This window comes from Diadema setosum, chromosome 21 (assembly GCF_964275005.1).
Source record: "Diadema setosum chromosome 21, eeDiaSeto1, whole genome shotgun sequence".
In the NCBI taxonomy this organism is placed as follows: Eukaryota; Metazoa; Echinodermata; class Echinoidea; order Diadematoida; family Diadematidae; genus Diadema; species Diadema setosum.
This window is the reverse complement of record NC_092705.1, coordinates 12,610,071-12,754,249: the sequence shown is the minus strand read 5'-3', so window position 1 is coordinate 12,754,249 and position 144,179 is coordinate 12,610,071. Positions and strand designations below refer to the sequence as shown.

At 37.9% G+C, this 144,179-nt stretch overlaps 1 protein-coding gene across 1 annotated transcript; it reads right to left on the bottom strand.

The window, feature by feature from the left end:
- Positions 1–52,267: 52,267 nt before the first annotated feature.
- Positions 52,268–114,217, bottom strand: LOC140244939 (uncharacterized protein C5orf34 homolog). The gene is made up of 8 exons (XM_072324547.1): positions 113,899–114,217; positions 112,655–113,276; positions 111,632–111,833; positions 103,082–103,291; positions 102,416–102,482; positions 96,961–97,052; positions 55,225–55,268; positions 52,268–53,611 (listed from the first exon to the last, which is right to left on the bottom strand). The coding sequence occupies exons 1-8, from the start codon at positions 114,214–114,216 to the stop codon at positions 53,370–53,372; spliced, it is 1,797 nt and encodes a 598-aa protein (XP_072180648.1). The 5' UTR covers position 114,217; the 3' UTR covers positions 52,268–53,369.
- Between the last annotated feature and the right edge of the window lie 29,962 nt (positions 114,218–144,179).

Sequence of the window (144,179 nt, the reverse complement as noted above, 5' to 3'; positions counted from 1 at the left end):
TCGTACAGGCATAATGACATTGGAGTCACTGTTGCGATAATAAGCATGGGCAAATGAAATCACATTTCACTAAATGACACCTTCGACAATCCAAGGATAACAAATGGGATGAATATCTTTATATCTCGCCACTGCTAACGTCACGCGCAGTCTGATCGTAAATCAATATGAAATCCAACTCGCTTTCCATTTTCCATCTCCGGATAGAATATCTCGGAACTATGAGATTATGTCTAATGAGACTACACTTACCTTCACCCTCTTCCCCCCCCCCCCCCCACCCCACCCCCTTCTCCTTCTCCCCGTGACATTGGCTAAGCACTGGAATATATACGACATTTATCAAGCATTTATTCTATACATCATAAGAGACTTTTACACATATACACGACTGAGATTTGGCCGACAAAAAATTATAATGATAAAAACGTTAATGGAAATATCATTAGTATTCATTTTTCACCTGTTTCAAAAAGTTTCGTTTGTTATGATAGCAGTGGAAGATTTGAGCCGTGTATTTTTCTTATCCTTTTTTTTTTTTTTGTGATGAAAATATCCGGAGAAGATTGGACTATATAATTATGCATCAATTGCAACTAATGTTAGATATTTATTTCATCGGACTGTTTGCTTACCATAGTTGTGCGAGAGCTTCGACGAAATCCCGTTGCGAATTTTTGACATTGAAATCGAGAGGAATTGCGGAAAAAGAAAGAAAGAAAAAAACTCTGATATGATTTGAGCTATTCGCATATAGTCGTTCCGAAATCCTCTTTTATTTTTTTTTTCTGGAGTTGAACATACGGGATTGGTGTGATAAGACGAGAATTCAAAAAACAAAAAACAAAACAAAACAAAATAACAAAGACAAATAAATAGAAACACACTTCCGCCTCCGACAAAAACCCAAACAACCTGAATGTCACACCATAGTTATGTCATTCTATACTAACAAGCCTACTGCCTCTTCACCAAGCGTGTTTCCAAGTTCACCCCTTTCTTACATTGTAATTAAACAAGTGGTAAAGTGTTCAGCTCCTTATGTACCTCTTCAGAGCTCGGTTAAGCCATACTAAGCTCCTATTTCCTTCATTAATTGTAGAATTTGAAAATGAAAATATAAATTCAAATAACGGAGAAATTATGTTCCGATTGCAGGTACCAGGCTACAGAAAAAAAAATGAGCAAAAGATAGAAAGATGCTAAATAATTCAAAACTATATACATCAAACTTTTACTGAAATATTTTGAGGTTGGAAAAAGATCCCCTTATATGATCATGTCTCAAATAGCGAATGGAACAAGTTTTCTTTCTGTGAAGCTATACAAGTCATCAAACGCGCTCATGGGACAAGACATAACTATTTCTCGAACAGAATACGTACATGACAATGTATTATAGTTTTCTGGCCAATTTTGTAAAAATGTAATTTATTTTCATGTTATTTGCATTTAAATTCGTATGTCTGAAGCGGTGCAGTGACTTTGGTCAAGCGATTTTCACGTTTAATGCTTTTAAATTCGTTTTTAGGCATCGAAATTAGTGGTTACAAGCTTAAGTTCGGATGTGAGCAATCAATTTTGTGTTTAGGCATTGATCTCCAAGTTTGTGCATTCAAATTAGTGCGATGGGATCGATACGCACTAAAAAGCACTTTCAATTTCGTTTTTCAGTAAGCGATTTTCACAATCATATTGAGCATTCAATTTCGTAATGCACGTGTATCATTGGGCAAGAGTGATTAGGTCCAGCTAGTCATTAAATTTGACTTTTACTTTTCATCTTTTATTTCATTATCATGATCAGCATTTGTTTACTTGAACATCAACATTGTTTTCTTTTGCTGACCCATGTTACGTAAGCTTCATTACAAAATCCTCATTTCATCACGTCACCTCATCGCTGTCTTTGTCTCTGGTTTATATATCTTTATTACACTAAGATAATCATATTGTTTTTACAATCTTTATTTGACATCGTTTTCTTAATTATGATCTTCATACAGCTTTCTGATCTTCATCTTATATATTTATTTGCGTCATCATGTGTCATCAACATGTAGATTAAAACGAAGTGCAAGTGATGTACTTTTTAATGGACACTATAAAGCTTTAATTTGATTCCCTTTTAATGAACTTGTTTGCACATATTTGAACTTGAATACTCGGAAATAGCTGGCTACAGATGAAGACCAACTTGAATAACCATTGCCGAAAATGTATGCGCATTCAATGAATTAGAATGTGCAAATGCGAGGTCGGTTGCCAAATTAATCACTTTGAACATGGAAAAACGATTTTGAATGACCGTATTTTGATGCCTGAGCAAATTCGACGAAAATACATGCTTCAAAATGAAATTGAATGACAAAGGAATTAAATTGGCCGGGTTAAACCTAGATTTTTATACGTTACGGTAAAATGCGACGATGTGGTAGAAACTGATATGTTGACGGCGTTTTATCCAACAACACCATTACTTATTTATGACAACCATGTCGTACACAAAGCCAGCGGTATTCTACAGCATTAACATGGGAGTTCAACGTACGACATTCCTACGCATAAAAGATCTCGTCGAACCTAACACCCCCGCGAACTAAATATCCAGAGGCATGTTGATAAGGTTCATTCATTCGTTCCATTCATCAATTTCATGCCCACTGAACGCATCACTCGACCTTTTCTTATAGATATTTTTTTACCTTTTTTTTGTGGTGGTGGTGGTCGTTATGATGTCTCGAAATCCGTGAGTGCTCTTAAGGCAGTGAAAAGGTGTCACGAATAAGCATTAATATGTTTGTAACCTTTCTTTTCCTCTCACTCTCTCTCTCTTTCCTTTGATATATTTGTGTTATGAGTGCGAGAACTGCGACGAAAAAAAAAATACTGTCGCGGATTATCAGACTGAGGACAGCGACGTGATGGATATTTTTTTTTCTTTCGAAGATGAGGGAGGGAAAGATGATAATAGAGCTTAGAGATGCCATACCCAAGGTATTTTTGTAAATCTAGAAAGAGTAAAACACAACCCACTGGTCTGATTACATATTTAGCTTCAAGCAGGAAGAAAGGGAGTTTACGTTATTTTCATCTTTCCACGCAAAATCCATGCCTATAATCAATTATATCAAATTGTCCTTAATCTCGTACAAAGAAAATAAAATGGATTGAACTATCGACTCCAAAAATTACACATTCCTTAAATATCTGTATATTTTTTTAAAATCTTTTTTTATGGATCCATCATTATGAGATATTTGAAAATGCATGGAACTTCAAAGAAACGAAAAGGCAAGAGGAGAAAAGATGTTTTTTGCCAATGAACATATTCTATTTCTTTTATCGTATCAAATCCTCATTTCAGATTCCAAGGGAGAAGTGAGCACAAAACGAGCATTTCTCAATCCAACCCAAGGGCGGATTCCAGATACACCTGATTATTCATTTTTAAATGTTCGTTTGCGTTGTCATAACTATCTATCAATATTGCTGTGACCACACCATCCATTTTGTTCGCTTTGAAGGATGTGCTGACGCTTTGTACTGTCTTCGCAGAAGTGTCGAGAGAATCACCAAGTAGATTAATAATAATAATAATAATAATAGTGAGACTCTTATAAAGCGCACATTTCTACCTAAAAAAGATACTCAAGGCGCTATAGAACAGAGTACATATTGTGTCACGTTACAGCAGTATCACAGAAACTAATAAAGAATAGAAGATGAATAGAAAGATGCGCTTGAAGAATAGAAGATGCGTTTGATATACTATATATCTTTAACTGTACGATGAATACGATATTAAACCGCGTTACCGCATGACAGACAATACTTTGATTGAAAACATAGAAATATTATGAAAGTAATTGGCCTACCTTCAAGGAATAAGTCTTTGAAGTTTGTTGGGAACAGGAGATCTTCCCCCGTCTCCCTGTTTTCTTCAACTTGTTTCCTCCCGTGTACTTCCCAGTGCTGCTCCCTTTCTTCTCAGCTCTTGAAACTCTTCCGCGGTCCTCTCTAGCTAAAAGATGCCAGTCTAATCAATGGATTTTTTTTTTCTTTTGAACGCCGCTCAGCGAGGAAAGAAAACGTCGAGTTCGATTTGTCACGCGCAACCATCAAGGCGGGGGACTCGGTGTATAGCGAGTGGCAGCACCCATGAATCGTGTCTGCGGCAAAATTAAGAAGTTCGCGGGGAAACGAATGTACCAATCTCGTGACCGCCCCGCGCACCCAGCTCCAGTGGTCTTGTTCAATTTTAACTGTGGAATCACCTCTCTGTCTTGAGCCATATAAACTGCACGTTTCCCGCTGTACATGGACATGTCTTTCCGTGGGCGGGCGCTGTCCAAAGTCGGAGAAAAAAAAACCGATCTGAAGCGCCGGGAGCATCCTTTATTGTCTTTATGTTTTGACTTTTTCTTTCCTCACGACAACAGCCACCGAAAGTACCATCTGTTTTAGTAGCTCCTTTTTATCATGGGACAAGCGATCAAATGATATTATATTCTCCGTGTGGGTGATAAAATGATATGCCTCGAATCTCTATCTACAACGCTTTACACGCGTCATCGTGCCGGGGCGAGTGAGAATAGAAAAATGGAATAATATACGATATGCGGGGCTAAAAATAGGTGTTCGTAGAAGATACCCACATCCGAACAAATCTTTGAAAACATTTATGGTTAGTTAATACAGGGAGACCTGATAGATATAAGAGCCGTATCAGGATTAATATCACATTATCAAGTTACATTACTGTGCGGTATGATGTTAAGGAATAGTAGACGTGCTATTTTCATACGCTCGGGTCTAATCTAAATACATAAAGCGTGTGCTGCATCGGCAATGAATTTCTGTCTCTAATACTCCGTAAATCGTTAAATGTCATTGCAGAATGGAGTCCATATCTTAGTACATTGCCTTCGTTTATACACGAGACAGCGTTCATAAAATTTCAATTGTTATGATGCGTACAGGTGTGCATCTTTTATCATTGATAATTATCATTATTGCCTGAACGTGAGCAATTCACTTCACATGCAGTCATATAGCTAAAGAAGGGAAAACGTCGAAATCGCTAGAATTTATTCTAATGACTGTAAGATTTGACAATCACGAAGCGTGAAATATGGTGCCGATTTGGCGCCATTCAATCTACCGTTTAGGCGCTTGGACGTTGGCATGTGCGAGAAAATGCAAGAAAGAATATTTCCATCTTTCTTTCTATGGCATTTTGGGCATGTTCCCGTACGTAGGATCTCAGGTTCGGAGGATTACAGCCATCTTGAATTCAATCCAACTGCCAGTACTACGGGTGTAGCACATGTAAGGCATGCCTTGTCATGGAAAATATGAAAAATCCCATCAAGCTGCCTAAAATGTGGCGCTAAGCTGGCTAATTGCCTCCATATCGCTGGAAGATATTAGAGAAATATGATTGATGTGGATAAGAAGAAGAAAAAAGTAAAGAAAAGTATTGCGTGGTGGTGGAATGACGGCACCTGCCCCCATATCATAGCGGAGCAGAAAGGGAGAAAAAAAAATAAAGTAAAACGATAATGGTAAATATACCTCTGACAAATTCATTGGCCGCAAAGAAAAAAGAAATCACATTACAGCTAAAAGTTCAGACAAGATCTGCTTATTCGGCCATGTATTCCCTCTTTTCATCGTGAAACAAACTCTACTGTATGATTAGATGAATTTGGCATACCAATAAAAGTTGACAAAACAGAGAAATTGTGTAAATGTCATAGTTTACCTGTCCTCTGAAGAAAGTATAGCAAACTAATCATGTTAGAATGAGGATTTTATGATCTTTCAGTAGTTCTATATATGGCATTATTGCAAATGTTAATGGAAAACGGAATAATCGATATGGACGAAGGAGCTCAAGATTACAATCTAAGATCGAGTAAACTGAACCCAATTATATCAATCTTCTTGAATTCCTTTAGCTCAGTCACAATCAGACATGATACCTTTACGGCTGTGTTGGGTGACAGAGATGTACGAGATGTGATGAATAAATGTAATCCTTTTGTCCTGAAAACAGCATGTATTGGTGTGCGTGGGTTGCATAGATAAACGTTCCACAGGACTTTGTGTTATCTTTCGTAGATATGAACGTAGCGCTGCCCAACGCACAGTGGTTTTCAACGGCCCAGAAACTGTAAAAGGACTTCAAAGTAGCTAATTTAATTCGGACACGTGATTCATAAACTAGTTCATAGGTAGAACGATGGCTTTCATTCTAAAGGGGAGAGAACCATATGAAACTGAAACATGAAACTATGAAATAATCTAATGGGTGTCATGTCAGGTATGGTGTCTCTGCGCGAAATTCATGTTCATGTGTTTTGATTTCTTTATAGCCCCTGTACACATTTGACCTTTCCATACGGTGTCTTACAATGTTTTGAATGTAATGTCTACCAAGATAAATGTGTTGGAGACCTTTGTCTCATGCTATTACATACAGAAACCTACGAATTATAGAAATCTCGATTGTTTTTTTAATCTGTTTGTTCTGTTATAACGAAATTTCGATATAGTGAAATAAAACTGCCCGTTCCGGGGACTTCGTTATAACGGGAATCCACTGTATTCCAAATGCCACAGTCCTCGTGGATATAATGTGTCTAGATAACTATTTTCTACTTACCACTTTTTAATATCATGTCTACCAACCATGTACGTCAGCGGTTGTTTCTTTTTTATTCGAACTTAAGAATAGTTTGGCATATCCAATAAAATATTTGGTTTGAGTCCGTTGTTTTCACCGATTTTCGCCCCCTCTTTTTTTAAGGGAATCCTACACCCAGATGATAGAATACCATATCGCCAGCAGAGGCTTACATGTATGTTGCTGTTGAATACTATGCCATGTACACCAAATCACGAAAGAAGATTGCGAACAATGGTTATGCACAAAAAAAAAAAGGTTTTTTACGAATGCCGTATGAAATTATTCAGTATGGCGGAGCAGCTTCTTATTCATATAAATTACACATTTCCAGTTTGTTAAGGCTATATAATTATAGTCAAAATACACACGACTGCATGCTGGCTCTAGGGACATAGACTTCCGCTACAAATAGTAGATGCCATGCTTTGCGATATCGAGGCGTTTTTAAGGTCACTGAATGAAGTGTATGACGGTAAACAATAATTGTTTATCCTTTGATCAGAGCTATTGATCCGTTACCTTAACAGAATTGAAGACAATGTGCACTTTTGTCTGAAAACAGTCTGTTCATTTTTTATCGTGCCATGGAATGTCAAGTAATTTAGCTCTGCTTCTGTATAATGCGAGCACTTTTCACATTACGAGCAATGCCTTTATATCTCCATTAATTTCTGCGTGAATATTTTACGAACTTACTTATACAACACGGATTCTATATATAGCTGCGTGTTTTTTTTCAGGAAAGAAATCGACTTATGGTGAGCAGTAACGTTTTCTAATTCTAAGATGCTTTTTGCGGACCCTCCGTCTGCTTGAAGCTGTTATATCTCTGCTGTTTTGGACATCGTATGAGACTGCTTCTATTCCAATTTACATTTACCATCATATATACAATTACATGCTCGTGTTTTAAGCTTCCCTTTCATAATGTATAGTCTTACGAAAATATGCACTAGCAGGAACTTCTGAAATTCAAGTTACATTCACAGTATTTTTAGGGAGTTTTTTTTAAATTTCTCCAATGAGAGGAAACCAAAGAAACAAATACAATACAACTGATTTTGCTTATTGAGCATGAATAGAATGAACAATATGGTCAAAGATACAGTGACGTATGTAGTACAAAATGAATAGAGAATTTTTTTTTGAATTGTGCAGGACACAATTGATTGTAGAACGTCTTGGGGATTTTTTTTTTTCTTAATTAAGGTGATGAATTTCTAACTGTCTCGGAGGAGTCTGCGCCTTTGAATGTTTCTATAACAGATATATGGCGCTGTACAAATGCTGTGGATCATCATCATCATCATCATGTGGCAAACAAGCAGTGATCCACCCTATAGAATGAAGTTGAAGAATAAGCATTGAAAGTACTTTAACAGTCGTTTAATGCTCTCGAAGTGGTCACATTTTTGTAACTATACATATTTATACAAGTGCACATTTTTTTTTACTGCTTAACTATACAATAAGTGCACGTGCCAATTGTTTACAAGTGCAGCTAATCAAAGTAGGTCTATATATGAGGAAAATACGTTGCCAATGAACATGGAACGATTAAATGATAATGTATGAAAGGAACTCGACAACGTTAAGGAATGTTGGGTATAGAGACTCCATATTGTAGGGGAGTCTTACGTTTCTACAGGTAGTGACGACGCCTTGCGGATCTTTTTCGCCATCGCCAGATGTACGCCATAAACCTCTTCCGTCTTTACCCGTCACATAAAATGCCTTTCCTAGACACGTTTCCCCCTCACACATAGCCCCGGAACAGACGTTAGATTTCGGAAGCGAAGTACGAGCGTGTTATCAATATTTACACAGCGTACCGAATACTCATAAACAACGTCCAATTCTCCATTTCCTAGAGATCCAGATGTGGGTGCTTCTTGCTGTCAAACATACCACTATCAGAGATTATTCATGACGATATTACTCGAACTGTTTTTCAGTATTAGATGATTGAAATCTCGCAGAAATATGTGACAGGTATTTAGAGAGACAGAGAGAAGAAGAAGAAAAAAAATACAACCAGAACGACGAATACTCATACACCAACTTGTCCCACGATCTAACCGATTCCGTTGTGCATAATACGCGAAAATTATTACGAATGCTATGCTAAGTCGAAATCGAACTTGCTAATGGATGTTTGGGCTTCTCTTGGTTTTCATTGTTTAAAAAAAAATCAAATGCCTTCCTCCGCAAACACGACACACAACAGGCACCCAAACATAATGCATATATATTTATATATATATATATGTATACATATATATATTATATGCGTATATATATATTCTTCGCACGATTGCAGGTGGAACAAACACACGCTGGCTGCTTCCGCAAACTCCCCAGACCCCAAAACAGGGTTTTAGATGTGATCCCGGCGGCACACACCTCGGACACGTTTACATTGTTTTGCACTTTTGCCTTGCCCGCTGCGAAAATGCGAGACCCGTAGAAGGGGGCCATGCAAGACTCGTTGAACACACCTTATTATGCTTCTCGAGCAATTTGTAAGACGATTCAAATGGATTTTTCCAAAGCCTTTTATTTCAATACAATTCACTCTTCCCATTGGCAAGAAATCTATAATAATGGGGTTATGTTAAAGGATGAGACCAGGAGAAATAGTATATAGTGTTTGTTGTTTCAAATGTTTCAGATTTTGTGAAGATTTTGATTTTCTGGTAATCATTTTGATGCACAGTATTATCCTATACCGTTATAGTTCCCTCCTACGCAATTATTCTTTACAGTACCGACACAATCAACAATACGCGTTAGCCTTGATGGTGAAAGTAATATTCAAAGTAAATCTTGTTGAGGAAAATGTTTACGTTTTGCAATACTGTTGATAGAGTTGTTTCTCTTGAGCTTTTTCGTTTCGTTTGGCGGTTTGTCCCTTGTGTCGTAACTCTTTTTTTTTTTCATTTATGTAAAATGATCCTGTTGCAACTGGAAAAGAAGTGTCAAAGTTCAGGGCCAAATCCACGGGGCTTGATCAATGCTATCATGTTATTGTTTTGATTCCCTTCTTTACCTATGTCGGAGGCAAGTTGTTGTGAAATGGATTTGTGAATACTTTTTTAACCTTCCGAGAACAAATTACAATCGCAAAAACGGGATTAGAGGTCATTTTTTTTTTCATTTGAACTCATCTGAACAAATCATTGAAGCATCGACTTTAAACTGTAAATGTCATACGCGATAGCATGATCACTGCATGACAATAAAGTATACACGCCTCCTCATAACAACAATAAACAATGTTATTCCTCACGATAATTCCGTAGGCTCAGAAGATTGTATACTTTGGAATCATTATACACCTACCTGATAGTAATGGAATCCCCCTCCGGTTCTGAGACTATTACCGAAATGTCAATGCGCAAAACCCGAAGTTGTATGATGACTTGGGGTTCGTGACAGCAATGCAAAACGAAAGAAAAACGTCAGATAAACCCCACATGTCTGTTCAGAGAAGAAAAAATGAATTTTGTACTGTAAAGCATAGTTAAAATGAAAATTATAAAAATTTCTTTGATATTTTGTTCAAAATTCTTTCTATGCGTCTTCATCAATCTATACACTACAGGGACCAAGGAAAGAAGTACGTGACTCTTGGCATTCTTGGTCACTAATGGCTATTTGCAATTTTGTTTGTTTGTTCGTTGTGCTATTGTTTGGGCATTTCGTGTTAGGTTTGGATTTTCATTAGATAACGATTCGATTAGTGATGATTGTTTACAGAAATATTGTGAATAATGGAATCCATAATGTTCATGAAATTCAAGCCGGTCTATGTTTCATTGTGTTCTTAGATGAGTATGAGAAACGTGATCTGACACTTGAGATATATATATATATATATATATATATATACACACACACTTGGGTCAAGAAGGAGAGAATGGTCAAATATCTTGTTCAAGGATTAAGGGCACGCAGGATTTGAACCCCAGACGTTTTGTTTGCAATCCACAGCCTTATCCATCATACCACTGTAGTTCCATCTCATGTTTTTGTTCTTGGTTTTTTTTTTTTCATTTGAGTATACATACCGTGTATTCAAAGTAGTATTTGTTATCCGGAAATCGAGCTTTTAGTATATTACAAAAGGACAAATCAGCAAACTTCGAGGATTTCATCAGTGATCATTCTAAATTACATGACCAATAAACGATAACACCTGAGTAAATTGCTAGTCATTCTAAAATATTTTCACTAACCATTATTAAAGGGATTGTACGCTTTCGGTTGAGATGGGGCATCAGGTTTCCAACTTTTTTTTGATAATGATTTTTTTAGATGAGAAACCTCGCATGAAATATGAAAGAGTATATATAAAATTCTAAAAGGCATTCAAAGTTCATTCGATGAAAATTGGTTTTGAAATGACTGTGATATCCAAAACAAAGCAATCCTAGTAAAAGGTGGGACCCACCTTTCATTAGGATCGCTTTGTTTTACTTTGTTTTTGGATGTCACAGTCGTTTGAAACCCGATTTTCATCAAATAAACTTTGAATTCCTCTTAGAATTGTAAGCTCTTTAACATTTCATAAGTGGTTTGTAAGTATCTTGCAAAAAGTCAAAAAGTGAATCCTCACCTCAACCAATACTATCCCTTTATCATCCCTACACCACTATACCATCCCTTTAACAGTGTTAGACTTTAGAATTGCCCAACCAAGTACGATGTAATCTGCAGGAGACAAAAATATGTTTTGAATTTCGAAGAGTTATTTTTCATTTACCAATTAGTTAGTGAGGGAGCAGGGATTCAGTAGTTAGTCGATGAATGTGATGGAGAGGCGTCTTTCTTTATCATGTTGAAGATGGCTGTTCCAATAAGTCAAGCTGCACCAAGACCTTTTGCTGTATAAAGAACGCCCGACAAACGGAGCAGCGAAATTGATCTCGATCGATATGCGTCTCTCAGCGAGCAACGCGAGTGAAGGCAGAGTGAAGTCATATTTTCAAGTCAACAAATATGCCTGTTCACCGTGTTTCTGACTGCACAATGGATTAAAAGTTGTTTTCATCACCACGCCACCCCCTGGCGAATCTCTCATGATGAGACGACTATAAGGTATGACTTCAAAACGCACTTTTGTCATTTTTACTACGTTTTTCTTGCGTCACTAGGAGTGAAAATGAAATCTAGGCTCTATCTATGAAGTTGTTACGAGACATGCTACACAATGCATTTTTCTCGTGCACGACACGAACATCGCCGAGTGGTAAACGCAGTGGACAAAAACTTCTAATGGACATGGCTTATCAATGAAATTGCTGTACGATGCTCCTTGCTTGTAGTGTCAATAAAGAGTGTTTGTCCAAGGAAAATTACGAGATTTCCGTCTTGTGTGCAAACAGGACTTGTCAAAATCTCGGCTATATCGATAACATCTACGGGCTCTTTGTCGGTCGAATTTTTCGATCGATTGTGTTCGTCCTTGCGCAAGTCTGGCATTCAAAGCCTTCGTGTAGTGGTGGGGGTCTTTCCTGAGACTATACCTTTACCCCGGAGTCCGTCGGGTGTTTATCCTAGTTTGGATGACGCAGAATCGTGACCTACAGCATAGATCTCGCACGGCGTCAATTCGATTTTTATCAGATGACCAAAAAGAGAGAGGGTAAAGAGAGAGAGAGAGAAAAAAAAAAGAAAAAAGAAGAAGACATTATGAATAACGCATAGTCAGAAGCAGATTTCATGGCGTTCCTCGAACTTCTTATGTGGAAGGAAGAGATTTCGCGCTCGAGACGTAACGGCGCGGAGGCTTAAACAGGCCCCCTGTCTTTCCAGCGAGCAAATGTGTGCATTTGTTTCTATTTTGAAATTTTGCAGTGACCAGGAAATAACAAGGGTACTTGACGTCAGACTTAGATGCAAATCTCTTTTTCATATTTTTTTCTTCTTCTTCCAGCCAAAATTTCGATCATCATGACTCCATGCTCATAATAAGCACAAAAAGAGAACTTCTATGTCTCATATACACTGTACATACACTATGATTGACGACCACCCTCCAATTCAAAGACAAATATCAGAATACACGACAATCAATTCGAACTTTTCATTTGTTTGCCGATGGATGTGTAGGCTTGTACCAGTGCAAAACATGCCCAATGTACTGATGTACAATTTTATAACTGCCCGTCTGCTTCTGTTTTTCAGTTGTTCCTGGTATTTCTTACGATATTTTTTTATTTTTTTTTTCTGTTGTGTTCCTTTTTTTTAAGGCGACCAGATGTGGCTATATTGCAAATCAACGCAAAATGTATAGAAATATTATTTTGTCACATGGTTCGGAGAAAGATAGTACGATTATCGCGTCGAAGGGGGAGCATCATACTAACTCCATCTGTCAATGATGCGGAAGTTGTTGGAGAACTTGATACCATCACTTCAAGATCAAAATAATGAAAAACTCCTATACGTCCAATTCGAGATGTGATCGTTTCTTCATTTCTTTCTTTTTTTTTTTCTTCCACACGGATAAACAAAAGAGACAAGATTTGATCGACCAGCGATGAAATCGTGTTTGAATCCAATCCGATGTCGGTAATCTCGTCAGAGCGAGAGCTTTTTAGATGTCACCTGATACCCTTTTTGCCGCCAGACAAAAAGTCGTAGGTTGAAGCTGTTTTCCACACGTATGACGTCACAGACTGGGGAGAGGAGTAACATTTGGCGCTAATATGTTCGCTTTCCACGACCACATTCCTCTCCAGGATGTCATTTTCAAATAACAACAAAAAAACAACAACAACACACACACACACACACACACACACACACAAAGAAATAAAAGTCGCCCTTAATCACTTAACCATATGAACACGTCAACATCACTGTGATGGAGTATGTATCCTTCCATTATCTTCATACCATTCCTAATGAACAAATCGTTAACTGATTACTCTGGAAGAAGAACATACTCCCAAGTTTGAGACGCTTTCTAATTTTTACAGCCCTTAACTCTAACCTATTGTGACATGATTTTTGAAAGTTTTTTTTTATTAGTCAAAGTTACGTCGAGCGGAGGACAGCCTTTGAAGTCTTTCGAGTAAAACGCATGACTTACATTCGCAAACAATTAGCACTGATTTCGTCACATAACCATTTTAGATCCAAATGAATTACAGTATATGATTTTCTAAAAATAGACGTTTATAATACATTTCATGGAATGAATGTGTGTAAACAATAATTATGATACACTGTGTATAGAAATGATCGAGACAGACAGATGTTAAAGGTTGAGAAGCAAACGTCAGCGAAAGGCAACTGTAGGACGAAAGAAACTTGCTGTTGCGTGAATGTTGTTCCCATGGCAACAGACAGTTTTACGGCGTCCAACCAAGACCACCACCTTGGAAGCAGCCAGGAACCATTCAATATAACTATTACATTTACATGTATGCTGCTCGTCAAGTCTGTCTATAGCGGCCACTAAAAAGAGAAAAGCCCTATTAAAGACCCTGTATATAGCGGCCACCTGTCTAACGCGGCCAGCGGCCACACAGCGGCCACAAAACCCAATGGGGCCGTAGCCGAGCCGATAATTCAGCGTGTTTTTCTGTTTTGAAGCCATGCGGGCAACGTTCAGTGATCGCCACCGCAGCATTCATCCCTCATTTAGTCATAATAATGCAGAAGAGTTAAGCTTTCTTTACGATAAAACACATTCTACTGTGCAACAATTTCATATACACCAGCATGGTTAAATGCATGAAACACACAGTGTGTGCATACATGTAAGGATACAACGATGGTACATGTACATAATATAAAGCAATGCACACAAAGTTGGATTATACCTGTCTATAGCGGCCACCTGTCTATAACGGCCACTTTTCCCGTCTCCCTTGGGTGGCCGCTATAGACAGGTTTGACTGTATATATATATATATATATATATATATATATATATATATGTGTGTGTGTGTGTGTGTGTGTGTGTGTGTGTGTGTGTGTGTGTGTGTGTGTGTGTATGTATATGTATATGTGAAGAGTTTGATTGCGAAACGGTTATTTGTAAACATTTTAAAGTAAGTTTATCACCAGATAGAGCAAAATAAGACCATTCCAACGATACCTTACCTGTTGCATTACAAGTAATATTCTTAAAGTTATGGATGAAAGTATCCGGTATTTAATGATACTCTTGTATTTCTCAGGCTTAATCGCATACATCTCAAAATGAAAAGAATGTAGTTAATTCGTTTTGCTATCAAATTCTTCATGTGTATATACATATCCATCTCCAATTATATAGATTTATCCCATACTGCCAGACGGCTTGGCGTCGGCCGATAAAAGGAGGTACGATACATTGTTGATCATCCCCAAAACGATCGTTTACACACATTTCTGGCGGATAAAAGCTAGACTTTCATATCACGTTTCTGACAATCAGTTTCCAAAGAGCCGAAGTGCTTTTTTTTTTTTTTGCTTCCATCTTAGAGATTTAAAAATTCTTCTCAATCGATCATGTGTCTGGAGGAATCTTATTCTGTTTCTGAAACGGCCGCGTGCATGATTTCAAAGCGTCCGATCACTAATTCCAAGTGATTTGGGCTTTGTCTGTCATCAACAAAATGCCAGACATGGAAAAACGTTTCGCTTTGATGTGGCACGGAAGTGTGATACAAGTTTTCAATCACTGACGCTGAAACGCTCCAGGAATTGGAAAGAAAAAGGGGAAAAAACCGCGCTCGGTAAATATTGGCGATAATCATATACAAACCTTGCAACGCAAATCAATCCGTCGAAAAGATTGGTTTAGCGCCTCTGGGAATTTGACCTAAAAAGCTAGAAACTTTAAAGTTTTTAGCAATTCGTCTGCCTCACAGGCCAGGAAATAAGATTCCTCTCTTATTCCTTGATAAATACCAGTTTTCCTTCCCAACGGTACACAGCGCCACAGGATAGAGGGTGTTGAATTTACGTGTTGTTCGATTCCATAGATTAAAATCACCAGTACTTTTTTTACAACGATACGAAAACGGTTGAACATTTTTGTTTAAATAAATTCATGAAACATAAATGACCAAACAGTGACTTTTCATGTGTCATGACACTACTCATATTCCTTTTGGGCAATGTTGGGAGTGAAAAGAACTTTTAAACACGAGATAATGAAGAACTTCAACAAACACGACAAATAGACAAATATCCAGCGTCCATGAAAATAGGTCGTCTTCGTACTAGCAGAATCGCATGATGTCTACCCGTGTTCACGCCTGACTAGAAACTGGATTGAACGAGAAGGAACTTTTTGAAGTAGTTGCCTTCGGATTAGCGACGAAGTACTCTAGAGATGGGGTCAATTTTTCCTATAGTGTTGTTTGTACGCACCTTCTACACATTTCCACATGTTTTTTTATGCCCATATAAATTATTTTGTACCTTTTTTATTTTTTGCTTTCTCGAAAGACATGAGAGACTGAAGTACACTTGAAAATGATAGCTTGTTTTAAAGATACTGTTTACCATTGGGAGCAGTGATTAAAAAAAAATGTTCGAGTAATCACATTTGATGCATATGTGTATAGGTCAGTTGTATTAGAAAACATCCTTCTACATAGAAATTTCGCAATAAAACCTACGGAGATATCACTTATTTTTCTCAATAAACCATAACTGTAGACGACTTATTCTAGAAATAATCTTATTATAACTATCATTCGCATTTTGTTTATTTAACAATACTTAACATTGATTATGATGATAGACATTTTTACACTGGCTGTTTTTATCCCTAACTCACATTTTAGAACTATTTTGAAGCGCTAAAGCGGGGTGTTTGTTTTATCTGCAAACATCATGAACACGGCAAATGGCAAATAGTGCCTTAACGTCCCTTCTTAGTAGCTGTTATGATATTACAAAGGGATAACAATGAAATACTCGATGCATTGCGAAAGAACCATTGCACCTGAAGCTAATGAAGTTCGAGAGGCAGAGAATGAACTTCGACATTGAAAAAGTACCACCACCTGAACGCATCGTTGCACCCATAGATAATGATCACAGCGCGACGTGTATTTTTAAAACACCTTGTCTGAAGCATGGTGGATTTAAAAACCAACTTCATGCTCCTTGCACAGTAACACGTATGTGAATCTTATCAGCTTATGCGCTGAGGAAATACACTGCGTTCAACCATAAAAATTGTTACGTGCAATGAAAGGGTCCTACTTACATGACGCTGGTTCTTTATCGTCTTTCTGAATCATTTTCTTGTTGCATTTCACCATGGGAATCATTTTATTGAGCATTTCAGTCTTTCTCAGATGTTTGATGGGAGCATTCGACTTTTTCTTTTCGTAGAGAGGAGACAATGACAAAAGTGTGATGTTAACTTTTAAAAACATTTAACACACAGCTTTATATATGTTCAAGCGCTTTATTAAGACAGCATAAGAGCTTTTTTTCGGAAACCTTGCATTGTCTTCTGGAATTTAACATGTTAAACATTGCCCAATGATTCAATGTCATTTATTACATTTTAGTGGCACTTATGGTTGATTTGGCAGTGGTCACTGTGTGTACCACCTTCGCACTTCGCACTGTGACTTACGTAAGGCGAGAAGTGCACGTGGAATCCGTCGTGTGAATGAACTTCTGTACTCATACCAGCTGGATTTCACACGGGCTTACCTCTCCCTCCATCGCGGCTATGTTTTTCATTACCGGAGAATATCCATTATGGATGAGAGGGATTCTCAGCCGTGGCAGACTGGAGGGAAAGTCTCATCCATTCATGCCCTCATGTTTATGCAGCGAGTTAAACAGCGGCGATTAACGGAGATTGCTGGGCTTCCGGAGATTCGCGGGAGAGCCAGAGATTTCGCGGGAAAGTAATACCCGCGACTCCCGCGAAAATCTGCCGCAGCCTTGCACGGGTGATTACCGGCTGCTCTTGCCGTTTTGGAAGCAATCTCCAAAAGTCATTTCGGGCATTACGACATCTGGGTCAGTCACTCTTAAACTTTTTTTAGAACTTTTTTTATTTACGGTGAAACACTATCAACACTTTCTGTTTCTTTGCGAACGACCACTGATGGACGAGGATAACGGGGCGCCAGCGGGAAGGAATTATATGCCGCAGGATCCAGAGCAGATAACACTCAGCTCTGAGTTAATGAGGGGAAAGAGATTTTAGTTCAGTGCTTTCCTGTTTCTTCCAATTGCACTCCAGAGTGTATATATATATATATATATATATATATATATATATATGTTTACATAATATATAGACATGAATGTAGACAGAGAGAGAGAGAGACTTTAATGTTTACATTGCGATAATCGCCATCACAGGGAAAACCCTCATGTTTCATCATGCAACTGATTTGTACTTTATGATTGTTCTTGTCAGCGTATCACGATGTCTGCATTATTGGGTATGATCACGTGTTACATTGTACAGCTGAGTTGTATTCAATAATATACGTGGCACATGTATTCAAACACTGTTGGTATTATATTTCTATCACCTGTAGATATTGTGGGAAAGCAGGATTAAAAATTCAAATGTGAAATGAGGGAAATTTTGGCATGGCAAGATATTACTTGTACAATAGGCCTATATGACGAAGTTTACGTCAAAAATAGAAAGATGGCACACAGTGCAGACAGGATACGTGATTAGTTCGTATATCTCAAATATAACAATTCTCTATACTCATACAGACTCAGTCGTTAGTATGTACTTATACGACTGGGCGTTCCCTAGAATGTGTACTACATGTATACAAACAATCGGATTGTTTTTCATGGGCTGGGGAACATCAATGCTGTGGAAAAGAAAGTTGTTGGTGAAGATAACGATCTTGAAAAATCGTCAAGAAGTTTACACGTAATCCTCGAACTGTAGTGATTAGGCAAACAAAAACAACCACACTGGGACAAGTTATAATCCCTAAACTGAGCCTTAAAGCCAGAAAATCGAAAAAAAGTAGAAAAGTCATGAAAGTCACCTTTCTGAATAAATGGTAACAATCGAAAACCTCATTATTGTCACTGTAACGCACAGTAATAAAATGACTTCGTTGTTGAGTACAAAAGTAAGGTCTCTTTCACCTTTCACAAAAGTAAGTAGTTTCTGTCGAATCTCTTACGTGACAATACGTATATCTTTCTCCAGGCTATCAGCTGCGATAAATACATTTTCATTGGGGTATAGTAGAGTTGAGATGTTTTCCCAACCTGTTCAGGAAAATCACTTTCTCTTTAACCTCTCAGGAATGAGATTATTGTGACTCTGTATAATCAATTGGTCATTTCCTCGCGTTCCCTTTAATTGGAATCAGTGATGGTTCTGTTTCTTTAACCCGATGCATGCCACATTAGTTTTTGTGTTGTTGTTGTTGTTGTTGTTGTTGTTGTTGTTGTTGTTGTTGTGTTTGTTTGTTTGTTTGTTTGTCCATAGGTATGTGCGTGAAATTTGTGCACATTTGACTCTTTGGAAAAAAAAAAGAAAAAAGAAAAAAAAAAGGTTATGCAATCATACAAACAACTACAGTGATATTTTGTGCGTTGTTGGCTTTCCTCGATTTCTCTATTGGGTTTTTATCTATTCAAAATTTAAGAAATTTATAACATCTGTCAAAATCGATCACGTACACTAAATAATACTGTATCGACCATTCCAGAGTTATAATGCCACACGTTGACAAATGTCTAATTTTCGGGTTTTCCATGAGGAATCCTTCTGATTATGAAGCTAAATGTCCCAAAAGTATATTGCTTTACTCTTGTGTCAATGTCGAGAAGATAATTTCGTCTTGTATGTCGAAAAGAAAAGACTTTAAAAATTAATAACCGTCATAACCAAGTTTTTAGATTTTCAATGCTGAAATCATCTGTATAAAACAATTTTCGGATGCACCATAATACTATGCAAACAAAATAAGAAGCATCAATATAGAACCAAATTCTTTACACACACTGTCTTTATTCTATCAAAGAAAAAAATCAAAAACAAAGATAACAAGGCGTCAGTACTACATTGTATTTGCGCTTCAAATTAGATTGTATGAGAGCATAAGCTTTTTTTTTTCCAACAATTATATTGATATTATTTTACATTTGATATTTTTCTTGAATTAATGGCAATGTATTCAAATGAATGAATTCAAATTTTCTATTTTGTGCATAAATGTATTTCATCTTTAAAAGGGTTAATTTTAAACAGTTGGCTCTCTGTAAGATATTTGAATGATAAAACTATATTGTTATATAATATTATGTAATATATATATATATATATATATATATATATATATATGTTATATAAAACTGTTACAGTATGTATAACAAGAATACGTCTGGTTCTGTTTTCGCGGGTAACATTCGTTATTCTGAAGGTTCGTTATTCGTTAACACACAAATTCTATATAAATAGAGGTTCGATAATCCTTACATTTATACAATATTCCGATGGTTCGTCATTCGGAATGTTCGTAATTCCAAATATGAAATAAGGTTCGTTATTTTGAAGGTCTTGTATACATCAGAAAATGAAATTTCGTCACCCTGAATTATTCCAATGGTTCGTTGATCCGAAAATGTACAGTCGGTGCTGAAAAACAAATCTTAGGAATTACAAACCCCTATTTCCTTTTTGGTTTAACGAACCTTCGGAACAACGAACCTTTATTTCATTTTCGGATGAATGAACATTTGGAGCAACGAACCTTATTTCATTTTCGGTTAATGAACCTTCAGAATGACGAACTGTAACCGCACTAAGAGTGACAACATCGCAAAAAGTGCGGACGGCAAGACCTATTCTTGAGATAATGTTCGTTGCATGGACAAAGGCAAGTTATTTATTCGTTTATTTGTTTATTCATTTATTCGGTCTTCTTTAAAAACAGGGTAGTCTTTTCAGAGCCAAAAGGCTTGCTTTTAAAAAAGGGCCCTGTTAACATAAATGTACAATACATATCGGAACTTATCATTTGCACAGTGTAAAAAAAAAAGTCATTACAACAAAACCAAAATATACCAAGTTAAACATAATAACAACTATTAAAAACAGGAAAAACAAACAAACAAACAAATAGAAACAATTAAACTAAGCTCAAGAATAAGATACCACATAACAAGACAGGGTAACCAACGTGCCACATAACAGCTGTGGCATCAGTCGGTGTGCAAATCTATAGAAGTACAAACCAGAATTTGCGTTAAATCTGTACTGAGAAGTTAATTGATTGTATTTGGGTCTTAAAAGTTATGGTTCCTTTATACAGCGGACAACAATTGTAAAGAATCTTTGAAAATAATGTCCTCTCTACGTAACAAAATCCATAATTGTATGCAGTTTCTCCCGAAAACATCATTTTCAAAAGGCAATTTCCCCAATTTAGACATTTTGAAAATAAACCCGCAAAGGTCAACATTTAATCCTCAAGCACGTGTAAAGTCATAATTATACTTCATTTTACGTCGTAATCACTGAAGGTAATTTTTGATTAAATACTTAACAGAAATAGTGTTGCATGCGATTAATAACTAGAACAGGACCAGCATAATCGTGGACAAAACCAAGACAACAAGCCAACAAACAAATGAACCGACATGAACAATCCAATGCAGTTGATCACTGCTTATTGATCAGTTGATGAAGCTGAATATATAGCTTGGATATCTTCAGACAAAATCAGTTGCTTTTCGACAAGCGACGGAAAGCTCGACTAAAAGGGTTGAGTGTGACAGACCAGTAAAATGTTTTTGCCGGACTATACGCTAGTCGAGAAGAAAATATGCAGATGGTGTACAAACTATATTCATGGAGATTCAAATTGACCTGGACCATGTCTTTAGTGCTTACCGACAATGAGGACAAACAATGTTAGTATACACAAGAAGTCACCATACATCAAATGCAACACGAGGTACACCCACATGCTGTCTAATCGAATGCTGAATCCTCCTGAAAGTTTCCAAGGCGGCTTAGCTACGAACATTTGCTCTTGAAGTGAATCCAAGAAATAAATTGCAACCTATTTCAGCAACACATAACAAATGAAAGAGGCTACACAGCTTCAAAATGTAAATTGTCTGAAGTATGACACATTTTTTTACAAATAGTCATCTGCGTAAAATATGAGCCACCCTGAACAGAAATGCTGAGATGTGAAAAAGTAATTATGGGTAGTTATCTTATCAACAGGAGAAGAGAAAAAAAAATACCTCGAGAGATAAAGTACCTGAAGCTATCATCCGACTACTGACAAGTTTTATTTTAAGTCAATCAGTACCAACTTCGACATGATCGTATAGAATGCCTTTAGCGTTTTACATGAGGAGCTCATGACAAAACTTCCTCGGCTAATAACCTAAAACAACGAGATTGAATAAACCCCCTTTCCATCCCAAACCCAGCCCATAACACCCCTCCCCCCCCCCCCGAAAAGGGGCAAAAAGAGGGCTGCATAATTATTACACCTATTGTGATTTTCTCCAATGTCTCCGAAGTATTATGTCAACAGAATTGAACCCCCCTAAACATATATATATATATATATATATATATATATATATATGAAGAGTTTAAGTCCATATTTGCCAAATGGAGATATTTGCGATTAAAGGTCAAGAAAAATAAAGAGAATAATAAGAAAAAATTTGCTTCTTTTGACCATAACTAAAAAATGTACCTTTATATGTAGTGACCATTATATCATTTAAAAGGTATTATTTTGTACTTTATGACAGAGACCGTACTTCAAAATCTTCAAAAATGGACTTATCGGTTTTTGCGAACAAACTCTTCATATATATATATATATATATGAAGAGTTGGCTCAGTAAGTAGAGCGGCTGCCTCACAATCGGGAGGTCGTGGGTTCGAACCCCGGCCGCGTCATACCAAAATACGTTAAAAGATGGGAGTTGCTGCTACCTTGTTTGCCGTTCAACAGTTGAAAAGGTTAGAGCAACGTCGATCTGGCGCTGCTCAGTGGCTGCCGGGCCCACGATCAATTGGGCAAAAAGAATTTCCATTTTCGGACAATAAAATTTGGAGTTTATATCCAAAACAATTATTATATATATTTATATATATATATATATATATGTGATAAAACCTATTTCATTTAGTAGCTAAAATCCAAAATGAGGAGAGGTAAGATATGACAAACGCAGAAGCAAATTATGTCGGAGTGATACCTGGCGCCTAATCGCGTCTGAACAAAATTAGCTTATAATGAGTTATGACATGGTTGTGTTTGAACTTTCCCATCTTTGAAATTAAATCTGACTTGATCAATATACTATCATCACACAGCAACATCTTCAAAATGTGACCTACAATTTTAGGCGGAAAATAAAGGCATTTTTGTTCGTAATCTCACACGACAAGTTCGATAACATCAAGTAATTTTCCTGCGACAGCTATCATTGACAATCAAATTAGTGTGAATCTGCAAAAATTTACAATCTCATCTCATGACAACGTTAAATGAAACATTTACCTCTTAGTTTGTTTGACATAAATTAAGGTAAAGTGTGACAGAAAGAGAGCCATTTCACTTTAACCCTCGAGTGTTGCTTTCCCTTTTTCTGTAATCTCCTTAAAGGCAACAAACTTTTTGAGGTATGCTTCTTTTATACATGCATACACACATTTTTTTAAGTATATACTTTGATACATACTTCTTACAAATTGTTATATGATATAGTTTTTCAAATGTATACTTTATATTATGCATTACTTTTCGTTGGACAATGAATGGAAATATATAATTGAATTAAATTTTTGAAACTGGATTGCAGTGCTCTTGACCGGTTGGATATCGCCGCAGCCAGGGGATTCAAACCGCGGACCTCGGATTGACAGTCCATTGTCTTAACAATTGAGCCACAGCAGCTCCTATGTATTGTGAATCATGAGAATCTTTAGATACAGATAATCTTATGACAGTGTTTAATGAAACACATACCAATCCGTATATATGTTTGGGATTACTCTATTCTATGATCGTGATGATGAGCGATGCAAATTGGTATCTGAGACTTTATCCTGGTTTATCACACCGGCCATTATCAAGGGATGGTACACTTTTGGTTGAAATGGGGATTCAAGTTTCAACTTCTTTTGATGATAACTTTTTGAGATAATTGGAAACCTCTTATGAAATATAAAAGAACATGTAATTGTAAGAGGAATTCAAACTTTATTTGATGAAAATTGATTTTAAAATGGCTAAAATTTCCAAAACAAAGCAATCCTACTAAATGATGGGACCAACCTTTTACTGGGATCGCTTTATTTTACTTTTGTTTTGGATATCTCAGTCATTTCAAAACAGATTTTCATCAACTAAACTTTTAATTCCTCGTAGAATATAGAATTGTATGTTCTTTAACAATTCATGAAGTGGTTTCTAAGTATCTCGCAAAAAGTTGAAAGCTGAATCCTAACCTCAACCAATACTAATCCATTCCTTATAAAGCAACGGAATTAAGCAGACGTGACCCAATTACTGCCTCGTGGAATTACAGACGATCGAATTACTTTTTACGGTATTCCTTTAATTTAAGAGCGGTTACAGATGTGATGAGGTCCGCACGCAGACATTACCAAAAATGAACACTAAAATAAAGTAAAGTAGAAAGGAAACATGACAGAAATATTGCTGTCCAAAGAGATATTAGTATGTTTTGGTATCATCCTCCTCTGTCTCTGTATCTGCTATAAAGAAGCTTGAAAAATGTATTGAAGATGTTATAGCATGGATGCGCTCACACTCACTCAAAGTCAATAATGCAAAGTCTGAATTTATATTGTTTGGTTCTAAGGCCCATCTGTCAAAGTCTGGAGCATGTGTTGTCAAAGTAGGGGACTCATTAATTCAACTGTCAAACAAATGCAGAAATCTTGGTGTTACTTTCGACTCCACTATGTCTATGTCATATCAAGTCTCTAGTATCTGTCAGTCTGTACGATACCAATTGCGTAACTTGGGATTTATCAGAAAGTACCTCACTCAGTCTAGTACAGAAAAGATAGTGCATGCACTTATTACTTCTCGTTTGGATTTCTGTAATGCTCTACTGTATAACACGTCAAAATTACAACTAGACCGCCTTCAAAAGCTTCAAAATAATGCTGCCCGTTTAGTTTCTTTGTCACCTACAAGAAAACATGTAACGCCCTTACTTATCTCTCTACACTGGCTCCCCATTCATTATCGAATCATGTTCAAGTTACTGCTATTTGTTTTTCATTCATTAAATGGAACTGCTCCTCACTACAACTGTAGTTTGATTACCCCTTACAATCCTTCTAGGCGCCTTAGGTCTTCAAACTCATCTCTACTTGCCGTACCACAAACTCACAATTCTTGGGGTGATCGATCATTTCTGTATGCTGGCCCATTCCTATGGAATAGACTTCCACACAACATTCGCAATCTGTCCTCTCTAAGTGAGTTTAAGAGCTCACTTAAAACTTGGTTATTTAGACAAGCTTTTTCGTAAACATTTCCTTTATTCCTTTTCACTGGTTTTTTCTCTCTGCCTCTCTTTCTTGCGCCATGAGCATCTCTTCATGATGGATACCGGCGCATTACAAGTGTTCATATTATTATTATTGTAAAAGGTATAAATTCATATTACAGTCTTTCCTCTGAGCAGTCAGTCTTTGTTGTATTTTTCACTTAAATGTTTCAGCTTAAGAATGTTGCCTGCCCTTTGCAATCGATAATCTTTATTCGCCTTTTTTTCTAAAACTTCAAAACAGTGGCTTCTGTTTTCCCTACTTTTCTCCTAATGCATTTAAAGCATGACCGTGCGTTGTTTGTTTTTTTTTCTTCATATTCTTGTTTGTAATCATTAATCTCATTCTCATCGGGCCATCGTCCTGTCCCTTTTTCCCCAGCTCTTTTCTCCTTTAAACTTCTGTCAATTAGTAGATATGCGCTGTCCAGTAGAGATGCTATGCCCCCAATTCCAGAGGGTAACATCGAGATGGGATAGTCGGAGATATTTCAAGAAACTGATAAACAAAACAAAACGAACAAAAACATCACGCACAGATGGGTGCTGGAGATTGATGAATTACACAATCAGCATACAAGTAGGGTGTAGAATTTGTTGTTGTTTTTTCGATGGGACTTGACGAGATCCAATTATTGGAGAGTTATCCATTTCTTTTCAGTCAAAGAAGGAGACTAACATAGTATCTCTGACAACTCGAAGAGCATTCTGGTCTTCAAACGGTTCACTTTGTCAAATTATCTTCGTTATTGTGACGTTTTGCTTTGCTTTGTTTTGTTTTTATTGTCAAATCTCTTACCGTTATTTTTATTGAATAACTTATAGACGACAAAGCCTATTTTTTAGGCAGTTTCGAACACCTTGTAACTTAACGAAGAAAACAAGTACGCAAATGTTTTGTTACTATCAGTATATGCAAATGCAAGGTGGTCCTGTAAACACACAAAAAAGAATGAAAGTTGTACATGAAATATATCGATTTGGTTACGTCATTTGAAACGTATCGTGGTGGAGATCACGATTTATTCAGCCAAATGGTAAAAAGATTGTACGCCATATCTTGATTTTTTTTTCTCAGATGTCAGAAAATATTATTATGTAGTGGAAACATACCTTGCCAAAACAAAATTAAGAAAAACCAAGTTCAGGAAAAAGTTCATACCTCATCAATGATATCTGTTGCGTATACGTCTGGAAAATCAATTTTGTATCTTACAGATCAAAAGTAACTTTTATATCTCCAATACATGACAGGAGGCCCTATATCTGTTGTTTTTTATTCTTTTTTTTTTGACGGGGCATAAATGCATATTTTTGTTTTATTGTTCATTTGGCAAATTATTGGCAATACAAACTTCTGGATGTCCTCATATATATATATATATATATATATATATATATATATATGATTCATGTGTGTGTGTGTGTTGACATCTATATTACACAATAAAGGAACCACTAGGATTGGCGGAGAAGAAATTCTCTCATTTTCAAGTTTATTTCAAGCTACATTGAACTTTAATTTCCCCCTTACCTACAGAAAAAAAAATACTCTCCCATGCAGATGTAGTTCGGCCCATCAAAGGTGAAGTTTCTTGTGTTTTTATTTTTGCATTTGTTTTGCTTGTCTTTTTTGTGTGTGTTGCATTTGTTTTGTTTCACATTAGAGCATTAAGGTAAATATCGAAGATTCGCCCACATTCTGATAGGTTTCAGTAATCTCCCCATAAGCCCGGGCGTCTCCGGGAGCCTTTAATATACGCAAAACGGCATTTAATACTTTGATGAGTTACATTTACTCCAAGCAAAGGCTTACGACATTGGTACAGTGGCGCCGTCGCATTCGTGTGCAGCAAGCAAAAATACCTCGTCGCTGATGGCGTATAACTACAATGTAGGGCCTACTTGAATTTTTGTTGTCGTTCTTGTTTCCTTAAGCATTGTCGTGCAGATCATAGCTTGGGCATTACGGACGACCCGATCTTTCGAGTAGACCCTTTTTGTTTCAGCTAAATATTTCAGGACGTGTATAACAGAAGAGCCGAACTCGAAGTGGGAAATGAACATGGATCAAAAGAGGCCGACGGCGTGAGAGTCGCCGAGATATTACCACAAAAGCTAAGGAAACAGATTAGTGACAGAAAATGTTGCTAAATGTAGTCGTTTTATTTTGTTTTTGTTTTGTCTTTATCCATTCATTCGATGTGTGTCGACACATCGACATTTAGAGTCGATGTGTCCCCACTACGGTTTACAAAACAATGAATGTAAAAAATGGCGTCAACTTGAAAGAAAAAAAAATCGTTCCCTAAGTTGAAAACTTCTTAGATAAGGGTCCATAGCAACCAGTATGTTTTGCAACAAGCAGAAGGCACACCTGTTATAGATTAGGCATGCAGTATGGTGTCATCATTGTGTATAATGTGTGTGTGTGGGGGGGGGGTGGCTGGTAGGGGAGTCAGAATGTAAGAATGTGTTGCTGTTGACAGCAATTTCCTGAATCCTGGAGACAAGGCTAACTTTGAGCCAGGCTAGTAAACCTATTCCGACTGGCGAGGACTTCTTGATAGAATCCTTGTACTGCGTCATTGGCTTGAATTATGTCCTACACCGGTTTTCTGAATCAGAGCTTCGCAGAATTCTGTCCACGCCAGGGTAAAAGCAATACACAGTGAGCCATCAATCATGAATATATCATCTTTTCTACATTTTCTCTTGTATTTTCGACCTTTGGGCCGCTTTACTTCGAGTAGTTTTCATAGGTGGTCTCGTATTAGTACATTATACGATTGATCGCTCCACGGATCCGGAAAGAAGGGAGAGCAGCACGTTTATTAGTTGTGATTCATTTTGAAGAGGTGCTGTGCGCTTATTGCACCTTAAATGCGCGTTTAGCGTCACGATGAAAGATAATCTAACCGGATGTTTCGCGAGACGACCAATGACACGTACACTCGCCGCGACTTTTTGCGGCTTTTAATATGCGGCGCGCGTTACGTTGCGCGGACGATTTCGTTACTCGGTCTCCATCAAGCTCGAGTATGTGCGTCGTCACCGGGCCCGGAGTGAATAGGGATTACGGGTAGTATATCGCTTTCTCAAGTGCCCTTTTTCATGCAGCCATCAATCAAGGAAGGAAACTGAGAAAGAGCTGCCGTTTCAAAATGGCAAGATTCTGTTCTTTTACCTTTTCTTTTCTTGTCTTTGTTTTTCTTGCGACGCATACCGTCATCGACTATCATTTTTATTATTTTTTTTTTTTTTTATGGCTTGTGCGTTACGAGCAAAGCTCTCTCAACACGTGCAATATGATCTAGTCTGGCATTTCACACAGTGGGACGCTCCATATGGTCGAGCGCGATTTGGGTTCGTGTCAAATAGCCAAACCATTATAACTTTATGTCTGGAACAGGAGATGGAATTCAGAAGAATGAACAAGAGTTGAAAACCACGGATACTTTGACATAATATAGAGCGTTTGAGTTTGTAACTTTATAAAATGTTTGCTTTGTATTCAAGATAATGCGACAAGCAAGCGAAATATCAGAAGGCAGAAGTTGGGTGTATTTTGTCTTTGTTTAAAAAAAAAAAAAAAAAAAAAAAAAAAAAAAAAAAAAAAAAAACTCTCATACATATATGAATGTGGGTCAGCTACTTATGGCAGCCCCCATAACAGTCATATCGATTTGGAATACTTGGAATTTGGAACACGTGACGTTACTTTGATATCGTGTGTCATGTCAATATCGATCTCCGTGTATATGCTCCCACTCTGTTAAGATATTATGAACCCTATAAGCAGGCTAAAGATATGTAATATATATTGTTATGGATACATGTGCATTGTACTATCATTTCTGGGCACTTGATTGTTCCGCGGAGGAATATGTAAATAAAGAGTTCGACAAGATGACCGAGATCGACCAAACACCTTGTTTGAGAGTCTGGGTATTTTTGGTGGTTATGATGGTTCGTTATATGACATTTGTTGGTGTTTTGACGTTTCAATAGATGCTGACACAACGTCTACAGGTATATGTAAGTCACATATCATGGAATATACGATGTTTGGTTGTAGGTTGTAATATAATTACAACAGTCGGATTATATGCAGTTACTTCTTGAAGAGATGACGTGTCTATGACCTTCGTACACAAGTTAATCATTATGACAGTGTAAAATTGACTTATATGTATGTTCTAATGAGGAAACCATCTGATTTTGGTACAACGTGTATTATTTGTATGTATGATATGATTGCATAAAGGTTGAGGTGTTGAGAAAGTTAATATTGCAGTTTTCAGTGTTGCACAACTACATGCAATGCCAGTATGCTGTAACTCACAAGCAGCAGTAACTCATATGAGAGTGTTAGATTGGTACACGTTGATTGGTACTAAAGTTGTACATGTTTTATCACAGGTTGTGATGATATAGCAATTGCATGCTTTGTTTATGTGTTCTTAATAATAATGCAACCATGGTAAACTCATGGATTTATAAGAGTGAATTTGACAAGGAATGTACAATGCTGTTCCAAAATAGTGTGCCAAGGTAAGAGTCCATTTGTGTTAAAACGTTAAATGCACTCTTTTAGGGGGGAAGTGTTATGGATACATGTGCATTGTACTATCATTTCTGGGCACTTGATTGTTCCGCGGAGGAATATGTAAATAAAGAGTTCGACAAGATGACCGAGATCGACCAAACACCTTGTTTGAGAGTCTGGGTATTTTTGGTGGTTATGATGGTTCGTTAGGCCAAGTTAACCTCCGTAACAATATACGTGGATATATAATATATAATGTATTATATTATATTATGGCATATATATATATATATATATATATATATATATATATATATATATATATATATATATACAGGTTTAAGTTGATGCTTGACACTTTGAGCATCACATTTGCAGGGAGGGGGATTCGAACCTAGAACATTTTGTTTGCAAAAGAACAATGTGAGTCAACCACTTTACCTCGGTACTCGCATGCACTAGCACATGATGTTGAATTATATGAGATCAATAAATGCACACAAATTAGTAAAGAAATCTACTGAAGTTGGACAAAAATCGGGTAATCCGTTTGAAAGTTTAATCTTTAAAGTTTGTTTCGAAATAATGTCACAGGTCGGAAGGCTTTATTATCATATAGAAAGTATGAAGAGAATGGTGCTTTGCATTAATTTCATATTAGTTGGGTATGTACAAAAAAAAAATGAATTGAAAATGAAACGGAATTTAAATGAGATGGTTCGATTTTCCTCAAATGTCACTGATACATGTATGTTCATCTGATTATTTCATCATCCACTGAATCCCCACTAAGGTTTTTTTTTCGGATAAGTTTCCCTTTAAAGCGCGCAAGGACCTCGCGCTGAACCTCAGCAAAAAAAAAATGCATGTATCACTTATTTCTCATCTTCTTAACAACAGAATGTTACCATACTGTCTGGATACTGGGTATGCCCCTCACGGATATGAAAATCGTACCGCTAAGCACCTCCGATTCATGATAATGTGTAGTATTGATATTGCATGAATAAGTGACGCATCGCACGGTTTCTTTTGTATGGGTGCGTGCATACCATTAATGAGCCAAGAAAGGGGCGTTAGTTAATTTGGTAAAGAGATCACGGACGTATTTAGAACTTATGATACTTCTTGAGAATGAGTGCGACCACGATATAAACGCATTAATTGATATTCGGCATGGTGTCTGCCTTCCATTGATCAAAGAATTTTTTAATCTGTCCACAGTGTCTAACAATGCACTTCGCTGAAAAAAAGACACGCATACGCACACACACACATACACAAACAACAAAAACAACTCCATACGTATGAACATTAAAGGCCGTTTTTACTTCCCTAATTGGGTTGAAGTTAGTGTTTCATGTCTTTTAAATTGAGTAACATCAACATAAATGGTATATATTGGAGCAGGTGGCAGACTTATAGCCCTTTTTACACTTGTGTTTTTTAACCCCGTACTTTCTCTGACCCAGGACTATCGTTAATCCCGTACCAATTTTTTCAGCTTTTTACACTCGCCAATAAACCCGTACTAAGCTCTTGTCCTGTGCTAAAGAGATAACTGACCTTTTTACACTTGTATTTCTTAGTCCCGTACTTTCCAAACCACATGAATATTCATGATTACGCTGTGCACTGTTAAACTTACACGCACGCACCGGCAGCACTTGATTACCTCGTTTCTGATTGGTCAGTGGGGGTCGGACTTCGTCTCCGTCGCTTAGCCCCGGATAATTTCTTCGTTCTGTTTACACTCACTTGCTTGGCACCGCAATTGCTGGGTTAGCACCGCAATTGTGGTGCTAACACTGCTTTTTTGCAGGGCCAGATAGTGCGGGATTATCGGTGGGGCTAGCCCACTTTGGCAAAAACAAGTGTTAACAGAAAGTGGGCTAAGGAAAGTCCGGTACCAACGGTGGGGCTAAGGCCCCCCTTAGCCCCACCGTTGGTACGGGACTAAGCAAAAATTTGCAAGTGTAAAAAGCCCTTAATAGGTCAATAACATTTTTAGTAACTTAGTAACCTGCCATTCGTCAAGTGCCCTTGATATAAAAAAGTATGGTTTTGTTTTGTTTTGTTTTGTTTTGTTTTGTTTTGTTTTGTTTTGTTTTGTTTTGTTTTGTTTTGTTTTGTTTTGTTTTGTTTTGTTTTGTTTTGTTCTGTCTTGTTTTGTTTTGTAGGAAAATCCAAAGAATTTACATCCAGGCGACCCGGGTTCGAACCCGAGTCTGGACTGAGCGATGATGTGTGTAATCATACCGTCCCCTCTGGTAAGAGGCAAAACACTCTGTCCCTCGGAAAGGACATAAAAAGGAGGTCCCGTGTATGAGAGAGTAACAACTCATGCACGTAAAAGATCCCGCTTCATCCATTCATCGCAAAGAGCAGGGTGTTTAACGCGGTGAAGTGGTTCCGCCTCACATCCAATTAGACCCCATGGAAGACCAGCTTAGCATAGCTGAATATTGGGCTATCCAGCCATCCTCTCAGATGGAAATGAACAAACAAACAAACAAACAAACAAACAAACAAACAAACAAACAAACAAACAAATAAAAACATTTCAGTTAGCAGTTGCCCAGTAGGAAAGCAATGAAATGAATACAGCAAATCATAAAGATTGCGTCAAACTCTAAATACTGTACGATCATTACGTAATTTCTTATCATAGAGCGTTTCTAATTTTTCCAAAATTAGCACTCATAGCATTATATTCAATCATGTATTCGAAAATATATGAAACTTCATCCTGAATTTGAATTCGGCAAGAACACTGATGGTACAGTCATGACTGAAAATACGAATATGAGAGTGCGAATGTGGTCGTCACGATATAGGACTAAACTCTTACTCAATGCGATCAAAACATGTTTACGCACTGTCAGTAACGTTTAAAGATCATAAGAGGCAATAGAAAGGCGTCTAATCTTTTTAAGTTGGTCTTCAGCAACATTTTGATTTCATCGCATTCAATAGCATTGCAGTTACGTTTCACTTTCAGAGTAATATCATTAATCAATCAGCGGAACATTTGACACAACACAAACTACGTATACATAATCATGTATCTTATAAGATACCAGTGTCGAGGTGATCTGACTTTAGACCAAGATTATAACTATGATGAACTCAGTGTACGTTTGTTGTCACATCTTAGAATGTTAGTATTCTCTGGCAGCTCGGGAAAATGTATCGCTACGACTCCAATGCCTAAAAAAAAAAAAAAAAAAAAAGCGCGGTGGAGCGAACACGTATCACGCCCAGCATTCTATTTGAACGGATTCCAGATAAACAGATCGATTCGATTAGAGTCGTATAAAGCTAGATAGCATGTTACACGTTTTCTTACCTCACCCCGCCCCATATCTTCCTCTGTTCGCACTCCTCATCTACTTTGCAAGACAATACAGTTGTCTATATCAGATTGTTAAAGACATTACACCCTTGATATTTCGGTGGCACTATACACTTGTAAAGTAATAATATATCATGTCTGAGGGAGTTCTGGTATTTATGGTATATAGGAAAGAATGACAGAGAAGAAAGATTACGTTTCATACATTGTAAAGTGTGTGATGATGTGTGAACAAGCATTATTATGGATGATGACACTGAAGTGATTAAAATTTGACATTTTCTAAATAGACTGCGTTCGGGGAAACAATTGGTTCGATTTTGAGCAACATGTATAATGTTAAAAGTATTACAATTGCACAAAACATTTTATATGTATAGTATATTATAACTGCGATGGTGCCTGTGAAGCGTGCATGGTTTAAAAATATTTCACTGTGTTCCATGTTATTTCCAAGTTAAATAAGTTGCAGTCACTAGAAAGTTGTGCATGCCGACCATCATAGAGTGGGAAAAATCACATTTTACATAGTGACTGGCTGGGGATGTTCCATACGAGTTTGGATAGCTATTATAAGGTTGTAACTCCAGAGAAATCAGACCTCCACGGGGACTTTAAGATTTTCTCGAACTAGGACTGAAAACTCTCAGCTCAGAACTTTCTTCCATTCCAGACCCCCCCCAAAAAAGGGGAAAAAAAGTCATTGTTTGGTGTATGATGTGAGTTAGCCAAATTGCGTAAAGAATGTCTACCTTTAAGGGATTGTATGGTTTTGGCTGAGATGGGCTTCAGGTTTCCAACTTTCTTTGTGAAATAATGAGAAACCTCTTGTGAAATATGAAAGAGCGCAAAATTCTAAGAGGAATTGAAAATTTATTTGATTGAAATTAGTTTTGAAATGGTGGATATCCAAAAACGAAGAGGTCCTAATAAAAGGTGGGACCCATCTTTTATCAGGACCACTTTGTTAGGTGATACGCTATCAGCGTATCACCTATTGTGATTGTCAAAATCTCTCTTTATTAGGTGATACGCTATCAGCGTATCACCTATTGTGATTGTCAAAATCTCTCTTTATTTCTTTTTATTCTTCTTTCTTTCTGGACAATTTTGTGTCATCAATATCTCAAGAATGACATTACGGAATAACATGACATTTTCAGGGAACATGTCTCATGACAATATCTAGCCACAATAAGGTTTTCATGACAGTAACATATCTATGGCGTCATCTAGGCGCCATTTTGTGATTTTCGGACCATGTTACATGATCGATCATAACTTCATAACTAAAGGTCATTTCTGTATCATTTTCGGTGGACATTAAGTTCAGGTCACGCTCTATCTTACATTTTAATGCTAATTGCCTAGGACATTATTACGCGCGCGTACGCGCGCGTCAAACTTTTAAAAGGCTCAAAATAACTTACCAATGGGAAATCTCGAAGTTTCAGACAATTCTAAGCGTTTCGCGCGTTCGCGTCCGTCCGCACATTTTCGCGCGTAGTGCGCGTAAGCAAAATGAAAACGCACATTTTTTGACAGATTTGGATTCCTGATACATTAAGTAACAATATCCATTGATTTTCGATCAATTTTGACCTATAACAAAGGAATGCGTTGGCGTCAAAGTTGAAATTTCGTGTGCGCGTCTATGTGCAAATATAGCGAAAAACATGTCTTTGTTTATTTCGCCATAGCTCTTTAAAACGTCTGGTTACCCTATGTTTTTATTGCATATTACAAAAACATATGAATTGGAAATAACGTTTCAAGTATCAATATCTCCATGAATACATTATGACGTCATCATATCATTATCTGAAATCAAAAAAGTGGAATTAATTTTTTTAAGGTACTGTTTCTGACATTCATTTGCTCGTATCTCTTTTGTTTAAGCTCAATATTATCCCAAATTCAGATATGTTGTACTTTGAACATTTGCCTTTCATGTCCATGTCATAGTTTTGAAATTTGATGACGTCATCATGCTTTAAATTGTGTTTAAAGGTAAAGACGCAAAATCGGACAAGTTTACGTGTTATGTCTATGGGAGGTGATTTTTTTAGAAACCATGCATTGACTTGACAACGTTTAAGCACCTTTATCTCAGCTGATTTTGCTTCATTTCCTCTGAAACTTTAGTATGTTGTAGCTGTGACAATAAGCTGCAGTAATCATGCATTTTATTCTTTGAAATCTCCTCATGAGGTTGACAATTTTGCAATTTAAAACTGAAAATGAGAATGGAATGCGGACCAAACGATTCCTGATTCATCTTTAACGTACATAAGTTTACGTTCCTCTAATTTTCTCGTCGAGACGTATGGCCGAGTGGGTAGAGGCGTCGTCTTAGAAACGTGAGGTTGCACACGTACGGGTTCGATCCTCACAAGAGCACGAAAGAAAATAATATTTTTTTTTTACTTTTTTTTTTCTTCAATGGAGTACTACACCTTCGTCCATGTAGAAATCACGTTTCCATGTAAACACACCTGTACGCACACACTCACACAGTATACCTTTGTTTTGCGTTGGAGACTGCATTACTTCGATTGCTGCAAAATCATAGTTTTGGAGGCTAGGCTTTTCAAACTGATATAGTATATTGTAACAAAATGAAATTTGTTCATATCAATTTAGTAACACAATGTAGTCGTGGTTACTTTGTGCTGATTTATACATGTAACAAGCTATACATTGTAAAAAAAGGTATTCAGTCTTCTGTATTGATGATTATTTGTCAATTAGTGGTTTTTGTGGAGTTTCAGATAGTGATAAAAAGTATGGATGATAAGTGCAGCGATAATTCCTACAGTTAGTTCAAAGTTGTGTTACAGATGTTTGATACATACATTTAACATTGTGTGTGTGTATATACGTGTGTATACAGGTTGGCCATATGACACATTCTAGACAATTAATCTTAATTGATTAGCAAACGTTATCAGCTATGGAACTGAATATGGTACTAATGTATGATGTTAATGATTCTAATTAAACTGTGACGAGTTTAAAGGGATAGCATAACTGTGTGTAAAAATAAGGCAATTATAAGGAAATTTTAAGGCAATTTGATAACCATGCCTATAATAATTTCATACAGGTACTACTGCCTGCCTCATACTCATGTGATTGATTGTCATGTCAATAGCAAACTGACAACGTACGATGAATGTGTTATATATTGAACAACTGTCTTTCAAGTCCATAACGTTCCCCATATTTTCCCGTCGAGACGTGTGGCCGAGTGGTTAAAGGCGACGTCTCAAAGACGTGAGGTTGCGGGTTCGAACCCCACAAGATCACGAAACAAAATACTTAGCTACTTTACTTTTTTTTTTTCTTCAGTTTTGTATTACATATTCGTTCATGTAGAAATCACGTTCGTATATAAACGCACCTATACACACACACAGACACACACACACGCCATATCCCTCTTTTTTGTGTGTTGGAGACCACATTGCTTCGACTGCAGCAAATTTTGCAGGTTGACTTTGTCAAACCGATCATAGTATGTAATGACGACGACTGAGGTGTTGTACTTTGAACAATTGTCTTTCAAGACCATGTCATTGTTTTGTAATTTGATGACGTCATTACACTGAAAATTGTGATTAAAGGCAAGGTATCAAAACCAGCCGATTATAGGTTTTATGTCTGCGGGACGTATTTTTCCCAAGTTGCCAGAAATGGCATAGCGACCTCAGTCGTTACAAGGCCGCTTTTCCGTCTAGCAATGCAATAGATGTTCACACGGCCACGTTAGTTGAGTGGGCATTGACTTTCCCCCTGTTATATCTATACATTGTTGTTTTTTTTTTTTTTTTGTCTTACCATTTCCGTGGATGACCCGTGGCCGAGTGGTTACGAAACGGTTTCGCATGCACGCTCAATATAACTTGAAGGTGCCTATATCACATTCTTTTCTTTGTCGATCACAGATGACTGTCATCTGATGACCACAAGCGTATCACCTAACTCGTCCTCAATGTGACGAGTTTTCATGTCTCGTTTTTTTTTATTCTTCTTTCTTTCTGGACAATTTTGTGTCGTCAATATCTCAACAATGACATTACGGAATGACATGAAATTTTCAGTCAACATGTCTCATAACAATATCTAGCCACAATAAGGTTTTCATGACAGTAACATATCTATGACGTCATCTAGACGCCATTTTGTGATTTTCGGACCTTGTCACATGATCGATCATAACTTCATAACTAGATGTCATTTCTGTATCATTTTCGGTGGACATGAAGTTCAGGTCACGCTCTATCTTACCTTTTAACGCTAGTTACCCAGGTCTTCATTACGCGCGCGTACGCGCGCGTCAAAATTTTAAAAGGCTCAAAACGACTTCCCAATGGGAAATCTCGAAGTTTCAGACAATTTTAAGCGTTTCAAACATTTTCTCGCGTGCGCGTCCGTCCGCGCAATTTCGCGTGCAGAGGGCGTAAGCAACATGAAAATGCAATTTTTTTGACTGATTTGGATTCCTGATACTTTGAGTAACAACATCCATTGATTTTCGATCGATTTCGACCTATAACAAAGGAATGCACTGGCGTCAAAGTTGAAATTCCACGTGCGCGTCTTTCTGCAAATATAGTGAAAAAACATGTCTTTGTTTATTTAGCCATAGCTCTTTAAATCGTCCGTTGACCCTATATTTCTATTGCATATTACAAAAGTATGTGAATTGTAAATAACATTGCTAGTATCAATATTGCCAGGAAAACGCGATGACGTCATCATATCGTCATTTTAAATAAAAAAAGTGGAATTGATTTTTTTGAGGTACTGTTTCTGACATTCATTTGCTCGTATCTCTGTTGTTTAAGCTCAATATTATCCCAAATTCACATATGTTGTACTTTAAACATTTGCCTTTCAAGTCTATGTCATGGTTTTGAAATTTGATGACGTCATCATACTTTAAATTGTGATTGAAAGTAAAGATGCAAAATCGGACAAGTTTACGTGTTATGTCTATGGGAGGTGATTTTTTTTAAAACCATCCATTGACTTGACAACGTTTAAGCACCTTTATCTCAGCTGATTTTGCTTCATTTCCTCTGAAATTTAAGTATGTTGTAGCTGAGACAATAAGCTGCAGTAATCATGCATTTTGTTCTTTGAAATCTTCTCATGAGGTTGACAATTTTGCAGTTTAAAACTGAAAATGAGAATGGAATGCGGACCAAACGATTCCTGATTCATCTTTCACGTACATAAGTTTACGTTCCTCTACTTTTCTCGTCGAGACGTATGGCCGAGTGGTTAGAGGCGTCGTCTTAGAAACGTGAGGTTGCACACGTACGGGTTCGATCCTCACAAGAGCACGAAAGAAAATATTTTTTTTTTTACTTTTTTTCTTCAATGGAGTACTACACCTTCGTCCATGTAGAAATCACGTTTGCATGTAAACACACCTATACGCACACACTCACACAGTATACCTTTGTTTTGCGTTGGAGACTGCATTACTTCGACTGCTGCAAAATTTTGCAGGCTGGGCTTTTCAAACTGATATAGTATATTTAACAAAGTGAAATTTGTTCATATCAATTCAGTAACACAATGTAGTCGTGGTTACTTTGTGCTGATTTATACATGTAACAAGCTATACATTTTTAAAAAGGTATTCAGTCTTCTGTATTGATGATTATTTGTCATTTAGTGGTTTTTGTGGAGTTTCAGATAGTGATAAAAAGTATGGATGATATTAAAGTGCAGCGATAATTCCTACAGTTAGTTCAAAGTTGTGTTACAGATGTTTGATACATACATTTAGCATTGTGTGTGTGTATATACGTGTGTATACAGGTTGGCCATATAACACATTCTAGACAATTAATCTTAATTGATTAGCAAACGTGATCAGCTATGGAACTGAATAAGGTACTAATGTATGATGTTAATGATTCTAATTAAACTGTGACGAGTTTAAAGGGATAGCATAACTGTGTGTAAAAATAAGGCAATTATAAGGAAATTTTAGGGCAATTTGATAACAATGCCTATAATAATTTCATACAGGTACTAATACCTGCCTCATCTTCATGTGGTAGATTGTCGTGTCAGTAGCAAACTGACAACGTACGATGAATGTGTTATACATTGAACAACTGTCTTTCAAGTCCATAACGTTCCCCATATTTTCCCGTCGAGACGTGTGGCCGAGTGGTTAAAGGCGACTTCTCAGAGACGTGAGGTTGCGGGTTCGAACCCCACAAGATCACGAAACAAAATACTTAGATACTTTACTGTTTTTTTTTCTTCAATTTTGTATTACATATTCGTCCATGTAGAAATCACGTTCGTATATAAACGCACCTATACACACACAGAGACACACACACACGCCATATCCCTCTTTTTTGTGTGTTGGAGACCACATTGCTTCGACTGCAGCAAATTTTGCAGGTTGACTTTGTCAAAGCGATCATAGTATGTAATGACGACGACTGAGGTGTTGTACTTTGAACAATTGTCTTTCAAGACGATGTCATTGTTTTGTAATTTGATGACGTCATTACATTGAAAATTGTGATTAAAGGCAAGGTATCAAAACCACCCGATTATAGGTTTTATGTCTGCGGGACGTATTTTTCCCAAGTTGCCAGAAATGGCATAGCGACCTCAGTCGTTACAAGGCCGCTTTTCCGTCTAGCAATGCAATAGATGTTCACACGGCCACGTTAGTTGAGTGGGCATTGACTTTCCCCCTGTTATATCTATACATTGTTGTTGTTTTTTTGTCTTACCATTTCCGTGGATGACCCGTGGCCGAGTGGTTACAGAAACGGTTTCGCATGCACGCTCAATATAACTTCAAGGTGCCTATATCACATTCTTTTCTTTGTCGATCACAGATGACTGTCATCTGATGACCACAAGCGTATCACCTAACTCGTCCTCAATGTGACGAGTTTTCATGTCTCGTTTTACTTTGTTTTTGGATATCTTGACCACTTCCAATCCGATTTTGAATAAACTTTGAATTTTCATTAAAAAGAATTGTATGCTCTCTAATATTTCACAAGTGGTTTCTAAATACCGCGTAAAAAGTGTAAATCTGAACCCCCCCCCCCCCCATCTCAGCCAATACAATACCATCCTTTTAAGCCGGAGTTTTCCGTGATGGCCATTTTCGCATGCATTAATACCAAGCCTACACCATGTACGTGCAGCGCAGCGTTTGTGAGTAACGCAGTGCGTACTCACTTCTACGTCACTTTTCGTACGCATCGCAAACTATCGATCGCTCAAAATGCAGCAATGTGCGCAGCATATCAAATGTATTAGCGCTGAATGACGTCATCATCTGAAATCGTCTAGTATTGTAGTTACTGTAGTTGGTCACACGAATTTATCCCACGGGAAAACATCCAGGAATAAGTATTCTGGTAATCCGAGACGTATTAAACAATGGTCAAATCGCTAACTGGTATTTGACAAACCCATCCGATATTATCGTTTGTGATATGTTCAGGCCCTTGGGAGGTGTGTGTGTGTGTGTGTGTGTGTGTGTGTGTGTGTGTGTGTGTGTGTGTGTGTGTTCTTTTTCCAAAGACGTGAAAAAAAAAACCAGGAGTCTTGCATGTGTGTCTCCGTAAATGTTATGTTGTTTGGTAAACGGAAGTGGCAATTATATTTTCATCGAGCTGTCGGCCTGCGTGGGATTGACATACACTTCTAAGTTTCTGAAACCAAAACATGCATCTACTTGTTTTAAGTATTGAAGTACTTTAGCAACTCCTGAAAAGGAAATATATGTCTTCCCCGAAGATTTGCAAATGCCATTAACATTTGAATGAAAGAAAATACATGTATTCATAACTCTAGATTTTTATATTGTGGTCGAATAACGCCGAAAAGCGTCATTTAGAGAGTAGATAGACATATTTTTTCTTTTTTATTCGCCATCGTCAAACGAAGAAAATAATGTCCAGGGCACGTGCCTTGTTGAAATGAAACAGGTTGGCGTATGGTCTTGTCCCATTTCTGCCTCCCCATGCTCCTCGCGGACATTTTATCAGAGAAGACTTTGGTGATGTGAAGACATCGGAAATCGAAAATGCTGGACAAGGCTTGTTGCAGTTCAACGCATCTCATGAGGTTTTTACATCCGTTCTTTCTAATTAGATAGGTAACTGTAAATCTCTAGGACACGATGATCACATGTGACTATAGGTTACCCTCGACATGGCCTGGCATTTCGGAAGATGTTCGGCGCCGCGATGAAATGTCGGCAAATTCAAGAGCTCCATATTGGGTCGTATCTGATTTCATTAATTGAAGGATATAATCTGTATGTGCATACCTTTTTGCCCCAACTGCGTCCTGATTCAGGAAAGCAGGTCAGCATGAGGTCCTCTCATATAAAAAAAAAAAATGAAAAAAGAAGACAGTATTTAGGTTAAGACGACAGATTTGGGGGAAAGTATTTTTCAACTTCAATCTGACGGAAGATTTTCGTATATACTCTATCAAGTTCCCTTACTTTTAATAACAAGTGCAGCTAAAATCTGTTTCGTCTATCTTTTTTCTTTTGGCGATTTTTGTCCGATCACTACCAACTGGCTGGTTAAGGATCAGGGCTTAATGTTCATGGATCACTCACATGCAGGAAAGAAAAGATTTGTAGGAGATGAGATACGCAAGGATTACGTGGATGATCTGTGCTTTGCCTGTATATTTTTTTTCTTTTATTGTACCTTGATGCGCGATATATCGAACACTGATCAAAAATCTAGGATGAATTCTTCTTTTTTTTTTCTTGTCCTAAACGTCAGCGCAACTCCTGCGAAAGAACGACATGCCGCAATTCACATGTCCGACACAAGGTCGGGAGTTTTTGCAACAGAGACAGTAATTTCAATAGTTTTGAATTGTCTGTTTAGCATACAAGTTAGTGAAAATATCAGTGATTAGTTAACAAATATATATCAGCAACAACGTTCTAACAGCAGAATTTCCTATTGGTCAAATTGATACCACGTGACAGCTATTTTTTCTGAATGTAAGAATGTCAGCGGTAATTTAAAAAAAAAAAGATGTCAAGAGAAAGATATCAGGGGAAAAAATGTCAGATGCAAAAATGACAGAGGTGAAAATGTCAGGGTTAAAAGAAAATGAAACCGTTAAAAATGTCAGGGGAAATACATCAAGAGAAAAAGACGTCATGGTGAAAATGTCACGGATAAAATTGTGGGGAAAATGTAAAGGTAAACGTGCCAGGGTATAAACAGCTTTTCCTCATGAATTATTATAAGCATGTCCCATGATCTAAAAGCTTGCCTAAAGGTTTTGTATCTAACATCAACTGGAATCGTATTTATATTATTTAGACGTTTTGTAGCTGCCTGTCAATTTTGTATTATTTGTCTTTATGTATTGTATGCAACATTTATTTTGTACCTGAATGTTTAAGTGAATAAAATTTCTTTGTGAAAAAAAGTAAAAGCCTGCCTAATAGATTCCAAATTTTTTTGCCTGGTACAACTTGGTGTACATTCGTTGATTTGTGTACAACTTCTCATATTTGTATGGAGGAGGCCTGTTTACAATCTTTTAAAATCTGTCATGGAAGACACTAGAAGAACCATTTAATCGTTTTATGCAACAAAAGAACATTCACAACATCTCTTTTTTTAGCTACACCCTGAAATTGAGTTTGTATGCACATGGATGCATACGTGTTCACAATTAACCCTGATTTTTTTTTTTCGTATTTTGTGAGAGAATCAAGTGGTTTTGAGCACAAAAGCGTACCAAGGCTTTCCATAGCTCACTTGTTATAGGAGCATCGGTCAGCAATCCGGAGTCTTGAGTTCGAATCACGAAGAAGTCCCATTTTCTTCGCTCATTTTTCATTCATTTTAGATTTTATATCTTTCTGGTCAGTTTCCTTTTGTTTGCACTTATTGTATTATCTGAGAAATAACACGTCTTCTTTGGTTACAAAAAGGCGTTATTGTGTTGTGTTAAAGATTACTTGTGATCATCACTAATACTGACAATAAAAAGAAGAAAAATAGAATACAACGTAAATACAGATTTAAAGGTAGGGAATCCCATTTGCATGCCTTAAACGAAGAGTTGTATAAATACTGTGATATGTTGGAGAGAGTATCATTTTAGAAACTCCCATAAAGTATTGAAAGTGGAAGGTAACATTTAGTACATTTTTATTGACCGTTAGATTTTGAATTGAATTTTGGTCTGGCTCACCGTAAATTCCAGTACATTACTAGGCTACCTTTGCAGACCCATGCACTGCATGTGTGTCCATCATATTTTGTGAAGAAAGTTAATCAAAACTTACAAACATTTCTATATACATTCTTGCCACACAAAATGTTATTACATCAGCTCTTATACTTTTAGATTTGTGTTTATAGATTAAAAAATACAGAAGACTGCAACAAAAAGGCTTAAGTGTGGCTGACACACAGAACTACTGAGTAGTTAAGAGTTTTGTGCATTATTCATAACTGTTGACTTCCCAATTTCTAAGCAGTGGCCTAAACAAGTCCCCTGAGGTTCATATTTAATGTTTTGCTGCATTTTGGGAGGTCTGTAAAAGGTATCCCCTACCTTTAAAGTAGGTAAACATTGATATAGAAAGTAAGTAGAGAGTTGGAATATTCATGTATCTCAGTGGGAATAAAAGGCACAACATGCGCGTGGTTGCATTACAAACCATTTGTTAAGAAACAGATTAGAAATTATATCATGAATCTTGCATATAAAATAATGCCATCATCTAAGGCTAACACACCAGGAAATACCTTTAATCATTTTGTCCATGATCCTCTTTCTTGATTATGATTGATTTGTTGGGATAGTACTCTGCAATACTTCTTGTGTACATACGCACAAATATGTTTTTTCATTCAACCCTTGATTTTTGTCAATTCAAGCTGTGTACATGAAACTCATAATAATATATCCTTCGCCATTCTTCTCTCATAGCTTTCCAAATTTTGAAAATTGCCCAAGATGTCGGTCAACAACTTACTTGTGCTTTGTATGCATCAAAATCAAATAAAAAAAGAAAGAAATTAACCCAATATCTGTCTGTATGTCGGTTCTTTTGGCTAGTTTACCAATCAACTTACTACTAATCCTGCTATAAAATAAATAATTAGACTTATGAGGTTAACTGAGTGATAAATAACGCGCGAGATATAAATTATGTTTCAAACTGCTCATTAAACAGTTACTTATATATTATGCTTCATCTAACTAATGACTATGAACATGTATGATGCATGGCTTTGATTTGGACATTAACACCGCCTTCGATTGGTTCACACATTAATTATACCTCATAGGCCCATATGGTTTTGAAAAATGCTTTTCTCCATTTTTATACTATTTCTACTGCCGACAGTTTTTTGTTTTTGTTTTTTTACGTTGTACACACGTACATTGTTGGAGAAAAAAAAATAACGTGACTGGTGAACAAAATACTTTAATCAAGTAGTCACTTAAAGGGGCATTCCAGACGATTTTCATAATTTCACATCATGTCGTACATAAATCAACAGCTCCATGTATAGATTTGTGGAATTTATTGTGGTCCTTGAGCAGAGAAACTAATACTCTGAAAACCCTTAAACAAATCAAATTGAACAGTGATCATGACATAGGAGCCTCACATATTTCAGAAATGGAGCGGTGTAATCCATTACGAAACCGCTTGCTTAACAAGTTCACCTGTGTAGAATCTATGCATGCCTTCTTCTTTTGTTCTGCTTCCTTGAGCCCCAGTTCATGCATTCTTATGGTGAGGCTGCCTTGTCATCATCCTTGTTCATCGCAATTTGTTGTAAATTTTGAAAACATTCCTACTCGTCATCCCAATCACTATAAATTCTGAAACTCTGTACTCTCAATATAACCAAGTAGGTTTAAGAGTTGGAGTTCCAACTGGCTGTATTATTCAAAGAGTTGTTAGTTTTCTATTGATGTACAAAAGAATTCCATAGGCGCATATGTGCCTTTGGTGATCGAAGTTCGATGCCGCCGTCTTGCTTAGCAATCTGAAGATTCATTTTGAATGTTAACATAATGTTAACATTCATTTTGAATGTTAACATAATGTTGGCTGTATTTCGTTTGTTTATATATTACATGAAATGAAATCTCTCTCAGAAGCATATAAAACAAAAGTAAATCCCGTCCAGAAATTTGTGCAAAAGTGTAAATTAGAGCTGTATGATGTGAAAGTGCTTAAAACACTACCATCCCGGAAAGCCCGTTTTATCACTTTCCCCTTAATTCCCACAAATAAAAGTGATATGGAATAATCGTCAAGTATAATACTTTATTGATAGATTAATGAGAGTAGTGCTTGGGCATGCCCAGTCGATTAATTCTCATTTTTATTTCATATTTCTTTTTCGCAATTTCTATTCGCCCATCCCAGTGTCTTTACCATTGTATATCACCGATCTTTTATAAGCAGCATTGACGAAAAGTAATTACCATCACAAAGACATATCTCTCCTATATAGTGGCTGGTGATTATGCAATGAAACAGGAGTCAATTGTCTTCCTGTCTGCGCGACAGACGCAGTTTGGTACATGCTTGAAATATTTTCGAGTGGTGGCATCGAACATCTAGCAAAGGAAATAAAACGGTTGTGACTCCATTCCCTTAAACCTTATTTAAATGTAAAAGTCTGAAAATTAATCATCCGGAGGTCTCCTTTTAAAGCCGGAAACGTCAGCGGATTAATAATCCGCTGACGTTTAATCCGCTGACGTTTCCGGCTTGGACAGCGTTATAACCATTTGCATATTGCTCTCGAATATTAAAAAACATTTCTAAAACATCTATCTCTGTCCATTTACCTCTTTCCGTTTTCTCCAGCTGTTATCATTTCAGATAATTATTTATTATCTCTGATACTTTTTATTCTTACAGTTTTTCTGCTGACGCTCTTACTCTTGACATTTTAACCTCTAATACTAGTTCTTTCTGATACTTTTACCCCATGACAACTTTTTTGGCACTATGTTTGCAAGGTATCTTATCATTAATGTGTGTGTGTGTGTGTGTGTGTGTGTTTGTGCGCGCGCGTGTCTGTAATGCTGTTTGCGCAAATGAACAGAAGTCATGATTCAAGTCAGTTTAAAAGACATAAACATGTAATGACGTTCTCTCTTCTGATAGTTGTATATAAATGCCTAAAATGTTTTCCGGGGAAAAAATAAGAAATCACAGCTTGTAACAAATTGATTTTGAGTTTCTCCACGGAAGAAAAAAAGAGGGGGAAAGGAAGAATATGAAAAAGAAGACGAAGAAATCGATTGAATTGACAAAATGATATCAATTTCGAAATAAGTCGGTTATTTGTAATCCCCGGTGCATTTTAAAATGAAGAGCTTTCGGCGTTACCGAATCGAGTACTCTGACGAATGAAATTAATCCGCGCCACTCCATTTGCTATATTTCTACACATTAGTAGAATGCTAATACCGGTATCCCTCCGCAATTAATTACTCTATCTGTTGCTCTACATCCGCCTCAAGCAGGTCATTGCATTAACATTTTGAAGAAGTAACAAGAAAAAAATATAGTGCCCCCACATGTGAAATTTCGATCACCTTTGATATTACGAGATCACACGTGGAGGTTTATTGGACTTAACCTTATGTGCCTTTTTTCTGCATTCTCATCTAGTAAATCTCATTGCCCTTTTTGGCTTTTAATGCCTTAATGTCGAGAAATATAATGGTGCTACAGTTACTGGAATGAAAAAAGATGTCTTCCTAGCAACTATTGCATAACAGCTGACATCAAATTCATGCCTAAATTTTCTTTCTTTCTTTCTTTCTTTCTTTTTTTTGCGGGGAGGGGGGGGGTGGAGGGCATCTTCCCCATTTGATCCACGCGTGACTTGAATGAAATAGTTTTGACCAAGATAGAAAGGACGGCGTCCAAATGTCCAGCATGCAAGTCGGCGTATTTTTTCTACATCAGCTCCATCTTCTCTAAAGCCTCAATGAAAAAACAACAAAAACCGTCGTAAAATGTCTTGTTTTCAGGCCTTTCCATCATGCTTTTCGACGGCACTATGCACGAACCTTACTTTCCACATATCGCCAAACGGGCTTGTATGTGACGCCTAACATGTATTCTCAAATGGTGCCTTGAGTGAATGCAGGGATGAAAGACTTTGACCTTTTAATCAACGTGAGCTGTGTATGACTGGCGTCTACGGTTGTCGATAAATTTCCTGTGGAAGAGATGAGAGAGACAGGGAGGGGAGGCGTATGGAACACTTAACAGGTTTGACTTGTATACCGCCCAAGAATCATTGTCAGATAAAGTATTTGCTTTCCGATGTCTTTGGTCACGCAGAGTGCACATAGGCACACATAATGACAGACAGCTAGAGCAGGGGCTTTTATTTACTTCCTGATCAAATGCCTATCTCTCAGATCGAAATGAGCGGAACTTCCCCTATGGGATTCAATCACTTCCGGTAGAATTCTGCCCGAGTCCATTAAGAGCGCCCCGGTCTGCCATTTACCGAGATATGCACACAAAAAGGTTTTTTTGGTCTCAAAGTCAGAGATCCGAACAACAAATACGGTCCATTAAGCTGGATTGTTCTAAATACATTGAAATCAAAACAAAACGAAGTTGGTTACATTTAATATGGTTACTCTACTGACCTTCAAACAATACCTTGGGAATTGCTATAGTGTTTTGGAGTTTTTCACTGATATTATTATCCCGACATTAATTGAATCCATTTGGAAGCAGTTGTGAATCTTCCGCTTGTTTGGATTGTCATTGCTCTTTTCAGAACAATCACAGAAAGAAGTCGAACTTTTTACAATTGCGCCCCGCCTTGCTATGAACAAAATAACTTCCAAGTCACAAATACAAAATGAGGGTAAAGGTGTGATTGCATCATCACGAACACAAAGTGCCTATACTCTACTCCGATGCAATGAGTGATAACACAAAAATACAGGAAATACTTTCCCTTTTGCACGGTATACTCAGCTTTAGCCTGTACGATATAAGACAAATATAATGTACTGACGTCTACCGCTCTCCCGTAAAAACTGCTTATGGTGTAAGCTTTAAGTGCAAAAGAATTAGAATAAACTTGATAAAGATGTTTATCGACTATTTGGACAATGGTTAAATCTCCGTTCTTCATCGCACTTCCAGTCAAAATACAATTAAAGAGGTCTTATTATTGATGGCTGATGCGAGTTGTTAAGGCCATCAGAACAAGTCGACACATTCAAACGAGTACTTCTTACGCATTACTTTTATTGCACATACTGTTAATCAACCATTGTTCATCACTCTTAATTTCCTCCATTATAATTGCCTAACAATGAGCATTGAACGACATCGTTGAATTAATCCTTAATTAGTTTTGCCTCGCTTCTGCTCAGGCGATGCTAATTAACGTTACAGAATAACGTATAGGGCATTGATCCATGCACTACCTGTTGAGCTATGCAAACCTATTACATGTAGAGTATAATGTTTGACATGTGCTAGTGTTTTATCTTCATTTAGGGCGGGAGATCAACGACTTCCATCTTTACACGAGGAACTCGTTATTCACTTTAGTTAAATAATTAGCGAGTAAAATGTACTGCAATGCTGTAACTAGCGGTCTACCATGCGTACGCGGTAATTCTGAGATAAAAATTGGACTAATACAAAAGGAAATGTGACAAAAAAAGTACTGCATGGTATATCTGAGTAACAGTGACAGGTATCGCGGGATTTAATACAAGGCAATATTATGGTGATACGGAATATGACGAATGGCGGAGAAAGATTCAAAACGAGAGGCAGAGAGGGGGGAGAGGGAGAGGGGTGGGGAGGAGAGAGAGGGAGAGAAGGGGAGATATCGACATTTCATTTGGTACAGGCAGCTCTCTGTCGAGCCGTTTTATATCTATTCGCCATACAATGTGCGTGATTTTTCGTTACATTATTATTTTTTTCTGTTAGTGTCTGTGTCCGTCTCTGTCTGTCCACCTGTACGTGTGTGTGTGTGTGTGTGTGTGTTTGTGTGTGTGTTGCCACATTAGCATTTTCTTAGAAAGATGATCGCAATCCTGACTTATTCTGAACAACAAAACAGTGGACACTCGTGAAATTAAAACCCTTTGAATATAATCATGAAATCTTTTTTACATCAGGATTTGAAAAAAAAAAATGCAAGACTTTAAGATACAAAGCACGTAGTCTTTGGCATGAATGTATTAAAGAACAATTTATGTTTGCTGTATCTGTGTTATGTATGATATATATATACATATATGTATCATATATATATGTGTGTGTGTGTGTGTGTGTGTGTTTGAATATATATATATATATAAGATATATATATATATATATATATATATATATATATATATATATATATATATATATATATATGTATACATTGCTTTCATAACCCATCAAGACCGTCAAACCACATTTCTCTGACTGAGTGCGGTGTCTTTTTCTCATGATTTTTATCTCATGTATTCATTGTTCGTGTTTCATGAACTGGACTATAACCTATCCAACTTATCTTCCATGTGAACTCTTTGCTGTTCATAAAGATAATGATTGTTGCTCATAGAGAGTTGCCTAATGAAGTTACCTGTAACATTGTCGAATTCATGAATTTATAATACATTCTTAGAAGATGAGATATTCTCTTCTTTTTTCTCATTCTCTCTCTCTAAAATTTGCACATGTTTCTAAAATGTCATCTTATTTCTCTCTCATTTACTGTTTGCGGTTGATTTTCAGAGGCCAATTTAATCATGGCAAGGTGAAAATTTCTGTGGCAAAACCTTGACGTTGATAGGTTAACGGGTAAATCCCCATCGGCTCTGTGTGGAATGCAGCACATCCACTGTCATTAAACTCTCCTCATTCATTAACGTCAAAGAAATCCACCATTCAATCTGCATCATCGAAACTTTGTCACTACGAAAGGTAACTTATTGACGATTAATTAGTCGTAACGGCAGTATTCGATGGTATCGGTCACTCGACACACGCCCGACAGTTATGAGAAAACAAGCGCACGCAGGCGCAGTCATTTTATCCTATTGTGAGTTTACGAGTTAGTGTGACAATATAAACATCTCATATTATACTTTGCCTTTTTGTGCACTCCACTCAATTTTGTTGAGTGTTAGGCTTGTTAGCGCCACTCATTATCCGATACATAATCCTGACGGCATGGAAACATAATCATTATCAATAGAATTAAAGCTATCACGGTCTTAGCTAATCATTTTGTTGCCACGCGTTACTATTGTAAATTAGACTAGAAATTGAGCCCGAGAGAGAGAATACCGTTTTGGCACAGGTTCACAAGGTCAATGACTGTCGAGCACCTGTGTGTGTGTGTGTGTGTGTGTGTGAGTGAGTGTGTGTGTGTGTGTGTGTGCGTTTGTGAGTGTGTGCGTTAAGGCGTACGCGCACATTTTTGTGTGCTCGCGCATGCGTTCCTCTGAGTATTTAAGTTTTATAGTGTTTTGTTTTAAGGTTCAGGAGGATGAATACCACCCAGATGGCAGGTGCATGCATCACTTATTTCGACTAAATTTACCAAATTTAGAAAATGCAAGGTGTCACACCGCACGGGGTTTTTCTACTCTTGATTGTTTTGTTTTTTTTTTCCTCTTTAATACTGCATTGGTATTTCTTTCCTAACATGTCGTCATGCATCTTACAAGCAAAGAACCAGTAAAAAAGCTCAACCTGTTCTGTTAATAATGTGCTAAATGGCAGGTGTCGTATGGATATAAACGCCTACACACTATCGCTGTTGTAATTAGTTAACACCGAAAGTTTCTCTTTTGACATAAGTGTTTGCCTAGCTTGTGTCTAGTTTTCTTCTATTTTCTGTTGATCTTTCATAATCCTGAGATACCAGAATAAAAAAACAACAACAATACCATATGTAAAAGCAGTGGTTGTATCGATAATAAATTGTAATGTTTCATAGCAGCGATCATCACAGAAAGTTTTGTATTGTATGTGTCCGTAAATGTCGATGTATTTGTGAATTCCATCCATACTGTGTGTATCTTGACTTCTGCTAAAGTGTGGATTGGAAATATTGTATCATCATTACAAGTTAATCACACACACACACACACACACACACAATACATTAAATTCCATGCAAATACGAAATAAACGCCAACAAACACACATATACAGTTTTCATTTCGCACCCGATAAAAACGAGTGCACGCCTTCATTCGCTTTTTATTTATCGCATCGTGATACAATGGCTCGCTCATCGTGAAGCGAACTTTATTCAATCAACTTCATGAAGCATCGGATTGTGAGGAAAGGTCAACTAAAAGGAATGTTATGACCGTTCAAATGTGATTTCACTCGATGTCTCTCAAAGACAACTACACTCGATACCGCCGACTTCAGTGTAACAATAACAGTATTCAGGATGTACTCAGCAATATTCATCGCACGAACGATGCTTTCGATGAAAACGCATACTAGGTGGTATTTAATACATGGGATTATATATATATATATATATATATATATATATATATATATATATATATATATATATATATTGAAACAAGGAAGGAAAACTGACCAGTTTTCCTTCCTTGTTTCAAAATATATTACAAAAAGCTGCATCGCTTCGGCGATCCCTCACATATATTCCAAAGTCGATTTACATCATTTGGGTTTATGTCAGGTTTGAATGTGTGTGTGTGGCACACATGCACACACTATAGCTTCTGACCACACGAGCAAAGAGAATTAAGGGTTTGGGACGAACACCGATCTAGGGCTTTCAATAGCTCAGTCGGTAGAGCACCGGTCTAGTAATCCGGAGGTCTCGGGTTCGAATCCCGATGAAAACCCATTTTCTTTGCTCAAAGTTTTCGCTATCTCATATATATATATATATATATATATATATATATATATATATACATACATATATATATATATATATATATATATATATATATATATATATATATATATATATATATATATATATACATATATATATATATATATATACATATATATATATATATATATATATATTGGGTAAGTTGTCCACGTGTTGGCGTGATAATATAATCAAAAACAAAAGTGAAACCAAGTTCATGCTGTATTCATCAACAGTTTATTTCGGGAAAAAAAAAATCTTTCTCAAGTGTTCATATATACATATGTATTTATTTATATATTATGTATACATACGAATATACACACACAATAACTATCTATCATAAACATACATACCGTACATGTAATCAATCTTTCCATGCGAGTGTGAGTGCGTGTTTGTGTAAATGTTTGGATAGAGAGCGGGAGAAATACACCCATGCTTACATTGCCAGACATACCTATTCAGAGACAGATATTACAGAGAAACACCTCACAGTAAAATTTGATATCATAATTCAAATTTGAGCCTGAGATAATTGACAAACATCAACGTGAAACAAAATGGCAGAATTCGACACTACTTTTACTTGGAGAAAGTACACACATATCCGTGATTTCCTCGTACACTGTACTACACTGTACTACTTTGATATCCAAACAAACTTTAAGTCATGAGAGTATATAGGTGTTATCAAATCGTCCGTGTATACTACGAATCTCTTCTTCAAGGCCGTCGGAATACTAAAGAAAAGGCGTTCAAGTTCATGTGGGGTTTGATGTCGTTGGAAGAATAATTCTTGGCTATAACTGCACCGAGACGGCCATACGATATCACAGTTATATGCGTCGCCACGCACGACCGAACAGAATTTCGTAGATGGAAATAGAACCCAGCTGGCCAATTGACATGGATAGGGGGTATCAACACAAGAAACATTCCTCCGCATGGAATTTGCAAAAGGAAATTAGACTTCATCAAAAGCCCACATATTCGTATCAAACGAATTGATTACAGTCACTTTAGTTGCACGGGTGGTAAAAACCAATATTTCGATGCAGATACTTGATCATAAGTTGATTCCCACGGAGACACGGATAGCCGCCAACGATTTCCTCGGAAAGATGAGCCTTAAATATGTGATCACAACCTGGGAGCCATTTCAGGGGTCACGTAGAAACACGTGCACAGCTAGTGATCAAAGACAAAGAAGAATATGGTTGCTGTTGTTATTGGGTTTTTTTTTTTCCTTGTGCTCCAATATTGTTGCCGATTTCACTTTTGACCGGCGTATCCGCCCATGATGCCCTGGATGGCGTTGAGAGTTTGCGCAGTATCTTGCAGGGCTCTCCGCACGTCATCGGCGGACATGCGTTCGCCGGTCCACGGCCCCGTCACACCTGCTCCTCGATCCGCTAGCGAGGTCAGCCCAGATGAAGCGACCCTGCCAGGACTCTCCAGAACGGACGCAGAGCGGTGGTAACCCTCTTTTCCCTTCACTTCCTGCTGAGAAATATCTGTTTACCCGACCGGACGACCAGTTCAGGGAAATAGTCACGTACAAGGTTCTGCGGATACAAGACGAGCGTTTTACGGATTTATTAGAATAAATGAAAACGGGGCAGTTATATGGGAGTGTTATCAAGTTATCAAGGATTGATCTGCCCGGTGGCGTTGGCGACTGTAAAAGTCGGCATTTAGACGATATTATGCTCTGTTTCAGAGCCATGCGTCGACAAAAGTCAGACTGCGATTCATTTCCATCAACCCGGTGCCATTTTCGAAATAAGATCGGATTTCTCACTCACTCAACACAGCGACAAAGCAGCAAGAAAACTAGCTCACGAACTGTGCAAATGACAATGAATATTCCTCAAAAAGCAACTAACCTTCGCGGTCGTTGTTGTTGTTGTTTTATTTCCCAGGTTTGTGGTCAAACTATCTAATTTACTATCCCATCATTCATTTTCACGTAGCATTTTCTTTTCTTGGAATTTCGGTATTGCACAGTCTAAATAGTCTACAGCACATTAATGACATGATCAAACATAGAAGTGCGTGGAATTACATTTTCCCTCATAAAATCATGCAACATAGCAGTTAAAGTTCAAACCCAAACAATATTCGATTTGGCTTTTATAAATAGGGTAATGTCAAGCAAGCAGAACAAACGTAATAAAGACAACAAACAAACGGGACTTGAAATAAAAGTTATGGAATTGTATATTATCAATATTGTTGAACACAGACGAATGTGAGAGTCATAAGTGAATGATATCGTCACTTTAGTTGATTTGCATTGGGGGTGCTGTTCGTTATTCCGAAGGTTCGATAATCCGAAACACACAAATTCCCTATACCTAGAGGTTCGTTAATCCGAAAGTGAAAAAGGTTCGTTAATCCGAACATTTGTGTCGTTATTCCGAAGGTTCGTTATTCCGAAGGTTCATCAATCCAAAAATGATATAGGGTTCGCTATTCCAAAGACTCGTTTATCCGAAAATGAAATGGGGTTCGTTATTCCGAAGGTTCGTTATTCCGAAAATGAAATAGGGTTCGTTATTCCGAAGGTTCGTTGATCCGACATAGAAGGGTCCGTAACGAATAACGAGTTTGCTTCACTTTCGGATTAACGAACCTTCGGAATAACAAACCTTATTTCATTTTCGGATAAATGAACCTCCGGAATAAAACAAACGTTAATCACTTTTTCGGATTAACGCACCTTCGGAATAAAGAATCTTCGGAATAACGAACCTTCGGACTAAAAAAAAAAAAAAAAAAAACCTTCGGAATAACGAAACTTCGGAATAACGAACTGTAACCGATTTTAAGTGGTTGCAACCAATTTCATTGTTTTGGTGAAAGCGTGAGAACAACTAAATTTCCTAAATTCTATTATGTTTACGGGGATTCTAATTCTGATCGTTTGATACAGCTCTCTTCTGTTAACTTAACAAGAACATGGCGTCGAATCGCACAAAAATTGGGATTATACTTGCTTCCGACGTTTTGAGAATGTCATGTAGTCCGCGGATTCGTGAAGATATACGAAGATGTATAGGCAACCGTAAAAGTTATAGTGTCACTGCTAGTAAGGATGACTTTCAAGGAAAGTACCAAAGGATACAGTTGTAGCGTCGTATTTTCGATAGCTCCGCTGCCACGATATCACTGCAATAAAAGACGAAAAAGAGGGACAAATACAAAATCAATAAAACTTGCGCGGCACATACATTTTCTAGAGTGGCGGCATGAGGATGGTGTTGCGACAGAGAAACATACATTGATATACGACAAGGGAACATGTATGATGGATGAAAAGATGATACCGTTGTGGATTAGGAGGGAATAGTATAGCGCGCTGAATGTCAATCTAAGCCTGAGCGGTCACACCTTTTTTTATTTGTAGTTGTGCCTATTCATCTGTCATGACTAGCACGTATTTCATTCTCATTCGTGGATTCCCTGGATTCCCACACAAGAAACACTCTATCGCTTTCACTGCCAAAATGGGCGGATTAAAGTACAGCCCGTAGATAGTATCACTGTTCGTTGGGCACTTTGAATGTCCTCGGGGGTTTATCTTCAGTCAGCACAACGACCCTACTCTAAGTGTGGATGAACGGAAAACCTATCCCATTGATCAGGTCGTTTTGGGTAGCTCGAGGTATAGTGGCATGAAATAAACACATCGGTGATAGCTGAACGAGCTCTGACAGGCATCGAAAATGCTATGACTACTTGGAAGTGAGATAGCTATCATACCTCACCACAGATTCCTTACAGGACAAAGTTGGATATGGCAGTACGAATTTACTTGGATTAATGGTTCTCTTCGAAATGCCCATAAGGAAACCAGGATAATTTCTTTTCTCTACAAAACACTTTGAGAAAGAATCATCATCAGATGTCTGTGAACAGAATATCCGAGATATATTCCAGTAAGAGATAGGGGGGTGGGGGGTAGGCCCATATTTTTTTAAAAGCACACTAAGAGACAGGGAATACACAAAACCTAAAAGTACTTTACGAGTGACGTCATGGTCACGTTAGCCAAAACGTTCATGACGCGATAGAACAAACTTAATCCATATGAATTCCAACAACCCATTGCATGCAGATGTTTATTACTCACACACACACACACACACACACACACATCCTCTCCCGCTTTGATTTTTCTTTTTCGACTCTAAATCTACCAATTCTCTCGTGCGGATAGACATTCCTCTAAAACAAAACTTATTTTGCACTCAGACACAGCCGTACTCCTTAAATCAAACTGTCTGCATGGCCGAGGATATAATTACTTGGCAACTTCATTATCTTTCCACTTGCTACAATATTATCATACTGGTGATAGCGACGTAACCATGGCAACACAAAATTGACTGTTGATTCACGACTGATATTCATCATGCCATCAAGCAGTCCAAGAGAGCATTACTTTTCGTCTATACCGAAATGATGTCGAGTAACGAGGCATTTATCTGGTTTTCGAGATGCTTATCAACTCGATCGTTTCTAGGCCCCGATAATGGCCGTGTCTATGCATTCTTGGCAAGTTCGATTTACATTTGCCAACACTAATTATCGCAACATGCACAGGTGTAATGGACACTGTTAGAGACAGCCAGGCTATCGACAGCCGTGAAGTCTGCCACTTGAAGACTTGATTATCGATGCAGATAACCTATCGTGAATAATCCTTGATACTAAATCGTTACTTCATAGTACCAACAACATGCTAGCTATCAGTCTCTGTCTCTCTGAACTTGGCTATTGTAAGGCTATCTCTGATTGGCCAGCAAATTAATAATTATCTCCCGTTCCAACCCACAAACCATCAACTTTAAGCCACCATTAATGTGGCTGTGGTTGCAGAGAAATATACTTGTATAGAACCAAAATGATTAATGTAAAATATAATACATGATGTAGAATCTTTCGGGAAACATGTCGTAGAATAAATTTCTGTTTCACGAGTGACATCACATTCGCTTTTCATGATTTCTCATCTAATTCACTTGACTACATGTTGGGTTATTCCATGGTTCTTCTCCTTTGGTATTTCAGTGGTATAGACCTATTTCAGTGCGATGGTGTGTCGATGTTTCATGCAATACCAACGAAAACACAAATACTTTTCTTTGTAAGGGAGCTTTCACTTGCAATGCCCTGGTATAGTCTTCATTTCATTTTCCATTAAATACTATTATGACACTATAAATTGCCAAAGTTTGGGACATGTCATCATGAACCGACGCGGGGAAATGAGATCTACGTTGGCAAAGGACAGAGGGACCATTGTTGACTGTGGAGATATCTCGGAAGTATACCGTGTCTCTGAACAAAATTGAAAATATGAGATATAAAGATACTTTGACCAAAGGTGCGTGGCGGGAAAAAATAAAGCATAATAAAGTTGAGATATAGTCTCTCCTACAGTTTACTATCAAGCATCATCGCTTTATCAATCAATATAGAACGTGAGATATGACCTTGGACACTGGGTGCATCCGCTGACGCTAAAACGTTTGAGGCGCAAAGACGGTTTCAAAGCAAGATGGTTCGCGGTATGTGAAAGACTAAAATGAAATAATAGCGATGATCAAAGTTCGTGTCATCTATTCTCTGTTCACACACATACACATATACAAAAATTCAAAGTAGAATTCCAACGTGGTAATGGATACCATTGTTAATGTGACTGCATTATTCTCGAGGTGTGCTATTAAAGAGAAAAAAAAAACAACATGTATACTGTATGTTGTAAAGACACAGGTTCGGTACACAGTTTACCGAAGACCAGAGGAACACGGAGAATGCACTATTCTCTTTTTCTTCTTTTCTCCTGCATAGCTTAGTGTGCCGCGTCTGTGGCGTTGTGTACCCTTAACTTCTAGGCATGACTGTAATCAGATCGACTGGTGAAGAACATGCGAGGCTCACATGTATAATGCGTCGTGAATGGCACTGAGCGTGACTCCTTCCCGCCACTAACTTGGGATTATCGTCATTAAAGCAACATAATCCGTTCGGCTGGAGTCCGGCTGCCGTATCGATTCCAGCGCGTTGCAGAACATTTTGAACGTAGCTGAAGACGTGCGGCGGAAAGTCAGTACAAAGAGGTCAGCGTGACATGAGGATTTTGTTCAATTAAAACGGAGTTTTTCCTTAAATCGGTAGCCAAGAGCAAACTACAAAAAAAAGGAAACGAAAATAAGGGAGTTTAATCCTTTGAAAGTTAAAAGGAAGCGAAAAACGTAACAGCTTGTATGAAAATTGCGCAAATGTATGTGTTATTTTTACGCGTTTGGTTTACTTGCGGAAAACAAAGCTAAGGGAATAACTACATAACTCAAACACACACACACACACACACACACACACACACACACACACACACATATATATATATATATATATATATATATATATATATATATATATATATAGTATGTATATGTGACTATATAGTATATAGTGCGAGAAATCGTTCCTGTCCGAAACGTTCGCGGTGCCTCATTGTGGGTAGCATAATTATAATGAAAAAAATCAGAATTGAGGTGGACGTTGCTCTCTTGTTCTCCCTTTTAATCGAGCTTTCTGCCTGTCATCAGGCCTTCATCAGAATCTACCAACAGAACACACATTACAATAATTGTCTAGATGGCATAAATCAATGCACAATACACAATACACAAATCAATCATTTACTTCAAGACAAAACTACAACCTAGCATCGTCTCATCAACAGAAACATACAGTATTATGTCTTATACAAACAAAATGAAAACATAAATTCAATTCTTACATCAGTATATCAAACTTCTGAAATATAATAAACATAGTTTGCAATCATTTTAAGCATGATTACTAACATGTGTAAACATGTGTAATACATATATATACACATATACGTATATGCATATATACATTGTATATATATTCATTCATATATGCAAGGCTCCACACTAACTTTTATTTCTGGTGGCCCAAAGGCAAACATCCGACCTTTTTTGGTGGCCCGATCAGGCCACCAAATTCTTCATTTCTGAAATTTTGGTGGCCCGGCGTGCGTTTTTGGTGGCCCCGGGCCACCGGGCCACCGTTAGTGTCGAGCCCTGATATATGTCTATCAGTGGGTCTATACGCATTTCACACAATTTGTCATATAAATGCATACACACACATACATACACACATACATAAATCAGATGTATTGACAACAATAACATTCTGAGAAATTACATGGGGCGTTTATAATTTGATCGTGACATCTGCATCACACCAATGTGCTTATCTTCTGTCAACAAAATATTACAATATATAACACTAAATTGCAATACCTGTAATTATTATTTTCCACATACAATGAAACATAATCATATCAAAAAATTACAAAACCATATTTCAGAATCCATCATACACCGTTACACGTATCAATCATAATTATAATCAAATCGACTTATTACTCATAAATAATTGCGCTCAACATTACTCATACACAAATGAGATCTCATAATAAATACGACAGTTGCAAATGTTGTATCTGTTATGAGATCTCATTTGTATATATATATACTTATTACTGTATTGACGACAATAATAGGGAGCTTTAGATTTTAGACGCGCGGACGTTCAAAGGAAAAAAAAAACATGTTCTGAGCGTGCGCAGTAGCGCGCGTAAAGTCAATCTATTTTTAGCTTGCGTCGCCTGAGTTTTTCACTACGCGTACTGGGCTATTTTCACGTCCGCACAGTTTGCGACGTAGAGAGCTTCTTCATGCACTGATCATGGGGGCGCGATTTTGTTTTTTATACGTTGCTGCGTCCCAGCGTAATCTAAAGCTACTTTTCCACACGACGCAGGGAGAGGAGAACGTCCAGCGCAAGCGTCGGCTCAAACGCCCGCGCGTCAAAATCTAAAGCTCCCTAATAAGTGAGCAAAGTTGGACGCACTTGTTTATGAGTAATGGTCGATTTGATGGGTGCTGTTCGTTATTCCGAAGGTTCGGTATTCCGAAGTATCGTTATTCCGAAGGGTCGTTAATCCGAAACACGCAAATTCCCTATACCCAGAGGTTCGTTAATCCGAAAATGAAAAAGGGTTCGTTAATCCGAAAATTTGTGTCGTTATTCCGAAGGTTCGTTACTCCGAAGATTGGTTAATCCGAAAATGAAATTCGGAACAATGACCCTTCGGAATAACGAATCTTAGGAATAAAGAGCCTTCGGAATAACGAACCTTCGGAATAACGAGCTGTAACCGATTTGATTGCATGATTAATATGTGTAATGGTGTATGATAGATTCTGGAATATGATTTTCTGATTTTTTTTTAAATATGATTATGCTTCATTGTATATGTAAATCAATAATAGTTATCATAATTTAGCGTTACACATTGTAACATTTTGTTGACAGAAGATGATCACATTGCTGTGATGCAGGACGTCACAATCAAATTATAAAAGCCCCAGGTAATTTCACAGAATGTTATTGTCGTTAATACATTTGATTTATGTATGTTTATGTATATGTGTAGGCCTAGATATGTGTATGTATGCATTATGTGTGCAATGCATAAAGACATATATGAATATATATATACATATATATATATATATATATATATATATACACATGTTTTACACATGTTTGCAATCATTATGCTAAAAATGATAGCAAAGTATGATGATTATATTTCAGAAGATTGGTATTATTATTATCATTGTTATTATTATATTATCGACATTGCGCTATATAACATTGCACTTATTACATAATGGCATATAATGCCATCTAGACAATTAGTGTAATGTGGTGTTCTGTTGGAAGATTCTGATGAAGGCCTGATGACAGGCAGAAAGCTCGATTAAAAGGGAGAACAAGAGAGCAAGCCTCAAGCCTGATTCCTTTCACCATTTATATATATATATATATATATATATATATATATATATATATATGTATATATATATATATATATATATATATATATATATATATATATATATTACATAACACACATACACACACACATAACATACACATCCATATACACACGTGTAGGCTGACTCTATGAAAGCCAGCATAAAGGACAGCTCTAGACATTGTTCCTTAAAAGCAAAATTCCACCACCATATTCTTAAAGGCATAATTTACCATATATGCAGATGGAACAAAATTGCATTACTGCTTCAAAATAGTTCTAAAATGTGAGTCAGGGATAGAAACAATCAATGTAAAAATTTAAACCAGTATAATCGATGTTAAGTATTGGTAAATATACAAAATGTGAACAATAGTTATACTAAAATGTTTCCGGACTAAACCGTCTACAATTACGGTTTATTGAGAAAAATAGTGATATCTCCTTACATTTCAGGCTTTATTGCGAAGGTGTTATAATTATGGTATGATGTTTTGTGATACAACTGACCTACACATATGTATCAAAAGTAATATCTTGAACATTTTTAAAATCTCTGCTCTCAAAGGTAAACAGGACCTTAAAGGCAGACTTTTGCATATGAAAAAAAAAATGGCATAACTTTCTTATTTTAGACCCTAATTTTGATGAAGTCTTCACCACTCTGTCGTCTGATTACACTCTTTTCTTTAGTCAACTTGAACTTGGTATTTCAACTTTTGAATAGATGTAACAACTATAGAAGTGTCTATCAATGTTTGTTGGTTAGGCGGTGTTATTTTCAGTCTTGCGATAGCGGGAGTGCAGATACAGGTATAATGATATCTCGAAATCAATAAAGAATAAGTTTAGAAATCGCCTTACAATAGCACAAAGAAATATTGTAACATTATAATATGATATCATATCATACAATATAATTATCATTGGTTATCATTATCATAATAATCGTCATCATCGAAACGTACTTAAAAAAATCTTTAAGGAAAAGCGAAACGAAGCCTGGAAAGACACATAAAATGTCCGTATTAAAATCAACTGCTTTTTAACCCTTTTCAAGGACCATCACACATTTAAATACCACAGACTTTATGTAGGAAAGTTGCAGGTGGTAGTTACAGGGTTAAATCACTACCGTGAGTTCGGCATCACGCTTCGGCGGCGGTAGGGGAATCGTCCTGATTCTTATCCCACGACGGCTTAAAAAAAAACAAAACAAAAAAACAACCCCCAGTGTGCATGCTGGGAACGAACAAATTCTACCTCGGAGGCACGACTGAGATTTGCAGACGATGAAATTCCTAGAGCCTATGAGAGCTTAGGGCTATGATCAGTGTTTGGGTGACTGCCGTCTGCGCGCGAACCATTCGTGAATACTGTCGAAACAAATGTTGCGGGTAATTAACACGGAGGAGCAAAAGAGTAAAGCCGAGGAATTGGAAAGTGGCAATGCACTTTCCCTGCGCTACATGCATAAATCAGGGAGGAGGAGGGAAGCGATTTGTCTATTACATTCCTCCTTATATTTGATACCGCCCACATGCTAGCTGAACATGCTGAATGTATAGATTGCCATAGCACGTAATTGATTGCAACATGTACAGTATAATTTATAAAACACATTTTATACAACTGGCACGTATCCACTAAAATATAAATAGATACATTAATCCATCAAGTGATGATGAAACAAACACATCTACCCAGATGGATGCACGGCTGCATGGATAGATTGATATATTCAAACTTGGCTGCGAAAATTTGAGATGGGCTTCAAGAAAACGCAAACAAACAAATCGACGAGGTAACGTGATTTGACGTAAGAGATCTCTTGTCAATTTTCCACATTTAGGGACAGTAAGTGGCCAAGGGGACTGATCCAAAAGGGATCGCTGTTATCAGTTCGGATTCTTAGAAATGTTTTGACGTAATCCACAGCTATTCTGCCACACCTTTAATCCTCCTCATGTTTCATTTAACGCGCAAACATACACACACTATCATCCTAACACGCACACAAACAGCCACGCACACCCCCTTCACCCTCAAACTGACACACGCAAACACACACACACACACAAACACACAACAAACACCATGACCCACACAATAGGGAGTTTTCGCAAGCACGACGCAGCCGGTATTTGAGCGTGCCGTGTACGTGCCGTGACAAAAAGGAATTTGCAAACAATCTCTTTGAACCCAATCAAATTACAATGTGTTTTACTCTGAAATTTTCTATTGAAATATATAATATATTTACAGCTTCAAAATCCAAAAAAAAAAAAAAAGTCTACAGAACTTGATGGCATTAGCACTAACCTTTTAAAGCAAATAATTCGTAATAAATTTTCACTCTCCACTGGATGCTTTCTTAATTTATTAAAATCAGCTAAGATCATTCCAATTTACCGGAAAAAAAAGATAATCCTACCCAAGTTACAAAGTAGCATCCTATTTCTCTTTTTGATGTACAAATTAAACAATGAAATAATTGTAAATATACGAATGATTTCTTGTTTGTCATTGAATTAAGTTCTTGACCCGGCGTAATTTGGCCTTAAGAAAACAATATCCTCCGATTTTGAAATACACTCTCTGAAAAAAAGAAAGAAAGAAAGAAAGAAAAAATGGCCTCATTCACCGACCTTAAAAAGCTTTCAATATTTTCAAACATACCATTTTATTCCACAAATTTTATAATCTATACTGTAAATATATTATTCTATTGTTAATACATTTTAGATAGTAATAATTCATCTTAAATCATATATGTAAAACGTAGGTTATACATTGCAACTCTACTCAAAGAAAGCTAAATTTACAAAATATGCCAATGATAATCTCTCTTTAGATCAAAAGGAATATGAAAATAAAACAAAATCTCTCCATTATGATAGACAGGAATCAGTCACGAGGCCACCAAGTATACTTTGTGTTTTCTTCAATAGCTGAAGGAATTTGAATGCATATCAAAACATTTCCTGCCACAGCATTCTCTTCTTACGATTAAATATATATATATATATTATATATATAGTGCATGAGGCTGAATGCACTATAACAATATAAGCACCGACAAATTCTGAATTTGCCCCGAAGGCCAGTTATATTCAATGAGGCCGCAGGCCGAATTGAATATAATTGCCTGAGGGCAAATTCAGAATTTGGAGGTGCTTGGTACTTGTTATAGTGCAATAAGATGTCATGCACTATGTGTTATATAAAATAGCATACATACCCAGGCAAGATAAATTGAAAAAATGCGAAAGCCTAGATCATTTAAGACTCTACACGTGTCTAGACAAGCAATAATACCAGTTTCTTTGAACCTGTGTGGACAAAATCCTGACGTGTTAGGGTCTACGTGGTTATATCTAACGATTTCTAGGCCCTACGATAGATTAGGTCCTGGGGCCCTGGCCTAACGTTATACTACTACTACTAGATCTACGTCACTTACGAGCGACAGAGCTAACGTTAATAGTTAACACGTGACCCTACAATAGGTCTACCATGGATCTAGGCCCTAACAGTAACACGTTAGACGCCCTAAGTTTACTTACTGCCCTGTGGGTCCAGGACCAGGACTAGATGATGTTTTGTAGGATTAGCGATCTACTGGATTTAAACACAAGGCTCGTGCCAGGCATCATTGAAGTCACCATTGCTGCACAAGTGGATTCCGAGAGTGTGTTGTAAATGTCGTAGTAAAAGTTCATAGCGTAGCGTGATCAAAGAGCGCTTAGCGTATACCGTACACACCATGACACGCTACCCATTTCCACGGCGCACTTCCGCGTAGAATGTACGGAGAAAGCGGCACAAATCTTGGGTTGACTTGCTCAATATCCGTCGGATTGATTCCTTTTCAGAACAGTAGGAGTCCAACATTCGTAGGGCGTATTTGATGGCATCCTTTGTGTCCTTATTGTCTAAGATACTGTTTATATAGATCAGTCTCTGTAAAAGTAGCGAACCTGTTCATTTCAGCTTCCATGTTTAAATCTACCGCTGATAGTCTAGTCCCACACAGATTTAAGTTGCTGGCATAGCCAGCGAGAATCGAGAATAACGATAATATCGAGCAAAGCATATCGCGGTTGTGGCGCAATGATTAAAATGATTAAAATGAGGGAGCAAAAACCGATATCAAATCGATAGTGGGTTATCGTCTGCAATCGTTATATTTTACGTGCACTATAACTTTTGTCATGCACTGCCGGCCTGTATCATAAGTATGTATGCTATTTTATATAATATAATATAATATATATATATATATATATATATATATATATATATATATATATTACCACACATTTAATATTGTATCATTGGGGGGAATAGTAATACGACTGTTCTAGATCACATAATTTCTATTCCGAAAAAAAAAAAAAATGTCGTTAGGACTTGCATAAAATCGTTATTTCTCTTACACACACAGATCATCTTATCAAAATTTTACAAAGTTTAAGATACATGATTATGAATGGCTTAAGTTATGTTTCAATAGCAATATGAAATGCATCCTGCAGTTTTCTCTAATTTCTATCATTAAAAATAACAACTTGCATTTTCACCCATAACAAAAATTCCTTCAAACAGATAAACCTCTTGACTCCATTTAAAAGAAGTTTGTTGGGAATGATATTAAATCAATATACAACGAAATTCTTTCCATGTTTATTACATAACTGCATTAACTTTCGATATATTTCATGCCTTCACCAAATAGAAAGATTCTAAAACATATCTTTCAGGCCAAGCAACCCTCCCCCAACCCAGTCCCCAGTCCCCCATACACATGCAGTTTTTGCATTAAGAAAATAAATACATTTAATTTTCTTACAGCGTTAACTCATCACGCCTTAAAGCTTTGATATTTGTGTTAACCTCTGCAACCTTACTTAACATTTCATAATTACAAATACATTTTTTGTTGCTTGTAAATTATGATAAACCTATATCATATCTTCATTTCTACCACGAAATCAAAATGTATCCTTTGTTTAAATGTTTTAAGTTGTATAAATTATTTTCTTTGTGAAGTTTTGTTCATTAAAAAAAAAACATGAAAAAATACGATTTTTGTTCCCCTTGCAGAAGAGGGGTATTGTGGTATAGTGGTTAAAACTAGGGGCTTTCACAAGGAGGTCCCGAGTTCGAGTCCTGCTAAGTGCCGACGTCCTTTATAGACTTGTTTTAACCCATGACGCCCCTCTCCATCCAGATGTAATTTAATGAGTAGTGCCGGGGTAATGATAACGGCAAGGCCCTCTGGCAAGAGAAGTGTAAACATTGGAGGTCGTACCCAGGGAAATGAGGACATAGGGCCTACCACTATCATTTTGAAAACATCCTAACAGTCAGGAAATGCAGCCAAACACGCATCTAATATGACGAGATATATATGGTATGGTTAAAGGCATAATTTACCATTTGTAGATGAAACAAACACCCGGCATTAGTGCTTTAAAACAGTTGAGTTAGGGATAGAAACAACCGCTGTAAATATTAGAATCCATATAATCGATGTTAAGTATTGTTAAATATGCAAAATGTGAACAATAGTTATAATAAAAGTTTCCAGACTAAGCCGTCTAATCTATACAGTATGGTTAATTGAGAAAAATATTGATATCTCCTTACATTTTAGACTTTACTGCGAAAATCTTATATGGTAGGATGTTTTGTGTGATACAGCAAGACTTACGTATATTGTGCATCAAATGTGATATCTTGAATTTTTCTAAAATCACTGCTCCCAAAGGTAACAGGGCCTTTAACCATTCCACGCTCGTTGTCATTATTTCATAAAGGTTTATACAATGTATTGTATTTCATTTCTCATCAAATTTGGTTAATTTATCCTTTTTGGGTCCAACGCGTAGAGCACAGTCTTCACTGTGAATATAGATAGGAAGGGTTGGATGCGCATATACGCTTTTCCAATTGTTGCGTTTTAAATGACCCGTATGTTTTAAACATTTTTACTGGCAGTGACTGGGGGCAGAGCAACTGTATCGTATAAGATATTTAGGACATTCGATGCTAACATTCCATTATTTATGACAACATTCACCCGCATGTTGTGTGCCTGCCTCAACTCAACGAGAAAATAAAGACAGAGAGAGGAAAGAAAAAAGTGGCGAAACACATACTTTTCACAGTGAGGTGTCATCATCATTAAGGCTCTCAGCAGGCAACGGTTTTAGAGGCACGAGGTGAAGATATATGCTTTTAAGATCCTTAAACCAGTATACTCCTTCATTACCGTCTTCTACGTGTTTTTTTAAATTCTGCTACAGAGGGACTATAGGGTTATTGACATAGGGTAGGATGAGCAGCTGGGTCCGGCACGTTTATAGGCAAACGTTTTATATGGAGGCACGCCGTTTTCTCTGCTCTGGCTATAATGAGGGTGAAAAGTACAATATCGCGCACCAATTTGTCGCTGCCGCGCCGCAGTTCGTGTTTCATCTCGACGATGTAATACACTCACACCTCTCCCCGGTATTGTGGGCTGCACATGACTTTTTTTTTCTCTCTCCAAAGATGTCGGCAGCAATTTGCCGGCACTTTCAAATGACTACCATAAATCAAGTTAGACGGATGTGATCAGTATAAGACCATATCTTCACTCTTCATTTGCCGACATGCAAACATAATACTGGCGGAAACCTCGGGGTTACTTTGTCGCAGAAAATTGTGTTGGTGAAAAAAAAAAAAAGTTCATACACACGCGCATAGATCATCCGTGAGGCAAAATCTTCAGTTTGAGTAATGCAACATACATCACTACGACATTAGCACCTCGTATTCTTCCGTAGGGAAATAAAAAAGAGGGGGAAAAAAAAGAAGAAAAGAGAACATACATAATATTATTAAACCCAGTTATTTCAAAATTACCAAATAGCTGCTTCTGCTCTGCTTCAGCTACCAAAGTTAGGCCTATATCAACAACAGAATCGAAGTTTGTTTAATTGGGTTTTGTAGGAATAATTAAAAAAAAAAAAAAAACACATCCAACGGTCAAAAATGAGGTTTTTCCTCTTGATTTGTGAGCCATCAATGCCTTTCTATCTTCTTAATACGTATTTTCAAAGCACTCTGTTGTATGATTTTATTAATTTGACATCGTGTTTTGTGAAATGCTAATACTTTCCCATCCTCGCCACGCACACATTGACGTGTAATATGCAAAACACACTCATAAACAAAACACATCCGTACATAAAACACATCCATACACAAAGCACTCAAAAACACACACACACACACACACACACACACACACACACACACACACACACACACATTGCTTCTGCACCACCAAGCACCATTCTTGAATAGTTTAGGACATTATGACAATTTCGTTGTTGCCGTTATTGTTCGCCCCTATTTTGGTCATGCTTCAAGTTGTTCAATGCTGGCATTACCACTGCCAGTTTTCTCGACTGACTCATGTCGTTTTTGTTGTTTTGTTTTGTTTGTTTTTTTTATATGCACGGAGCGTAGCACGGAATGTAGTATGTTCGATATTTACATAATAATATAAGACTGTCTACATCCATGCGAAGTTATGATATACAACAGCTTTGTGTAATTATGTAAAGAACCCTGAAAACGAGGCTAATCCCTTCGGTCGTATACTGCCACTCATTTGACCCGCCCACACTCGTTAAAGAGGCCCCTATCTATGGCAAGTATAATTGCTGAACATCATCAGTTGATCATTGCGTGTCCTCTGAAGGGGGGGGGGGGGGCGAGATCAGGTGCATACTATATGAAATGCAACGGGAACGATATTTGGATATAATCGCGGTTTACCTTGAAATTTCTAGTGAATGGCACACACAAATGGAAAGACAGACATCGTGAAAGAAAGAGTTAGAAACAAAAACAAAGATAAACAACATAAAATATGAATGTAATTCAAAGCTGAAAAATATCATACTGAAGCGTCTTTCAGAACGTGTGCCAAGAAAGAAAAACAACATGCTGGTGGGCCGGTTATAAGGTAACAACTTCATCTTCACCAGACGCATGGCTCAGTTGCTTTTTATTTCTTTGCGGATTACGAACGGAACGCTGGTGCAACCCTACCCCCCCCCCCCTCCAAAGCATCAACAACAGCGATACTGCTGTCAGTCTTACGAGTTTGCTTCAGTTTGATCCGAATAAGATGTGTTAAGATGAATTCAGTTGATCTCATCGGTAATCAGAGGCGGAAGGCTCTCATCTTGAAATTCAAACATAACCAGTCATGTCTCCCGCACGCAAAATGTTGACCAAGATGATTCGTTTACATACGCAGCGAAAATACAAGAACACTTGCGAATGTTCCCTAAAATGAAGGAAGAGTTTTTTGTAGAAACTTGAGCCTCTGCTAGAAATGAAAATTACGGAAATTCAAAGTTTCGTGTTTTGTTTTGTTGGGTTTTTTTTTTCACCGAAACGTGATATTGGACGCTACCACAAATCAAATTTGAAGGTCCAGTTTACCTTTGGGAGCAGTGATTTCAAAAATGTTCAAAATATCACTACTTTGATGCATATGTGAAGGTCTGTTGTATCACAAAACATCCTACCATATAAAATGTTCGCAATAAAGCCTAAAATGTAAGGAGATATCAGTGTTTTTCTCATTAAACTGTAACTGACGACGGTTTAGTCTGGAAACATTTTTATTATAACTATTGTTCACATTTTGTGTAACTTAATCTGTTGAGGACGGACTGATTTTGCTACAACACGCATTTCCTATAGACACCTGCCCGAGTATACTCGGGACTCGTCCGAATTTTAACATCTATTATACGGATTCAAATTTTTACAGTGGTTGTTTCTATCCCTAACTCACATTTTAGAATTACAAGTACCATGTACTTCAAAGCACTAATGCTGGGTTTTTGTTTCATCTGCAAATGGTAAATTATGCCTTTAAAGAGGCAATGATGTCATTACTGCACTACTCTTTCACTTTCTTATTTTTTTTTTTTTTTTTACACAAGAATATTGTAGAAATGATGTTTTTGATCACTAATCTGGCACCCATTGTACCATTTTCCCCAGAGATCCGTCGTTGCTGCATGGCTAATTACAAGACTGCCGTCATTTGTCCATGGATTGTGTTTACCATGTTTACGGACAGACATATTTCAGGTGTTTTTGTTGTTGTTTTTTTTTAAGAAAAGAATATCAGGATAGCATGAAGAGATTATCGGCCTTTGAAAAAAAAAAAAATCCAACACAGTGTAATCAGAGAGCATTAATGATGCTCATCCGGGATTGCTGATGAAAATAAGATCTATAACGGGAAAGCCGTAGCTTGAAGTCGCCTTGTTGCATAAGTAGAGTTCCCCGTCATTAATGACCACAATGATGTGTCGTTTTTGTAGAATATTGACAGATTCTGATCATTTTGTAGATCCTGAAATGCTTAACTTACTCCATTCGGGATCCCAGCAGGTCCTGTTCAAAAATCTATCGAAATTTCATTTCGTATGGAACGGGTTAATTTACACCATCTCCTAGCACAATTTTCTTGTTCCTTTTCCTTTGTTCTTCTCCATTGCCACTTTCTGCTTCTAAAACTTTTCTTCTTTCTAAATATACTTCTGAGAGCTTTTTCTTTTTTTTTAATCAACATGTCCTGAATTTCCGACAGAGTCAGATAGTGGGCGTAAGCACTAATCAAGGTATTACACACACACATAACACAGACAGATATATCTATATACATAATAATTTCATGTAGACGACCTGTGAGTTATGGGTTACAGTTATGAATTTAAAGTTTCACATGTTTTCACCGAATACACAAAAATATAGAAGACAGGAAAAGAGAGTAAAATTAGACGACTTGAATTATAGCAGTTTCATTAAAACACGGGTATGAAACAAGAAAGTTATGAATGCTTAAGTTTCAAATGTCTCCACCGAATATATACAAAATAGAAGAGAGAAAAAAAGAGATAAAATTAGACGACTAGAATTATAGAAGTTTCATGCGAACACGGATATGAAATAAGAAAGTTATATGAATGTTAAAGTTTCACATGTTTCCACCGAATACAAATATGATATAAGAGAGAGAGAGAGAGAGAGAAAGAGACAGAATAATACGACTAGAGTGAGAGAGGTATCGTCGAAACATGGACATGAAATAGTCATTAATGTTTAATTTTAACATGTTTTCACTTATCAATACACACATATATAGAAAGAAAGAGAGAGAGAGTAAAATCAGAATACTCGTACTAGAATTATAAGTTACATCAAAACACAGATATTTATATATGACAGTATATGAATGATACAATCAGAGAGGTGGAAAGATAAAATTTCACGTATTTCCACCAAATACACACAAATTTAAAAAAAAAGAGCGATGATGTCATCACCTTAGAACTCTTCCATTGCTTTGTTCACAATATATTACACAAAATCTAATATCCAATTTGGTTTGTTGGTCAATTATTTCGCAACGGTAACCTCTTTTTTCCCCATAAAACAGACATCGCTTTTAGGTTATCACATGACCACACTCATTTCATGCAAATGATACATCTTGCAATGTCTTATTCCTATTGATTTCATGTCATAAAGTAGAATTTCAGCGATGACTCGTGGGGGGCATGACGTCATCATTTTACTGCCAATTTGAGTACGCGGTCGCGACTGATATCATTGATATGTGAAAGCACTGGAAACTATTGCATAACTTTCTTACTTTGGGGTAGATTTTTTTTTTTTTTTTTTTTTAATGGAACCTCTCTACCAACCTGTTTGTCTGGTTTCGGTCTATTCATCGAACTTAATTTGAACATGGTGTGGTTGCACTTTAAACGTTTTCAACAAACTCGCAGCCATCTAGAAATCAAGCACTAAATTGACTTAGCGCACTACTCTGTGGCATTAAGACAAAAGAAGGAAAGGGAATAAAATAGAAAAAAAAAAAAGAATGGGCCTGCCTTCAATAGGCGGGGTAAATGAGTAACCCGGCATTGAGTTTATAAATTCGTGCTAAATGCATTTTCGATCACCTAGCTGTTAGGCGATCGTGTCGGGAGAGCGGAAAGTGGAAAGGCGAAATGGTATTAACTACAAGGAAATCGGGTGTTGACGAGGTGACGAGGGAAAATTGGAAAGCAGTGCCTCGGAGAATTCTGAAGGGGGAGAAAATATATTACAGAATCATATGATCAATCCTAAATTTTTCAACAACACGCTGTATATCATTCCAAGTAGAGAGGTATAGAGGAAGTAATAAGAGCGAGACCCGCGAACTAGCAGAGAGAAGAGCTTGAGCACCGGCAGGCAAACCCACAACAGTTTCTTCATCTATTAGGTTTTCCACGACGGAAAACGTGTTTCCTCTTGCCTGCGTGTTTCGCTTTTTTTTTCTGACGTGAAGAAATTGGACAACTCGAAAAGAATAAAGGAAGGAAGGAAATAAAGGCAGTGACGGGGTGGGGGTGGGGGAAAGGGTGGGGAGGGGGTTAAGAGTTGTGATGTAACAGGTGTACAGAAGAGAAGGAGAACGGTAAATTAGAGCTCTTTAATTTTTTCGACCTGACTGCGGCTAAGGCGTATGCTACAATTATGAAGGCTTATTGTAAAAGTCAAATACAGAGTATGTGATGAAGACTTCACCGACATGATCAGGGAGAAGTAAGGGTCAGGGTGTGTAGGCCCTGAAAGCAGACAGGATATTGGCTGATAGGATCCCCTAAACTGCTGAAGAAATGCAGAAAAGTAGACTTGGTGTATTGAGACTGACGAAAGTAATTTTGTTCCTGTTCTTTAGCTCCCTGCTCTCTCTCCCTCTCTCTCTCTCTCTCCCTTTATATGTACATGTATATATATATATATATATATATATATATGTGTGTGTGTGTGTGTGTGTGTGTGTGTGCGTGTGCGTATATCATATTTACTATATTTCCTATATTTCTATCTATCTATCTATCTATGTTCCTCTGTCCCTCCAGTTTTATCAATGCACAAGTAGCGTCAAGGCAGCATTTCGAATGTCACATGCAGAGCACTATGAGAATGATATCAGGGTTAGACGACGATGTAGTATCCATTCCCCTCGGGTGAAATCTGTCGGATGTTTGACAATGAAGATTAGTGAACGCTGAGGGCGGGGGAGGTAATATCCTCCCCCTTTTCTCTTACTTTGTCATTAGCTGTACACGTAGGGCTGAGGAAACAAAATTTGAGACGAAACAAAGCACTTATATACGATGACGAGTATATGCTTCATTTGTTCCTATACTGTCGTTCAGTGAAATGTTTGTAATCTACGCTACATTTTAGACTTATTTCTATTTAGATTCCTCACTACCAACGTCATCATCCAATCCACACACTCTCTTCTCCAAATAGTACGACGATATTAAACCGAAGTGTGGGCGATAGGGCTAGTGAACTGTTCACGATATTGTAAAACGACTTAGCGCAGAAAGACTTTCGCACATATCACATTCAAACGTGACAGTTTGAGTGGTAATTGGACAGCATGATCATTTGGGGTCCCGCTCAGAAAATGACAAGATAATGAACAAATGAGTATGGGCTGTTACACATAGCAGCTTTAGCTTAGTTCATTTTGACAGGGAAAAAAAAAACCAAAGAAAACAATCAACAAAGCAAAACCTACTGCAGTACTAAAAACAAAACAAACGATATTCGTAACAATGCTTTCAATTTGCTTGAGTATTCAAGACGTTCATCATCAGGATCAACCTCGTAAATGCATTCATCACCATCCAATTCCAATGAAGTTGTGAAGTTGTCAGTTTATGAACACGACAAACCCCAGTCCCCGAAATAAATCGCCCATTTTCGTTGTTGCGGACGGTGTTTGAACAGTTGGCAATGCTCTCACGTCTTGTTCCCCGGCAGGCACCGCTACGAGACGCTAGGCACTTGCACACCCCATAGACCATTCATGTTTCACCTTGGAGCCGGCGAAGAAAAACAAGCGCCGAGATGTACTTTGAACAAATATCACGAGGAAGGCTGTAAATTTAGTACGACGTCAATCAATCAGGGAATATTCAAAATGCTTGTCTCACTTGGCTTTTAAGGAAATTCCCATATCAACTCGTCAATATTCAGGGATCAGCATTTTGCCGACTTTTGAGGGGGCGAAAAGAGGAAACATGCAAGGCAAGCCTATGAATTAAGTGGGTCAATCCAAACAAGACTGCACGCACCCCGAACAGATAAAAACAGAGATACCTTCTTTTCTTTTCAATTTTGTCAACATTGAACCTGAAATTCAAGGACTATGTGGTTTGTCGACATCGGTGTCGTGACTATGTAAAAATATGCTCCATTAAAATTTCCATTTTCGGGCCAAAGTGTATTTTTCCCATATCTCTATACATCAGACTGAGTGCTGCCTACGTTTGTAAGTCACCGAAAAAAAAAATGTCGTCGCCGGCAGGACACTCAGTCTTAGAGTGGCATTTTACTTCTAATTTTTGTTACGTTTTTAAAGGTATATGAAAATAGTTTAAGCGAGTCAATATTTTCCCCACTATTCCATGCTGTATATGATGCCATCTGTTGCACAATCTTTTATTGAACCAGTTCTTTGGAGTGAATAATATTGTAACAATTTCATTGGCTTCACGGGTTATTATACTGGTTTTGGTACGGCACTCTGATGCACAAGCAAAACTTGAATTTACATGCTTGAATTAAGACTACAATTAAGGGCTCCTGCATGATTACAAACATGAACGTCAAGCATACCTCTTGAGATATGGTATAATCCACAACAGACGGTTAGAATGCCATTCTACCACAACACTTTCTCTTTCAACGAAGTAGAAGATGTCGGGGGCAACAAAACACAAGTTTCAATTTCGTTTTTCAAATCGAAAACCGTTTTTAAATGTTTTATTTGAATTACATGAATGAAATGAAACAAAATAAATCGACATGATGTTGGCACATTGAGCAAACCAGGTGACTTTTTACCCGACTTCACATTTACTGCGTTAAATGAAACGTGGGAATAACAGCTGCCGATACAATGTGATGAAGTGTGCATTTTGGGGGAGAAGAGTATTGAATCTCGCAACTTTCTGCGGAAGTGACCTATTTATGGCAGCGTGTTGTAATAATAAAACAGGCCAGAATATCGTCGGATTTCCTTTGACTTGATCCATAAGAAGACAAAAATGCTTTCCTCATAGCGGCGCTTCCATAGCAGATGAATAGGCATTAAAGGGATGGCATAGTGTTTGTTGAGGGGAAGATTCAGCTTTTAACTTTTTGCGAGATACTTAGAAACTACTTCATGAAATGGTAAAGAGCATACAATTTTCCCTACGAGGAATTCAAAATTTATCAGATGAAAATTGGTTTTGAAATGGGTGATATCAAAAAACAAAGTAAAACAAAGCAATCCCAATAAAAAGTGGGTTTTCACCTTTTATTAGGATAGTTTTGTTGTCGATATCTCAGCCATTTCAAAACCAATTTTCATCAAATAAACTTTTAATTCCTCTAAGAATAAAATGCCCTTTCGCAGTTCATGGATGTTTTTCATTATGTCGAAATGTAATCATCAAAAAAAAAGTTGGAAACCTGAAGGCCATCTGAACCGAAACTACACCATCCCTTCAATTGAAACTAATCATGAAATTCATATGCATCTGATTTCGGTAAGATCATTACATGCCTACATGTGCATTTGTAACAAATAATTAAATTCGTTTATCTGTATAGCCTTTTATGCTTGTGTCAGGGCGTTTTACGGTGATTTTGAACATTTTCCGTCGAAAATATGCTCAACGCATTTCGGTATGTAAGAAGCGTCGCGTTTTAAATTTGCTTTGTTGTTTATTTTGCAGCAGGTTGTTGTTGCTGTTTTTTTTTCTCTCTCTCTCTAAGCAGAACCTCGCAAGCCTTTCATCCCGTGTATCAACCAATCCCATCTCTTAGTGGTAAAATGCAACGGAGCGCCATCCGATGGCACGTAAGTACCTGATCCGTGGGTCAAGTGGCTATCTCAACTGACCGTTGTAACACTTCAACGTCATTCGCGCGCTCAAGTTACCACTTCGCTGGACAAGCGCCAAAGGACCAAACTCGCAGACACGCGTTTAGGTGTGCTTTAAACTCAAATCTCCGGAGACATAAATAGCTCGCTCTTTTCCCTATAACGACAACTCGGGAATCTTGCTATTACAGCAAAGTATCGCTTAACCCCCAGCCATCACAATTCGTGGCTTTATGTGGATACCATTTCCCGGCTTAGTGGTGACGGCGCGATAAAGTTCCTGAATCTGTTGCAAAGTGTAACGAAACTACGAATATAGGTCGTGATGTATATACAAAGCGTGAAGACAATCCTTTGTACTTCATGTCTTACCGACAGTTGTTATCCACCCCCCCCCCCACATCCCCACTGCCCCTCATCATACGGAAAATGAATGGGAAGAATTAATGTTTTTAACAGATCCAAAATATCCATGGGCAAGAACTTCGCAAGAGTTGTTTTCGAAACGTCGTTAACCATATTAACTGACGTCCTACGAATCAAAGTAGAATTTAATATAAATATATTCCATGTGTGACGTCAACAATCATTCTGTTGTCAAATGGTTCCTTCCTTTGTTATGACCATCAAAAAGCATACTTCTTACGCACGTGAAATGCTAGCAATATCGCCGCAGGACCAAGCTCTTTTGTCCTCCAATGTCATATGACAGACAAAAAAAAAAAAAAAAAAAAAAAAAAGATGGACGAATCTGTATATCTGGGTGTGTTCTTGTTGGTATATTTGAATGCGAGCAGCATACGATTTAACAGGTCTGTTTTCAGACTTCATCACTCGGGTTGAAGCGTTTGAAATAATCGTGATTTACGAAGTCTATTCAATATTTTTCTGTAGGCCAACTTAAAGGGGAAAATCCAGTCCAAATATATGAGTAAGAGTAAAATCTTATCTACGAGTTCAACGGTAAAAATTTGACTGAAATCTGATGAAAAATAAGGAAGTTATGACATTTTGAAGTTATGCTAATTTCTGTTAAACAGTTCCTGTCACGGTTCATCGATCTCAGCAAAGTTTATTGAACTTCATCGAGGTGTTTGTTACCAAAGAAACGTTGATGAGATCATTTCATATGATCTTGACACTTGATTCCCGATATTTTGCACAATAAGGCTAAAAGCACCTCAATTAATGGACGTCTTTTACGGCGCATTTGATTGCTATAATGATTGAACTTTGTCGAATATGTTTGGACTTCCATACAAACCAACATTTCGATTGTCACTTTTGACATGAACCAAACAGAAAAAAAAAAATACCGCGAAATCAAAGTAGTTTCCTTTTGATACTGCAAGCTGTAGCAACTGCGAAAACATAGCTGCGATGAAATCGTATACTTAATACTGTTATTCTCACAAAATAATGACAAACGAGCACTGCTTACCGAGGCGAAGAAAGCGCCCCCATCAGGTACGAAAAGTACATTTCATTAAATGTGCAATTATGACAGCTGGAGAACAAGAGTGCACGTCAACGAAAGAGCGTATAGAAAACCGCCACTCTAATGAAGCAAGTACCCAATTATCCTTGGCAAACTTCAGCAAAGTAAGCGTATATTGTCGAAGCTTGCCCGCGTAGAACCCCTTACAACCACAGACCCGTTCGAGATGAAGACGAGGCAAAAAAAGGCTTAATAGCACCTGCCACAGAGCCTATTACAATGATCATCAATCTTTTAATTCCACTAATCATAACCTGGAGGGGGTACATGAATAAAAAACTCGCCTTGAATACCAAGACACCGTAATGGCCTAAAACCAAGTCAATATGAAAGCTGTATTCCATCATGGTCAAATATTCACGATTGATCGCATCAAGAAAAAAAAAAAGTTCATAGCAATAATGCACCCTATCTATTACTCATTTCTAAACGTGACTTCAAACTGAATCGAACGCGTCGGTAAGGCCGAGATATACGTGAAAGACTCCCATATCGGTCTTTTTAAAATTTATTTGCACACAGCATAAGCCCCTCACGTTTAAGAATTTACATAGCGGCGGGTGCATTGAACCTAAGCCTGCTGCGGTTCTTTCCGTTTTTCAATAATCTCAACCGGAAACCAGTTTGGATAGTTCCAAAACATATTGTCTTCACAGGGTTACTGTAAACTTTCGGCCATGCGTTATTCAAATTGGTAATACATATTCCCATTAAAAATGCAATTTCACCCCATATACACACATTTGTGTGTATCATATATATATATACGTCGTATATATATATATATATATATAGAGAGAGAGAGAGAGAGAGAGAGAGACAGAGAGAGAGGAAGGAAAGAATAAAAAAGTTTGGAATCTGTGGCGAATGGATGATTTTTTCTTAGAGATTTCATTCTTAGTGTCTGCTATGTTCAAGATTAGGAGAAAAAAAAATAACGCTCAAACGGTACAAACTCATATACGACGAACATCCACAACAGGATAATCCCTTAAATTTTCGATGTCCTTATAATAAATGACACAGAACAAATTCATCCCGAAATGATACACTGAGGAGAAACTTCAAACTTTCTATATCTCCGTCATTTTCTGCAGTGATCACGATGAGTCTCGGGCAATGACCCCCAAAGGACATGACAGCCTATGGGAGGGTTGGTCACAGAAGCGCAAATTCGTGTACATCTCTAACATCGTGACATCACGAACTAGAAAAGCACTCTGAAAGAGAAGACCTCCGCCACGCAGCTAATTTCCACCACTTGATCTTGTTCTTCCATAGCGATCAGTGATTTCCACTCATATTACCATGCATGCTGAAAATCGCCAAATTTCCCAATTTAGAAGCCTTTTATTACGTCATCAGCTTCCCGCTACGAGGCGTCTCACCCGAGCAGAGACAGCGCTTTAGTGCGCGTGTGCAAACCTCAAATACGTGTAGCTTGAACCCTCAAGTTCATTGTCCATATCTGCAAAAAGATCAAACATTCTTCAAAAAAAATCCGTAAAAATTCCCGGATCATCATCAAAAATTAATTATGTGTTTCTTGCGTCATCAACTTTTTCAACATCAACAAGTTTCATTCACATCCGTTCACAAATCTTTTTATTTTGCACACAGACAAAAAAACAAAAAACAAAAAACCTAATTACTAGTAACAACACCGATGAAAACATAACCTCCTCCGTTGACGGAGGTAGTAAGTTTGGCGGTGGGTGGGGAGGGGAGGGGTACAACTTGTACGGACTCCTCTCGTTTTCCGTAAAATCAATAGCGACTCTTTAGTCGGAGGCCGAGAGTAGAAACAGAACAAGGCAGGTGCACGGGAGGACAGTAACCACGGACGTTACTAATCTCGCTCTTAGCTATGCTATGAAGGCCCTTCTGCTGCACGAGTGACGTCACACAGTTTAAGGAAAAATTTATCATTGACGAAAAAAAACACACGCTTCTTTGAAAGAGAGTCAGTAGGGCTCAACGGTATAAAGTTCGGTGATTAGTTGAACGAAACTAAGAAAGTCACAAGAAGTGGCAGATTGATTGAACATCAGTCAATCGTCTTCGGTGACATCCCATGGGCGACCGCCCGAAAATAACCGTCTCTGTGATAGTATGACCATGACGTCATTAAGTTTGCGACCCATTCCCGATTACCTTGCGATATTAATAGAGAAGACGTACATGCGTCTTCATTGGTTCTCCTTGAATACTAATGTTGACTTCATCTGACTCGGCAGCATGCGTAAGTGAAATCCGTCTATATGCTGCATGTTGAACAGTATTTCTATAAAGCAAACGCTTCTTTCGAGTGATTAAAGAAAACGTAATCAAAGAAAAGATTGATTCGTTTTCCGCACAACTGACGCCACTATAAATTATTATCACACGACTTCTGATCTTCGAACATTTTCGTCTTTCTTAACACGTCGCATGGCTTTATACTGGCACACAGATGATAACTTTGTGTGTGTTCAGGCACATGTCTACGTCTGTCTAATCCTTTAACGTATATAGGCTACTATTATTTGCAATGCTTTTTAATTTTCAGGGCATTTTTTTTTTATCCTAGGGATCACACTTAAATTTAAGAGTAATTAACCATCAAATATACAGTACAACTGTACAATGTATTATGTAGATTCAGGGAATGCAGGTACATTTACACATCGATGAAGTATAAGGAGAGAAATCCGTTCAAAAAATATATATATATATTTTTTTTTAAAGTTTGGGTTAAACCCATGTATCATTATCGCTGGATAAGAAGAACAATAAGTTGCAATATACTCTCTTTGCATGCAATGCCCAAGGCTTTCTTGGCCCGAATTCAAGAAGGTGGAACAATTGAAACCATGGTTTAAACCATGGATAATTTGTATGGAGCGCCAAGTGTCGCATGGCCTATTTCGTTACGAAATCAGTAATTTCGTCGACGAAATGGACGTTTTGTCTTATACGTCACGTATAAGTAGACGGAGATTCAAACCTGTCTTAGCGGTCACCTGTCTTATATAGCGGCCACGTGCTGTATACGGCCACCAAAACAACCCCTCCCCCGAGAGAAAAAGCCATGTTAGCGACCCTGAGCGACCACCTGTATATGGCGGCCATCTGTTTCGTTTCCTACGGGTGACCGCTATAGACAGGTTTGACTGTATATTCAGCTTTATGTGCCTTTTCAATCTCTCTCCCTCCAACGACCAAGAGACGAGCTATAGTTGATTCAGTCGTTCCTACTAAACACAGTTTAAAACCTGGAATCAATACAGTTGTCATGCAGTTGTTGCTATTAAACACGAAAGGCAACAAACGAGTAAGATTCTGATTATCCGGAACAGACATTGATATAGAAGTGTGTGTGTTTCGTTTTTGTTTTTGCAACGGTATACCAAAACCTGGCATTCCAGTTCAATGACCCGAGAAAGCCATCACTCGCATTGAGGCGACTTACAAAATGCATATCCCCGGCATTTAAAGACATCGCAGGGGAAACACCGCGTTTTTATCTTTTCTTAATTTCTTTTTTATGTCTGAAGTGTGTAATCTCTGCTTTGACAGCGACTGATGGTCCACTCCCTATTATATACCGTCTCCTGATGAAAGTTTCACGGAAATTGGGCGCACAAACAGATGGGGGTCGCTAAACTCAACTTTCTCACGCAAACCGCGCAAACATTTCAACAACTGCATGGTAAATCTAGCCAGAACTCACGCGCAAGTTGTTGTTGCTAGGAGAGCTAGTTCTCAGAATATGGGAAAGTTTATGGTCTTTTTTTTTCACGCGATAACACCTTGAACTCCATTCCTACTGGTGCACACATGTTAAAGTACGAGTTTCTATTACTTTTATCAATATTAGTTGAATTGTAGTAGTCGTAGCAGTAGAAGTAGTAGTGCTAGTAGTCGTAGTCGTAGTAGTAGTAGTAGTAGTAGTAGTAGTAGTAGTAGTAGTAGTAGTAGTAGTAGTAGTAGTAGTAGTAGTAGTAGTATAGAAGTATAGCATTATCTATCATCGGTGTTACTAAACCATTACGGGTTTCAATTTTCTTATCTTGCCCCACAATAAGACACAAAGGGACACCTGACAATGTTGGGGTTAGGAAACTGATCGTCTCCACAGGACGAGCAGGGCTAGCGATATTAGATATAATGTGGATAATTTCGATCACATTTTGGGTATAATTATGATCACAATATTATCATTATCAATAGAAGTTGATTGACTGACGGTACACTTCACGCTACCCAAAGATGTGGCCAGTTTCGGTGAAGACAGGAGTATAGAAACAAATTTGATCGCCAGTTTGAAAAATAGACGCGTCCATGCCGTAGTTATGGCGAGCTGCCCCTTCCCATGCCTCTACTTTATTGATACACTGTCACAATAATTGTATAGAGCCCAGATAATATCATGCCCTCATTCCCGCTGAGCGTGAAGAAGCCATGGGCCCTCTATCCAGGACGCAGGCCATAATCATGGAGGAGATTTCCTAATGAATAGATGAGCAATGTAATCAAATAATTTGGCGCTACCACGGTCGTCATTTAATAGACTGACGTAGACACATCCGGGTCATATCTTAGGGTATAAGGATCCATAGAGAGGGCTATAATAAGACCTGACAATTTGATGACAAAGAACAGTATGCTTTAGCAGAGTCGACACGCGTTCTGGATTTCTTAATCAAACTGTGCCCGTATACACTGTATCTTCTCTAACTACGGGCGATCTTTGTTTAACGGTTACAGCGTCGAGTGGCGGCGAATCCTAATTCATGAATTACCCATGGCTTCTCTGAAAGTCGACAGCCATGGAAATCTCCAGATGACAATATACTGAGGAAAGTTTTTCGTTTTTTGTTACTTGTTTTTCAAGAAGGGATTTAAAAGTTCCAAACATTCAACAAAACATTTACGAGCGACGATCAGAATTCGATGCCCCTTTTTGTTTTGGTTTTCTGCAAGTTTTTCTCATATAGCGTATGGCACACATACACATATCCGCCAGTTACATGTGTTTTTCTTTTCAGAAAGACTCTCTCACTATAAAGACTGACCTTAATTATAAATAAATAAATAGATATAACACTGCAAAAAGTCCGGTGTTAAATATGAAACACCGAGCGGGTGTTAAATTTTCGGTGCTCATTTGTGGTGTTAGATCAACACCTCCGGGTGTCACTGCAAAATATAACATTGTTTTTTTAATAGTTTCTTAGTTACTGTTTTTCTTGTTGATTTTGAACTTCAACAAGACGATCAAGAATTTTCCGATAAAGTACGCCCTACTTGATTTTTGAAAAATAAAAAGTGAAAACACATTTACACCACAGTAACACCAGTTGGTGTGGTCTCCTATTGAAGCTGGGCGGGTGTTATACCATTGACATTAACACCAGCAATTTCAAATCAACACTATACGGTGTCATTGTTGAATTAACACCAGCGCAGTGTCAAAAATATCACCAGCTACAGTGTCAAATTAACACCATGAAGTGCCAGGTGAACACTTTTCAACACCATCACAACATACTCTCTACACCTGTGGGTGTGGTCCTCTATTAACACTTGATCGGTGTTAAATTTATCACCCGTGGTGTTAAATCTAACACCGATGTTTTTGCAGTGTAAATAAATAAATAAATAAATAAACATCAATCGATCCATCTATCGATAGATCAATTAATCAATCAATCAATCTATCTATCTATCTATCTATCTATCAATCAATCTAGCTTTACAATTTTGTATGCATTAGTGAAGCTGTAAACAAAGCTCGAATGTATGGATTAATGTTTTCGAATTCTATATATGCTTATCTCCACGGCATTGGATGTTTCCGTCTCCTAGAAAGAATGATCTGAGACTTGCCCGACATAGCAAAGGCGGATTTCAAATTTTGAAGAGCATCGAGTACAGCTGGTAGTTGGAAGATTTTTTTGTTCGGTCGTTTACGAGAAAAAATATCTGTTACTCTGAATCCTTCTGCAAGCCGGCTTGGGAAGTGAAAATTCATTTCCTGCGAATACCCCTGAGTAAAAGTCGGGATATTTCAGGGGATTTCGACGTTTACACGAGGTCGTCACAATGCGTCGGTTGCTATAGATTACATGAACACTATGAATTACACATTGAACTTATCTTTTTCCTGTTTCTTTCCCTATTAATGCTATATTGTCTTTCCTCTTCTGCGTAAGTCTCTGCGTTCCGAGCATTCAATCCTTTTTTTTTTTTTTGTCGAAATTCCAGCGACATTTTATGGTCAAACTCCGGCTACGAGGTCTACTACGATCCGCCTCTAAAAGCTACTCCGGGAGGAGGGTGTCAAACGTACAAGCGTACATGTTCCACAGGTGCGTCCGAAAGACAATACCGCCCCCTGCAGGCCCAGCGTTTCCAACCTCGAATTTGTACGCGTTTTCTGTCTACAAGATAGAGCGTAAAGCAATACAGCAAAATCAATTAGCGATTACCTTGCGAGAGGAAAGTAACTTGAAGCTCGGTTTTTACTTTACAGATTCTGGCGGGGTCCGGGCGAAGAGACAGCCTTTGTACAATTAAAAAAAAAAAACGTCTTGAATTGGCAAATTGTACTTAGGCGATGCACGACTCCGATTCAATACGCTGGAAATAGAAAGTGATTATGGGGTAGGCGTTCGATCGATTCAACAAAATGATGTGATAGCAATGCTACGCATGCACCACTGCAACGTATTTTTGTTCAGGTTTAACTTTACTAATATGCGTTTTTGTTCGTAACATTATATCTTTGAAACTGAGGAGGATTAGACGAAACGAAAGGCTAAATTGGTCATTTACGGCATATGCACCCTATAGCAGGGCTCCACACTAACTCTTCTTTTTGGTGGCCCGATGGGGCCACCAAGATTCATAATTTCACATTTCTGGTGGCCCGAGAGAAAAATTCGGTGGCCCGAAAAAAAAGCAAAAAAAAACAAAAAAAAAACCAACCAAATACATTAAAAGTCCTGTTTTTTTGATGTGTCAAATATTCAAGCTTTATCAAAGTAAGAATTGAAAGTTGGACATATCTACTCATAAATAAACCTCAACAAATTTGCAACACTCACTCTCAGGCACTCATTCAGTCCTTTTCATCCATCCTTTGAACAAATTTATCTGCTAATTTCCGGCGCAAAAAGTTACGAATTTATTAACATACTTTTCCCAAAATTTTGGTGGCCCCAGGCGGGCGACCAAATTTGCCCTTTTTTGAAATTTGGTGGCCCGACTTTCATTTTTGGTGGCCCCGGGCCACCGGGCCACCGTTAGTGTCGAGCCTTGCCTATAGTATCTGATATCATCTCCCTCCCTCTCTCTCTTCCTCTCGATATATATATATATATATATATATATATATATATATATATATATATATATATATATATATACAGTATATATATATATATATATATATATATATATATATATACATATATATTATATATATATATATATACATATATATATATATATATAGAGAGAGAGAGAGAGAGAGAGATGTTTGTGTGTGTGTGTGTGTGTGTGTGTGTGTGTGTGTGTGTGTGATGTGTGTTTGGTACAGGTGACTCCTGTTATAACGAAGTCCTCGGGACCGGCAGTTTTCTTTCCTCATATCAAATTTTCGCTACAGCAGAACAAAAAAGCACGTAAAGGAAGATGACAATTTTGGGACCTAAATTTTCACTTCGTTATATCGAGAATTTCGTTATAACCGTTTTTGCTATAACCGTTTTCGTTGTAACGGGAGTGCACTGTAATGCTGCGCTTACACCAAACATTAATCCGACATGGTTCACGGAACGGGGCTTTTGCTATGGTGCGCCAAAAGGAACCATGTTTGGTTCTTGTTAAAATATCACTTCCCGCTGATAATTTTGTTACAAAACAAACCTTCTACTGTTGATTTTGTTGCTCTTGATTTTAACAAAAGAATAACATTTTTGGGAGTGATTTTGTACCGAATTGCTGATTCTTTTTAACAGAACCAGACATGGTTCCTTTTGGCGTACCATATATAGCAAAAACCGGGCCAGTTGCCCGTTCCGTGCTCGGTGTAGGGCTCACACCTCTAAATAAAATGGAATGTCCCAGACCCCTTCACAAATTCGTACCAAAGATACCAAAATAAATGAAAAAAAAATCAGTAAAAATCATTGATGCAGTTTGGCATAAAACTGAATAGCTGCAGATATTGAGTATGATTTCCTCTACAAACTGCATTTTGATTTGAAGATGAAAGCTTTTCTCATGGAATTTGAAGGGACTATATATTTTATTGGGTGCGTGTACGGAAAATGGGTGATTTTTTGAGTGAAAAGAACCCGTAGTCTGGCTTTGAGGACCCTTGGACAGAGTTTGAGCCGAAGAACCTGCCTTGGAAATTTTATGGATGACAGGGTATAGCTCACTTATCCAGGTTAGTGAAGATAAAACACCTCCCAGCTATTTTACAGAATTTTTCGAAATTTGAATTTTAACACACGTCTCTATGGGGAATTCGGTCGTACCCGTGTGAGCCCTGTAAACGCGTCATAACTCATGGATTAACACCATGATGCCGTCTTCGTTTCGCTTGTCGTCAGCTGAGACGTCAGCTGCTGTGTCGTTGACCTTATTGCAAGGTCCTTTGTCACCCACAAGGCCTCGAGAGTGGAACTAATTGGTAAAAAAAAAAAAAAAAATACGATTAAATAAACGCACAAAACTGGCTGTCAGTGTAATGTGTGGCGACAGAATATATACATAGCGAGGTGCTTTTTCGTCAATGTGCAGAGCTGCCGACCGGTATGTATCTATGATGTGTATATGACTCTTTTCCTTCACACGATATCATGCACAAAAGTTTTTCAAACAATTAGTATTTTCTCTGACACATGACTAAGCATGTCACCACTGCGCGTTACAACGAGACAACGTAATTTGCAATCATTCGTGAAGGTATAAACTGCGTCGCAACTTGGAAATAGAGGGAGCTAGTCTAAAATGTCAGTGAGCCCAAATCGCAAGCACGTTATAGTGAAGTTGTTCTTTTTGTTGCTCATTTAATTCATATCTTTATTGTGTGTGTGTGTGTGTGTGCTATTTTCATTTAACTTTACAACATTCACGCATCATATCACATCCTTGCCATTTAAGAAGCCACACGTTTGCATGCATGCATGCATGTTTGTATGTTTATCAGACTACTCCTGCACGTGCATAACCAGGTATGACTCGTGCAACACATACATTCCTTGCATTCTATTCCCTTGTTTAATGAAACACACACACACACACACACACACACACACACACACGTATTGTACGTGCGTATTGATATACATTGTATGTTTGCAGCACAGAAGATCTATACATCACGTATCATGACGGTTCCTCAAAGAAAAGCACCTTCCTGCTCAAAGTGAATAACTAACGAGTGTGAGATACCACGATATTTTTCCCCCTATCTCTCAGCTACCTATCTACCCTCTATCCATCCTTCTTTTCCCCTTTATCACTTATTACGCTCGTTCAGGAGTTTATTAATCGCCTGGAGTTGTGGAATTGAATATAAGCGTCGCGTTTGGGATGAACTTTGATCCAGTTAAATCCGAGAGCGAAGATAGTGAAGGACAAAACGCTTTTTCAGCTTCGAAATGTCAAAGCCAGGGAGACAATGTTTTCATGCTAAGTCAGTACAGGTATAAGGAATTTACCACGTGCGAAGCTTAATGATGATGCGGATCCATGCATGCGAGGTTCTTTCCGGCATGCTCCGAAGCGACATTTATCGGTTTAACTCTGGTGAATGCGCTACTTCTGAAATGAGTCTGAAATGTCATGATTGTTATATGAAGGGAGGCTTGGATGCCAAATCTCTTGAACTCCATCACTTCGGGAAGTTGGTAAGACGGGTTGAATTTATTCAAAAATTGATGAATTCTTGCGTCGAGTCGTTCTCAGTGCAACTAACTGACAAATTTCCCCTACATCGACGTAAATATATGCACCCAATTAATCGGTGTTTTAGGATTATAGCCATGATAAAAAGAAAATCATGAGCATGCATAAACTGTACTCGAGGCAAGAATTCATTCATTATTTTGATTAAATACGTAGTACTCGCGGCATGCTTTGAGAATTAAAACCAGCACTGGCTGTCGGGTGGAAGCTCGGTGGTCCAGTGGATACAACGCCTGTCCGGTAACCAGGAGATCGTAGTTTCGAATCCTGCCCGAGTATCGTTATGCCCATGATCATTTTTTTTATCATGGATAACTACTAAAACACTGATCAATTCGGCGCATATATACGTCGATGTATGTAAATTTGTCAGTCAGTTGCAATGGGTTGAAGTTACACTCAAAAGTAGTTCAACGTTTCATGAGTGCAATCGTAAATGAAAGTTAATTGTGAGCCGCATGACGGCATGCCGTGTTTTATACACCCAGTGTTAGCATTGCTCTTCCAGAGGCTAGATCCAGCATACAGGTCCACGATTTCACTCTACTTGAGTCGCGATGAAGGGCATGGTTCGTCCGGCATGTGATCTCGTCCAATAATGGTCGCACTTGACGATAAGATTTGAAATCGGAACTTCCGTGCAGCTGAACAGTTTGCTGACTTTTCCCTTTAATAACCACTACACCGCACTGATCCCACTGATCCAAATTGTGACCTTGAATTCGGATAGTTAGAGAGTGTCATCAATTTCAATCACGCTCTAACAAGGTGGATTGAAAATCAAAACGGTTATGAATATAACCGTTCTCATTAGATATCGTAGCTACATTGCAATCATGCACCTTGTTTAGTAGATCCTAGTATTTTCAGGTATTTTCTAGTATATTTTCTGAATACATTATATTATAATGACAGTGGGGCATGAAGCCGGTATTTAATCATCCCTGTCAGAACGATCGTTAGACGGTCTGCCTTGAAAAAAAAAAAGGCCGCTTTTTCGCATGGTTAGAATTCGTCGACTTTTGATGGGGTTCCAGTATAGTCATATTCACAACTTTCTGTACATGTACAGAAAACCAAGGAGGGGGGGGGGGGGGGGAAGAAACATATCTCTTCTGCCCTCATCGGCGTAAGGCCGACGTACCGAGTTATAAAAACCCACGCCTAAGGAAACGGAACAAGGTTTGTTAGTGTGTTTGTGGGAGGGGTGGTTTGATCTATCTAAGGGGCTGGTTTGGCTGGACGTCATTGCGGGGGTAAAGGAGGGGGAAAAGAAGCTTCTTCAAACTGAATTTCTTTCGATGAGGGGGTCTTTTATCATCTTGAACACCGTAATACATCTTTGCCAGCGATGTCGGACAGCTAAAAGTGAAATATTAAATTGTTTAAGCAGTGCCTTCAAGATGGTGCGAGCTTCACGTGAATGTTAAAACGTCCTTGTGTTCACATACATTATTTTTTCTGTCCGTTCGTGAATCACAGACAGTTGGTGGCGCTCTCACGAAAATTTTGTCACGAGCCCAATACATCTCCGCCTCGCCTCCTCCACGCCTGCAATAAGAACAGAATGGAGGTATCCTGCGAATTAAGGTCCTCGGGATATTGGTCAGAAAAGGTTAAGGTGTTTATGACGCATCACCATTATATTGGGCTCGTGTGCGACCAAGGCCGAAATGTTTGCGCGCTGTCAAATAAAACGTTAAATTGAATGTTTGCATCACTGGGGTGAATACTTAATGATCATTTTTTACTCTCCGAGTACGTCATTCCCTGGAAATGTTGGATCCAACTTGCTGAAATGAAAAGAATATGGCTTCGTAGCTCTGTGTTCGTGCTGTCCATTACCGACAATGTATAGACGTATAGTACACGCGCAAACATACTTACGTTTCATTGAGCATTTGATATGGATAATAATACCGGGTAAGGGCATGTCAGCGTTATGACGGGGAAAAAAAAGAAGAAGCAAAACAAAGCAAACAGAAAGAGAGGGTTGCTGTTGTTGTTGTTGTTGCTGTGGTTGTTGTTGTTGTTGTGGTTGTTGTGGTTGTTGTTGTTGTTGTTGTTGTTGTTTTCTTCTTCTTCTTTTTCCAAGAGTTGGGGGTAACATAAGTCAAGTACAAGGAAATCGACGATTGTTTCACGGACATTACATACTAAGTACATCGACGGACGGATGGTATTATGGTGCTACAAGTAAATGTCGGTATGACTGCTGCGGTCCAGCGATTTCGACAGCATAATACCCCCCCCCCATTATATATGGAGGGGGGTTGAAGAGAAACAAGTATGTTCTTCCTATTCACATACATACCATCATACACACACGCGTGCGTTTTGGTTACAAGCACAAAATAAATGCAAAATTACATTTTGGCTAAAATATACTAACATATTTGTCATAAACGTAAATTTTACAGATATTTTTTACGCTTTCAAAGCCTATAAATCCAAGAAATAACCTGTCAATCCTTTCTATTGTATGTCGCATAACACTTTGTCCCAATCCCGAAAGGTAAACTCTACTCTGTATTCACACTGTTATGAAAAGCATACTAAAAGTCAAATACACAGAACATTGAAAGTTTCGTTAAAATCGGTCCCGGCCAAAACAGGAGAGTGTTAGAAGTTTAGCATGCTTCACGAATCAGTAATAGTGGCCATTATCACGATCGCAAATACCGTTGCCTGACAACTCTGCCATGTCTGTTAATAGAGTTTTATAGGATCACTCTTGCTGTCGATATAGCCGCTTTTACCCCTCCTCCCATGGCCATTTTAATTTCTACATCGCTATGTCTCTTAAACAATCTGATGTGAGGAATAAATCTTTTCTATTTTGATTTTTACGGCAAACGGAAAGGTATCAAAAATTTGAGTGCAGACCAGTATAAAAAGCGTGAGACTATGACGTCATCATCTCTATACTGCTTTGCATACGTGACTGTGGCTGACAGCACTGTATGCTATGGGGAACACGTTCGAAACTTTAAAATGTGAACGGAAAAGAAATACAGTCAAACCTGCTAGAAGCAACCTGCCACATGCGGCCACTAAAAAATGCCCCCCCCCCCCCAGCAAAGCCACTAGCTGTCATCTGCCTAACGCAGTCAGCGGCCACCAATTTTGTTTCCCGCGGTAAATATTAAAGGGATAGTATAGTATTGGTTGATGTGAGGATTCAGCCTCTTTTTGCGAGATACTTAGAAACCCCCTTTATAAAATGTTGAAGAGCATACAATTCTAAGAGGAATTCAAATCTTATTTGATGAAAATCGGTTTTGAAATGGCTGAGATATCCAAAAACAAAGTTGGCCGAGATGGGGCTTCAGGATTCCAACTTCTTTGTGAGATAATGAGAAAACCTCTTATGAAATATTAAACAGCACACAATTCTTAAAGGAATTCAATATTTATTTGATAAATATTGGTTTTGAAATGGCTGAAATATCCAGAAAGGAAGAGGTCCTCACAAAAGGTGGGACCCAAATTTCTTTAGGAAACTGTGTTTTAGGATATCTAAGCTATTTCAGAACCCATTTTCATTAAATAAACTTTGAATACCTCTTAGAATTGTATGCTTTTTAAAATATTTCATAAGTCATTTTTCATTATCTCGCAAAAATGTTACATCTGAATTCCCCAACTAAACCAAAACTGTATCATCCCTTTAAGTGAAATCATATGAATACGGCTACAATGGCATACGGACATGTTCTTTCATGTAGGCAATAAACAAGTGCTAATTATCTTGAAATGAGATCACCTAGTCCTTTGTTCAAAGACAAGGACACGCAATGATAGGATCAGTGCAGTACGCTGCCCAAGTATAAATGTGACTTGAGTGAATGGAAGCAATATTAGAAGAACGCATCAGTAAAGTTTAAAAGCATTATTTATCAATTGCAGATGAAAAAAAAACAGCTTTAGTGCCTCAAAATAGTTCTAGAATGTGATTCAGGGATGGAAACAACAACGTAAAAATCTGTGTAATCGATGTGAAGCATTGTTCAATATATAAAATGTGAACAATAGTTATAATAAGATTGTTTCTAGACTAAACCATATTATACAGTTATGGTTTAATGAGAAAAATAGTGATGTCTCCTTATATTTTAGGCTTTATTGCAAATTTTTTATGTGGTATCAAGAGGATCTTTTGTGATACAAATGACCTACACAAATGCATCAAATGTGATAACGCGAACGTTTTTAAAATCATTGCTCCCAATGGTAAACAATACCGTTAAAGAAAATCGAACAATCCCTTCAAAAGTTAAGAAGTTTTAAAATTTCGGTACCATCATCACTGGATGTGAAGACTTCAGCAGTTCCTAACATCACTGCAGGACAACGATATAAAGAAAAATACAAAGAGAGTTCAATATATTCTCACTTTTCTAGCATAATAAAAGAGCAATTGACTCACGTCTTTCAGAAGGCAGGGAGAATTAATCAGTTAAGGGAGTGTGCACTTTTTCAAACAAAAATGAAACTTTGTGGAATTCTCTTCATATTTTCTTTATATCATTGCTCTGCAGTGACATCACAAACTGTTGTAGCCTTCTCATTCAGCAATGGCGGCACCAAAACTTTGAAAATACGTAACTTTTGAACAGACTGTCTAATTTTCCTCAAACTTTCTCTGGTACAAGGTATGTTCCTGTAATATTGCTGCACTCACACATTCAACATATTTAATTGGGTATCATTCCCCTTTAACCCTCTGTGTGCTGTGTTGATTACCTGTCAATAGGATTGTGTGTTAGATTTGTGTACGTTTGACTCTTGGACGCTCAGCAGGAATCGAAAATAGCCACTTTCGAGATGAGATGCTTCCGCCGATTACTCGGAATACATTGGCATTATCGCCGCACCAATGCATCGGTGCTGGAAGAGATCAGGAGGAAAATCGGGGATTATATATGAACCACGGTTCTAGAACAGTACCCCCTGGAAAACCACCCTCCGGATAACTACCACCCGGATAATTACCCCCCAGGAAAATTCCCCCCTAGGGCAACTACCCCCCGGACAGCTACCCTCCAAGGGCAATTACCCTCCAGGGTAATTACCCCCTAGGACAACTACCCCCCGGACAACTACCCTCCTAGGGCAATCACCCCCCAGGGCTATTCCCCCTTAGGAAAACTACCCCCTGGATAACTACCCCTCGGATAACTACCCCTGGATAACTACCCCCTCGGATAACTACCCCCTGGATAACTACCCCCCGGAGAACTACCCCCTGGGTAACTACCCCTCGGAGAACTACCCTCTGGATAACTACCCCCCGGAGTACTACCCCCTGGGTAACTACCCCCCGGAGAACTACCCATGGGTAACTACCCCCCGGATAACTACCCCCTGGATAACTACCCCCCCCCCCCCCCGGATAACTACCCCCCGGATAATTACCCCCCGGATAATTACCCTCCGGATAACTACCCCCAGATGATTACCACCAGTATAATTATCCCCAGGTTAACTACCCCTTCCTCCGATAACTAGACCCCATAACTTCCACCCGATAACTACCCCCTCCGATAACTTCCCGTGAATGATTACCCCGGATAAGTAGGCCTATAACTCCCCCTCCCCTATATAACTATCAAAAGGAAAATTACCCCCAGGACAGTGCACCAATCAATTACCCCCTGGATAACTACCTCCCGGGTCATTGCCCCCCCCCCCCCCAACTTTTACTTTTAATAAAAAGAATATTATTACTATAATACAGGAAACGAAGTTCTTTGTATCATTTGCCAGGAATCATGGAGATGCCATACTTATACTTCATCTTATGAAAACAACATCTTAAGGATTTACGATATGTATCGTTTGCATTTAGGACGATTTATGTACAAGCTTAATTCCTCCCTTCTGTATTTTGACTCTATGTTCATCAAAAACGAAACTGTCCCTGCATATCCTACCCGGTAATCCAGTAAATGTCAATGCCTTTTAACCAAAACTATTTTCGCTAAATCTGTATTTTCTTTTACTGTTCCGAAATTTCGGATTTCTCTTGATAGTAGTATAAAAGAATTTTTAAGTTTGAATGTTTTGTTTATCTGAAGGTTCGCATTTCCGAAGAATCATTATTCCGAAAGTTCATAATTTAAGTTAAAATAATATATTGTTCATTTTCCGAAGGTTCGTTGATCTGAAAATTAAATGAGGTTCGTCATTCTGAAGGTTAACTATAAATCAAAAAAAAAAATAATAATAATAATAATATAGAAAGGTTCACTATTCAGAAAGTTCGTTGTTCCGAAGGCTTTTTCATCCGAAATGAAATAAGGTTCGTTATTCCGAAGAAAGTTTGTTAATGAAAAAAAAAAAATTAGACAGGTTAGTTATTTCGAAGATTTATTTATCTTAAGACGATTATAAGGATTGCAATTCTTAAGTTTTGTTAGTGTACTCACCTTTTTCCACCATGGATTAACGATTCTTTTTGTAATGTTCCGATTAACGAACGTTTTGAATTCCTATCATTTTCGGACTAACGAACCGTATAAGAATAAGAACCATATTTTATCATGGGATTAACGAACCTTTGGAATAACGCCAAAATGTGCTTAATATTTCATTTCCGAACTATTACGGACATTTAGTTGTATCAAAATCTGTGTGTTTTGTCTCAAAGGACTTCGGAACAATGAAACAAACCTGATCTGAATTCAGATTATTGTATTACAATAACGCAAGTTCCCCTCGGAAACTCTGCGTGATACACGGAGTGAACATACAATGATGTGAAGCGTTCGCTCATGCATGCAGAGACGCTATAAAAATGCTTGTTCCGCTACGCATTTTCGAATGCGATCCGCATTTCGTTGTAAATGAGCACATTTCTTTTGTTTTTCTTTGTCAGTGGCGCTCAGAAAAGACTGCGTGGTAACGAAAATTTTGTTATAACCGTCTTCGTTATAAGCGAATTTTGTACCATAGACTTTAATGGCGATAATTTTGGGACCAGAAGTTTTGCTTCGTTATAACGAAATTTCGTTATAACCGTGTTCGTTGTAACGGGAGTTCACTGTATCTTTATTTGTGTACTTCGTCTCTGTCTTAATTTGCTTTCTTTGCATTGTTTCATCAATTTTGTAACTATTTTACTGTTATACCGTTAACACTCATTTCAGAATTGCCCTACTGCATCATTGGGCATTAACAAATAGTACTTATCAAGGATGTGGGAAGAGATTGTCACCTCCTTGGTATGATCACCGCGGAGCATTACCTCCCTTGACAATTACTCCTTATTAAAATTAGGCTCCAACCAATCACCCCTCTTACAGTAGCTCTCCCCCAGAAAATTACGTCTCTCATTATTATATTCGAACAACGTTTGCTATTTGAATTGGAAAAAAACAAACAACATTTTTTCATATCGTCTGGTTTAGTCGAGACCTAACTTCAGGTTTTAAACATCTTTTGGGTGAGATAATTAGAAACCCCTTACGAAATATTAAAGAGCATATTATTCCAAGAAGGTTTCAAATTTTTGTGAAAAAAAAAATACTCTTGAAATGGCCGGGATAAACAGAGCAGCCTATAATGCAAAAAGGATTCTGTCAACTACAACTCTCTATAGATCTATTCAAAAAGAGGGTGCAGGACAAAAGACTTCGTTAACAACTAGGGGTGTTTTGTAAAAAAAAAAAAAAAAAAAAAAAAATACCGTTAAATCGTAATGTTTTACTCTTTTCTAATCAGACTAACTTATATTTGAACTTGATTTCAGTGTCGAGAACACTTAATTTGAAAACTAGCACAATTCTACTTGTATGTAAAACAAGCTGTAATTTTACTCTTATGACAGATTAGGGCACCATTTGATAAAAGTTGCCAGTTATGACATCTTGTTAGTCTCTAATAATTTCAATAAAACCATGGGTTCTGCTTGATTGATAAGCTCGAGTCACTGACTTGTTACCATGGACCTGCTTTGATCGACCTACAACGATTGGTAATTGTGTGGAACTGACAGCTTATCAGGACTGATAACTTTTATAAAACCGTGCCCGGATCCTATCAGAAATTATGGCTTTAATCGAAGGGTCCCTCGCTAATGTTAAGGGAATATGAATTGCAGTGCAATCAACTCTCCTTTTGCTATGTTTATCGTCTAATGTGATATAACGGTAGAAATGGTAAGCCAAAAGAGTAAATGATGACAGTGTAAGAGAAAGGTGCATCTTCTGATATGGTGTTATGAACTTATGGAAAAATTACAACGGGTGGTAACGTTCGGGGGCGGGTGGGGGGGGGGGGTTCGGGGTATGGTTAAGGGGGGGGGGGGGGTAGTAATCCGGGTGGTAGTTATCCTGGGGGTAGTTATCCGGGGAGTAATTATCCGGGTGGTAGTTATCCGGGGGGTAGTTATCCGGGGGTAGTTATCCGGGGAGTTGTTATCCGGGTGGTAGTTATCCATAGGGGTAGTTATCCGGGGGGTAGTTACCCAGGGGGTAGTTATCCGGGGGGTAGTTATCCAGGGGGTAGTTATCCGGGGGGTAGTTATCCAGAGGGTAGCTATCCGGGTGGTAGTTATCTGGGGGTAGTTATCCGGGGGGTAGTCATCCAGGGGGTAGTTACCAAGGGGGTAATTATCTGGGGGGTAGATGTCCTAGGGTAATTGCCATTGGGGGCAGTTGCCCTAGGAGGTAGATGACCGGGTGGTAGTTGTCCTAGGGGGTAATGGCCCTGGAGGGTGATTGCCCTAGGAGGGTAGTTGTCCAGGGGGTAGTTGCCCTAAGGGGGAATAGACCTGGTGGGTAATTATCCGGGTGGTAGTTATCCGGAGGGTGGTTGCCCAGGGGGTAAGTGCCCGGATACGATGAACCACTGCTGGACACAATGAAGAGAAGGAAGCTGCAATGGTTCGGACATGTCACTCGACGGCCAGGCACACTAGCGCATACGGTAATGCACGGTCGGGTGGATGGGCGGCGAGCTCAAGGAAGACCAAGGAGGAATTGGGTGGATGATGTGGGGAGATGGGTGGAGAAGCCGGTGGAAATCTGTAGGAGAATGGCGCAGGATACGGAAACCTGGAGAAGGACATCTCAGTGCCCCAACGGCAGAAATGCTACGGGTGTGACCTGACCTGACCTGACCTGACCTGACCTGACCTGACCTGGACCTGACCTGACCTGAACTGAACTGACCTCACGTTTGACTCATTGACCCATAAAGAGTTAACATTTTTTCCGTAACTCCATCAGTATTGTTGCCAGACTGCTCGAATGAAATGTAAAGAAATTTGTAAGAGTGGTCCAGAGAGGGGTAAAGACCACAGTAGGCAGAAGAGAAGAAGAGGAACACAACTTTTTGGTGTCTTTGGTGTACAGGGGTACAAACCTGCCTTTTGTTACATAAGAATGGTGGCACAAAAAACCCACAAACAAGCACACAAACATACCTTGCATGAAGCTCTGCTGGAACATTCGCACCTACTTCTTCATGAACCTCATCCGGCACACTGGTCATCTGAGAAACAGGGCTGGCTTGTTCCTATTCAGAGTGAGACAGACAGGCAGACAGACAGACAGGACAGAGGACAGACACAAAACACAGAACAGTGTATGTGTGTGGGGTGGGGTGGGGTGGCGGGGGGGGGGGGGAGAAAGAGAGAAGGAAATGGCAAATGAATGGTATCATGAAGATAGAAATTACACACAAAGAAATAAAAAAAAATAAGGTAAACTCATAAAGAGAAGATTTTACTGCATATTTGTAATTTTTCTTAACTCACCTTTTAACCACATAATACAGACAATGAAACTTGTACTAGTAAAACCATGATAAAAAAAAAAGAAAAAAAGATATGACCTGCACAGACTTCGAAGTAACTTCATCCAAGAGAATGACAAAACAAAACAAAACAAAAAAAAACCCCAGAAATCTGAAAGAAAAGCAGTCAAAGTAAACAAACAGTAAATATCTGCTTGGGGTAAATTACATCACAGTTAACCATTGGGAAACAGATTGAGGCTGAATTAATATCAATTTTCACAAGCATGAGTTTCATCTTCAGAAACTGAAATTGTGTGATGGGCATGGTAATATATTTCTAATCTTTTGTCAGGGTATATGAACATTTCTTCTGGATCAGATGTCTCTGAAGTTGTGAAATGCTTCTTGACTGGGTAAAACCAAGGAGCTTATGTTTTTGAAGCTCTTTGGTAAAACTGAGGAAAGCGCTGTGATCCAACAAACCTTCACTATTTGCTTGATATTGTTAAAGGTCACGATGCGAATTACTGGCTATTTCTGGCATAAAAATTCTTTAAGAACTTAATTCTTCAACTGTGGATCAAGATTCTTACTAAGCTTATGATGCCATATAAAATGTGAGTCTTCAACACTTACTCTCTCTCTCACACACACACACTCTCTCTCTCTCTCCTCATAATTTCATCTATTATTACTATTATTATTATCATTATTATTATTATTATTATTATTATTATTATTATTATTATTATTATTATTATTATTATTATTATTATTATTATTATTATCATTGTTATTATTTTTATTACTATTATTTATTATTACTATTAGTAGTAATTGTATCATCATCATTATTACTGTTATTATTATTATTATTAGTATCATTATTACTTATTTGGCATTTCAACATAAAATAAAAACAAAAAGAATATTACATGATATAAATATTGTGGTGATTCTAGGTGCATACAGCTGGTTGCCCCGGAGGGCAAACTTAATCACCGAGGCTCGAGACCATTGCATGTACCCAGAATCAGCTTTATCAATGTAACACAGTTACAAATAATATAAAATAATACATTATTACACGAAAATAGTATGCACTGAATTCAAATACAAATAAATACTTGAACTAAAACTAGAACTATTACTGAATGTAACTGATGCCTCAACCAAACCTGAGGGTGATAGCTCATTCAACAGTTCCTTAATGTTTCCTTCTCTTTTCCTCTCTTGTGAGAGCATACTATGTCTGAAGACTATTCAGAGCACGTGGCAAGACTTCATGTGTTTTCACTCAAGGCCTTGTTTTACCTCAAGTCAGAACGTCCATGGATGCTACCTTTGGATCAAACCTTGCATGTAGCAGGAGACACATGCTTTTAAAAAAAAAAAAAAAAAAAAAAAAGAGCTGCCTTTGGAGATTTCTATCGTACAAAAAAAAAAATATAGATGTTTGTAATTTTTCATGATTTATGACTGAGCCTTGATCTACATGGCATATGCTACCCTAGATGTATTATTCACTGTATAATTGAGCATACCTCAAAGGTTATAAGTGCAGGTATTCTGGTAAAAGCAATGGTATTAAAGCTCTATATGAGAGGGGAAGGACAAACCTGAGAAATGTTTCTTTGAGTGCAAAAGTGGGGTACTTCTTTATTCCTGGGGAATTTCTGGCACTGCACTACCTACTCAGTAATTAGCCACACACTGCACACAGTCTGAGGTAATTATCTAATTGCACCATGAAGGTGTATGCCCATAAATCAAAGCATTAGCAAGGCATTACGGTTCCTTTCTTCAGTGACTTGTTACATAAATAGTTTGGGCATATTCCCCTCTTTATTCCCTCCCCCGAAGGCAACTTTGACGCAATGCAAAAACAGGAAAAATAAAAACAAAAAGCAAAAACAAAAGCTTGAGTGAAAATGATTTTTGTTGTTGTTGCTGTTCCTTAGAAGTATTAAAGACAATTGGATCTCTCACTGTGTCCATATCATTCAGAGCCTTTTGTTGTGAATTACCCCGTTTCATCAAATTATTTTAATTAATGAAAGTTGAAATGATAGCTGTACAACTCTCATGGGGCAGGGAGGAGGGGGGAGGGGGAGGAGGGGGGACTTTGAGCCTTGCAACAGTACATGTACAGTTTTTCCTTGGCTGTGACTTTCTGGACTATAAACTTGTTTTTGTCAAAGTGGGCTAGCCCCCCATCCTGTACTAGCTAGCCCTGCAAGACATTTCCAAGCAAACCAGTGTAACCATAATGAAAAAAATAAAAAAATAAAAAAATCCTACATTGTAGTTTAAGCTAAGCAGACAAAGCCCAATACCCACTGCCCAATCAGAAATTAGTTATTCAGGAATATAAAGAAATAAGTTATTCATTAATACTCATTTTTACAAATGCTAATTGGCAAAATGAAGGGTCTGGCAATTCATACATTGCACAGCAAAATCATGAACATTCACAATATTTGGAATTAAGTACAATGTTGTACACACACCCAAAAAAAAGGTGTAAAAATGGTAGGGTATAAATGATTGTGGCCCAGGACACAGACGAAACTGGATACCAAGTACAACATTCACGCTTACAGCGCAGTTAGGGTACTCATATCCAAAAATATCATTCCACTTTTTGTGTGAACACAAACCAAAAGATACCTGGTAAATGGCTTCACGCTCACAATCTACAATCTGATTATCTTTGTGAAATGACACTTGTTGCATCTAAACAAGATGTAATGAGGTGGGCGGCGTGGTACAAATGTATATCCGATAGCTGCTCTCTGAGAATCAAACTCTCCTGAGCAGTGGGGGTGGTGACTGCTTCAGGCGTACATTAAAATCTAGCATGCCGATCATGAACTGTGAATATGTGTTCCATTTATAGATCTGTAATTGATCGGAAATCAATTATGCCGGGGGGGTTCATAGCATTTTAATCAGTGTCCAGCAATTCACTTTATCTACGACTGTGTTTGGAAAGGGCAGTGAAGACTGGAGGACTTTACTACAATTGATTTACAAAACTGACAATTTGGAATTCATGGAAAGTGGTTTCCTTTACTTAGGCCTCTGTGAATGAAGATTCACCTCATGTCTCTTGCCACAAGAAATCAACTGATACAAACATGTACCTACTACACTTGGACATTGTTCATTGCTCATACGTCATTGATTAATTTGTGCACTTGTTTTTATCAAAAGCGTCAAAAAAACATTTTGAAATGCTTTCCTGCTTTGATCCAGTCTTGTCCACCGACAGCCAGCCCGGATAAAAACAAGACGGCACTTTGAGAAATCTAAAAACTACATGCGCAGAAGATGATAACTCTCTTAAATCAAGAAAAATGCATGTGCAGTTGTAGTGTATATTGCGAAATCATCGCTAAAGCAATTTCATTTGCAAAATACAAGTACTTTACAAGAAAAAGCAAATAATTAGGCAGGTTGACTGTGCTTTTTTAATCTATTTTTTCCCCATTTGTCACACATTGTTTTAGAGTAAATATGGACAGTAACAGCAGACGAAATGCTTGTCACGGACAAAAATTAGATGAGAAACGTGGCTTTCACCTTTAGAAATATGTGGCTGCCAAGTAAAGAAAAAAAGAATAGAGAATAATGAAGCCAATTTTGCAGCCAAATTAGCACCATTCTAACAAGCTGCACGACAGTGACAGTGGTTACAGCAACGGATTGAGCCATTACAATACAGCGCAGGGACATAGAAATTTCCTACTTCATTGATAACCTAACCTGGCCGGGTAATCAGCTTCTATGTATTGTTAGGTTTAATCAACAAGGAAACCATATCACTCAGATTTGAACCAAAATAGCTCTGCATCTTTCTTTGCAAAGATTCTACTTTTGTTTCCTCCAAGGAGCTCTTCAATTCTTATTTTTAGCCTGTCTGCTCCTACATTAATTAGTATGTTCTATATTCAGAAATGGTCAAATTGGAATAGCAAAACAGTAATTGCAAGAAATTAGATAAAAAGAGATAAGAGATGCAACCTTTACTACTTACTGTGTAACTTCCTCCTACTCTTTATGAAAAAAAAAAAAAAAAAAGTATGAAATACGTATCAAGATTACAACGAGAACAATCGGGTCATTGTTAGCTTGCAATAAAATCTTTTGTACTTTTCATGGCTGAACATGACCATCATACCTGGTGAACAACTACCGGTGTTACATTTGTATGTCGATAGCACTAAGTAGTGTTGACCCTATTCAGCTATGAAGAGAATTTACACATAGCACAATGTAAAAACAAAAACAAAAAAAAACAAGAAGAAAAAGAATACATGTATCTTAGTCTGCATACATTGAATCACTATCTTTCATTGGATTACAATTTTTCTTTGAATGTGGTTCTCCTGAGAGCGTGTGAGTAGTCAATTATGCAGCTTTATTCAGCCTTTCTGTTACAGAGCTCAAATTATACTCTCCAAATGTGATCTTATCACTTTTCATACAGGTGTAGGTACCGACATCAATTGCATGTTGACCTCTATCGATGTACATAGGTCAATAAATCACAATTTTTTCACAATTGAAAATAGAACACTTGAGTTATAACAAACTCGGTTCGTCCTCAACAGGTTAATCCAGGCGAAGGTCTTACTCCCATGACAACCCAATTAGAGACACATGGACCTGGAATTCAAGAGGGTGCTATTGATACTTTTGATGCTTGTACATCTGCCATGTTCTGAACATCCAGATAACACTAAGTCATTTGGTGAGTGTGTCAAAAATGGTCAATCTCAATGGTCAATGGTCAACTTCAATCTCAGTTCATCTCTTGATTCTACCGTTGTTCCTGTGTGGTTCAGCGAACAGCAAATCATGCACGACTATTGAAACCTGTACAAAAGAGAGCGCAGGCAATACGTACCTACGATCTACTGTGATTGACAACTAACTAGCTTTATATAGTCGATCTTCGTGATGAAGATTGCAACGATCATCACGTCATCCAACAGCGCTCTCTTCAATCCCATGTCTGTTCCTATTGGTAGCCTCGCTGTGTCCAATGTTAATGGCATTTTGAAGTGGTAGTCCGGAGACGGTTAGGCGGCAGCGACTGTATGCGTGACATGTGACAGGCTGCGGGTTAAACTTACCTTCCAGCAGCAAATGTCCACATCTGGGGTCAGAAACCTTTCACTGACCATCACATACTGCAACAACCTGTGGGGGGGGGGGGAGGGGGGAAGAAAGGATGTTGACCCAATAGGCACCAAAATTCAAGGCTAAGTCTGCTCGACCACTGGAAACCTTAAAACTATACTTTAGAATCATTATTATCCCTATTAGAGTAGAAGAAAAATAATGTTATGTAACTGTGAGAATGAGATTGACATAGAAATGTTGACATGGCTCCTAGAATGCGTGGTACAGATTATGTTATACTAGACCACAAAAAGCATAAAAACCCTTGAGATCAATTTACAGTGCTGTAGACTTCTGCAACTACATATACATTTGTTAGGATCTAGAGATTGGAGTCAAAAGGGGCCTGAGCTTTTGATCCTAGCAGAATTTTCGTCAGGGGCAAAGTGACAAACAGGCAGGGAAAGCAATCACATAACGGACTACACACAACAAATACAGTCAGGAGAGGGCTATATAGGGACACAGAACAAAGAAATCAAAAGGGATGGGTTGAAAGTCAAGGGCAATAAAGGAGCTCAAGATTGTTAAAATCATCTCTGACAGTGCACCCTATTAGTTTTAACTCTAAACCTTTCCACCAATTTCTGTCGTTGGTGACAACATGCCCCCCTCACCTCATGCCTCTATGGACAATGTCCGCAACGCTGTACTCGGAGTGCCGGACATCAGGCGGCAGACTGACCGAGGATATCATGCGTTCCTCCTGCGTTCCTTCCGGCCCCGGTCTGACCAGTCTGAAGAAGGAGCCGCGGCCATCACAGGACACAATCACTGATCCATCTCCGGGGTAGATCTCCACGGCGGCAACCGGGTCTGAAAAAAGCCTAGGCGCAATAATGCCGAGCAGTTATAAGAAGGGCTGCAAAACCCAACAGATCGAAATTCATTCTGAAAGGCGGAAACACAAAGCCCATGAAAAAAAAAGTCAAAGAAACTTGTGTGTGAGTTAAAAATACAGAAATTGCATAGACTAAGTATGCTTTTGAAATCTACTTTATGAAAAAAATATGCATCCATTTTTCATTTAACAACTACATTTTATAACTGAATAAAAAAAAGGCATATCAAATATGTTTATGGCAAGCTAACTTTGTGCACTGATTTAACCCTTTGCTTGTAAGACTTCGGCTTGACTATTAACCAAAGTGACCCAAACTTTAGTACACTCATGAACAATTTTCTATGTGTGCTTTAAATGTCAAAGTGTTAAACTTCTGGTAGCAGTTGGTATTGTTTCCATGACGTTTTCATCCACACTTTCACACTCCTCACGGCTGGATAATAAGAGAAAGGCAACTTGACACAGAACAAAAGAATGGGTCTATAAAAGCTGTAAAAAGAAGACCACTACTCATGTTCAACATCATTCTACCAATCCTACCCCCCCCCCCCCCATAACTACTAGAATTCATACTCAATGTAACATCAGCTTTCAGGGTCACAATTTCAAATCACACTGCACTTGCACTGAATGTGCTTTGTCCAAGCTAACACTATCCTTGGGCTCGTAGTAGTGTAAAATATGCATATATTTAGACCTTTGAAGTGAGCAGCTGGTGTGGTGATTGTCTTTTCAGTTATAATGAACTATGCCTAAGGGGCCGTGTATGTTCTCCACCTAATTAAAAAAAAAAAAAAAAAATCTTGTCTTCATAACTATCACCTTGTGGGTGTGACTCCAAGTGGGTAATTAGTCTATCACCATGGCAACAAACATTTGCCTTGTGCCAGCTAATTCTGAATACCGAATCCAGAACACCTGTGACTGAGGCCTTGCACACATGTAACAACGTCATTAAATGGCTTGTACCGTGCATGTACATGTATACTTGGGTCTATCTTTAGTGCTACTCTCAAAACTTAGATAAGGAGTGCATTTGTCACTTTACACGCATTTCCTCCGCAGTTGGGTGAAAATAGAACACTGGGTTTATTTTTGTCTTTTACAAGATATCAACTGAATTCTCTCTCTTTTTTTTTAGCACATTATTCAATTACAAGTTATTCTGTTCTTGTCTATCAAGTCTTGTTAACTTCTGTAAAGACATACTTACTTCAACAATTCAAAGTTTGATTTGGTACATCTATTTCCTTTCCTCAACTTGAGAAATTAATTCATATCTTGTCAGTGAGAAACACACACACATACACACACATACACGTCCATGGCGGAAACCAAGTACCTATTTTACCACATAAACCGAAGACCTGTGTGTCAGTAGGACTCTTGTCAACCGAGGACTCATTGTTATATTACCATCCAACCGAGGACTTATTACAATAATACTAATCGAGGACCTACAAACATGTATCCCTACATGCAAAAGCATGCAAAAGCAGACTGTTTGGAATGGTCTGCGTACCGAGGACGTCCTCGGTTCTCAGTGTGTCCTCGGTTTAAATGTAAAGTTCGTATGTGTGTCCTTGTTTTACACCATGGGTAAGTGCAGAGACACACACAAACACACAGACAAACATGCAATATCATGATTTCATAACTATATTGAGTTTTTGAGGCATTCGCAATTTGGGAATGCGGTGTACAGTCTAGCTTCTAATTGGCAAAGAAGGTCACTTTATACATGGCTCTGATATGTTTACTTTTAAAATATCTGCACAGGTATTCATATTTCAAAGTGTGTTTAAAGAATATTTTATAATCCATATAAGAATAACAGGGGGAGGGGGTTCACAACTGTACAACACATTTTCTTCTTTTTCGGTTACTTTGGGTTCTTGGGTAATTTTATTTTGTTCAACCTTTTGTATAACATCAGTTTTAGCTGATAACCATACAGGGTGATTGTCATATAACTGTGGTGTGTTGATTCCTTTTTTTTTTTTTAACTATCAAAACCACACAAGCTCTGTTTAGAGAAAGACCAATAACATGTCTTGACCACTAAATACTGCCCTCTATTGGTCAACTGTCATCTAGACATAGGGGTCAAACAACTTTGGCCTATAACATCAGCAGTTTTTATATGACAGTGATCCCTTTTAATCATCATCATCGTCAAAATGACTCCTCCTGCATAGTTATTTGTTATTGGTTGTTTTTTTACCAGTTTCTAGATAGATAAATACAGATACAGTTGAACCTCTCGTATCCGGACAAGTCGGGACCGGGGCTCATCCGGATAAGGGATTTGGCCGGATACGGGAGACTCAATGCTTTATACATGTACATACATACACATGTACTGATGTAGCCCATTGTAGTACCACATGTAGTAATGTGTATACTGCAACCTTTTCATTGTTACATTTGGGGATGTTTGGGGATGTTAAAATGTCTGAGAGTAAGCAATTTGGAAGGAAATTTGATGTTATGTATGTTAATCATGTTGGAAGTAATATGTAATTCATGTGTGTTTGTGTAGGAGTTCTCAAGGAGTTGGGCAAAATCACGGCGAGATTGCGTCCGGATAATAGAGAGATCCGGATAAAGGGAGGCCGGATAATAGAGGTTCATCTGTAGATAGATAGATAGATAGATAGATAGATAGATAGATAGATAGATAGATAGATAGATAGATAGATAGATAGATAGATAGATGGATAGATAGATATTTGCATCTCTCTTTACCTCTAAATTCATTGTCACACATTGTAATAATTTTTTTTTCTATTCTTGCAAGAGGTGAGTGAAGCCGTACATCTTCTCTGTTTTGTGTTTACGAAGTACATTCTATATCCATCTTCTTTATGTTTGTTCCTTAAAGGTCCACTTTACCTTTGGGAGCAATGATTTTCAAAATGTTCAAGATATCACATTTGATGCATATGTGTAGGTATGTTGCATCACAAAACCTCCTACCATATGAAATTTTCACAATAAAGTCTAAAATATAAGGAGATATCAGTATTTTTCTCAATAAACCATAACTGTAGACGGTTTAGTCTGGAAGCATTCTTATTATAACTACTGTTCACATTTTGTGTATTTGACAATACTTAACATCGATTATACGGATTCATATTTTTACAGTGGTTGTTTATATCCCTAACTCACATTTTAGAACTATTTTAAAGCACTAATGCTGGGTTTTTGTTTCATCTGCAAATGGTAAATTATGCCTTTAAAGTGTACCAATACCCTGGAAATCAAATAGCGAGAATACACAAAAACAGCCATAATTCACCTGTGATAGTCCCTGAAAGCATACATATTTCAATAAATTAGACCATATCTCTGCAACAATTTGGCACTTGGCACTTTAAAAAAAATTCCATTCGTGTAGGACAGTAGTCAAGAGGAAAATCTGCCTCAATGTCTCTAAAGACACGACATTCAACTGAGGTCCCCTCTTTGAGAGAGTCACAACTCGTGCAGGTAACAGATCCCGCCTCATTCATTCATCGCAAAGGGCAGCGCGCTAAACCCAGTGAAGTGGTCCACCCGAATACCCTCACCAGAAAAATGGGCCAATGATGCCAACCCCTTGCGGTTCACCAAAGTGACCAGCAATACCCCACAGACTGTATCAACCAAGCACACTGTGCGATACAATGAAGGAGCAGATGAACCTAATTGGCGGGGATGCCGTAGAATGGAAATCATCCCACGAAAATCAAAATATCAGTGAAATTCCAGGCAAAATTTGTTCCTTACTGTCATGTGCATGACAAATATTGTAAACTGAGTTGTTTTATGCAGAGGTTGAAATTATTTTGAAATGTGTATCAAATCTGGTGTCTCCTGTGAATCATGAGTAATCTGCAAAGCACTCATGCTCTTATCATTTTTTTGTTGCTGTTGTTTCGAAAATAATAAACTACTCTTATACAGCCCATATCACTAAAATAAGTTCCTACCGGTATGTGCTTTGCATGTGCGTGAAGGCACAACCTGATACAGATACATAGATAGATAGATAGATAGATAGATAGACAGATGGATGGATGGATGGGTGGGTGGATAGATAGATAGATAGATAGATAGAAAGATAGATAGCCAAGAGAAAACGGTTATTAAATGCAGTGTAGCCAACAAGTTATTTTCACTGGTTCTCCATCTCTCCCTTGACAATCAATGTGTAAATGCTAATAATGTGGATAAATCAACACATACAGACAGAATAGATACAGCGTGGTACATAAGCACTTGTCTGATTGCCTGGGGCAAGTGAAAATCAAATTCAGGCAAGCATTTTTGAACAATGAGAAAAAGTGGGCAAGTAAAAAGTTTTGAAGCCACTTTTTTTTTTCTTATTTCCCCCAACAAACCAACAAGGTCAACTATACAGAAGCCTTGTTGCTGTACTACAGAATCCAAAAAATGATAGCTGTTTAGTGATGCAACACACTTTATATTTCATTTCAGCAACTTTCCAATACTTTTGTACATGAAGAAGCCCCAAAGCAATGCAATGGCAAAACTTGATCAGACCAAGTTTGTTACTCCATTTGGTTTAAGCTTGTGAATCAATGTGTGCCATTTATTCAAATGATTGTGGGGTTTCTTTTGTGTGGTGTTTTTTTTTTTTGAGCCCTTGACTTGCACATGCTTTTCTATATTATTTCCTTATATTTTAGACTTCCATTTCAGGCAGGTAAAATCAATGTGCGGGCAAAAGTTTTGCAGCAAATTTGACAATCTGCTTGCCTAACGGCAAGTGGTAAAACAAAGTTATGTCGCACCCTGGAAAGATAGACAGGTAGCTAGCTAGCTAGCCAGATAGATAGACAGATAGACAGAATAGATAGATAGATAGATAGATAGATAGATAGATAGATAGATAGATAGATAGATAGATAGAAAGATAGATGGATAGATAGATAGATAAATAGATAGATAGTTAGATAGAGACAGATTGAGAGAAAAGTCAAATCTATTCCATTTCAAGCTCGTACAAATATGAATTAATTGGCAGATTGAGTCACGTTCACGTGAGCAACTCTTGTGTGATGAGGGTCAGTAGGTTTTTTAAGATGAAAACATGAAGCCATACATACAGTTCCTGACATTTGTCAAATTGCATGAATTAACTTTTCATATCTGGGACCAAGTTTATTCCAATACACAGGGCTGCACACTCACCCATTTTTTTTTTTCTACTAGTCCAGCTTGTCAATGTTGGACCATTAGGAACCCAGTTTTTCCTTTTTTTTTAAACTTGTGCTAACCGAAGATTTATTGGTCCTATTTTGTTTGTTTGTTTGTTTGTTTGTTTTTATAGCGACTCTGACAACAATATTCATCATTCTTATTTTTTGGACCAGTAAATTAGAATATTCCTAATAAGTAAGTGGCCCAACAGTGATTACCACTGGTCTTGGACCACTAGACCGCCGCCAGTGTTAAGTGTTGCGATACATGTATTGTTTTTAGATATATATGGCAAGATATAAGACAAAATACATCTAATTATTGTAACTTGTGCTGGCACCAATATAATTCAAACGTACCTGTGTGTTCATATGTATAGTGTACATCGCCATACCAATCTTATGATTCAATTTTACACAGCCTCACTCCTGAGGACAGGTAATATATTTCTCTTGTCTCTTGTCCTCTCTTGAAAGATCTGGAAATAAATCATCTATTGATAAAATGCTCAGAGGAAAGTTTTGCTGCATCTATTGGCATTTCACATCACTTTTTGCACAATGTCTATATTTGTTGCTTGTCTTATACACAATGGTTATATCAATAAAGGGTATAATCTTTCCAATCAACAAGAAACAAGCTACAAATTGTAACTTGTCAAGAAATCTTCTTAACATTTGGTAACTTCCTCCACCCAGTCAGCAGTTCTTCAGGAGTGATACTGTGTAAAATTGCGGCATAAAATTGTTATATCACAATGCACGTAATAAATTATAAATTATGATCACCCAGATGAGCTTAATCATGTTGCTACCAGCACAAGTTACAAATATGTATCTTGCCAGTCGGGTTATTATGAAACAACATGCCTGATATGATGAAGAGGGTGAAGTAACCTTGTGTTTGCTTGTTCTTCTTCTCCATTTTTTTTTTTTTTTGGGGGGGGGGGAGGGGGAGGAGTAATGGAAACAATTTTATCCCAGTTGAATTAAGCTTGGTTAGGTTCATTTCATCCCGTGGTAAACTAAGCTATGCCCTGTTTCTATCTATTTTTTTCCATTCTCTGATTTGGCAAGTAGGCACATCCGTCACGTGTGACCTCATCACGATCGTGACATGGTTGTGGATGTGCCCGCTTTCAGGTCAGCTAGCGGAGAATACAGAAGAATGGAATCTTGTCTACTTACACTGTCTTTTTGATGTGTTTTTGTTTTTATCTTTTTTTCTCTCTCCCTCTAGGTTTGATACACTTTACACAGTTGGGATACCCTTAGGGACAGCCTTTTTTGTTGACCAATTATGCAATGCCTGGATTACATTACTGACATTTCTTTGAGAATAACATGATGGCTTCTTCTTTTTCTTCTTTTTTTTTTCTCCTTTTTTTTTTTTTTTTGATTAAATTTTGTATTGATTCATCTTTTCTTCAAGTGTCTCAGGCTTTTAGGAATGATGAGTAGATGACATCATATGAAAGAAAAAAAAAAACTACAACTAACCCCCAAAAAGGTAAAAAGAAATGAAAAATATGAAAAGAAATGAAACATGGATATGGCTTCTTCTTTTTTTTCTCCTCCTTTTTTTGGATTAAATTTTGTATAGATTCGTCCTCTCTTCAACTAAACCCCACAAAAAGTAAAAAGATATGAAAAACATGTACAAAATTGTAATAAAAGATATATAACCTCATAGTAAAATCAAACAACCCACTCAGAAATAGCATTTCTTCATAAATATCAAGGTGATGCAATAGGGAAGGTTAGGTAGATTATGCAAACCTTATCTATGGACGGATATTTTTAGAATATCTGTGCTAAAAGGCACAGTCACAAAACATAAAACTATGTCCAGCATAAATAGTTTTTTCCAGAAGTTTGAGCATGCGGTCTTTGCTATGCATAGTTTCAATGATATGAAACTACTCATAGTTTATTTAACCCTATTCTAACTGGGGGGGGGGTGTCAAATTGACCCCCCTCCCTCGACGTTTCGCGCCACGATTCCGCAACACGCAAAGATTTTGCCGCGTCGTTTCACGACTTTTTTCATTGAAGTCTCCCGCAAATTTTGTGACCAAATTTGCGACGTCCAGGTACACGGTTCTGAAGTTACATAATGTTTTGCATATGCATGTCAACCCGAAAACAGCTCAAATTCATGATACCGTGTGCAAATCCAATGCAAATTGTGTTTTTTGGTTCAATTGATATAAATTAGATTATTTCAACTTTTAACCATTGAAATTAATCAATTCTAGTGTAGATAAGCCTGAAAAAGTGCCTGCAACAAATTTTGGCAAAAAAAACAATAGAAGACAAAAGGTCGAAAAAACAATAAAATACATAAGAAATTAACAAAACAATAAAAAACAAAAGAAATTGATTTTGATTGCGCTATTTTTTTACATGAAAATTGTTTGATATGTCTTGAGGAATTCTGACACAAAAATTTAGCAATCCTTCAGTCTTTTTGATGGAGTTATAGGTGAAAATATGATTTCATGCACAAATTTGCATAATTAATTTATTGAAAATAGAAAGGAAATATTTTTCTATTGTATGACCATGTAATCTTTTAGTTGACATCCAGCTCTATCTTTAGGCAAAATTCCGCGGCTATCGCGCGATCGGTGGCCGAGATCTGAAGGGGGGTCAAATTGACCCCCCCAGTAAAAACTTGGTCTCAAATAGCCCAGTTCGAATAGGTTTAAAGCATACTCTACGTCAGCAAAAGCTGCACGCCTTCCTTGAATATCAAAAATTTCAAAAAATGGAAAAGTGCAGAAGTATACAAAAGAATGCACATTGCATAAACAGCATGAATGAATCTATGATTACGTCACAAACTTCTTGACGTTTCAGCCCTCCGCAATCACAGTGAGTACACAAAACTATGCTTAGTTTCGCGAAAAATGAGAAATTTCCCAAGAGGATGCAGGTAGTTTTGCGGGAAGTTTCACTGCTAACTTCTCGAAACTTTGCTGTCACACTGCCCAGACAAATGTGAATTAAAAAAGCGGGTAGTGAAACTATGTGTACCTTCACGTTACGCAACCATACCTAGTTAGTAAGACACACCTAAGAGTGAGAGTTGAATGCCCTCCCGTGCTCACCTGTACACAACATTTGACAGGCACAGCACCGACGGCCTCCTTCCAGACATGAAGAGGGCGTCCTCCGTTCTGTCGTGATCGCATCCCGGATACGGGCCTGCCCACTGGCATCTGTGCAGGTGGCTGCGTTCACAGCTGCGGGGTAGACACTGCGGCAGTGGAGTGGACCTCGTACACACTCTCTTACAAGCATTTTCCTGGTCTTCAGATGAAACACATTGGTAGAATGGAATGAAACTGGCAGGTTCATCTCACATCTACATCCAGCTGACGATATACACATCAAAAGAGCATCCTGCTTTTAAGTGCTTCGGGGTTCTGTAGCTGACTCCAGAGTTGCTATCCTATAATCACTATTTAAACACTCCTAAACCAACAGTATTAACACAGTGTTTCATTCATTATCCTGTGAAACTCATCCAGTTATAGAATGTTGTGTACATTGACCTTCCCTCCAAGAAAACAAGAGGAAAGGAATTGGCCAATTTGTAGCAACCATCACCATCATGTTGAATTGTGTAAGTGTCTCTGCTAACCACACGCGAAATAACCATAGCATCTCTATTTCTCAATTATCCTGCACTAACAACGCTGCACACTGGCACTGGTTCGACAGTCCCTGACCAGTAAAATTCACTGTCGCACCAGTAACTTTTTCAGGAATGGGCTAGTAAAACATGGAAAAACTGGGTACCTACTGGTCCAACAGACAGGTCGGGCCAGTAGATAAAAGGGCTAGTGTACAGCCCTGAATAAAGGACTACTTATTCAACTTTGATGTCATTTTGTTGCATCAGGCACTTCTGGCATGGTACAGGGAAATTTAGAATTTTGCTTTAGCCTTTGAGCCTCATGAGCTCATGCAGATTTTGTCCCATGGCTTGTGATGTGATTTCTCTCTGATACTTGAAAAATGTACCAGTGCTGATGAACTTGCTTTGAACACTTCTCTCACAATTGTGCATACGGGCAAATGAATGAAACTTCATTAAGGTTTATTTCTATTTGCAGGACTGGTCTTACCTCTGTGATGATTTTGATCCTGACAACCCTGTACTTCCCTGTAGGATGTCCCACTTTCCTCGGACCTTGTCCTCAGGATGAGTTCCAAGGGATGCTTCCAGCACGGAGGGCAATGTGCCACGGAGTGACTTTGCACGACCCATGCATACCAAAACCTACATCTCCTTCTTCCGCTCTCCGATTTTTGTCGACCATTTCTGCACATCGATCTCGTCTTCGCCCCAGAAACCGGACCTCCTCCATCTGAGGCTGGTTGGGGGTGACATCGCGAGCCATCAGAGGCTCTTACAGAGGCTGCTGGGGTACATGCACAGCTTTGGAGTCTGCAGCGTGTACACAGAGTAGGAATGTCCGACGACGTGCCCTCAAAGTATGGATGAGATGGATGCGCTTCGTCGAGACCTTCATGGGACGGCTGGCGCATCCCTCGGAGGTGGCCGTGGCGATCTTCAGGGAGTTTGCAGAGATACCTGACGGAAAAATCTTGACCATTTGGAGAGAGGACAAGGGTGGCCAGACTGTCTGTTGACGTCAGCTCCAAGGAGTAATCAGAATGCTGCTGCACTGTAACGTCATCGGCATGCAGCGGCCACTCTGCATGGGTGATGTCTGCATACAATTCCTGCAATGACAGCGTGGACAGTTATGAAAACAAAATTACCAAAGTAACCAAAAAAAAGGGATGGAATCTCATGTACTTTGCTCATATTTCCACTAATAAATTATATTCATTTATGGTCAGTTTCCTTCTGTTTGCATTTGTTACACAAAAGAAAAAAGAGATCAAAACATTCAAGAATCTGTACAATAGATGATGATCACTTTATAAAAACAAAAAATCTAGGAAATATCTTCTCAGAGAATGTGTTCATTTCTCACATTTGTTCCAAAGTGAAAGTTGACGGTTGGTGGTTGATAGGCTAATTTTTAGAGTGTATAGCACCAGTTTGATAATGTAAACTGGAAAGTTGACTTTAAAAGGTGAGAATTTACACAAATTTGCTGAAAGCAAGTAAGTTTAAAAGAAAGAACCTACACAAAAATGGGTAAACTAGACAAAACAAAATAGAATTCATTAATTTCTTTGTTCACAAATACACATAAATGTATTCCAAAAAGTGTGTGTATACATCATATAGCCTAACATTACTTGTGAAGTAATGGGTATGTGTTTGAACAAGAAGAAGCATTCAAATAACGATCTTACTTTCAGAATTTCATCAGGGCCATAGGACTAAGCTTACCAAGGTGTTTGCATCGAGGAGTGTTGGTGCAAACAGGTACGGACGGTAGGCGAATCTGTTTCTAAAATCAAGGGCCACAAGGACCTTGGACCTGTAAGTACTCGTGGCAAAGCAAGTCCTCTGCTGGATGGTCGATGATGCGTAGAGAGGATGCTTTGTCACGGAGAGGTCAGAGGTGACAACCGGATGGTATGGGGGAGTGTACAGAAAGCTTGAGCCACAGGATGACAGTTGCAGCTGTGAGCCATCAGCATATCTCACCAACACTGCATCATCACAGGTCATCACCATGGAGACGGGGACTGCATCCAGGGCCATTTTAATATCCTGCTTTAATTGAAATCAAATACAGAGACATCGGGAAGATAAAACATTAAAGTGTATCTTTGGTCAAAAAATATTTTTTGATATGTGAAAGAGATGTATTTTAGTAATCTGTTGCACTAACAATCAGAAAGAAATGTTACATATAAATGAAGAAAAAGTATATTTTGATATAGAAAATAAGAACTAAATCAGTGAGTCTGAAAGGAAAGACTATCAACTTTCTTTTGTTCTCAGACATCAGCATGGGATTAAGGAACCAGCAAGAGATTAGGCAGCCTGGGAACATTAGCAAAGTTATAGTCTTCTTTTCAGACCCATTGGCTTTAGTGGTATGTTTATAACTTTCTATGTATTTTTCTTTGCTAATATTGAACATTTTTTTCTGATTCTTGGTGTAATAGGTTACTGAAATGTAGCTCTTACACATATCAAAAAATATTTTTTGGCCAAAGATACACTTTAACTGTTTAGATCTACTGCTGTTACTCGTCAGGAGTGATAGGCACACTTAATTATGAGAGTAACCATTTGAATTTAGAAAGAATTTTTAAAAAAAGGCTGGGTAGATGAGCAATTGTATCGCAAAATCATAAAGAGGTCTGGAGATGTCAAAAACGAAGCCGGTTGTGGGTGGATTATAAATATATTTATCAAGAAAAAGGAGACCACTTTCATAAAGTTTTCAATAACTGGAGATTTTTATCCAAACCTGAGGGTGAGATAACATATTTGCATGACAGACAGAGCTAGAGTTTAATAGGAGAAAACCAGGCATGTGCTTCAGAGGAAACACACACACACACAATACTCAATATTTATTACTCTTTAATCTGTGCCGATTGCACATCACTATCATCAGTCATCACACAACATCAACACATTTTTATGATATATGACAGGATACATCCACATTCAGGAGAGCTGTTCTCAAGGGGGAAAAAAAGGAAAAAACATGAATGACAGAGTATAAATGATCCATTAGAATTTATTATTTATGAATAACAAACTTAAATTTACATTAACCAAAACAGGGTAGCCTATTATTAAAGACTTCCTTCTGCCCCCCCCCCCCCCCCCTTTCGCTTGTCAGTAACGTAAAGCAATTCACAAGTGGTAGAGATCTCATCTTTTTCATATCATCGACTGAGTATCTATATAGGCTCTAGATCTACTAGTAATACTATAGTGAGTAATGGCTGATGGCAATGCCTCCCGATCCCGCGTTTTGCAAAGCTTTACAAGACATCGCAGAAAATACAGTACGTGGGACTAGGCAGACTCGAGTTTGTGTAACTTCTCTTCATTTATCACAGGCAAACAAAGAAGTATGTTGTGCATGTATATTGTGCAATGAACAATAAACAATTTGCCTTATGTCTGTCGCGCCAATGAAGACTCACCGACTCAGGTCGTATATATCCCTCAATCTCTGGTAATCATGGTGTAGGTGCTAAGTGGATTTCAAGGAGCGCAACACAAGTCGAAATTAGCGGTTTTGTTTACTAGTATCGCATGGTTTTCGCCAATAGAGGGCGAAGGTTCACTTTTGCAAACTGTACACAGCGAGTACCGGTACTAGTAAAATGTATGAAGCTAGTTCGGGGTTATTAGCTCACGTCACATTATACACATTGATACAAGACCTCTCTCCCCCTCACCCACTCACTCTCTCCCCCTCTGTCAGTTGGTTTTCCATAGGCATTTCACTCGTTTTTCAAAGTGAAATAATGCATAAGCTTACTCTATTTATGGAACTCATAAATCATGTTCAAACAAAGGATGAATCTGCGCAAACCAGAATGGTCCGTCAATTTATACATGTGGGCAAGCACCCCACTTCATTATTTTGTGTGATTGTTTGTTGTTGTTGTTGTTGTTTTTGCCAATCTCATTCTCTTGATATTGTCAAATACAACTTTGTTGTTTGTTCTAGCAAGCACCATTTACAAGCATTTAATAATCATCATCATGGATACTCATTTCAGTGAATTTCAAAACAAATATGACCTTTTTCTGCTCATACTATGTGCAAAGTGAAACCCCGAACTGGCTTATTGAAAACGAGCCCAGTCATAAAAATGCGATAAAAATATACAATGTTACTTAAAAAGTACTAGTAACGTCAATGTGTTTCATGTTTCCGCACTTCAAAAAGTCTGGTGCTAAATATGAAACACCGGGCTGGTGTTAAATTCCCGTGCTCTTTTGTGGTATTAAATTAACACCTCCTGATGTCACTTCAAAATATAAAACTTTTTTTTTCTTTTTTTTTTTTTAGATAGGAAATTATTTTCTATTCTTCTTGTTGATTTTGAACATAAACAAGACGAAACTTTCCGATAAAGTACTTGATTGAAATAAACAAAACTGTGAACACTTAGGCCTACACCACAGTAACACCAGTTGGTGTGGTCTCCTTTTGATACTGGGCGGGTGTTATTATAATTGAAGTCAACACCAGCAATATTAAGTCAACAACATGTAGTGTCATTGCTGAATATTAACACCAGCGCAGAGTCAATATATCACCAGCTACAGTAGCAAAGTAACATCACGAAGTGCCAGGTGAACACTTTTCAACACCATCACACTGCATACTTTCTACACCTGTCGGTGTGGTCCTATATTGGCACTTGATAGCTGTTAGATTTAACACCCATGGTGTTTAATTTAACACCGTTCTTTTTGCAGTGTGTGCCAGTGAACCTTTTGCTCACTTCACTCTGGACTTGACCTCATTGAACTCAGGTCTGTTCGATTGTTGTCATAATAAAATCTTCTCCGGTTTGAGAAATTGGAGAAAAAATATTTCGAACCTCAATCACGGGTGACTTTGTCAGGAAATCTGTCACATTATCAAACTATGACAAGTACTTATTGTTAAACTGACATTTTTTCAATATCAGGATGAATTATCTTGACAGATAATAGACGGGCCTCCTTATAACTTTCGTTGTAAGTTTACTCCCTCTCCAAGAAGGGGGCGGGGGATATGTGGCAGTGCAATGGACGGAGATGGGGGGGGGGGGGTGCTTCCAAAACTACAGGGAATTACGAACATAATTATAATGCGTACCCCTAAATCTAGTGTGAAGAGTTTTATCGCAAAACGGCTAACTCCATTCTTTTTAAATTGAGATAGCTGAGATTAAACCTGCTAAAAAACAAAGAAAATAATCAGAAAATACGGGATATTTTTAATCATAACTTCTAAAATATTCCTTGGTATGTTTCAAATAATTATGAGGTAATACTGGAGAGGTTTTGTTTTGCTCTTATACATGTTTAAAAAATGGCGCTTAGCTCAATAAAACTCTTCATGTATTGGTAGGTATTTATAGGGGGGCAGTGAGTTTATACCCGCAGTATTATAGAAATGGGTAGACCAACTTTAAAAATGAAACATGTCTCATTGTATGAGTGACAATTAACAACATTAACAACAACTGAATGACAGGTATCGAATACATTGCTCCAAGGACAGGAACGATGCTGACAATTTCGACAGTTCCCCCCCCCCCTTTTTTTTTAAATGCTCTTAAGACTACAACTACTGAGCTTTTCTTATAGCCTTTCATGATGATCATGTAAAAGGAATAGGAAAAATAGTGCTCTCCTTTTGTGAAAATGATAACAATGAAGATAATGCAACTTTTCCGATGTTTGATCGTGCCACAGCTTCTACCTTCCTTAAAGAGAAAATCCAGTCCAAATACTTGTGAGTTTGATAAATAAAAACGAGTAAAGTCTTAGTTCAACGGTAAAAATTTGACTGAAATCTGATGAAAAATAAGGAAGTTATGACAGTTTGAAGTTTTCCTAATGTATGCAAAACAGGTCTTGTACAGTGCATATGAATATGCAAAATGAGTGAGCTAACCATGTCATACCCTCACCATTTTCCATTGATCGTGTACAAAAAAAAAGAAAAAAATGACGAAAATTCAATGTTTCTGTCATTGAAATAAAAAAAAACAAAAAAAAAAAACGTGACGTTATTCCTGTTTGAGTAACTTCACAGAATAGTGAGAAGTGAAATGAACGAGGATTTGAGCCTCGCGGGCATAATTGCGTTTGACTGAAAAACTGGAAATTTCAAAATTTTATGCACAAACTATAATTTATGGTAAGTTGTGAGGGAAGAACATGCTCACTTTCCATTTGCATAATTGACTTTTTAAGAACTGTTTTTCCCAAAAATAGCAAAGCTTCAAAGTGTGATAACTTTTTTATTTTTCGTCCGATTTCGATCAAATTCATACCGATGAACACGTAATGTTTTACTCTTTTTTATCAGACTTATATTTGGACTGGATTTCCCCTTTAATTCTCCCTCGTCAGCCCCAGGCCTTCTCGATGTTCTTGTTTTTGTTTTTTCTGTTTTGTCCTGTCTTCGTCTACGTCTTTGTTCCCTTGTTCCTTCCTGTGGACATTTTTCTTTGTTTGTTTGCTTGATTGCCATTGCTTGCCAGCTTGCTTTACGAGCACATCCGACCTCTTTTCCCATGACACAATAACTTTGTTCATACAGTTTGCTATAGGTTAAGCACTTACTTACTGTTTCATCTTTTCCGCTTTTAATTTATATTCATATTTCATGTTGTGTTACATTGTCCTATTGAGATTATTGCGTTTAGACGACTTTATGAATTATTGCAAATAAATCTGAATTGAACTGAAATTGAAACTAGAGTAACTCTGCCTTTATATTGGTTGGCATAACACACGGGTAATCTATACCCGGTAATTAAAATCAATACCTGCATAAATTACGGGAGCATTCAAACTGCAGTTATGGATATATATATATATATATATATATATATATATATATATATATATATATATATATATATTTTTTTTTTTTTTTTTTTTTTTTTTTAATGAAAGTGGAAAAAAATCTATCCATATCAAACGGAAGCCATGGCAATTGATCAAAACATGACATTATTAACTTCCTTGATGCTGATATTCTAAGTAAGGGAAGTTGCTGGTTGTGGTTATGTTTTTTCCCAGGATATAGGGCCAGATATTAACTACGTGGTGCAAGGCACAAAATGTATGCTTGCATCCGGGCACGATATGAATAATTAGTCTATAGAATGTCGGGATAGACGCTCGTATACCAGCTATACACGGCGGTGAGCAGATTTCACAGGGAGAACCGACTGCCATAATTGATTGTAGGTGGTTCTACATGTACTTGTTCTGTTCAAAATACACCGCTGCATATTATTTTCACATATGATACAGCTGTTTTTAGTACTTGAGTGCGTGGCTAACTGGGTGCTATAGCTCGGTAAGTACACATTAAGAGTTGCCTTTTAATTTCTGAAAACGTCTGACCGACTGTCTCTAGAAAGTGTGGCGGGTTGGAGTGGCGGGCATTATTACTGATTTTGCGAAGACTCAAAATAATTCCTTAACTGAACATCTCCAACTCAACTGAAAGAGGCGGAATCTTACCTTGTGCCTTACTGTTTCACGTAATTACTGTATTTTGTTTTTCTTTTGTATTTGATGGCAGCACTGTAGTTGTCTTTATATCTCAATTTTCCATGTATTCCTCTTTGCATGATTTTGCATGATCTCTTTTAAAGATTGTTCAAGGACTTTTTTCGGAATTACTCCTTTTCTCTTTACACAATATTACGAGTGGATGTGTCAACAACACATAAAGGAATTTAGTAAGCTACAGCTACGGGGTGGTTAAACCATGAAGCTATGTTGCCGCATGGTTTAACCAGGATTTAAGCCTTGATCCTGTCCTTAATGATGGGGGTTTCTTTTTCTTCCTATTCAATGTCACATTGCCTTCAATGGCTCGTCGTTTTATAGAATTATTAAACCGTGTATTTGGTAAGTTATTACGAAGTATTCGTATATTGGTCTGCCGATCATTGAAAGTTATTTATGCTACCGCTTCTCAATTTACCACGAATCCACGACAAAAACTGCTAATGGTTGAGCGACCAATAGCATAAAAATACACCTCGTATATAGTCACTCTGACATTACAGTTTGGACTATTATGATGGACACTTTTACTCTTCTTTTTTTCTTTGCTTTTGTTGCTGAGTAATGACATTGACTGTGTGAAACCCAGCGGAAAAAAGAAGAAGAAGGAAACAATAAAATGCACTGAAAATCCCCCCCCCCCCCCCCCAGCAAAGGTACACACGACGTCGTGGAGACGTGGGCAGAATTTCCTGATTGTTGGTATTACGACACTTTCCTGTTGGATTGTTGGTATTAAATCGAATCATGTGTCCTTAGAAAGCTAACAAAAATATATATATATTTCCTCATAATAACAGCGATGAGTTTGACAATCCTAAACGTGCACGTCAGTCCCGGTTCTGATCTTTGAACCACGCTCATTACTGCAATGACAAAAAAAAAAAAAATTGCTACCACTATTGTCTTGTGAGGTAATGTATTGTGAAACATTGTCTAAAATTGACAACCGACTAAGGTCTGCTTTGACAAGTACGTGTGACTCACCATAATTATTTGGGGGGGGGGGGGAGTCTATCTCTCTCTCCTGTTGGCATATAACTGCAAATATTTGGTAAGGTACCGTGCCAATGTAGCCATTATCATTCGACTCTTTCATTTCGTCTGTATCTTTCTGCCCTGGGTATTCATGAACTTCATATTCCATAAAGCTGCGATCTCTTCTATTATGCTTGTGCGAAATGCATATCATTGACAGTTTTGAGCCATTGACTACGGCTTCACTTCGAGCTGCAAGCCGACGAGAGAGTAGGCCTGTACTAGTATGTTGGGATGACCCCGTATGTTCGATGAGTTCGATTAAGACTGCCATGACTGGCTATACACCAACTACAGAAAGTAGTCACTTGTGATTCAAGGAAAGTGATTAGCGCACGGCCAATGCCGATTTGCTATTGAACATAGCAAGGATCAGAACGGTAAAGTTGGTGGACATGAGAAATTGTATTTGATTACTCTCAGGAAATTCCAGCAAAGTTTTAGTGGTGGTGTGAGCTGCAGAAGATTACCACAGATTAAGGAAAAGGAAATAAGAAACTTGCGAAGCGTAAAACAGGTATGTGTACACAATGAGGGTTTGTGAGCTCTACTTCTTAAAAAAATCATTTTACTCATCCATCTGTTTATTGACTTATTTATTTATTCATTTACATATTTACTTATTTATTAATTCTTTATTGTTGATAGCATACAAAATGTACTATAGTATTCCCCCACGTGGTGCATACTAGGCTGGCCCTGTCCCAAAGAAGTGCATGTCACGAGACCGACACCCACGGAACAGCCCATAAGTCATACAGCTCATGAGTTATACAGCCCACGAATCATACAGCCCATTAGTTCGACACTGAGCTAACAAGGCCCACGAGACCGACACATCAAGTCCCGTGTTGTATCTGTCGAAGTCGTGGGCTGTTTTTACCTATAGTGTAAACCTTCTTTCGATGTCGAACTCGTAATGTGTGTGACTCGTGGATGTCGGTCTCGTGGGATGACCCCTCCTAAAGTCATCAAGAATTCTGACAGCACTCCATTTTGAAGCTATACAGAATCTTGAACATGTCACTGTAAAGGTCTTTTGTGTTTTCAGGCGGAAATTTCAGTATAATTGATGTGATCAATCATAAGGTGAAGATGAATGCGTGAAAATTCAGTCTGCAAACAAAACAAAAACTCCTCTATTTCATATTCAGATAATCATGTATATGATATGCTTCCCTAAATAATAATTCTGAGCTCGTGTACTGGTAATTATTGTTTTGACAGTTTGAGTAACCTTCCCGAAGAGTGTACAGAATATTGATGGAGGTAATTTTCCTTTAGTTTTTGCACCTTTTGAGGAGAAAGGAGCAATTCCCAAAATAATGAATCCTAATTATTATGCAGAAGGGGTTGCTGGTTTCTTTACACAGGTTCCGATTGCAGCATACTGCGTTAGCGCGATTTTAGTCAAGAGTGTGTTTATGCGTGTGTTTGTTCCTATATACGTATACAATGTGAGGATGATCCGAACCCAGCCAACCTACGCAGAGTGCATTGTATCCATGAAAAACATAGTCTGACAATTGATTACATAGACCGGTGTTTACGCCTGAAAACTAAGGCATTTCTTTAGTGTTGTAAAAGGGCTGAATCATAAGCCGCCATGATTATAATTTTGAAGAGGAAGTTACCAGCGTGTATATCAATCCAAAGTCCATGGTGAATAGCCGAGCCTAAATACCACCCTACAGCCTTCGGAACCTACTCATGTGCTATACGAGATTGAGCTATGTTGATATTTCACATTCTAAAACGACAATTGTAGGATTTTATTGAAATATTTCCCTACCGCTCTCTCCCTCTTCTTTCTCAATCTCCTCCCTCCTCCCCCCCCCCCCCCCTCTCTCTCTCTCTCTCTCTTTCTCCCTACACCCCCACACACCTTGCTATCCATGGAACATGACGTGCGTATTCATGATTCTATTCCATCTCCTTAGTAATCTATACTAATTGTCTTAATCAACATAGACTGATAGAGGTGATAGAGATTTGTATATACTTGTGATTCCATTTTAGATAATCATGTTTTTTATTAAGCGGAAAAGATCGTAGGTATGCATTCTGATTTTAAAAAGACGTTTCTCACAAATTTGGGTAGGAATTTAGTGAATGCAACAACAAAAATGATAGCAGAAGGAAAGTACGATCTTATAATCCCTGAAAGATTTAAAAAAATAATTGGATTGTCAGTTCAAAAGTTACGAGTCTTTAAAAGGCGACAGGTCCCTTTCCAGCTGGAAACTACGAAAGACTAAAAGAAAAACAAATATTACAGTGGTAGAGCGACATGAAAAGAACATGTAACAGGTATTTCACACACACACACACACACACACACACACACACACACACACGTAAAATCTTTTCAGTATTACATGGACAGTGCACTTCTGCATACCAGCACTTACTATCTTCTCCAGGAGACATGGAAAATAATATTTACCTAAACTTGTAACAGTTCAAGGGAATGCGTATGCTTGTCATGAGGACTAAATATTTTTCAAATGTAACTCAAAATTTCACTGCGTGTTTTAACCAACTTTATGCATTCGCTGATTCCTTATTAAAAAAAAAACGTGTGAGGGAAAACTTTTCCTGAAGGTAAATAATTGCAAATAGTCAGGTGTAGCGCCATGTTGGATAGATACAAAATGGCGGCAGTCCTGACTGATAATGGATGCTGACACTGCTGGTATGCAATTTGTCCAGTACATGTTTACATAAGCGTATTTCAAATTATCAAATTTCATTAAAAACATAATGTGTGTCGTGTCAAACTTGATAGTTCATGATCCTTCAGAGAAATATGAATATACATGTATGTGAATGCTCCATTCGTGGCTGCATAAATTTGCTTTGAATATGCAATAAGTAAATTCAAGAGAATGATATTCTAGATTCAACAATCAGAGGAGAATAACTCGTTGTCAATGATTATGCAATACATTACGAGTTTCCACTTTTATCCCACGGTGGGCTTTGACGATGTCAAAGTTTAACCGTCACATTAAGAACGACATGTTGCTTGTGGAATATTCCTAAAAAGGTCTTTTTTATCACGATTATTCGTCTTGAGGATTAGAGACATGACCTTTTTTCCTAGTTTCAGTAAAATAGTAACCTCCACTTGACCTTCTTCTTCTTCTTCTTCTTTTTAATTACTGTTTATCGCAATATAGGTTGATTATCTTCCTGACACCATGGCTGGCGTCTTCCCACGACACCGACAGAGTTGCGAGGGGGACGGGTGCGATTGTGGAGCTGATTTCGTCTACTGCGTCAAGGAAAACCGATTGTTATGCCCCAAGTGCGCCGAGGACAAGCGACGAGATATCGTCGACAGGGGGGACGAACCTGACTCGCAGGTCGAACTCATGTGCCGGAAACACGGCGAAAAGATCAAATACTTCTGTGCTACCCACGACGTCCCTGCTTGCCAGGTTTGTGCAACCATACACCACATGCAACCTCCGTGTAAGCTAGTCGATTTGATGGCTCAGATCGAGAGCATACAGGCGGACCTCCTCAAAGCCGGAGACAAACTGACGGAAGCAAAAAATGAGCTTGAGACCCAAATGACGAGTGTCGACGAACACATCGCGAGATGCGACCAACACTTCCGAACGCTCACCAAAGCAATTAACGACGTAAAGAAAGCCGAAATGAAAAGAGCGAAAGACGAACAAAGGAGAAAGGATTCCCTCGCCAGACGGCGAGCGGAGGAAGAAATAAGGAGGATCAAACAAAGACTCGAAAAGGAGCTACACAGAAATCAATCGGAGGCTAGAAATACTTACATTGCAGTGAGAAACAAAGCAGAATCGCAGTTAGCCTTGTTACAAAGTTGTTACACAAAAACCCAACACATGCCCAGGCAAATTAGCGGATACACCACACACAAACTCAGAGATGTGATACAGCTTCATGACGAAGTGAAGGCAGCTCTCCGAAGCGATAAACTCTTACTCTTCCAGGGGAGAAAGCTGGCGGAGAAAGCCGAGGAATCAGCAAAAGTCGACCAGACTTCCTCGAACATTCTGGACGACCTTAATCAAATTGTCCGTAGACTGTCGGTTGGGGAAGAGGCTTCCGGTGCCAAAGGTTGTCTTTCCGGCATGGAAGGAGAATGGTGCAGGACTCATATCATCAACCTCAAAGAATACATACGACTTCCTCTCCTTGCCGGATCAACGAGTGAAAAGGACCTGGTTGTCACCGATGTCATGAGAGTTTCACTGCACATTGTGGATGTCAAGTGCGGATCAGTACAGCCAATCATTCCGAAGGGTGCGCTGGCGTGCGTATCGGACTGCGCGGTTCTTCAGAATGGAACCGTGGTATGCGGCAACTTTGGTAGCGTGTCTCTCTGCTTCTTCAGTAGATCCTGGAAGCACAAGAAGGAGATCCGTCTACTTGACGATCGCTTTGCAGCTACGCGCGATCCTGTGCACTTCGACATCGATGCGCGAGGAAACATCTTGGCAGTATTGTTCGGTCGACCGGAGATTGTGGTCATCGGACCAGCGGGAAATATCAAGGACACAATCTGCTGCAGGTCCTGTAGGACCATCCTGGACATTCATACGCTGGCATCGGGGGACGTAATCATTCAGTCGGCTATCAACAAATTCATTATCTATGATCAAGATTGGGTGGAGAAGAAGATGATCCACCGCTCTCACTGGGAATCGGCCAGGTGTACCGTGGACAAGACAACCAACCTCCTCTACATCATGTACAAAGAATTCGGGAAGGCCGTCTACGCCGTGGACGTCCTGCTTCCGGAAGGGGAGGTGTTCTCGGAGAAGAATCTAGAGATCGTACCGTCACCCCGTAGGGCCGACAGCACGCCGAAGTGCCACTGCCTGGGATACGGAAAGTTGGCAGTCTGCGACGGCGAGCAAATATTCGTCTTCGAAAAGACTCTTGGCGTTGAGGACGTGAGGGCGCTAGAGAGATCCGTAAAAGTCCCCTTACAAGCTCCTCAAATTGACAACGTGATACTAACCAATGGCAACCTCCTTGTCAACGAGATTTACGTCTGAACAGTACATGCTCATTTCTTCTTTGATCTGGACATACAGCTGTAACTATAACAAGCTTATTGGAACTTTAAAGTAAAGGTCCATTCGATGTTGAATTTGACCGAAGTTAAAGAATAGAGTCAAATTCATCTGATATTAAGTGCAAATTTCATCGTAATTTTCCAAAGAATACAAATATTGTTGTAATCATTTACAAAATGTATGAAACAAGATTTACGAAACAGTAAAGGGTTTTTTTTTTTTAAAAAATCGGTAAAATCGATCACTGTCAAATTTGCGAACTAAATGAGGCAATGAATGAAACAAGGCTTTATAAACGGTAAAGGGCTTTTACTATAAAACAGTAATATAGATCATGAACAAATTGACGATCTAAATAAGGCAATGATTATGTCACCTCACAATTCTTCCGTGAATTTATTCATGCGACATCGTCAGATCATTGATGTTTTTTATTATCAATGAATTAGCAATCATGAACCCCATAATTACTTGATCAGTAATAATGGCTAAATCAATAACAATCTTAGAACAAGTCGGTGTGAAGAATTCTTTTTTGGTTTTGATTCCATGCCAAAAAGGACATTTTGTGATGTGAACATCTATGTGCATGCAACACAAAGCATATCATTAAGAAACAATCTGTCGTTAGATTTGGAAGAATGGATATTGTCCTCGCATGACCAAACTTTAAAAAAGTGATGCCCTGCAAGAACGACACCCTTCTCATTAGAAAAGTAGCTATCTTACTAGAGACTTGTTAGATATGGCATATTTGTCGTAGTATACATAAGAGCACATCCGAGTCAATAATTATATAAAGTATATATATATATGTATATGTATATGTATATAAATAGCGAAAACTTTGAGCAAAGAAAATGGGTTTTCATCGGGATTCTGACCACACGAGCAAAGAGAATTAAGGGTTTGGGACGAACACCGATCTAGGGCTTTCAATAGCTCAGTCGGTAGAGCACCGGTCTAGTAATCCGGAGGTCTCGGGTTCGAATCCCGATGAAAACCCATTTTCTTTGCTCAAAGTTTTCGCTATTTATTATTACAATTGTTTCTGGTCAGTTTTTCCTTCCTTGTTTCAAAATATGTATATATATATATATATATATATATATATATATATATATACATATACATAATTATGAATATACTGTATATGTGTTTGTTACTTTCCATGTAGTAAGTTATAATATCAGATCATCATCTCCTAGGAAAGCTGTTGAAAAGACGTTATACTCAGCATGCGAGCATAATGTGAAACACAGAGTTATAATGGATTCGAACGGTTTCGGTTATTTCCTATGGGTATCATATGCTACTAAAACGAGACTGTTTATTCTGATATACTTGATGAAACAGTTGCTGTACTATACATGGTCAATGTTCTGATTTTACAAATTTTGATAATCAAGTCCTCCATATGGATTCATTAGTTAATCAGAATGATGACTGGTTTGATCTTTTGCTCTATAATTTGATGGTGTATAATGCATACATACTGGCGATCTAGTACTTCCAGAAGTTTCCGAAAAGAGGCTGATGACTTAAATTGAATATTTTGATTTGAAATGAATGGATGTGATGTGGTTATGGGGACATTAAAGGTAACTCCTGCTGCATTGTCATGATGCATCATTCATTTGAAATGGTTTGAATCTTTAAATTGTTCACATGCCTCTTATCTACTCAGCCTGATTCCATAACGCTACTTTCCCATTCCTTCCGCGTACATCTTTCTCAGTTTAGCGGAAGACCGGTTCGTCTTTCACGCCTACTTATTTACTCAAAGTTGTATAACATTCTCTGTCGAATCACGACAATAAAGCAGATAACATCTTCTTCCCTGGTGGGATAAAGATACGTGATAATCGTCTATAATGGCATTGTTTCTTAGCTGGCACCTTGTGATTCTGATAAATGTTTGGTTCGTTCAGCTTTAACACGTTGCACCCGTGGTATCACAATGCTCTAAAGAACAAACACAATGTCATATCAAACCCGGTTATAATAAACAATGCCTTTACACTTGTTATTTAATCAGAATACTAATTGTGGCTTCCACTGAAGCGATTCCAAATATATAAAAAAATATTAAAAAAACATGTCATTAAAAGAACTGAATAATTTCTCTGCGTTTAATGCACTATTAAACTCTTGTATGTGCGTGCATTCAAGAAATATTGGTTTCGTATGCCGGAATTTCCGGGAAAGATATGTAATATCTGGTCTCTCATAGATGTACCTTACAAATACGTAACGGCTACAGTCGTACAAACATTTCCTTCACACCATAGAAACAAACAAACAATTTATTATGGCAACTTACCAACTAGACATCTTTTATAGTGTTATACGAGCCTAGCATAATTGTATGGAAACCGCAAGTAAGTTTATACGAGACGCGAGATTTGCGTCGACGACGGTTTTGCGTCAACCCAAAAGTCGATCCTTGCTATATATACCAACATGTAAGCATAACGCAGATATACACGTGTGTTCGCGCCAGATTTCTCGCGGCGCACATGGAACACCATGCATGTTTACTTATTTACTACATTAAAAGTGATCATAAAATACTATTGCATAACTCTTCTATTACCACTGCAAGATTCAAGTGTTCCTTTACTCCTGTTTCGATACGTTCACCAATTCATCGATTGGTTGTTTTATCAAAGATACTACTCTTTTATTTTTTTTTAAATACTGCAACTTGCGTAGATTTGAATCCACGTAATAACAGAACAATAGCAAGTCTGATGAGATGATTGTTTGCAAATTTGATCGATTATGATACCAAGCCTGGATACAGTGCACTCCAGTTATAACGAACACTGTTGTCACGAAATTCCGGTTACAACGAAGTAAAAATTCAGGCCGCAACATTATCCACTCTGTATTTCTTTTGTTCATTTTGTTCGGTTATAACGAGATTCGATATAACGAAAGAAAACACCCGGTCCCGATGACTTCGTTATAACGGGAGTCTAATGTACAACGAAAGAGAACGGCCGGTTCCGACGACTTCGTTATAACGGGAGACTACTGTACATCATTTTGCCTTGACACGTACTAAAAACCCTGTCGGATCACAGTGCATTCTCATGGTCATGCCTACCTCAATTACAAGCATTTCATGTTCTAACATTATACATCGTGATAATCCATCACGAGGCAATCATCTTTGAAAGAAGAAAGAAACGCGATTATCCTCTCTAGGATTTCTTTGGAGTAATGGGAGACTATAGAGAGTGTTAAGAGCGAATATCAAATTAGGTTTACACCAAAAAAAAAAGACAAATCGGTGACTGGTCAGTGTTCAAGTGAGTGATACTTGACAATAATGATCAGAGATTGCATCACGAACAATGACGAACGTCATTTTGCTCGTCATGATCGTATAGCAGAGATAAAAATCTGCTCCTCATACGGGAGCTACAGTATGTACACAGCTACACACCCTCTCCCTTTGCCCCACGTCCATAAAGTTAGTACGGTAAACAGTAGTCAATCGTGGTAGTACACAAAACAAAGGGTGACAGATACCACGATTTATTCATTTACGTTTTCTATATGGATATTTAGGTTTCTTACTTTTTCGTTCTTTTACATCCAGTTGCGGGGGGGGGGGGGGGTCCCGCCCACACCCCATTAATATTAAACATATTATTCCTGCATTTTCTCTCTATAAAGGGTTTTCGGTGTCTCCCCCCCCCCCCCCCGTTTCCATGACAGATCGCCGCCACTGGATGCATCGATTTAATCAGCAAATTTTACAGAAGAATCCCATACAGCGGGGCAAATGTCTTACTCTGTATACTAATGTGAAACAATATTGATATGCATGGGACCATAGCCTATTGATAAACATCAAACCCATCATCTTGAAAATTCTTTTTGTTTATAGAATGGGGACATCTTATTTCAGGAACATATGACATAAGTTCAATGAAGACAATGAGTTGATTACTCGATGTAAATTACAACAAGCAACAAGTGTGTAATAGCTTTTTATGATACCTGTTAATGTTCATGCTCATATGCTTTTCTACCCTGGCTCTCCCCCCCCCCCCCCCCCCCCCATTGGCACTAGAAATAGAATGAAACCTTGAAGTGTAAGGGCTTTAATTTGCGCTGAAGACCTTTTTTTCGGGGGGGAGGGGAGGGGGCTTGTCAGCTGATGAAACCCGGAAGTGGCGCCCCCCTCCCCCCCCCCCCCCTCCCCCCCCCCCCCCCCCCCATTTTGAAAACGTGGCGCCGGTCATGATGATGAACACCTGGCAATGTTAGGAGCGTGGGGTGCGGGTGTATTCAAAGAGCCTGTTCCGTCTTGACAATAATGATATGATTTATCTTACCTATGCATTTTTCACAAAATGAAAATAACACTACAAAGAGATTTTCCATAAAAATATCAATAATTGAATGTATTGAAATAAATAGATGCCAACTAATCATGTTTTACAATATAAATTTTCATATACGTGCGTTACTATAATATCTATAAATAAATTGAATAGGTCTATGCTATCGGAATTTGCGCCATTAAGTGTTTACATACAGGTCCAAAGATGAACAAGAAGGGCAGGGAACAAACTGGGGAACTCCCTTTTGAGCCGAGAGAGTCCAGAATGTCTACCTACAACTTTATAAGTATGCAAACATGGCTGTGGTCAATCAATCACCCGTACTCAGTGCCGAGCAACGCCACCTACGTTTGCGGACTCGACAGCCTGTGCAAAGTCTTGCAAACGCCCAACCTGACCTATGTCCATGAACAATCACATAATATTATGAGATAATGCGTATAACCTATAATTTTCTACTACTAGACAATAAAGCATTTCTCTATGTACCCATCATTCAGTTTATGTAAGTGTATATTAGAGAGCATGACTGTGTGTGTTTATTTAAGTCATAGGAATTATTATATGACCCGTCATTAGGCACAAATCCGGGGCACAAGTCCGGGTCTATTATTTGAATTTGTGATCACCCGGAAGTCATTGAAGCATTACCAATAAGGATACATTGCATCACATTTGTCAACTTTGGTAATCATTGAAACATAATGCCCTTTAGGGGTCTAAAGAAAGGGTCTCTATAATAGGTTTCACGTGACTGCAAGAAAAAGCAGTGGAATATAAGCTGTACGTGAGACGAAATCCATGTCCCTATACAACACTCTGATGGACGACAATACGAGAATCAGATGTATCTAGCAAATTATGGACTTTGACTGATGAGAAATACAAAAAGGAACTCAATAAAAGAGGTTAACAATAATCATGGACCCAAGATTCGACACTATAGGCACTAACAGGAGAGCTTACTAGCGCATTCAGATTGATGGATGGTGCATTCAAATTAATGGTCTCAGGACCAAGTTACAACTCATTCCATTCAGCTGCCCTATACATGTGTACAGGTGTATTTCAATAGGTCTTGTAATCACTTTGTATGCTTTAGCTGTTCCTATGTCGGGCAAGTCTTAGTCAAGCCTCGACCAAGCTTCTTGACTGTCATGGCCGGGGCGGTCTCTGTGACAAAAGTCATGTATAGAATTTGAATATGTTGGTCGACTGCATTTACCGCTCTTTTATTTGGTTTTTCCCCAATTCCTGCCAATATTACCATTCCCATTAGTTACCCGCAATTAACGCTGCGTTGTAAAAACCGAAGGAACAGCGATTGCATCCTTGAACAGTATTTGACATCACATTAACGCACAGTGATTGGAATGTGACGGCGAATGTGGCATTTTCGCCACAACAGAGAAAAAAAAAATCCCTCCGTTGTTACTACTCCATTGCACGTCAGGAACTCATTTCAGGGCGCGAAGCCCGCGTAATTACATCAACTGACTGAATTTGCACGCCATTATTAAATACCGCCCCCTGTGCGCAGCGTGTTGCTCTGGCGTCAATCTTCGTTTTGGTCGCCCTAAACGCTGCTTGTTGTGGAATAATAAGAGCGGGATCGCCCATGTTCTTGCAGGAATGATAATAATATATGGCCCTGTATGAATTCCTCTGTAGATATCGGCATAGCATGAGCAATTACGAAAAGCTGAAGAAAGAGAGAAGCGCATTATTGTATCGTTAATCCGAAAATGATATCATAGGTTCGTAATTCTGAAGGTTTCATTAGTATAGGCCTACACACTTTCTTCTTCTTCTTCTTCTTTTCGGATTGCCTAACCTTCGGAATAACGAACCTTCGGGAAAATGAACCTTATTTCTTATTCGGATTTTTAAACATTCAGAATAACGAACCTTCGGAATAACGCCCCCCCCCCCCCCAAAAAAAAAAAAAAAATGTTCGGATTAACAATCCTATTTCATTTTCGGATTAAAGAACACTTAGGTACAAGGAATCTATGTGTTTCGGAATAAAGAACCATTGGAATAATGAACATCACTCGGCACTCTACACCCATTGTCTATAATAATAGTCCTTCGGGAGGAACTTCAAGACATCGGTCCAGGGGTAGCTTGTTCATAAGCACTGAAATGCTACATAAAGGTGTTTATTGATCATCTCCATTTTTACCTTTGTTATCTATCATGAGCTCTATTATTGTCATTGACATTCCACGTCACCATCGTCATCATCATTATCATCATCATTACATTCATCACCACCATCATCATCATCATCATTGTTTGTTTGTTTGTTTGTTTGTTTGTTTGATTGATTTATCTATTTTTCTTCCAACACAATTTCATACATAAATCAAGATTCCTTTCAGTAATATCACATAAAATATCAGTAAGCAGATTACAATGTACATGATTCAAAGGAGAAATATTAATGTGTAAATTAGTTCCATTAACAAAATATAACTCGTATTACCAAATTTCCAAATAATTACCTGAGAAATATCATTATATTCATCATCATCATTATCATTATCATCATCATCATCATCATCACCACCACCACCACCAACACCACCATCATCATCATCATCATCATTTTATCCATCATCTTCATCATCATCATTATCACATTCGTCGTTCTTATCAGTTTCATCAACTTCTTCAACACGACCATGAATGCCATCATCCTCAATACCATCACAAATATATATTTGTCTCCCTGTCTACATAATGAGGTCGATGCTTCAGCTATGGTGGCGGGAGATTTATCGTGGTGTGAATGACTATGTGCCCGCGGGTGACCTTCATACGATCCTTTTATTCCGTGGCTCTTCAATCATTACGTGATGATGCATGCATGAATTCATGTCCCTCAAATTTTCTTGGTGTGACGCTGAGAATTCATACCGCCGGCCATATTAGGACGTGCTCTGCTGGATCATAAATAAATGAAAACAAATCAGAAGGAGAAGAAAAAACAACAACGCACGAATTCTATATATATATATATATATATATATATATATATATATATATATATATATATACATACATATATATATATATATATATATATATATATATATATATATATACATATATATATATATATATATATATATATATATATATATATATATATATACATATATATATATGTACATATATATATATATATATATATGTATGTATATATATATATATATACACATATAGTGAGTGTGAAAGGTGTGTTTTCAGTTGTTAAACCCCTGGGCCGTCGCATTTTAGTAGTGTGTAGGTGAGAGTAAAAAGAGGCGGTAGACGTAAATCTCCACACACATACGAAGACAGGCAACCATGGTATTATACATAATAACGGCAATTAATAAAAATCATAATGGTAATTAAATTGAGGAGTGTATGTGTAAATAAACTGAACATAGGCACAAAGAAGAAGAGAGCCTAAGTAGCATAAGTAGCATTCTTAATCAGAAACATGTGTATAATGGTGTGTTTGACAGCATTTACAGATACAGGAAGGGAAAAGGGGAGATTTGCAGTGTATATTATGTGCGTACATATTGTATCTATATGTACATGTGTGTGCGCAGATGTTTAGTTATACGTGTTTGTACGTACTTATATGTATGCTTGTTTGTGATTGTATGTATGTATGTTATATTATGTAAGATTGACGCATGTATACACTCCTATTAGTGTTGTTATTTTCTGCTGTCTCTGCCTCTATCATTGTCGTTATTATTTCCACTATTTTCTTGATCATCATTATTATTTTTTTGTATACAATATCCATGTTCTGTATTTTGTCCGATTTGTCCTCAGTCTTGATAAAGGGCAGGGCCCGAAAGCTCGAGAAGTAAAATCAAATTGTGAGGATTCAAAAGCTACGTCTACCGCCTCAGTTCTTTACTCTCACCTATATATATATATATATATATATATATATATATATATATATATATATATATATATATATAATGATACCAGATTTCCAGTCCAGTCATAAGTTAGTACAATTAAAAAAAAAAGTAGAATCATATGAGTAGAACAGTGAAAATTTGATTATGATTTGATGAAAATTAAGGAAGTTATGAAATAGTGAAGTTTCGAGTTTCGTTAATTTCTGCAGAACAGATCTCGTACAGTTGATATGAATATGCAAATGAGTGGACTGATGATGTAATCACCTCACAATTTTCATTGATCGTATTCAAAAACAAAATGACGAAAGTTCAATGTTTCTGTCATTGAAATGTAAAACATGATGTTATTCCTGGTTGAATAACTTCAGAATAATGATCAGTTAGATCTATCAGAATTTGAGACTGGGGCCTAACTGCGTTTGAAGGAAAAACTGGAAGAATCAAAAGTTTATGTACAAACTATATTTAAGGCAAGTTGTGAGGGGTCATGACATCGTGTATTTGCATAAAATTCATACGGATTGTTCAAGAATTGTTTCCAAGAAAACGATACAAAGTGAAACTTCAAAATGTGGTATGCCCCTATTTCGCATCCGATTTTGACCAAATTTTCATTGTTGTGCTAGAAAAAAAAAAATATTACTCCTTCTTTTTCAGACTAACTCTTGAACCGCACTGGAATTCCCTTTAGTTCGGGGACAATTTATTATGTCAATGGAAACAAGATTTCATTGATTGTTCATTCATAGTTTCATTGTGAACAGCTACAAACGATGTGCAACCTAGTGCAAGGATTGAAAAGCTTGCATAACAATGCTCATCCATGTTTAAGTTTATTTCAATTATTAAAGCGAATAAAATCAAGAAATTAGAGTGATATAAGTGTCATAAGAATAGGAAGTAAAACTAGAAAATTATGAAATTGTAGTTTTAAAGCATTTTCACTGAGTGCACTGTTAGATAGTTAAGTTAGATAGATGAGGGGATTAATTCAATTCAATTCATATATTTTCATTTTCATTTTTCTTAAACCAAAACAGAACACAAAATAAATCAGGAATTATATCATAAGCATAGAATGTGCGAAACGATAATGAACAAATAGAGATATATACATACCGGCAAAATACTAAGTCATGTTTAGAAGGGAAAAAGAGAACTGAGAGGTCCACCTTAAAAAGCAATGCTCGTATATTGTGAAACGCTCAAGTGTTTCTTGAAAAAATACTTACTGTAATTACAAATACTTAACACAAATGGGATTATGTAATCACATCACACCTGTCCTCATCGATTGACATACAAATATACTGAAAATCATGTTCATATGGAAATAAACCTTACTCACCTAATTGTGACGTCATCACTGTGATAGCTCGATAGCTCGATAGATAAGATATAACTTTGGGACAAGACACGTGGTGTCAAATACACCATGCATGTTCTCATACGTCTTCGATAGAGGCAATGGTTCTCTCAAATTGAAAGATTTGTTGCTTTTTTGTTGTTTATTTTCTAACTCTTTATTGCACAAGGCAAATGAATCCTGGTGATCATTATAATGATGTATAAGTCACATGACCGAAACAGCTGTATTGATGGTATTCTATATTACCTCGGGTACACTCCTGCTTTAGGAGGGATCAGCTTTCTCGGGATTTCACAAGGAGGCGGGGCAAACGAAGGTGTACCTCCTTGGGCAAACCGTCTGTCATTTCGTTAGCATGTAACCGTCATCACTCAGCTGCCGTCATTGCAGGGCGGTTCTCGACGCGCGAAACTGTCTCTCGTGTAAAATCTTTAGAAAACAAATATTGTGTTAAATCACTATAAAAGAACGAATTCGAAGGTCTTTTTTTTTCTTGTTGTGTGTTATGGAAACAAACTATAAGGAGTCACAGCATTTCACTGCCCTAGACATTCCGTCAGGCTGACGTCTTAATACGTCATCTTTTGTTACTATAACTGTGTTTGCATACCATAAATACAAGCATTGTTGAGGGGGTTGTATGGGTGTGTACTCGTGCAGAACGGACCGGCTTGTTAGTCTCGTTCAATGCGTTCAGATGTTTCAATGTGAGTACTTATGATAAGTCTTTTGAAGAGCGGGAGGGGAAGCAGACAAAGAGACATTCTGATAGACAAACAGACAGACAAACATAGAGTCATAATGAAAGAAACAGAGATGAGACTCAGGTACATGAAGTATATGGATTTACTATAGAACAAAATCCCTAGTTTCGATCCCTGGAGATGCTAATATTCAACCAATTTAGTATCTTGAAAGAGGCTATCTGTTTACTTCCGACTGCCATGCCTTTATTACTGCTCGTGTGTAATTGACAGCTCACATACACACACACCCACGTGCGGCAGAGCTTAATACAGGTGAATACTTGCAGGATTGGCAGTAACGAATAAAGAATACTACCTGAAGCCCGCGAGAATGAGCATGGTATGCACTACCAAGTTGTAAATAATTCTGAAAGCATTTCATTACTGGCTGAACAAGAAAATCAGCTGTCCTGCTGCTGTTTTTGAGACACTCTTGAATCGCAAGTTCTTGCTCTACTGCATTCATAAGCCGGTGAGTTTTAGACTAGACATATACATTTACGAGTGTACAATATCTGAAGTTTTAATTCATTCTATTTAATAAACACCACCTATATCAATTGAATATGTACACCTGTATATGCTTATATGAACGATAGACAATGTACAACATGCATGGTAAATTGTCCTTCAATTTAGCGATGATGAGCAGGGTGCATAAAAGAAAGCTCAGACATTAATCTTCTAACAACAGTTCAAGAAGACATCTTCTGATATACCTGTGTACTTTCACCAAAATGGATTTTGTAACCTGTATATACAGAGGTTGGAGGAAAAGAAAAGTAATAATAGAAATAACTTGAAGATATCTGTATACGTCAAGTGAAAGTAAAAATGCACAATATTACAGGTTCACCTGACTTTGTTTAAACATACTATATTAACCGACTAATCTATTTATCTGTCACTAACATATTCATTATACTTCATTCGTGAATTCATTCACTCATCTATTACCGACCATGCCAGAAACTTCATATCGAGTTTTGGGGTCGATGTCTAAGGATGTTGGGGAAAATGATAATGTATGATTTTTATTTGTCCCTCTATATATGCAATACTTAAATGTTCTCGTATTCCTTTGGAATCACATGAATATTTGTATGTCTTTCCTACATTTATGTAGTGAAATCTTGGTTAATACACATGAGCAGGAGTATGAAATACAGTGTGTGTTCTCACCGGAGAGCAGAAGGAAGGAAACCCGTCGTTCTGCACACAAATTCCTGAGATCATGTCCACATTATTGAATAATGATACACGCTTTACCAAAGATCAGCCTTTGCACAGGGCTCTGCGACATTTATTTTGTTTTATTCGTCTACGTATTTTGTGTACCTCCGTGTACCTTATGTACGATGCTCGGATGATAAAACAATGTATGAGCAGGGAGGTTTAAACCTTCCACCTCTCTGGTCTGAGTATACATCATCAGTAATGACAGGGAGGTGACCCCCTGGTAATGACAATGCCTTGATTACCAAAAGCCATTACTGCAAGTCTGAGTATATTGCACAAGCGACCACAGGAGCCTTGGAATCAATCAGTTTGAAATGCGGTGCAGGATTACCGTAATTTCCCCTGGCTGCATGGTCCGACCAGGGAGGGTCTTTCTTCCACCTCCCTGGTCCGACATATCTCCTCTTCCGTTTACTCCATAATACAGGCCCACACATTCAATGGCGACATAACTGTAGGAGTCGTTCAAAATTTTCACAAATGTGTTTGTTTGTTTGCTTGTTTGTTTGTTTGTTTGTTTGTTTCTAAGACTCCTTGTCTCCGTGGTTTCATAGTATTGAACAACAGGCTTTAGTTCAATCTTTTCATATCAATCTGTTTTGTGAAGTAATTTACCTGATCTCTGTATTCACATTGAGAGAATTTCATGTCTTATATTTCACGCTTTCGTAAGGTTTCTCCTTTGCTGCCCTTTACACAAATACATGTAGTTAGAATAGTCATATCTCTTATTGAATAATTTACAAATGATCCCCTATAAAACCTGTAAATATGTATAAAATGCTTCTGTAAATAATGGATTGCAAATACGTTATACATATACATTATCTTGCTGTGTTGTTGTCTATATTGCCGGTTCTTTTCTTATTTATCTATTTATTTATTTTCTTTTTTTTAACCAGCAGTGTTCTTTAACTATTGACTATTTTGACTATACTTATAATGTTTATTATATTATTGTTTGGTAAATAGATTTCATTTCATTTCAAAAGTTGGTGACTCAAATGTCACATCAATCAGATCTTATCACTTTCTGTATAATAAGGCCATACTAATGATAAGTGCTAGAAATATTGGTAGCTGAGAAGGGTAAACGAACTGATTGCCAGAACAGCTGGTAAAGTGCCGTAATTTTGACAAATTAATGAGCGCCGACAATATATAGCAATGGTGATGATGCTCCTTAAGCTGCTGCTGATTATTGCAATAATTTTGACAATTACTGGAATTACTGGTATTGGCATGGGTCCACGATTTCCTCTATTTTCATATTTTAATAACCACTTTTATCATAAGCATAACATAGAAATGCATAGTTAAAATCATAATGATTCATACTCATGACACTATGGTAGAAAAATCAATAGCTAAAATAAGATAACAACAATTAGTGCTATCTAGAAATATTCAAGGTTTACAAATATGGAAGAAAACTAAAGCCGCCTTCTAAATAGATGACAAAAATGCAGATAACCAATGAAAATGCCAAACAAGGGTGTCTTAAGTTCCTTCTTAAAGGATTTAACCAAAGAGAGGCAATTTCTGAATTTTGTCGACATTAAAATTGGTTCAAGAGATAACGTTTATGGGATATTGTACTTAAGGATAACATTATAATTTAAATCGATCTTCAGGAGATTTACCAATATTGTTACTAAACTTCATGATGAGAGTTTGTTTGATCGGGGGGAGCGGGCGATTTTAAGTCCCAAGATCAAACGTTAGTCTTCTGTAGAATCAAACGCTACTTTGCGTTTTATCCAAGTTGCAATTGATCGCAACTAAACTTTTACGCAGCAGAACCCTCGAGACACCTTTAAATACAACTAGCTAAGCATACTTGCCACACCCCCTAAAAATTAACTATAGCTCAGTTTTGATTTCAATACATAGTACTGAGAAATATTGGCTTTACTTGGAAATTCAGAAAAAAAAAATCCTGTGTCTTTGAAAACTTGTTCAATGCGTATGACGTCATGTCCTTGCTTTTTGTATTTCTGACTTTATTGATCGGAACAAAACATTTTCCTTTTTCATAAGTCATTATGGCGTATGAATTTTTGACATAAAAAAAAAACAAACATTTTAACAGCATTCATGTCATGTCCTTATTCCTCGGGGCGCATGATGACAAAATGTTCCCACATCAAATCCGTCGCCCACAAAACCAAAAGCCATTCCTTCCGATATCGTTTGACACATGCGTGAAACGCGGTTGTGTTAAAGCAAGGAGCTCGTAAAACATAGTACTCGAAAGGGCTCATTCATCTCCCGCCATTTTGAATTTGCTTGCAATAGATCGAAAGGCTCTCCCAAGAAACTTGTCTGATGGGTGACGCAAGTTGTCGGGATAATGAGTGGTTTGTAGTATTTTGAGATCAAAAGAGTGAAATAAGAAAAGTCAGTTTACCGACATTTGTTCCGGAAGCGCCCTCCCCGCTTAGTAGTGGGTACTCGTGTATATAGAACTTGCTGCCATTATGTGATTATCGAAACGTATCCAAGCCCAATCACATGCAGAACACGCTGCAGGCAATCACTCTCGCGAACAGTAGATACCACTTTGGCCCGATATATTTTAATCGATGTAATCGAATATGAAACAACACGTAGCAACCTAGATCGGGTAAGCTCTGAAATTCTAGTACTCCCCGCGAAGCATTTTAGCTGAAATTAATATTTCGTATTTTTACCCAACTGAAATCGTGTTATTACAACATCATTTCAGATTTTTCTAACCATTTGTGTACATTTCAGAGAGAGAGAAAAAAAATCGACAATTCTGCAGTCATACGAAAATATGTTTTCATTTTAAAGCTTCTATAATCAACTCCTGTGTCACGATCGTTATTTGACGAATATCGAGTGTGAATTTCAGCGCCCTGAGTGCTACCATGTACTAGTGCAGTTCCATGCTGCAACTTTTTCATTTCGATGATTAGTTGCTGGTAAAGTTAACAGCAAATTGCTCTCTTGGCGTTGGCTTCTAGGCTCCAATTTAGCGTCGGTAGACGAAATGAGCGACGAATTGTTAGATATAGCTCCGGGGTGTAGATTTGACAGGTGAAGGAAACATTCATGATTGAGAGCGAGAAAATTGCAGACACGAAAAAAAAAAAAAAAAATCGTCGATTTCGACACATAGAACATGTCGAAAGAGCCAATAGGACCGGTAACACCGCACTGAGATTTGACTGTGGGATGTAGCACATTCGTATGAAAAGCATTGACAACACAATGGCTGTATCATAAGAGATGATATAGATAGGAAGACAAATATATTACCAGAGTATTATATGGACGAACTTCTTTCATGATGTTGATGATCAGCTCATCTTGACATTATTAAGATTATTAATATTCGTTAAAACGGGAAGAAAAAGAGAGAAAAGTCTAACCTTATACAAAGGTTAATATACGACTTCCTCATTTCCACAACATATCTGTGTCTGATAATGATTATGATCATTAAATTGATAGTTAATAATAATGGTGACAGTGATGGCAATTGTTAGCAATAGCAGCAGGACTAGTCGTAATAATAGTGGCAGTAGTAGGCTAGTAGTAGTAGTGGTGGTAGTAGTAGTATAGAAGTAGTAGTAGTAGCAGTAGTAGTAGTAGTAGTAGTAGTAGTAGTAGTAGTAGTAGTAGTAGTAGTAGTAGTAGTAGTAGTAGTAGAAGTAGTGTAGTAGCAGCAGCAGCAGCAGTAGTAGCAGTAGTAGTAGAAGTAGTAGTAGTAGCAGCAGCAGCAGCAGCAGTAGTAGCAGTAGTAGTAGAAGTAGTAGTAGTAGCAGCAGTAGCAGCAGCAGCAGCAGCAGCAGTAGTAGTAGTAGTAGTAGTAGTAGTAAAGACCTGGGGGGGTTGGCGGTGGGGTTACAAATCAATGGAAGATTCGTGAGATAAAGATTATTATCACATCATCTAAATCATCTTATTTGAATTGCATAATTCGCATATGGCACGTGTTCATACTTCTTCGTAGATTGAACTGCAAACGTCACGCCGCAGTGAAAAGAATAAAATTGCTCTCTCTCTTTGTTGAAATCGAACTTTGATAGGTGCAGCATAAAGAAGAACAAACAGAAATGTGGAAGAGACACTTAACAGTTGTGGAATTTCAAAGTTCCGCTTGTTCTCATGAAACAGCGCCGTTCTCCACCCGTTCGTCACAATTCCATCGAACTTACTCTCTGTCGCAAAACAAACGGGAGGAGATGACGCAACAAAAAGGTACAATGTCTGCCCCTTTTCTTCGATACGGCACAAATCAGTTCTCCTCCCTCAAAGTCAACGTCAACTTTTCTCTCGGGTCCTCGGCAAAATGTTTACTCGCGATCCACCACTGACGTATCGCTCACACTGCTTCGTGTAAAGATGTCTTGTCTTAAAGAGCATATATAAAAATTATCACCCCTTGCGACCATAATGTTATTTCCTTTGAGTCATTGTGTTCTGATCGTCTCATTTTTATGATGGTGTTGACAAGCGGACACCTCCCCCCCCCCCCCCCCCTCAGCAGTAGGTACTTAGCTGCACTCTCTATAGAGGGCGTAAGTTTACTGTATTCACATCAGGGGGTATTAAATACTTGTCGCGTTGAAAAAAAAAAGAAAAAGAAAAAGAAAAGTGGGGTGGAGGGAAGATTGAGTGTGATTGAGTGCAACTGGAGAAGTCTCAAGAGGGTCCTTAACTGATACGGGACAATCAATGACAATCGACGTTTCCTTTGGATTGGTGAGCAACTCGTTGCTATAGCAACGCGGAGATGTGCCGTTTGGTGGTACAACGTATAAGGCAAATTTTGTCGGCTGAACACCAGTGCTTTATATTGAGTTGCTATTTTTTAATATGAAAAAAAAAGAAAAGAAACAAAGTTAAGCGTAACTTGCAGTGAATTAAAAGAGGGCAAGAAAGTGGGTAGACTTTGCTATAATTTTTCTTCCTATGTGGATAGGGCCTAATGAGTGTTTTGACATCGTGTCTAAAGTTTTCCTTCTTCAAAGTTTGGACAGTTGCTTGGACCAGGGCAACAACTTCAATACCAAGAAAGTTTTTTTTTTTTCCATAGTTAATACGTCTAAGCCGTTTCCCTTCCAGTTCAGTGTCCAACAGAAATTGATGGCCCTAAGAACAACGTTTGCTATTCTATGAAGAGGAGTGGGTAAATTGTGTTTCAGATCTGACTCCTTATATAGTGTCCACATGTGTATGCCTTTACAAATTAGTTCGAAGAGGTTAAATCGCTTTCTCCTTGCAGTTTTTCCTGCGTGTGCATTGAGGGGGGTTCAAAGGAAAACACCCATCCCCACTCATCACCACTGATCTATATGATTATAAGATACTTCATAATTGGAGATTAGTTTTCCTCATAACACAAGCGCGCGTGCGCAGTGACAGTTTTAGACCTGAAGCCGAACAACACCATGAGAATACATCGGAAAACGTCAGGGGTCTGTTTCATGAAGTCATCACATAAAAGTCTTTACATAAATCTCAGAATGAGATCTGTGAAAGTCACTCATAAAGTGGTACCTTTGAGAGACTTTCACAGAGAAGTAAAACTCCATTTTGTGAAGTCTCACATTTATAAGTGTGTCTTATGAGCGAAAAATAAAGTCTATCAGAAGACTTTGATGAAACGGATCCCCGAATTTCCGATGTATTCTCGAGGAGATGTTCAGTTTCCTCTGTGGAACTTCCCCTCAAAGGGACGCATTAATCGCATTTCTATCCGTAAGTCGTCAAAAAAAGGCTGTCAATTAAGATGGTTTCTTTAACATACATAGTATAGGAGAGTTTAGCGGAGGGCAGGTGACAGCTATGACCTCTTGGAGCCGTAACCAACCCCCACCCCCGGGGAGGGGGTGGAGGGCTTTCAGGGCACTCTCACTTTCTGTATCTGTACAAGTCAGTCCTATGACTGTTCCTGAATCATCGTATGTCTCTGTTTTGTCTTCCGTCTTTCCGCGCTCAAAATCTCATTCACGCCACCCTCATTATCATGAACGGTGGTAGCAGTCAATGGCAAACCCTTGGGAGAATATTACAGGAAGAGAAGGAACGGAAGGAAAAAAAGAGAGAGAGAAAGATAGTTTGGATAGATAGACAGATAGACATACATGCAGATGGGGTGGGACTGTTATTTAACTAAACGTAGCTCGATGACTCACTGTATAAACTGCCCATGACTTGACATTCACGTTCAACTTGACATCAATGTGCAATCGTACGCTCAGTAGAAATTGGCTGTAATATACACGTAGCCTATACGTATACATGAATGACGCCAAATTCAAACGATTGGAGTGATAAAGTTTCATCAAATTCAGTTTCACTTTCAGTTTTAGTTTATTTCCACAGTTCAGGTAAAAACATATAAATATACAATCAATCAGTTCTAACACATACATATAGAAACCAAATATTGTTTTGGATAAATACATAATCACAGTTAAAAGTTAAAAAGTGTGTGTTCCAGATTGACATAACAATTAAAATAAATGGTGGAGGAGATCAGCAGTAGGCCATTGGCCTTTCGAGGCTGATCCCCTGAGCAAATATACAATATTAAAAAATTATTTAAAAAAAAATCGAGCAATACGTGAAATGACAGACGTATGAAATCTCTGTTGTACATGATTTTTTTAAAAAAAAAAGCAGTGATATGAGTTGCA

Bases quoted from the DNA above. Each gene is read 5' to 3' on its own strand.
- LOC140244939 (XM_072324547.1), bottom strand. From the start codon at position 114,216: ATGGCCCTGGATGCAGTCCCCGTCTCCATGGTGATGACCTGTGATGAT. The intron at 102,483-103,081 runs GTGAGGGGGGCA...CCCCCCCCACAG, and splicing joins ATTGTCCATAGAGGCATGAG to GTTGTTGCAGTATGTGATGG. The intron at 55,269-96,960 runs GTATGTTTGTGT...CTTTTATTGCAG, and splicing joins CCAGCAGAGCTTCATGCAAG to TGATATCGTGGCAGCGGAGC.